The 116,125-nt window shown below is 44.3% G+C and overlaps 1 protein-coding gene across 3 annotated transcripts; it reads right to left on the bottom strand.

Moving 5' to 3' along the window:
* Positions 1–31,164: 31,164 nt before the first annotated feature.
* On the bottom strand, positions 31,165–109,086 carry PKP3 (plakophilin 3). Of its 3 annotated transcripts, XM_073658728.1 has the most exons (14): positions 108,928–109,086; positions 82,070–82,235; positions 43,487–43,578; positions 41,823–42,478; positions 41,181–41,304; positions 40,880–41,084; positions 39,014–39,188; positions 38,615–38,732; positions 37,797–37,958; positions 37,472–37,660; positions 35,595–35,748; positions 35,282–35,474; positions 32,736–32,823; positions 31,165–32,628 (listed from the first exon to the last, which is right to left on the bottom strand). In XM_073658728.1, the coding sequence occupies exons 1-14, from the start codon at positions 108,958–108,960 to the stop codon at positions 32,593–32,595; spliced, it is 2,391 nt and encodes a 796-aa protein (XP_073514829.1). In that variant the 5' UTR covers positions 108,961–109,086; the 3' UTR covers positions 31,165–32,592. The 3 variants fall into 3 exon arrangements, with proteins under 3 accessions (XP_073514829.1, XP_073514830.1, XP_073514828.1); XM_073658729.1 differs by lacking the exon at positions 108,928–109,086 and having other exon boundaries at positions 37,472–37,657; positions 82,070–82,805; XM_073658727.1 differs by lacking the exon at positions 108,928–109,086 and having other exon boundaries at positions 82,070–82,804.
* Between the last annotated feature and the right edge of the window lie 7,039 nt (positions 109,087–116,125).

The raw sequence follows: 116,125 nt of genomic DNA, 5'->3' as shown, positions 1-116,125 counted from the left end.
TATATTCAATTTGCAACCTGATGGAGGTCAGTATAGATGGACTAATAGAGAAAGTCCCACACACAGCTAGAAGCCCAAATATTTTTTCAGAGGTAGATGCAGAAAAAAAATATATTCAGTTTGCAACCTGATGGAGGTCAGTATAGATGGACTAATAGAGAAAGTCCCACACACTGCTAGAAGGCCAAATATTTTTTCAGAGCTAGATGCAGAAAAAAATTATATTCAGTTTGCAACCTGATGGAGGTCAGTATAGATGGCCTAATAGAACAAGTCCCACACACTGCTAGAAGGCCAAATATTTTTTCAGAGCTAGATGCAGAAAAAAATTATATTCAATTTGCAACCTGATGGAGGTCAGTATAGATGGACTAATAGAATGATGCTATGCCCAAAAGATTTTACTTCACTAGATGCAGTAAAAAAATTGGTATTCTATACACAGGTGGTATATCTTGCAACACAGATAGGCTACTCCACTGACTAACACACTCTGCAATAGGCCAAAAAGGATTAGCTTTGCTAGATTCAGCCAAATGCTGTGAAAAAAACTTGCACAGCACTGGCACAGACCTGCCTGGCAAAAACTGATAGGAACTGATGTAACCTAGTCCTGAAAAGGACTGCAATTACAATTAGTCTTTACTCCCACAATCTATCTATTTAAGAGCACAGACCTGCCTGATAAAAGTCGTAGGAAATGCTGTAACCTAGTCCTTAAAAGGACTGCAATCACAACTATTCCCTACTCCCAAGCTATCTGTAGATTTGTGCGAAAATTGGCTTGAAATTAACAAGGTATAGCGCACACAGCAACAGCGGTGCCGTCTAACACGCAGCTGCAGCAGTGAGAAAATGGTGGCGACGGGGAAAATGGCTTGGTCTTATAGGGCAAGGACATGTGACATACACTGCCAATCACACATGCCCTTGCTTGTGTGAAAAAAGCACTTCGCTCCGTGTGTGCTCTGCTGATAGGCTGACAGATTGCACCTCCCCACTGTAAATGCGGGAAAGAGAAAAAAAAATGGAGATCTTCATTATTCCTGCAGAGATCCATCCCCTGCCCCTCCCCCCGCCCCGCTGTACACTCAAACTGCGTATTAACATTAATTTTCATCATTACTGAGAAAAAATCCAGTTTTGATTTTGGTGCACGAACAGTTATCGAACATAACCTCGAACAGCCGAATTTTTCTCAAATCGTTCGTGTTCGCCGAACGGCTCGAACACCGCCCAAAACAGCTCGAATTTGAGATTGGCGAACAGTTCGAGTAGAACAACGCTCATCTCTACCGGTCACTTCTTTTAGCTGCTTCGCGGCTTTCAAAGTTTGAAGCGATTAAAAGAAGTGATAAAAGACGGAACATGTGCACAGCAAGTCGATTTGACGTTACAGTGCACATGTACATTATTTTTGCAATTTTTCAGGTGGGTTTGAGGTGACTGAAAGAGACCTAATGTGCACATACCCTATCAGAATACCAATGGCGTGAGTATTGTCTGTATTGTATGTTCCCCTTCTTTGGGGCAGCACCATGAGTCCCTACCTGTCCTTATCATGGACTCAGGTACTCTGTGAACATCACGCCGGAGTGCATTGCAGCCTCTGTAAACTTGGAGGGAACAAAAGTAAAATATCAGCTTATTGCAGTCTATGGGCACCATATTATGGATGCAGAGTTTGATGAGCAAGCGTGCGCATCAGGGTGCTCGGGTACACATCGAGGATCACGGTTGCTCCCGTGCTGTTAGAGAGCCAAGAAACATGCAGGGATTGCCTGCCATACATGAGCAATCCCCACATGTTTATTGGCTGTCTAATAGCTGCGAAACATACGGGGCATGGCACTCAAGCACCCGCGATTCTCGATGTGTACCCGAGCGCCCTGATGCACAATCGAGTCATGAGCACGCTCGCTGATCACTAATGCAGAGAACACAGATAGGGGAACCTTCCAAATCATGCTCGTTTTTCATATGTTCCCATGGTTTTATTTTTTTCCCTGCTGTTTTTTCTGTAGGTGTCCTTTCTAAAATATGGAATAGCGATCTGTTTTACTTATTGCATTTTTATGCATTTTTTTAATCCAGGTTTGAAGCATTTTTTATGCATTTTTAGAGAAAAATGCCCTTAAAAACACAACTGTGTTTCTTACGTGCATGTTTCCAGCCTTCCCATAAAAGATCTATAAAGAAAAAACGCACCAGCAAAAACAACAACACACAATTGCAAGAAATCACATCCTCTTTGCTTGAACTGTTAAACACAGCATTCATGTTACATGTGAACATGGCCTTAAGGTAACAGGGGACTTTTTATTGTCTCTTTTCCCGGTGGCCCCATTGATGATATTTGTGCCACATTTCTCAAAGGGCGGCAGGATTTTTTTTTTATTAAATTGACGCATCTTAAGAGATTACGTTTCTCCGCTTTTTAAGCCAATATCTTGGAGTGAATTTGCAACTTATTAAATGTCACAATTCATAAATCTGGCTAAAACCTCATTTGCTTTGCTAACCGCGCTTATGTTTTATAAGGAAGTGAAAAGTTTGTGAAATTTCAAAATGTTGCACCCCTTTGTGCACCAAAATGTGACTTTTTGATAGCCGAAAACTGGCACAAAAGCTTGATACATTAGTGGTCGCTGGATAAAATTACCTGTATATAGTCAGTAGGTGGCGCCGTTCATTGCCCGTATAACATTACGTATTACATGTCGCTTGACATTTTCAATTACCAGCACATGCTATTGCCAAAGCTCACAATTATACAGGCTCGTACTACGTAGGTGACATCTGGCTCACATTGCTTTTGCTGAACATTCATTCTCTTGCAAAAAGTACAATGCAGCAATTAACTTGTCGAATTATATACAGTACAAGACCGCTCGACGCTGATTTTACTTATACTTTAGAGGTAAGGAAGCTTTTTTTTTAAAAAAAAAATATATATATTGTTAGACCTTTTGGGAGAGGTCCAGTTTTATAGTTTATTGATCATGCTATGTAATGTCAGCAAACTAACGTCATTATAAAACATTTTAAATTCATTAAAAGACTAGGAGCTGTTCTGCAGCACCCAGCAGAGGCCACTACACATTGAGAGGTGCTGCGCGTTGCAGCTCCAATCAAAGTTTATACATCCGACTATGATCGGAGCGCTATACAAAGCAATACATGTGGGCTGGGTTTTCAAAACTTCATGCACACACATAGGAAAATCCGCAGAATACACTGATTTCGATCTTGCAGCATGCTCGTTCATGGGTTGAATCATTGTGTATTTTCTCCAGCAATCACACTTTTTGTAATGCGTAGAGAAAAATCCATGGCAAATCTGGACCCCAAAAAATGCAACATGTGCACACAATAAGGATAGGGTCACACGGTGCTTATTTTCTCTCATCTCAGAGAACCGGTCCGATTATGCTAATCACACTAATCCAGAGTGTGCTCTGATTTTCTCAGATGTGGAAGAAATCAGTTTCTCCATTCTGGCAGTCCGTTAAATTCAGACGGCACTCAGATGTCATCCAAGTGCGATCCAATTTTTTTTTTTTTGACAGAACTATTGACTTGCATGGCCTAGTGCAATCCTATTTACGGATTCAAATTGGGCATGCTGTGATTTTTTTTTTTTTTTCCCACGGACAGCCTGGGCCCAAAGAAAAAAAATTGGACAGGTGCACGGCCCCATAGAATAACATTAGTCTGAGTGCAATCCGATGTTTTGTCTGATCACACTTGGACCGAATAAACAGTAGTCTGCAAAAGCCCTAATAACTAATTATAGTCTGGAGTAAATGTTTTAATGACTGATCTTAACTTATTTCACAAGCCAAGCATATCTTTCCCAGAGTGAAATGTGCCTTTTACCAATCATCCAGGGTTTTACCCATTAACAGGCTCAGACTGGCCCACCGGAGAACAGGAGAATCCTCTGGTGGGCCCCCCCTCTTATGTGAGCAGTTCTTGGCACTATACACTTGAATCTCTATGTACAGACAAAGGCAGCATCTTATTCATTTAACAATCTACCCAGTTCATTGTTATATAAATTTGTGAATGAGACTAAAAACATTGACATGTAGCTGAAAAGTCAGGCCCTGGAGTTTGATGGGCCCTTGGCACCCCAGTCCGACGCTGCCTATTAGGACCTCTAAACTCACCTCGTTTCTTACCTTGGTTCATGTGCCACATGTGTGATTTCTTTAGACCTCATCATTTCCTATAAATTAGCCTCAATAATGTTACACAATCTTAAAAATATTTGCTTTAATATTCTTTTCTCGAAAATGCTTTTCTTTGGGGGGGGGTCTTGAATTTCATGTTCCAATTACTTTCCCTTATACTTTTTAAAGCCGGGTGCTGTACTTGGCTAACTCTTGGGATCAGTGGTGGTGCCAGCAGTCAGAGCCCCAACAATCACCTAGTTTTCATCTCTCTTATTGACAACTTCTAAACATGGGAATAACCCTTTAACTGTTCTATATCACTCATTAAACCCGCGACTTCATTAGGTTAATTCTTAATATCATTTATGGAAGATGTACGTAAGTTATGTAAAGGGGTAGTAGAAGGTCCTAACTCTGCGAGTCCGTGCCTCTTTCTATACATTACAAAATCCTACTGGCTTTAGAAGCCCCTGACTGACATTGCATGCTGTTATTTAATCTGTGATCTACAAGTATCTACAGAGCCTTCTATACAAGTGACTCTCCTAGTTTTACTCCCTAGAACATATGATGTCTGCATATTTTTAACGCCCAGGCGCATATTTTTCCATTTGACGAGTGGATGCCCAAATACTCAGTTTGTACAGTCAGCAGGATTTTGTAATGTATTAAAAGAGGCATAGAGTCGCAGAGTAACGCCGTTCTACTACCACTTTACAAAGAGTTAGTGCGCCCTCATCTGGAATATGCAGTTTATTTCCGGGCACCAGATCATAGAAAGGATGCCCTGGAAGAAGTACAAAGAAGAGCCACCGAACTGATAAAGGACATGGAGGATGTTGTTTATGAGAAAAGATTAAACAATTATATTTATTTTGTCTTGAGAAGAGACAAAGGTCGACATGATTAACTTATAGAAGTACAGAACTGGGGCATACAAAAAAAAAAAAGGATGGTTCATGTAAAACCTTCTCAAAAGGCAAGAGGGCGCACCCTCCTTATGGATAAAGACAGGTTCAATCTCCAGAGGCTTCTTTATTATAAAAACTATTAATCTGTGGAATAGTCTACTTCAGGATCCGATCACAGCGGAAATCATAGATTGTTTGAAAAAAAAAAAAAAGGTTAGGATATTTTTTTTTTTTTTTTAAGAAAATAATTATGTAAATATGTAAAGTTTTTTTCTCTGAATGTTTGGTCCAGTGGATCGACAATTTGGATTAGTAGGGAAATATTAGCTCTTTTAGGGTGCACGGGATTATGGATCATGGTTGTACGTATACTTTCCCATCCCTCGCTGGAACTTGACAGAGATTTGCCTTGGTTTTTAAACCATATTAACTATGTAACTGTGAGGCTCCCCAGGTGAGGTGGATCATCTAAGCCCCAGGTCCGGGGGAGCACACGGACATTGGAGCAGTAAGCTGGAAGGCACGTGGGCAGCGAGAACTTGGTAGGCACCGAGATCTCAGGAGTGGAAAGATGGATAAAGTGGAATCCAGCAGCGATGGAAGCAAGTAAAGCACAGAAGGAAGGTGGAGCACATCAAACAGAAGTCTAGAAACTTAATCCAAGACACAATGGGTCTTAAATAAGTCTAGAGAGATAATGTTATTGATCCACTCTGGACAACCTTCAAAACCCAATGTGAAGCACAACAGAGGGCAGCGGTCCAGGGGAAAGAAGCGAAGCCTGAGATACCTGGGCCAGGTGTGTTCCAGTAACATGTAATCATTGTATAGTTGCATTAATTTGGCAAGAATACCTGGGCATTGTACAGAAGTATTATTTGGCATTGCCTAGTTACTCATTTTCAGCACATAACGTGTGCAAAAAGAATCATGGCTGTTCCCCAATACCCATATTTTATAATACAAATGTGTTACCAAAATACCTTCTGCTGGCAGCTTATAACTGTTGGTATGGAGGTGGATGCCATCAGCAAGTAGGATAGTGTTTTTCTTATAGGTACATTGTATGGCAATCATTGGCTGATCATCTTCTTTCTAATTCTTGAACAGGCGAGACCTGTATTACCACAACACAAGGAGTAAAGTGTTGGAACAAGACGAACCAGAGTTGGCCATGTATTTCTAGACAACACCCATTATTCATTGCTTTTATGAGGGACCATAATAGCAATTATAGCTCTAAATCCAACTAAAATGGTTTATATTGTTCCTTGCTGCACACTATGCCATAGACCAGGGTTCCCCAACTCCAGTCCTCAAGGCCCACCAACAGGTCATGTTTTCAGGATTTCCTTAGTATTGCCCAGGTGATAATTCCATCATCAGCACAGGCAATAGTTACATCACCTGTGCAATACTAAGGAAATCCTGAAAACATGACCTGTTGGTGGGTCTTGAGGACTGGAGTTGGGGAACCCTGCCATAGACCATAGCCTTTGTTCTTGGACTGTTCCCTGGCGGAACACGAGTTGAATACCCTCCTGTATACTAACTGCTTGCCACTTTCATTTAGGCCAGTTATCCCTATATATAAAGTACATTTGATGTTCCCTGTGAACTGATGTTAACGCCTATATTTACCCCTTAGAACTAAATATAAATATTTTAATTAAAATGTTTCCCTTCTTTTAAATAATACACAGTACATTGATTATACTTGATAGCTTTACCAACCTGAATAAGTGCAATACCACATTTTACCACAAGGTGGTGTTCAGCAGGGAAATATCATACAATTCATTGTCTGTCTGAAAATAGCCTCTTCAGAAAGGAAGAGGACTTGGACTCTAGCGCCACCTATTGGAAGTAGCAATCCTAAAAGTCAATATCAACCCTTTAAAAACCCTTACCAAATGACTTAGGATAAGAAGCCAAACCAGAAACTCCTTTTTCAAATACACATTTCATGGCATTTCCCCCTCCTCAGTGCAAAGCAAGATACCTATGTAAGGAGACTTATAGACTATTACATTATAAGAGAATTTGTACCAATAAGCCTAATGGAGAAATGTCTTATACCCCCACAAATAGCACTTCTATCCTGAAACTAATTTCTGGGTTTGCTTTTGCTCCATATAATGGATGAGATGCAATACTAGACATCACCCATGGACAGAATTTTTGGTTAAAGAATAATAGAATTCCATTAACCCCTTCAGAACTGTCTTTTTTTTTGCGGGATGAGTTTGAGTTTTTGGGGCTCCATTTTGTTTCTTTATTAACTTTTTATGGGAAGGAATAGAAGAAGAAAAAAACAGCAATTCTGACATTGTTTTTTTTTCCACAATTGAAATTTTACACCATTCACCTTAGTGCAAAAATAAGGTGTTATCCTCATTCTCTGTTTCAGTATAATTATGGCGAGATCAAATTTTTATCATTTTATGGGTTTATTATTTGTGTATAATAAATACACTGAAAAAAATAATTGTTTCTGGACTGCCATATTCTGACTCATGTTTAACAATTTTTCCATAGGACTTTGAGTCCTTATTTTTTTTCATGGCAATATGTATTTTTTTCTGGATAATTGGCATGCAATTTTTATTCTGTGGGTCAATACAATTACGATGAAACCAAATTTATTTTTATGTTTTACTACTTTTCCACAGAGAAAACATATATTCCCCAGGGTACCCAGGTCAAACTACTAACACTGACCTACAAAGCTATCCATAACCTTTCTCCTCCGTAAATCTCCAAACCAATCTCCTGATATAACGAGAAGGAAAGCCTGCACCACCTAATGGACAAATAATGACCCACCTGTTTTTTATGGGCTAAATACACGCAATCTATGAACTTGAGGTGCTTGCTTTATATACACGGTGAGTATTTTCCCACGCTAGTGCTGACGTCAATGAGGTGAACGGAGTTCATGTGACATGAACTCCGCTCATCTTGATGCCGTCACAGCGAGTCACTGAGGAGCGCACGCATGTGCTCCTTAGTGGCTCTTCAGGATGGCAGGCTGGATGGTCGAATCCAGCTTCAATCTAGCCTGCCATCTAGATGTAGAGGGGACACATGGATGTTCCTCACGTCGGAAAGGTGAGGATGGGGTTGCTTTATTATTTTACTTTTCTTGCAGGTGACATTGGCTTCAACTGGAATGGGCGTGATGGCAAGTATGGTTTAATTTAGAACATTTACCCCTTAAGGACCGAGCCACTTTGTAGGTTAATGACCCGGCCTCATTTTTTAAATTTGACCACTGTCACTTTATGAGGTAATAACTCTGGAACGCTTCAACGGATCCCACTGTTTCTGAGATTCTTTTTTCGTGACATATTGTACTTCATGACAGTGGTAAAAGTTTTTTCGATAAGACTTGTGTTTATTTGTGAAAAAATTGGAACTTTGGCAAAAATTTACAAAACTTCACAATTTTCAAAATTTTAATGCCCTTAAACCAGAGAGATATGTCACACAAAATAGTTAATAAATAACATTTCCCACATGTCTACTTTACATCAGCACAATTTTTGAAACTTTTTTTTTTTTTTTTTGTAAGGAATTTATAAGGGGTAAAAGTTGCCCAGTAATTTCTCATTTTTCTAACAATTTTCAAAACCATTTTTTTAGGGACTATGGTACATCACATTTGCAGTGACTTTGAGGGGTCTATATGACAGAAAATACCCAAAAGTGACACCATTCTAAAAACTGCACCCCTCAAGGTGCTCAAAACCACATTCAAGAACTTTATTAACCCTTCAAATGCTTCACAGGAACGGAAGCAATGTGGAAGGAAAAAGTGAACATTTAATTTTTTTTCACAAAAATTTTACTCTAGACCCTTTTTTTATTATTTTCACGAGGGTGGCAGGAGATAATGGACCCCCATATTTGTTGTGCAATTTCTCCTGAGTATGCCAATACCCCATATGTGAGGGAAAATCACTGTTTGGACGCAGAGCAGGGCTCGGAAGGGAAGGAGCACTGTTTGACTTTTTGAACGCAAAATTGGCTGGGATCGAGAGCGGTCGCCATGTTGCGTTTGGAGAGCCCCTGATGTGCCTAAACAGTGGAAATCCCCACAAGTGACCCCATTTTGGAAACTAGACACCTCAAGAAACATATTTAGATGTGAGGTGAATACCTTGAACCCCCAGGTGCTTTACAGAAGTTTATAACCTAGAGCTGTGAAAATAAAAAATAATTTTTTTTCCACAAATTCTTTTAGTTCCAAATTTTTTATTTTCACAAGTGTAACAGGAGAAAATGGACCTTGTTGTGCAATTTCTCCTGAGTACGCCAATACACAATGTGTGGTCAAACTACTTTTGAGGCACAGTGTAAAGCTCAGAAGGGAAGAAGTGCCATATTGGAGTTCAAATTTAGCTGGAATAGTTTGAGTGTGCCATGTCACATTGGCAGAGCCCCTGAGGTGCCAAAACAGCAGAATCTCCCATAAGTGACCCCATTTTACAAACTACACCTCCCAATAAATTAATCTAAGGGTGCAGTGATCATATTGACACCACAGATGTGTCACAGAATTTTATACCATTGGGCAGTGAAGAAAAAATAATTAAATTTTTACCACAAATATTTTGTTTTAGCCCCAGATTTTACATTTTCACATGGAGAAATTGGTAAAAAAAAAAAAATGGCAGCAAAATGTGTCACACAATTTCTGCTGAACGTGGCAATACCCCATTTGTGGCAGTACAGTACTGCTTAACCACACGGCAACACTCGGGAGGGACGGAGTGCTATCTGGCTCCTGATTTTCCTAGATTGTATATGGAGTCCGCATGCAAGAAGAGCAGAATCCCCCCTCAAGTGACCCCATTTTGGAAATCCTACCCCTGCCAAACATGTGGGCGCTAAATGTGGTTAGACACACTGTAGGGCTCAAAAGGGAGGGGGCATATGGATTTGGGAGCACAGAATTTGCTTAATTTCTTTTGGGGGGGCGAGGAGCCATTTAGCTTTTCCAGAGTCTTTGTACTACCAGTAAAGTGGAAGCCCCCTATATTTCCATTAACGCATGACAGACCAGAGTGGGAAATTTACATTTATTCGGCGCTCTTCACAGAGCACTTACTTTGGGGTTTCCATCTAAATCTCTGAATGACGTGATTCAGATGAAACCCCAGAGGGATCCATCTATAATATAACGGGAGATGCGTGTCTCTGTCTGAAGCCTTTATAGACTGCGCATGCGCGACACGCAGTCTGGCTCCAGACAGAATCACGCATCCAGCCGTTACAGGTAAGAGGAGTGTATTGCGCCGGAAATCGCGGTATGTATAGACACTGAACGCATGCCGCGATCTACGGCGCCATACTTACCTAACCAGGAGGTGCGTTGCCGCGGCACCTCTCTTCGCCGGAGGCTGGGGCAGGAGTGAGGCGTCGGATCAGTGCATGCGCATAGCGCTATCTGGCGCCATTTTACTGAAGACACATTTACAGTGTGCTTTCACAAAATGGCGCCGGACAGCGCGGTATGGGCACGCGCGTACTCCGGCGCCACACTCCTCCCCCAGCCTCCAGCAGAAAAAGATGCAGCAGCGCTGGAGCACAGGGAAGAAAGGTGAGTATAAGTGTTTATTTTTTTGTATGTGTGTACAGCGTGAAAGGGGGCCACACATACCAGTATTGGGGGGTGAGGGGTGCCACGCATACCGGGATTGGTGGGTGAGGGGACCACACATACCGGGATTGTGGGGTGAGGGGTACCACACATACCGGGATTGGGGGGTGAGGGGTGCCACGCATACCGGGATTGGTGGGTGAGGGGACCATACATACCAGTATTTGGGGGTGAGGAGTGCCATGCATACCGGGATTGGTGGGTGAGGGGACCACACATACCAGTATTTGGGGGTGAGGGGTGCCACGCATACCGGGATTGGGGGGTGAAGGGTACCACACATACCAGTATTTGGGGGTGAGGGGTGCCACGCATACCGGGATTGGGAGGTGAGGGGTGCCACGCATACCGGGATTGGTAGGTGAGGGGACCACACATACCAGTATTTGGGGGTGAGGGGTGCCACGCATACCGGGATTGGGGGGTGAGGGGTGCCATGCATACCGGGATTGGTGGGTGAGGGGACCACACATACCAGTATTTGGGGGTGAGGGGTGCCACGCATACCGGGATTGGGGGGTGAGGGGTGCCATGCATACCGGGATTGGTGGGTGAGGGGACCACACATCAGTATTTGGGGGTGAGGGGTGCCACGCATACCGGGATTGGGGGGGTGAGGGGTGCCACACATACCGGGATTAGGGGGTGAGGGGTGCCACACATACCAGGATTAGGGGGGTGAGGGGTGTCACGCATACCGGGATTAGGGGGGTGAGTGGTGCCACACATACCAGGACTGGGGGTGAGGGGTGCCACGCATCATACCGGGATTGGCCGTGAGGGGTGCCACGCATCATACCGGGATTGGCCGTGAGGGGTGCCACGCATCATACCGGGATTGGCCGTGAGGGGTGCCACGCATCATACCGGGATTGGCCGTGAGGGGTGCCACGCATCATACCGGGATTGGCCGTGAGGGGTGCCACGCATCATACCGGGATTGGCCGTGAGGGGTGCCACGCATCATACCGGGATTGGCCGTGAGCGGTGCCACGCATCATACGGGGATTGGCCGTGAGGGGTGCCACGCATACCGGGATAAGGGATACCATACATACCATTATAGGGATGAAGAGTGCGATGCATACCAGGATGTGGTTGAGGGGTCTACGCATACCAGGATTGGGGATGAGGGGTGCCACGCATACCGGAATTGGGATGAGGGGTGCCACGCATACTGGGATTGGATGTGAGGGGTGCCACACATACCAGGGTTGGACGTGAGGGGTGCCACGCATACCAGGATTGGACGTGAGGGGTGCCACGCATACCAGGATTGGACGTGAGGGGTGCCACGCATACCAGGATTGAACGTGAGGGGTGCCACGCATACCAGGATTGGACGTGAGGGGTACCACGCATACCAGGATAGGGATGAGGAGTACCACGCATACCAGGATAGGGATGAGGAGTACCACGCATACCAGGATTGGGAATGAGGGGTGCCACGCATACCAGGATTGGGGGTGAGAGGTGCCACGCATACCAGGATAGGGATGAGGGGTGCCATGCATACCAGGATGGGGATGAGGGGTGCCAAGCATACCAGGATAGGATGGTGGGGACAGGATGGGGGCAGCACAAATACCAGGAGGTGGGCAGCACATACCAACATGGGAGACCATATAGCTAGTTCACTATAATGAGATGAGGCAGCAGAGATACTCTGGACTCAGTCTGGCCTCTGTTCAGCATTGTCCTTTTCAAAACTGTGGCTGACCGCGCTTTTATCTATGCCTAAAAAGAAGGACACCACTGGATCATAGGTCAGACGGTGTCCACAGTGCCTCCATCTGCCTCATTACAGGAAATCTTCCGTCGGGGTTTCCATCCGAATCACTTATTTCACAGATTTACACAGAAACCCCGGTGTAAGCGCTTAGCGCAGAGCACAGGATGAATGTGAGCCAAGCCATACTGCGATCTTAGGGAGGCAGAATGACCAAATAAACCGCAGGTGAAGAATTGGCTTTATATATTTTTTACGCTGTTCCTCGTGTGGTATAAGTGATGAGATTACTTTATTCTTTGGGTCGCAATTACAGCGATACCAGATTCATATCGGGTTTTTATGATTGAAAGCTGTTACACACAAACACTTTTTTTTTTTTTTTTTGCGAAGACTAGTTTTTTACTTAGTCCCTCTATGGGACTTTCACTTTTCCCCTCTTTCCACAGTTATAATGTATTGCAATGCACTAGCATTGCAGTACATTATACCTATAGTGAAAGCTCCTGAGACCATGCGGTGCATTCGTCTCTGGAGCTTTTCGTAGCTTCGTGACCCGGGGGTCGGCATGATGACCCCAGGTCACCATGGCAACGGTTGGACCCCGCGATGACGTCGCAACGACACCTATCTGAAGGCAGAGGGAGCTCCCGTCCCTTTGCCTGCCTCCTAAACGCTGCAATCACAGCATTCAGGGGGTTAACAGACAGGGGCGGCGCTGACACCACTCCTGGCTGTTTAGTGCCGGAGCTCAGCCACTGATCGGGCAGGAGACGCTGATATTTCAGCATTACTGCTTCATCATGCGGTGATCGGTCAGTCAGATTGACTGATCGATCACAGCGATCTGGGTGCGGGGACCGATTGCATGGGTCCCTGCACCTCTTCCCCTGCCGCTCAGCTGTCCTCACTGAACTGTTACTGCGTGTTTACACTCAGTAACAGTTCAAAGTCATGACTGGGATAACCAGTCATAGTGTGCGAACTAGCCTCCTGCCATGATGGGTTATACCAGTCATTGGGCGTTATGGGGTTAAAGGGTGTGTGTTTATTTCAAATAAAATATTTTGTACACTGTGTGGGTGTCTTTATTTTACATATCACTTCCACTATGGGGTTAGTAATGGGGGCGTCTTATAGATGCCTCTCCATTACTAACCTGGGCTTGATGTCAGCTGGCATCATAAGCTGACATCAACCCCAACCCTATTACCCCACTGCCACCGCTACAGGGCAAAGGGCAGAGCAAGTGCCAGAATTGGCGCATCCTATAGATGCGCCATTTCTGGGGCGGCTAAGGGCTCCTGTTTCTAGTCTCGGAGGGGGAGTCCCGTCTCATGCTGCACATAACACATCTGCATCTCTGGCTGCTATGGGCATAAAAGGGGACAAACTTATGGTGTGGCCCCCATGCTCCCCTGACCTCAACCCCATTGAGAACCTCTGGAGCATCATCAAAAGGAGTGTCTATGATGGCGGGAGGCAGTTCACATCTAAGCAACTGTAATGCAGGTGCCGGAATGCAACGCACAGAGACACAAGGTGAGAACAGTCAGAGATGAATATAAACAGTTTTATACAACAGGTATACTGAAACAAGGGATTAGCAACAAGGGTAATGAACAGTGGTTTGAAATATCAGAAAAATACGAAATTTCTCAAAGTAAGGTGCAGTCTCTTAAAATAAGGTGCAGTCTCTTAAAATAAGGCGCAGTCTCTTAAAGTAAGGTGATGCCCTCAAGCATGAGAGACACCACAAAAGTTCTTTAACCGTGAATTTGGCCCTAGCGGGGGTCACCGGTTATTCCCGCTAGGCCGTGAGTCTCTTTCCGGATAAATTCAATTAAATCACGTTGTGCTACTTTAGCCCCAACCGTTCCCCTCCCAACCTGAGTACTTAAACCCAATTGTCCCCGGTACTGTGGGTGAGCAGTGGAAGTGACGGCCCTGCTCACGTATGCAGCTCCTCTCTGCTTGGCCGTTGGAGGCAGTCTCTCGAGCCTTGGATAGGGGGGTCCAGGCCTCGTCTGTCGGCGGCCGACGTCGGGTTCCGCGAACTCACTCAGCACCGCGATCAGGTTCCTGGTATCCTCAACAGGCACAGCACTCGGGTCACAACTGTGAGGGATCCGGATCTCTTTTACCGGTGCCCGGCTGGAGCACCTCTCAGGCCTCTGGATTTGGCCTGTCACGCGGGGTTTCTCAGGGCGCAGGGAGCACGTCTGCTCCTCTCTGCTGCTTGGCGCCAAAGACCCCTCAGGTTTGGTGCACTGGCCTCTTATCTCTCTGATCTCCTTCCTGGAAGTCACCTGATCGGGTCCAGCGTCTGAATCTGCCCTCCCTGCAACTTCCCTTGTATATTTTGGTTCCGCTTGACTGTCTCTGGCCAGTAGATGGCAGTCTCGCTCTATCCTTGAAACGTCATGTTGAAGTTCTTTTACAAGCTTTCTTGCTCGTTCTACATTCCTCCCTCCTTTTTGCTCGCCAGTCCTCGGGCGAGTGGACTCCTCGCAGAATTGATGTCTCCTTCCAGGCAGTGCAAGCTCAGACAGGAGTTGGGCACACTCCTGCGTTTTCTGTTGGATTCGAGACCAGATAAACTCTTCCTGAGCATACCGGTTAGGAGGAATTCCGGCATTAGCCCGCTCAGTTCTGCGGGGCTCTTCTTGCGGAGGAGACTCCGGGAGATCCGAGGAATCAACCACTGGGGATTGCAAATCATTTCCTGACTCATTCTGACTTCCACTCGGGAGTGGCACCAACGGTTCTGACGGGCCCAACTGCATTGTGGCCCACCCTTCTTCATCCCCCAAGGTTCCTGTATGTGGCACTTCAGCCAACACGTCTGAGGGCCCAGCCCCGTTACAGACTTCTGCTTCAGAGGAGCAAGGTCGCAACATATTACGGTGAAACACCCTGGATGTCACGGCGTCATCCCCTTCGGGCCTAACCTCGTAGACGGGGTTGTCTGGGTGAACCTTCTTCACCACCCGATATGGTATTGCCTCCCAACGATGGTCCAGCTTACTCCCAAATCGTTTAGCCCTCACCAGCACTCGGTCTCCTGGCTGAAGCGATCCACCTGTGGTCGGGGGGGGCCGAACTGCATGCTCTACTTCCTGAAACTTCTGAGCAACCAGTCTTCTCACGGTATGGAGTCGACGCTGGTGTTCTCGAATCCAGGTACTTGAGCTACTGCCCGGACCGGGGTCTTCTGAGTCTAGCTCCAGTTCGGTGATTTCTCGGCCACTTCTTCCAAACAGCAACATGTAGGGGGTGTAGCCGGTGGTTGCATGAACTCGATTATTATACACCCACACCAGCTCGGACACGAATTCGGGCCACTTCATCTTTTTGTCCGCTTCCAGTGTTCGCAACATTTGCAACAGGGTTCGGTTAAAGCGCTCGCATGCACCGTTCCCTTGCGGGTGGTAGGGCGTTGTCCGGGAACGGTCGATCCCATAGATGCGGTATAGCTCATCCATCACTTGTCCTTGGAAGCAGGCCCCCTGGTCAGAATGTATTCATTTCGGGCACCCATAAATCTGGATGAAATCTTGACAGATGGCCTTGGCTGCGGCTTCTGCCGTCTGATCTTTAGTGGGCGTCACTACTGCGAACTTGGTGAAGTGATCAGTCATGACTAAACAGTGTCCATAAGCGTTGTATGAAGTTCCTACCATCAAGTAGTCAATCATCAAGACTTCCAAGGGGGCAGAAGTTCGGATGGTCTGAATGGGAGCTCTTTGCTCCGGGGGCTTGTTCAACTCACACTGGCGACATGTTCGGCAGACCCCCTCGACTTCTTGTCGCAGTTGAGGCCAATACACCAGCCGTTGCAACCACCGGAAGGTCTTTTCTACTCCAAAGTGAGCACCTCTTCTATGAGCTTCTTGGGCTAGCTGTGTTACTAGCGCTCCTGGAACTACCACCTGCCAGGTAACATCAAACTCTCGAGGCAGCTGGATTCTTCGGCATAGCAAGCCATCCTTCAGAAGGAGCCTCTCCCACTGGCCTAGGATTTGTAGGGTAGTTGGAAGTGAAGCGGCTCTGGTTTCCTGGTCGGGTCTCTGATTAAGGGCGACCCATTCTCTCAACTTTGCTAGCTCTGGGTCGGATTGCTGCAGATGTATCCATTCGTCTCTTGAACGGCCCAGAATCTGAGTGGGCCTCGGCTCCTCTCTGGTCTCTTGGGCGTCGACCACAGCAGTGGCGAACTAGCTGAAATCCGGGATCTCGTCGCCTTCAAGCTCCTCATCCCTGTCCTCCTTCGGCCCCGCCTGAGTGACCCGGGACAGGGCATCTGCATGTGTGTTCAGGGCCTTGGACCGATAGGCGATTTTATACTGGAATTTGGACATCCTTGCGACCCACCACTGTTCTAACGCGCCCAGTTTGGCGTTCTCCAAGTGGGCCAAAGGGTTGTTATCTGTCCGCACTTGCGCTTCTGACCCGGACAGGTACTCAGCAAATTTCTCGGTCATGGCCCACACCAGTGCCAGTAGCTCCAGCTTAAACAAACTGTAGTTGTCCGGATTCTTCTCCGTATCTCGGAGTGACCTGCTGGCATACGCGATCACTCGCTCTTTACCTCCTTGTACTTGAGCCAGCACTGCTCCCAGCCCATGCAAGCTTCCATCAGTGTACAACATGAAAGGCTGCGAAAAGTCAGCGTAGGCCAGAATCGGGGCATCTGTTAGCGCCATTTTCAATGCTTTGAATGCCTCTTCTTGTCGTGGGCCCCACTGAATGGGCTGCCGCTTGGCTCCCCCGGCTGTTCCTCTCAGCAATTCATTGAGCGGGATCGCAATCTTAGCGAAGTCTTTAATGAATCTGCGGTAGTATCCAGCAAGCCCCAGGAATGCCCTTAGTTCCCTTAGATTGGCGGGCGTGGGCCACTTCTGCACGGCAGCTACTTTCTCCGCAGTGGGGTGCACTCCTGCACTGGACACAGTGTGCCCCAGATATTCAATTTCTCGTTTGAAGAGACGACACTTACAAGGCTTAATTTTCAGGCCGTGCCTTTGTAGCCATTCTAACACTTGTTCCAATCGGCGGAGATGATCCTCAAACGTTGCGGAATAGATAATTATATCGTCCAGATATATTAAAGTGGCTTCAAAGTTGAGGTCCCCTAAGCATCTCTCCATCAGCCGTTGGAAGGTTCCTGGCACATTTGTTAGTCCGAATGGCATTCGATTGAACTCAAACAGGCCCATAGGGAGAACAAAAGCTGTCTTCGGACGATCCTTCTCAGCTACTGGGACCTGCCAATAGCCACTGGCCAGGTCAAGGGAGGAAAAGAATTTGGCGCTCCCTAGTGCAGATAGAGACTCTTCGATTCGGGGGAGTGGATAGGAGTCCCGTACTGTACAGGCATTCAGCTTTCGATAGTCTACGCAGAATCTCAGGGTACCGTCCTTCTTTCGGACCAGCACGATCGGAGCCGCCCAGGGGCTCTGGCTTTCACGGATCACACCGTTCCGCAACATGTGGGCCAACAGCTCTTTCACCTCCTGGTACATTTGAGGCGGGATCTGCCGATATCTCTCTCGGATGGGAGCAGTATTTCCGGTGGGTATTTCATGCTGAATGTCCCGAGTGCACCCGAAATCATCTTCATGCTGTGCAAACACTCCCTGATATCGCTGTAGAAGTTGTTCGATCTGCCTTACTTGTCCAGCAGAAAACTCAGTCAGGTTAGCTTCCATTTCTTCCAGGAGGTGGCGTCCAGCCAACGGTTCTCTTCCATGTTTCTGGCTATTGAGGGACACCTCTAGGGTCCATGGTTTTCCTTCCACAGGTGCCAGCCCTATAGCGTCAGCTCTAGTAAGGGCCTCCGGCATTACGCACACTCGCGCCACCTCTTGTTGGGGCAACAACTGTAAACTGGTGCCACTTAAATTGATGCAGCGCACGGGTACTCGACCGTGCCGCACGGTGGCCAGAGTTCGAGCAATCAGGAGTCCAGAGGGCGCTTCTTCTCCCTCCATTGGTTCAACTTGAATGTCCACGCCCTCTAAGGACACATGTGCCAGCACCGGCAAAGTGAGTACAGTCTGTCCCACCGGCAGTGTCATTGTGGCTTCGGGCGGTATCGATACCTTACCAAGGTACTGGGAGGTAGTGGGCAACTTTTGAATCTGACTGACCCGCACGAGGTGCTGGAACACTCTTGTTAGCTGGGTCTCGAGTGGCGCGGGTCCAGTTGTTTTTGCTACAGCCCTCAGCCAGGAACTGTCCGACTTCTTTCAGCACATTCATGCCCAGGGTTACAATGGGCCCATCGCCTCCGGGCCCGTTGGTCAGTACGATCCCTTTTCGACCGAGGTCCTTTCCACATGCCCGCACGGACATCCATACTACTCCCGCTACTGGGATAGGTAGTTGATTAGCCGCCACCAGTTTGACAGTGGGTTCCCGGCAGGAACGAGCGACTTCAGGAAAGTGACTTTGGAAGTACGTCTCAGGCATAGTGGTCACTTGAGACCCGGTGTCCATCAAACAGCGGATCCGCTGCCCATTGAATTCAGCCCAGATAATGGGCCTCTCGGAGACCATGTCTTCAGAGCTCCCTCTTCTACTCTCTGAAGCTCGAGACCCCACGGTATGCTCCACAACCGTGGGGCATTTTAGTTTAACGGCTGTCCCCTCCTCCTCCTTTCTCGGTTGGGACAGTCTTTGGAGATATGCCCCCTACCTCCGCAGGTCCAGCACTCTGGTCCTCGTTCTGCCGATAGGTCGGGTACATGTCGTGCTGGGGCCGGATAGGAACGTCTTTCTCGTTCTGGTCTCCGTCCGCGTTGAGCAGTACGGTCTGTCGGCAAGGGGGCAGTAGGAGTCTTCCTAATAGAATTCAGCTCACCCCGAATGTCTCGAATTTCCTGACGTATTTCCCGTACCCAATCAGGCTCTTGGTTGGTGAATCCAGGAGCAATTGCCTCATGACTTCTAACTGTGGCTTTGAGAACAGGAACTTCTCTCTCCAGGACTCTAGCTTCAGCCCCTACCTCCAGGAAGCCCATATCAGGGCTCAATCGCAGCCGCTCCTTCAGAATCTGCCTCAGGGAAAGGTCTTTCAAGCCAGCAATCAGTTGGTCACCTCATCCAATGGTCCCAGTCCTCGGTTCCCATCTCGAGTTTTCTTAGTGATATGGGCCGTCACTTCCTGTAATGCATTAACATACTGATTTACTGTCTCATTTTCCCCTTGGACCCGCTGAAACAACCGTAAGCGCAAGTGTCCCAAATCTGTAGTGTCACCGTGCATGTCCTCTAGAATTTTTATCACTTAATCCACGGTGTCACGGTCCCCAGGTGGGCGGTACATCACAGTCTGTCGGGCCTCTCCATCAAGGGTTAGGAGGGCCAGCTCCGCCTGGGCTAGAGGGTCAAGGGGATACATACGTAGCATACTTCTCAGTCTTTCTGCCCAGTCCCAAAGTGACATGCCATCCCCTGTAAACTTGGGAAGATGGCTGAGCATAGCCCCCAGGGGTATATGCCTCCGGCCGGACCCAGCCTCAGACTGATCCGCCATCTCTGCGTCTGAATGTTGCATCCTGCCGACTACGCCAAATGTAATGCAGGTGCCGGAATGCAACGCACAGAGACAGAAGGTGAGAACAGTCAGATGAATATAAACAGTTTTATACAACAGGTATACTGAAACAAGGGATTAGCAACAAGGGTAATGAACAGTGGTTTGAAATATCAGAAAAATACGAAATTTCTCAAAGTAAGGTGCAGTCTCTTAAACTAAGGCACAGTCTCTTAAAGTAAGGTGATGCCCTCAAGCATGAGAGACACCACACAAGTTCTTTAACCGTGAATTTGGCCCTAGCGAGGGTCACCGGTTATTCCCGCTAGGCCGTGAGTCTCTTTCCGGATAAATTCAATTAAATCACGTTGTGCTACTTTAGCCCCAACCGTTCCCCTCCCAACCTGAGTACTTAAACCCAATTGTCCCCGGTACCGTGGGTGAGCAGTGGAAGTGACGGCCCTGCTCACGTATGCAGCTCCTCTCTGCTTGGCCGTTGGAGGCAGTCTCTCGAGCCTTGGATAGGGGGGGTCCAGGCCTCGTCTGTCGGCGGCCGACGTCGGGTTCCGCGAACTCACTCACCACCGCGATCAGGTTCCTGGTATCCTCAGCAGGCACAGCACTCGGGTCACAACTGTGAGGGATCCGGATCTCTTTTACCGGTGCCCGGCTGGAGCACCTCTCAGGCCTCTGGATTTGGCCTGTCACGCGGGGTTTCTCAGGACGCAGGGAGCACTTCTGCTCCTCTCTGCTGCTTGGCGCCAAAGACCCCTCAGGTTTGGCGCACTGGCCTCTTATCTCTCTGATCTCCTTCCTGGAAGTCACCTGATCGGGTCCAGTGTCTGAATCTGCCCTCCCTGCAACTTCCCTTGTATATTTTGGTTCCGCTTGACTGTCTCTGGCCAGTAGATGGCAGTCTCGCTCCATCCGTGAAACGTCATGTTGAAGTTCTTTTACAAGCTTTCTTGCTCGTTCTACACAACAGCTCTGAGAGGGTATTCTGTCCTCATGCAAAACAATTAAAGCAGAAACCATCCAAAACCTGACAAATTCAATGGACGAGAGAGTTCAGAAGCTCCTTTCGAACAAGGGGTCCTAGATGCAAATGTAACATCACCTAGAATAAAGTTTTGAGTTGAAAACTGTTTGATTTCAGTGTGTAATAACCTGCTAATGCTTATAATTTCAAAAATGACTTTTTTTGTTCTTTATTAAAATGACAAGGTTGAAAACTCTGCTGTGCATAATAATTTGGAACATGCATTTTGAGTGCAGTTTGAATTTTTTTATTTTTTAAAAAATATACTGTTATCATAGGCAGTTTGTACAAAAACCTTTCAATTGTACTCTAATAGTTATTTGACTGGAAAATTACAATGACTGCAATTCATATAGGTAATTTGGGAAAATATGAGAAAACATTATTTGCATAATAATTTGGAACACAGTGTATATATATTATATACACATACACACACATACTGTACATATTGTATATTTAATGTTTTTTTATTGCTTGCAATATTTTCAGACCCATAACTTTTTTTTTTTGTTTCCTTAAGACAGCCGTTTTAGGATTTGTTTTTACTGGTACCTATTTCGTGTACATACAACTTATTTATAACATTTTATTCCATCTTTTTGTTCCAAAGAGGAGTAAAAAAAACAAAAACAAAAAAAAAAAAACAATAAAGTTGGAAGAGTTTTATTTCTATCTTTTAACACCATTCATCAGGCAGTATAATTAACATGTTACTTTTATCTTGCAGTTTGATACGGTTACAGTGATCTCCAATTTCTAAAAAAAAAAAAATTCCGCTTTTGCAGCAAAAATTCTTACAGCAACTTTTTTTGAGGGGTGGAGGAAGTCACCATATTTTTAGAGCTATAACTGTTACAGAGCTTGTTCTGTTGTGTAATGAGCTGTACATTTATTGGTACCATCCTTGGGTGCATGCAATGTTTTGATCAATTTTTATTTTATTTTAGCAATGCAGGATAAACAAGGAAAGCAATTCTGGCATGGTTTCATTTTTAATTTTTTTGCAGTGTCCACCAACAGAAGTAAATAATTAAAAAAAAATGTATTACAGGGCAGTTAGAAATGCAGCGAAACCAAATAGGTTATGTCTTTTTTTTTTTTTTTTTACAGAAATAAACCATTATTAAAACTGGGATCCGAGTGCATATAAATTAATTTTTTGTTAACAATACTTGTCCTGCAAGGTGACGAACATGCAATCCTTTGATAACATTTAATAATTCACTGTACAACAATTGTACAGTGTATTACTAAGCCTGTCAGTGTTTCAGACATTTAGCCTATTGAGTCCCGCTCTCCTCTTCTTCATCAATATTTCCCACCAGCCGCCTGCCCCCTTGTCTCTGACTGACAGGTCACGCATTTCCATGACCCACCTTCCCCAATTGAGATCACTCAGAAGGACCTCTGGTGCCAGGGATATGCACAGTAAGGTCTTTATGAAGCCGCTAGACCCAGCAAGTTGATGTGCGCATGTGCCATGAAGAGCGGCCTGTCAATCAGACTAGGGACAGGCAAGCTGCAAGTGCAATGTCCCACCCCAAATCACTTGCAGCTCATTTATATACAAAGTCAACTCTGGATTTCTCAAACAGATTTCTACAATTAAGGTATGGACTTAATCAGCCTGAAAGCACCAAAGCATACATACCATTAGTTTAAGAAATAAAATCTTCACGGCGACAGGTTCACTTTAAAGGAGCCATCCAGGATGTGAAAGCATGCCTGTTTTCCCCTACAAAGGCGCAGTCAGATGGCCGTATTACTCGTGCGTGGTTCGCATCGCAATCCTCGGACTGGCTGTCTGCTCCCCTGACCTGAGCATGATTTCTATGCAGCTGTCATGCTCAGGTCAGGCAAGCCGACGGCCAGTCCGAGGATTGCAATGCGGTTCTCGATCGAGTAATACGGCCATCTGACAGCATCCTAAACTGCACAATTGAATTGTTCTGGGTATTGATGCATAAGGAGCTAAACTGCAATACCATGTACAACCTCTGGACAGGTGTGGCACTGTTTCTAAGCTTGCAGAAACCCTTTAACCTTAGGCTGCACATCCCATCCTGGACCACAGGTCTAAGGCTCTTTGCAATCATGGCAAAAACGCATCATTCTGCCATGATTTTTTTAAATCTCATCACTATAAATCCCTATAATGGTGCATTTTTGCGCTCCTATTTTGCCTGTATGAATTGGCTATGTTAGCCTATAATATAGCCACATCTTCCTTTACAATTACTTTTATTTAGCGGATGCATTTTTATAAAGAAATTACTATAAATGTGTTAAAACACAAAACATCGCCCACAGGTGCAGATTACACCCAAAAAGCAAGGTCAGAGGTGTGTAGGAGTAAAACAAAAACAGGAGTAAAACAATTTGAGATAAACGCTAACTAGGAAACCACAGCCAGCCAAAAATAATAATCCGTGTTCCACACATTATATAATAGGTAACCTATCAGCACATTCAGCAGCAGCACAGGAGCCACGTAGCAGATCACAGGCGACATTCCGGGGGTGGGAGGGGAGGTTTGAGGCAAAAAAGTTCTAGGAAGGACAGGTTAGGAATAGGATTTATTTACTTCCATGTTAAACAAGACTTAAGACAAGACTTAGAAAGGTTGCGGGGTTTTTTTAAAGTCACTTTTTGGGTTTTTTATTTCTTGTAATTTTTGGCGCCAAATTATTCAATATGGCACACGAGGTTCATGAATGTTGCACAAAATAAAAATGCTCTTAATTTTTTTGCTCCTATTGAGATCAAAAGAGTTGCATGCGCCACCAAAATGTTGTAAAACTTACATAAGCTTCGAGCGTAAATGAAATCACTCCGGGATGGACTGGAGTACATATGCACGAAAATTTCACAACTTTTAAAAACAAAAAAAATGAAATAAAAAAAATAATGGTACAAATGCAATAACTAAATTTGTCTTTAAGTTCACGCTACAATTAAATTTGTAAAATTTGAAACAGGAGAACAAAATGAGTAATTTGGCATAAAGAGTAAAGTTTTATTAGTAGATAAATTCCAAATATTAAAATATACAAAGTCACAAAAAATGGGGGAGTAAAGTGCAAGGTGCCGGAGAATGGGGAATTCCTGGGAGGGCAAGACAATCACAGTTGTTGAATGTATAAATACATGACCAAGGGCAGGTATACATCAATAAATAGAAAGGGAGAATACAAATGGGACAATAAGAAAGCTCAACCCCTCATGAAACAGCAGGAGCCTCATAATAAATATCAAATAGAAAATATGTGCAAATCACAAGTGATGCCTAGTAACAAGAGATAAGATCTCATGTTTTACAAAAATGTAACCACAAAATACATATCAAAGAACAAGGGATGAGTTTCAATAATGTCCCAATGAGTTCCCAAAGTCCTAAACAATTCCACTCACCCAGAATGGTCAGAAAAGAGGAGCCCACGGTTCCCAGAGGACCCCAGGACAGCACAGATGGGAAGGAACGCGCCCCGACGCGCGTTTCGCTGGTCTTTCTCAAGAGGCGCATAGTTAGAGTGCCACCAGGACCTGTAATTATACGACCCGGATCAATCACGTGATCCAAGGGTCGAGGGAGCTGATTGGAGGATGTCGGCGCGTGTGCCCGGAACCACGCCCCCCGTTGCGCGTACCACAGCTGTCAAGTCACAGGCGCGCGAAGAAGCGCCAGGGACATGGACACAGCCGGGCACGAGCGCGGGTGGGCAAGGGACCACCGCACACGCGCACTACTCCCGCATAAATATAAATTGAGTATATCACAAAGGTGACAAAAATATCTCCAGGGGCATGTCTCATCCATGTTGAATGTGAGGTGTCACTCATTAGAATTTGGCCCATAAAGATGGCGCTCACTGCTTGTATAAGGTAGCAATCGCTAAATCTGAAAAGTGGGAAAAAAAAATCAGAAGTTAAAAGCAAAAATTTAAAAACCAGCTAAAATCCATCGGTGCCAACTATAGGATCAAAAGAAGAAAGAAGGCTAAGGGAGAGCATCAAAACACAGGGGAAACCGTCATAAAAAAGCTGAGAAACCCAGATTTTCATTTAGGCCACGCAGGGCCAGGGTATCAAGAGTGGTTATCCATCTGGCCTCTTTCTACGCAAGACAGAGCTTAGAGTTGCCCCCCCCGAGAGCCCAAATGCACTATGTCAATACCACGCACCATAAGGGTGCGTGGATTGCAGTCATGGTTACAGTAACAGATGCATCGGCCATGGTTATGGTAGGGCACGCAGTACCCCCCCCCGCAGTCGTCTTCTATACCCCGCTCGGCGACCCCGTTCCGAGATTCCCGAAAGGACCCGCTTCATTTCCACCTTCAATCACGAGTGGGGGGCTATGAGGCGGGTCCTTTCCTGACACTGGAATATTCTCAACGCTGAGCCCTCCCTGAGGGATGTGGTGGGGAATTACCTACTCATGACAGCAAGGCGCGCTAAGAATTTGGGTGATCTCCTTACCTGTAGCCATTTTATCCCACCGGCAGTCAATCCTTTTGGGTCACGCGGGCCCAGGGTAGGTTCTTTTCCATGTGGCCACTGCGTGGCCTGCGCCAATGTCCTCCGCTGCTCATCATTTACATCATCTGACGGCTCCCGCACTTTTCGAATTTCTAAATACATCTCTTGCAGTACAACCCATGTGGTGTATTACACCACATGTGGTTGTCAAAAGATTTATGTGGTACTCACCACTAGAGAGATGAGGAGCATGTGCGGGACATTGGCGCCGCAAAATCTGTGACGGATCCCCGGGAGCTCAAAACGTTGCGGCGACACTTTAAAGCAGCCCATGACTGCAATCCACGCACCCTTATGGTGCGTGGTATTGACGTAGTGCATTTGGGCTCTCGGGGGGGCAACTCTAAGCTCTGTCTTGCGCAGAAAGCGGCCAGATGGATAACCACTCTTGATACCCTGGCCCCGCGTGGCCTAAATGAAAATCGGGGTTTCTCAGCTTTTTTATGACGGTTTCCCCTGTGTTTTGATGCTCTCCCTTAGCCTTATTTTCCTCTTTTGATCCTATAGTTGGCACCGATGGTTTTTAAATTTTTGTTTTTAACTTCTGATTTTTTTTTCCCACTTTCCAGATTTAGCGATTGCTACCTTGTACAAGCAGTGAGCGCCATCTTTATGGACCAAATTCTAATGAGTGACACCTCACATTCAACATGGATGAGACATGCCCCTGGAGATATTTTTGTCACCTTTGTGATATACTCAATTCATATTTATCTTGTATTATACGTTTTTGTTATGTATTTATACTGTATGTGTCTCTGTACATGGGAAGCTTGTATTAACTTTTGGATGGTGGGGCTGATGGGTAGACAGACTCCTTGGTGGTGTGTCTCTGCTGCCCAACTGGGCCGCAAGGTCATGGACAGACTTTCCACACTTCCTTCCTTCCACCGCTTTCTTAGTGGGGTGTCCTCGTAGCTGTGGGAGTAGTGCGCGTGTGCGGTGGTCTCTTGCCCACCCGCGCTCATGCCCGGCTGTCTCCACGCGCCTGTGACTTGACGGCTGTGGTACGCGCAACGGGGGGCGTGGTTCCGGGCACACGCGCCGACATCCTCCAATCAGCTCCCTCGACCCTTGGATCATGTGATTGATCCGGGTCGTATAATTACAGGTCCTGGTGGCACTCTAACTATGCGCCTCTTGAGAAAGACCGGCGAAACGCGCGTCGGGGCGCGTTCCTTCCCATCTGTGCCGTCCTGGGGTCCTCTGGGAACCGTGGGCTCCTCTTTTCTGACCATTCTGGATGAGTGGAATTGTTTAGGACTTTGGGAACTCATTGGGACATTATTGAAACTCATCCCTTGTTCTTTGATATGTATTTTGTGGTTACATTTTTGTAAAACATGAGATCTCATCTCTTGTTACTAGGCATCACTTGTGATTTGCACATATTTTCTATTTGATATTTATTATGAGGCTCCTGCTGTTTCATGAGGGGTTGAGCTCTCTTATTGTCCCATTTGTATTCTCCCTTTCTATTTATTGATGTATACCTGCCCTTGGTCATGTATTTATATGAGTCGCCCCCTGGGCCGTGGGGTACCCGGAACCGGTCTTCTGTACGATGCTGGGGGTAGTAGTGGCAACCCGATCCCGTGGCTCAGGGTGGTCAGACCAAATTGTGGCAGTCTATTTATCAGTGTTTTGAATGTCCGACTACGCCACCCGTGGATTGCGGTCAGAGATAACCGCCGCTGCAAGGCAGACCACTGAGGCTGGTGTTGGTGTGCAGCACAGGGTTAGGACAACTCCCTACGGGAAGAGTGTAGCCTCAGGGCAGTGTAGGTGAATGCTGGGGGTGATAGTGCAGGCCGCAATAGTAAGAGTTCAGAGTCCGCTTCAAACAGTCCAGGGTCTTTATTGCAGATTTTATTACTGACCCAACAGGAGTACCGGCTAGGAGTGGGCCTGGGTATCTGAGAGCATTTGGGTGAGCCCCACTGGTCAGGGTGAGTGTGTAGGCCTACCGTTCTCTCTCTATGCTCTTGTTGACTATCCCCCTTTTCGTGGTGTAATAGCCCACGTCCCTGAGCTGGCCGTGTACTTTGCCTGTATGGCTTGCGACTCGGGCCTTAGGTACCTTTTGCTTCTCCGTGCTGTATTGGTCCCTCTGTGTGGCGGAGCCTCCAGGCTTCTTAGGCCAAGGGACCTGAAATCCCTCGCAGGTTGGTTTTCTGCTGCTGGGCTTGCAACCCTGACAGCCTCGGACCCCAATGTCCGGTTGTGTACTTCTCTCAGCCAGGACCGGCTCTCGTCGCCTGTCCCTGGCTTGCAGTCTCTCCTCTGCCTCACGGACTCCTCAGCTGCTGCTGACCTGTCCCTTCCTCCGAGAACCCTTCTGGACACTTCAGAAGTGGGTTCTGGTCTCTCTAACCCTGCCCCAGTTCCAGATTTTATAAGGGGCAGCCTGCTCCCCCTACTGGCCTGGGACAGGAGGTGCTGCATGCTAATGGTCCCTGACCAGGGAACCTCCCTCCTGCTCTCAGGCACAGCCTTTAATATTTGTGGCATCCAGGCCTGGGGTGACACATATACATTCAACAACTGTGATTGTCTTGCCCTCCCAGGAATTCCCCATTCTCCGGCACCTTGCACTTTACTCCCCCATTTTTTGTGACTTTGTATATTTTAATATTTGGAATTTATCTACTAATAAAACTTTACTCATTATGCCAAATTACTCATTTTGTTCTCCTGTTTCAAATTTGATGATATGAGTAGGCTTATCCGGACCCGGGACTCGACATGCCTATTCAGGTACCGTGGTCCGTCTAGCGTTTTATGGTTGGCCCTTGTTTGTTCAATTAAATTTGTAAAGTAGATTCATTGCATATATGATGCAAATGGGAGTAGAGGGACCCCATTGACTATTATGGGGTCCATCTGGACTCCATTTTGTTTTAGTTTTTAGAATAGAAGACAAACACAAGCACAAATCGGCCAGTCTTTTTTTGCCGCACTGTCCCAAATAGCAGTAATCCAAACATCGAAATTTCTTAAAGTCAGCTATAACTGTCCTAGGCTTCGAAATGGGGTTTGTAACCATGCACATGCATCAGAAACACCGCCAGTAACATGTACAGTAGTGTACAAAATAATAGTAGTCCAATATGACTAAACAGATTAATCACTGTTTTTGGTATAAATTATATTACCACATGTCAAACAATTTACCAGTTTGTGCAGTAGATTCTAAGAAAACCACCAAACTCATCATTCCTGATCTGCATGTTTTGGAGTCCGTGTATTTAAATAATTAATTGAAAAGGGGGTGTGGAGTTCAATTAGTGAGGTCAATCATTCCGTGAAGAAACAGGTGTGAATCAGGTGGCCCTTTATTTAAGGGTGAAGTCAGCACATGTTGTACATGCATTTCTCCTTGAAAGCCTGAGAAATATGGATCGTTTGAGACATTGTTCAGAAGATCAGCGTACTTTGATTAAAAAGTTGATTGGAGAGGGTAAAACTTATAAAGAAGTGCATACAAATGATAGGCTGTTCAGCTAAAATGATCTCCAATGCTTTAAAATGGAAAGCAAAACCGGAGAGACATGGAAGAAAACGTAAGACTACCATTCAAATGGATCGAAGAATAGCCAGAATGGCAAAGGCTCAGCCAATGATCAGCTCTAGGATGATCAAAGACAGTCTCAAGTTACCTGTGAGTACTGTGACAGTTAGAAGACGCCTGTGTGACTATAATCTCTTCACAAGAAGTCCCCTCAAAGTCCCACAGTTAAAAAACAAAAAAAAACAAACCATGTACTGAAGCAGATACAATTTTCCAAAGAAGACATCAACACGCCTAAAGAGAAATGGACAAATATTTTGTGGACTGATGGACCCAAAAAGAACAATTTTACTTTCAAGGGCCGCAGACAGTTCGTCAGATGACCCCCAAACTCTGCATTCAAGCCACAGGACACTCTGAAGACAGTGAAGCATGATGATATGGGCATGTTTCTCTTACAATGGTGCCAGACCTATTCACCGCATACCAGGGATCATTGACCAGTTTGCATATATTAAAATACTTGAAGAGGATATGCCCTTGAAATGGGTGTTTCAACAAGACAACGACTCTAAACACACCAGTAAATTAGCAAAATCTTGGTTCCAGGTAAGCAAAATTGAGTAAATGGAGTGGTCAGCCCAATCCCCGGACCTTAATCCTATAGAACACTTGTGGGGTGACATCAAAAATGCTGTTTCTGAGGCAAAGCCAACAAATGCCAAGAAATTGTGGGATGTAGTCAAAGCATCCTGGGCTGGAATAACAGTTAACAGGTGCCAGAAGTTGGTTGACTCTATGCAACATAGATGTGAAGCAGTTCTAAAAAACTGTGGGTATACAACCAAATATTAGGTTAGTGATTCACAGGAATGCTAAATCCTCAACAACAAAAAAGTACAAATTGTGAGTTTATAAAGACAAATGCAGACACTGCTATTTTTTAGAACAGCCCAATGTTCATATTTTTTATTTTCGTTAAAGTATTTAAAAATCATCTACATTTCTCTTCATGTGTTGAGTTCGAAAACAGTGTGCAATGATCCCAATGCATGGAAATAAAAACTAGTATAAAGATTTTGTGCTTAACTCATATTTTTGAACACTCTGCTATTATTTTGAACACTACTGTATGGGATTTTAGGTTTAAGAAATGTAATAGGAGCTCTAGAAAATATGGCAAACATAATAAAAAAAAAACAAATACAGGGAGCAGACGTGTTTAATGTGCAGGTAAAGTTACAGTCAACTCCAGGCACACTGTTAGGTCTTGCTCAGGGCCGTTCTCAACAGTAGGATATTCCAAAAGAATGTGTCATGCACTGCCCATAAGGACCGTCCCTAGGCATTACACCGTGAATTCAGTAGTACAGATGTAGCTTTCCTTACTTGTTCTCGTGGCTTAAAATATCCCAAAATTAGTGGTGCAAGATGACATGGGAACTGGGACACTGTTTATTTGTAGGGTGCCAGGGTGTGGAAACACAGCAGCCCCTCGCCCATGACTACCGCACTGTGAACCTTACACATTCTCAGTGGTTCTTCAAAATACTAAATGGAATAAGGAGCCATCAACAGCAACTTGACTGTTTGCAGATGGTAAGATTTTTATTCATGTATAAAAACCATAGGTCTGCATTCAGGAAACAATGGAAATAAGTATACGATGCATAATTTTATGTAAATGAATGAATATATATACCGTATATATTTTTTTAAGATAATGCTTTGAGGGTTTTTTTTACACTATTTTTTGGGTTACGTTTGATAGAGACAAGAGCGCCGGTGAGCAGCCGAATAGCAAGCAGATATGAATCAATAATTTTGTCTTTGGATCGCAGACATTAAATATCTGCAGGGAGCACATATGTGTAATCTAGTCTTCACCTGCAGGGGATCCTGTCTTAAGACAGGCCCAAGCAAGGCAACGGCATCTGTGAAGATTCCACCTCCACCCAGGAATGTGGGGCTGGCTTTTTTTTTTTTTTTTGTGGAGAGTTCCCACACTTAACCCCTGAAGGTCAAATCACAAGCAAACAACGTCAGCAATAGAATTCGAAACGTTTATTGTTTACCGGAACACTGTGCTGTATTTTACAAGGATGAAACAGGAAGGAATAAGACACATTGGAGCAAGTCAAGGACATAAGCACAGAACATGGACATGGCTACCCTGAGATTAAAAATAATAATAAAAAAAAACTACACAGTGTTTTCTCATTTGCAAAAATCCTAGGGAGGAAAGGAAATCTGGCGCTCAATCTACCCACAGCTGCCCAGGCCACATACACATTTACCAACATTCATGCTGGGAATTTACAATATTAACAACCAACACCCACAAGAACGTTTTATAATATTTACTATCAAATATAGACCAAAAGATATTAGGCACATGACTCAGAAATGGCTCCTTATAAACTAGGGCATTAAAAAAAACAAAAACTTTAGCTATTTAGGTCAAGTTCTCAAAAATTACATTTTGGTTTTTTTATATATATATCCACTTCCGGGTTAGCTTGGTGGTGACTAATTTGACCTCCATGGGGGTGGTCAGCCAGCTTTACTAGTCTCCTCAAGTCTGGTGGTCAGATTGGTCATTACCAAGCTTTCTATAGAAAATTATATAACTTAAAAAGTAACAAGGATCTTCGATTTCCTGTATTTTTCTTTACTTCGGCAGAAAAGCTTTTTTTAGAGGGGTTCTCTGATCTCTTCCACATTGATATGCCTAGTTTCAAAAATTAACAGGTTTTAGAACTTTTCTTTTATTCCTCCTTAAAAATGTATGAATAAATTAATTAAAAAAGGTTTATCCTCTACTGGAAACTCCTTAATAGGCCCAGGGAAGTATAAAAAATACAATATAATTCATGCTCATCTCCTGGACTGTGCCCATTGCCAGTCCGCTTGGAGCAACATCTAGCTGGGGACTTCACGTGAACGTTGCAGCCACAATGGAGGAGCGGCGCCAATCTAGTATTACAGTATCATTTTTTTTTCTCCCCTCCCTATTTCAATTAAAAAGAGGTTGTCTAGTAGTGTATACTTATATACCCAACACTGATTGGTCAGTATCAGACTATAGGGACACGCCACATTGACAAGCTGGCCCTTTACAGTTGAGCATTAGCAAGAGAGTATGTGTTACCGCTCAACAGTACATGTTCTCATATATTAAATATATAAACCCAAACTCATCAAAAAGGTCAAGTTTATGTTTTACATAGAAGCCCATACATTCATTTTCATTTATTTCATTTTTTAATTTTTTTTTTTTTTTTACAAAATAAAAGCAGACTAATGCATTTTTTTCTCTATCTAAATACAAACTGCCCCCACAAACACTGCTTTAGTGTAATTAGAGTGCCAAAATGAATGCGTGGTAGGGGGGAGTACTCAGATAATCCATGATCTTTTAGTGATCTTCTGAGCAGAAGAACGAAGTAGGCACTTGGGTAGTTGGCAGAAAACACATCATGGGCTTAGGAAGTCTTCCTTCCGGTATCCCTTCTGTGAAAGAAGAACAAGACATTGAGAGGTGGCATATTTGGCATGTGCCCAATGTGGTGGTTTATGGGACATGACCTGTAGGACAAAAAAATAATGGCATTACTCACCGCTTTAAAGTCACGGTGGAGCTTGCTGTACTGCCACATATTTGTAAGAAGACTGGCAGCAGCCCTGGAAGTCTTGTCACTGTCTGAACTGGAGAGGAGAGAAGTGTTAGTAACCTGACACAATTATATACCGTAGATTTTATGCAAGAAGGCAGGAAAAAAAAAAAAAAAAAAAAAAAAAAAAAACCTATAGACATCGCAGTTCGCATTAGCAAAAAGATTTTTATGCCTCATCGACTTAGTTGTACTAGAGTTATGGACAACCTTTGAGCTGTATGGAATCAGAAATACATTTAAAGGCCCTACTGCGCTTCTGTAGGCCTCTATTTTCATTCTCAGATTTTTTTTCTAGGGTCTTCTCACTAGAGAGTTTGAGAATAAAGGGCCCAAGCACTTGCTAATCCTCACACCAATCCCTTGTGAGCCTCATACGATTTGCCTGCACACTTGGGGAAGATAAACCGGTGTTGCCATCTTGAGCCAATGTCCTCACCGGTCCACTTCAGTTTCCATATTAGTTACATCCTTGATGAAAAACCCATAACGATCTATAAGACTAAAATCCCTTCATCTGAACATTGATGAATGGAGAAAGCCAGATAATTTATTATTGGTGCCATTTAAATTCCCCATTTCTTTATTTCTGTAAGTTAGAGATGAAGGTCTGAGTCTGAAATGCATCAGTTTAATCTAGAACGGAGCAAAAAGATTTGGAGGATTCTGGACCATGGCCACATTGGAAGTCCAGGGCCACCAGACCAGACACCTTATCAGCCTCTTCCCATCGCCAGACTCTCCAGGCTTCTTCTGATTAGGTCACCTGATGCAGTGTCATCATTGCATGCCTATTAGTCAGAAGAGTTGCCAAGGATGTTGGCAGGTAAGAGGAGGTTCACAGGGCTCTAGTCCAACTGCAACGGACTACCAATGTGGCAGACAGACCAGAGTCCTTCCAAACTTTGGTTTGCGTTATAGTTGATGAAGGATTCAGTTCAAGCCCAAATTCATTTTAGGCTTCACCAATAAGGTAAAAAAAGCCTCCTAAAAGTGTTGCGTCTTGTACAACTAATATACTGGAGTGTAATAAAAACAGATGCAAATATCCCTTTTTCGGTGCAATCTTGTATTTAAAAAGACTATTTATGAAGTCGATCTGACGCGCCCCCAAGGCCGTGGGGTACTCGGCAGCCGGGCCTCTGGTTGCCAGGGGATATCACGGTGGCTGGCCCAGTCCGTGACCCAGGGCGGTCAGTGCAAAAGGGGGAATATTTTAGAAAGTTCGTGACGCCACCTGTGGTGTCTGGCGAGGATCACCAGCGCTGCAACAGTCCTCTGAGGCAGATGTTAGGGCAGCTTGTGATGGGACGGCTCCCCACAGGTGGAGCAGGCCTCAGGGCAGTGAAGTAAGAGAGCGTGGGTTGCACTGAGCGTTGTAGTGCAGGGGGAACAATGGCGCTGATGAAAGAATGGACGGAGGCAGTACAGTGCAGTCATCCGCGATTTTACTCACAGTTCGTAAGGCAGTCCACAGGTGCACTGTACAGGTTAAGGCCTCCCGCGTCACGCTGCGTTCACCGGGCAGCGGTTCAATCCTTCCTCAAGCAGCTTGGGAATACCTGGCAGAACCCCACTTTCTCGTGTTCCTATTTTGACCATCTTCACACTGGGTCTTTCTCCATCCTGCCCTGCGCTGCCCACTCTAAATCCTGTTCGGGTACTCTGAAGTCTCTCCTGTCCGTCGGAGTTACACAGACTTGCTTGACCCTCAGGGGACTAGAATGGGGCTATGATCTCTCTGTCTTCTGACAGATTCGGGGCGTACGGGTGCCGTCCTGCACGCGCCGTACCCCCTAGGATCCTTTCTTAGAACGTAGCCTACTCCCTGCTCCCCTCCTGGGCCTCCTGACTTGGCCCTGCTTGTGGAGCAGATCTCCTAATGAGACTCTGCTCCCGGACTGTTCTTCTGAACTGTCCCGAGCTGTTCTTCTAAACTGCTCACCACAACTATCTAACCACCACCCTAAGATGGCTTCCCTATTTTATACTCCTACCAAAGAGCTCCCTCTAACAACTTCCTCCACCCACACCCACTACTGGTTCCCCCTACCTTTGGGTTCCCCCCACTCCAGCCAGGGACAGGGCTCAGCAGTTGCGCTCTGCATGTTGCCCCTCCAGCCGGCCTGGAGCAGTGTAGTGTTGGATGCAGGTGTTGGGGTTCCGGGCAGCACTCCCTCCTTACCTGAGAGAAGGGAGACACCACACCTCTGGGTGAGGTGCAGTACCTCTGTGGCTACTGAACCCTCAGGGGCGCCACAATTCCTCTGAACATTGGTTGTTGTGTTGCCAACTAGGTTCGTTTTTATAATCACTTCACCTCGTGAGATTTTTGGTGCTGGGAAATTCATCTTAATGACTGCAGAAGCTGTTCCCAGTGGATATCCGTATCATCTACTCTAAAGTTACACCATATATGGGACATCATGATAAAACATTTATAAAGAGACATGACCACAAAATAAGGGGTACGTCTATTGTCTCCTACTTACCCATCTCGTTTCCTCTTTATGTACATCAATTTGCTGAGTCCATTGAAGTATACAATATCTCGGGCCGCCAGAGGTCCAGCTACAGTCAAGTTATTGAGAACCGCAATTATGTTCACTATGACCTCAGCAGGAGGACTCTTATCGGTACTTTCACCAGGAAGCTTCTCCAGAAGATGGCTTACAAGCTTGGTGGCTGAGGCATCAATAGAAAGAGAGGAAACGAGAACGTTTTTTATACATCCACCTTTAGGGGAAAGTATTCTAAATAGAAGAGGAGGAAAAGTCACGGGAGCGTCATATATTGAGTACTCACACATCTCATCCTTGTTTTTGGCGTGTCTAGACAGGTTCCGGATAAGACCTGTGAGAGAACGCAGTTGGCTGTGATCTGCAGTCCTCAAGCGATCCAAAACTGGGTTTAGAATACGTTCCTGTTCCAATGCCACCTGGCTGAGAACAGCTGCCCACTGTGAAAATACAAAGGCACATTTAACTATGGAGGGGTTTAAACATGGCTTCTAAGAAGTAGAAGAACAAATGCTACTGGATCCATCTCTTGTACTTGTTCCCCTTAAGCTGGATAAACACTTAAGATCACTATCAACAGACAGTTTCCCTGACTCTACATGCCCCACGCCAGACACAGCCAAGCTTGCATTTTATGCCTAATGCCAGACACAGCCAAGCTTGCATTTTATTTAGGGCTCATTCACTTGACAGAGAGGTTGTATGAGACTCCTTGTATCAGCACACAATGGAGAGTAGGCTTTAATTTCCACAGAGCCATTTTTCCTTAGAAGCAAGGCTTCAGGTGTAAAGAGCCACGTTTTTAGGGCAAATTCTTACAGTATTTGGCCCGGAATACGTCTTTATAAAATTACAGGTACATGGGAGGATTCAGAAAGGGCCATTTCACTGAAATAGATGAATTATGGCCGCAATAATGGCACTTCAATGCGTGTCGCTATCTTTAAAGCTAGAACAGACATAGATTGCCAGATCCAATGAGCCGATAGGCAAAACTGCACAAAAACTAGTATTCGGAAAACCCTTGCTTATACTCTATAATTAGATTTTTAGGCTTTTGCCATCTCAAAAGTGACAAAATTAATTTTGGGAATCTAGTAAAATTACTACTTTAATCTTGGACTGAAAAAAAAAGCCTTTTCTAGAATTAAAAAAAACATTGCTACTTACTTCCAAAAGTGGTGCCCCACGAGTCCACAGCCTGTGTGTGGTATTGCAGCTGTCTCATTCAACTCAACGGACGTGCAAGTTCACACACAACCAATAGATACTGGTATGCATTTATGAAAAAAAAGGCGTCAAATATTTTGCGTCAAATATTTTGTGAACTCATTTCAACTCCGCCTCTCCAAAATTAATCAATGATTGTGCCTTAATGATAAACTTAGAGCCAATTACACCAGGGTGATTTTTTAAAGAGGATCTGTCGCTAGGTAAAAAGTGACTATTTTTTTTTTTTTTAAATCTGTCATACACATTCAGAGATAGATACACTACTTAAAAATGCCCCTAATATGCTAATTTTTATGGTCTTCGCCAAGGGGGCGTTGTTCATAGGAGGATTATGCAGAGCAGCCCAAAGACAAGCCCCCACAGAATCTTGTGAGCAACGTCTCCTTGTAAAGACCATAAAAATTAACATATTCGGCGCACTAAATAAAAAGCCCCTATATCTGAAACAGAATGGACAATTAAAAAAAAAAAAAACAATTTGAATTTAACTCAGGGGAGCAGTGGGAATAAAAAAAAAGTGCAAAAACTGGTCACTTTTGACTTGCTGACATGGAAGTATACCTCCTAATGTTAGAGAAGATCCCCAGACCAATGTCAAATGTCACAAGTCAATGTGAAAATTTTGTTAAAAATGGTTGCAATATAAACGCAACTTTGCATTTCTACATAAAAATAGAAAAAATTATAAATACATTGCAATTCCCCCCAAAAAGTTATCTATACCTCCTTTTCTAATCATTTGTAAGTTAGCAAAAAAAGGGTGTAATAAATGGCATAAAACATTGATAAATCTGACTTAGGCATTAGAACAATGAAAATGTCGCAATGATAAATGCCCTCCACTGTTTTTGAAGCAAGCAGCCATATTTTTTCTAATCCCGAACAAGCTTAGATTTACCCTGAATAAAAGAAACCATATGAGCTACCTACCCTGCGGTCTCCGGCAGTGATGTTCTGCAGAGCCCCCGCGGCAGCCTCGGTGGTGTGCCGGTTCAGTTCACACTGCTGCAGTAGCCGGTTGTACAGGTTGACTATCTGCGGGTGCCAGAGCAGCTCCATTCCCTTTGGATCCCTAGAGATCTCGGCAAAGGTTGCAAGATCTGAACCCTGTTGTTGCTGCTGGTGGACAGAGCAGAAAAAAAAAGCGTAAAGTTTAGGCAATGGAACAGTAATAAAAAAATACAAAAAACAGTGAGGATACTGGTAAACTGGGATTATCACAGCCATACTCTATATACAGGGAAGAGAGAATTACCTCTTTAAGCTTGCGGCTCTGAGGGGTGAAACAGCCCATGGCGTCTCCAGCTAGAGTCTTTCCTCGCTGGGCACCTTCTAGCCTTTGCAGGTAAGATGGTGGCATTTCATCATAAAGTCGGAAAGACAAGTTCCTCAGTACACACACTGCATTTTCCACACTCTGGAAAAACAGATGAACAATTATTGCTTTTGTTTCTACAAACAGAGTCAAAAGTTTCCCGATATGTCCAGTAGAGTTCTATTCTATTAACCCACTCGCCATGCCTCTCCGAAGGCAGAGTTACTATAAGATGCAATCTGAACAGTGTGACAAGCTTTCTTCTGAGGTCCGACTGGCCCCAGTGCCAGGTTGTGAACATACACTTTAAAAGGGAATCTATCACAAGGTTTTTGCTATGGAATCTGAGAGCAGCATAATGTAGGGACAGAGACCCTGATTCCAGCGATGTGTCACTTACTAGGCTGCTTGCTGCAGTTTTGATAAAATCCCCATTTTCTCTTCAGCAGATCTAGCAGTTCTCTGAAAGCTGAGCTCTGTATAACCCCGCCCACAACACTGATTGGCAGCATTCTGTGTACACTGCAGAAAGCAGCCAATAAATGGTAGGGTGGCGTGGTTGGACTTCCTGGCAGCAGATTTACTAGTTCTGCAATGAATCTCCTGCTGGTAAAACACCGATTTCATTGAAACAACAAGCAGTCCAGTAAGTGACATCACTGCAGTCAGGCTTTCAGCTCCTATATTATGCTGCTCTCGGATTAAATTGCAAAAACCTGCTGACAGATTTCCTTTAACCTACACTGACCGCTTCTCACCTTGTCTTCAGATTTTCCAGCTTGTAATGCCTGGTTTGTGTAGCCAACCAAGGACTCCAACAGACCAGAGCTGTCACGCATCTTCTGACGCGTCTCCTCGCTGGCTGAGCTCAGGTTTCTACACGAGAGAAACAGAGAACACTGACAATTTACAACAATTCAAGCTCTCACAGTAACCTTATCCAACCTTGCATCATCCTTAAATCTACAACTAGAGAAAAAAAAATGTGGCTAAGGCTCCGATAACATCCTATAATGGAACCCACGATGTAGTGCCAGATCCACCGTAGGACATATACAAAAGACATGGTTTCTTCATATACAAAAGAATCTGCATTGGTGGCACTGAAGCTGATGTGAACACAGCCTTAGAAGAGTCTACCAGAATTAGCATTTTACCTGAGGAAGCCAGTGGCATTGTAGAATATCTCCGATTCTGATGCATTCTGTTGGATAAGAGCAGATCCTGGGGAACCAGACAGTGGAGTCAGCACACGGTCCGTTAAGGGGCCGAGAGTATCACGTGCCAATCTTGATTTCAAGTTGTCACTGGATGACAAATTCCACAAAATTCCTGCAAGAGGTGAAAAAAAAAAAATGTAAATTTTTGCAAACCTACTAACGTGGCGTTCATCAGGAATAGCCGTCAGCTTAACGAGCGCACCATATACATTCGCCCTAGTTTCGTCCAAACATGCATTTTTTCAAAACAGAAAGAGGGAAATGATCTGCTGCCAGACACCTCTGCTGGTGGCTTATCTCGCTTGACAACGAAGGATCAAACATGTTAAAATTTGATATGCCTGATCCTCTTTTTCCCACTCAACACAGGCCGAACATTTCATGCATATTAGATGGGTTGTCTGGGCTGATTTAACTACACTTTGTTTTTGCATAAATGAATAGTAAAAAGATAACAAGCTTTTTAATATATCTAATTAGTGAAAATGCCTCTCACCCCACTTCTGAATCACTTTTTGTCTCCTGCACTGAACTTTCACTGAACTCAAAAACTGCTCAAGTCTGTCTACGACTCTGTCTGCAGTGCGGAATAAAAATTACACTTGCTGCTGAATAACTCTATGGAGGAGAGATGGGGAAAAGCTGGAGGGACACAAGTAGAAATACACTAAGAGAAAGTGTTGAAGCTGTTGTTGCATGATACAAGTTATTAAGTGGCCATAAATATAGCCATTTCTCCTCTACACACGCATACGACCGCTTATTCTGAAAAGTGACCTGTAAGTGCAGTTACACTTCAAAAGGGATCCGGTCACCAGGTTTCCCCAATATAAACTACGACCACCACCTTAAAGGACTCTTTTTACAGAAATCTAGTAAATTGTATACAAGTTCCCAATTCCCTCTGCAGATTCCAAATAATCCCCCCCATACAGGGAGGTCTAGAAGATTGGCATCGCTGGTCGTGTTTTGGTGCCTCCTGTCTTGTAACAATTGCCTTCGTCCTGTTTGCTTCATGTGGATGACGCATTCTACATCATCCATAGTGGTGTTCCCAATCACACTCCTGCGCAGGCGTAGTTCGCCCTGCCCTGTTGAGGGCAGCGCAAAGTACTGCAATGCACATGCGCCGGCTTTACTTCCGGGTCATCGTCGCTTTTCGGCTTCTCCTGGCACTGTGTGGATAACATAGGATGTGTCATCCATATGAAACAGGGAAGGAGCACAGCGATTACAAGGAGACCGGAAGCGCTGAAGCAAAACTAATGACACCCATCGAACTGGACCGTGCAATAAGGAGGTATAATAAAAGCACTTTTTTGTGTGTGTAATAAAGAGGGGATTGGGGACATACATACAGTTTACTAGAATGCTGTAAAAGTGGCCTTAAAGATGGGGCCATACTTTATATTGGGAAAAGCTGGTGACAGGTTCCCTTTAAGTCTCATATGTATGGTCAACTTTATTTCCCAACATTGTAGGAGAGATTCTGTAAGTATTTTTGGAGAGAATCTAAATTGTTCATTAGACGTTGCCATGTCCAAGCAAGCCATTCATATGTTATCCCATTGGTAGTGTGTAGGCACTTTTGTAAAGCAAGAAACTAAATGGGTATTTCCACCATATACATTTATGGCATGTACACATGGTATGCCATAAATGTATAGTGAAGTGAATCCCATCAATGTGACCCGATGAAGCGGTGCTCACAACAATGCTCGTACAAATTAATGGGAATTCTAACCACTTTTCCATTGAACTTGTATAGCAAACATATGGAAGTAACATGTAGATAGAACATACCTGTTACATTCTTCCGGAGTTCATCATCTTGTTCTTTCAGTGCCCGCAGAAGCTCATTTATACCATTTTCTTCCACGAGTGCAATCTTATTATCCGCACTGTCGTAAATAAGATTACGCATGGCCCCTGTGGCATGACGCTGAACCTCTTGGTTTGGATTGTTAAAGAGCTTCACTAGCTTTGGTATAGCTTGATAGCCACGAGCCTGGAAAAGGGTAAGAATGAAAAGTTTAATGGATTGAGCCAAAAATGGACTGCAGCCAGGGCGCAACACACTCTTATTCACAAAGCAATCACTCACCTGCTTTTTGGCTTCTGCGTCACTGTAGCACCGATGCTGGATGTAAGCTGCTCCTATGACCTGTAGACTTGGGTCATCATCACCAAGATATTTCACAGCAGTTGGCATGTTCATGTCATCAAACCTGAATTGCAGTAGAGTTTGCTTTAATTATATTGGTTATTCCATTTGACATCACAAATAAAACACCAACTTATATTCATTGAAGACAAAAATCAGACTTTTCCAAATGGAAAAAAGTGTGCAACCAAAAACTTAGTAATAATTGTGAGGAGCAATCAAATATTTTGCATAAAGCCTTAACAGTGGTGCTCTAGCAAGCTCAGGGGCGGACATATCTTTGGTGAAACTGGCCCACGAGGTAAGAGGGTCACTACCACCTCCAAAGCAGGAGGAATTGTGCATTATCAGGAGCTATTGGGCTGCAAAAGGCCTATTTATTGTTCTTGCACAGGGTCCTCTTCTGTCTGTGTCTGCCAGTGGCCAAGCTACAATATAAGATGCCGCCTAGAAACAAAAGCAACGATGTTTCAGGAAGAAAGAAAACCAGGCCATCTTTTCTGATCTCCTACAACTACATTTTATCCAAAAAATATATTTAGTTTGCATTTGTGCCGTACATGGATTTTCTCTTTGACTTACCCACTTGCAAAAGAATGTTGGCTCATCAAGCTTTTGTTTCCATCAAAGACATCCATGCCCCTTATTTCTTGCACTTGATGTGAAGACTCTGCCAAGCTTCGCACGGAGGGGGCCCGAGAGGTTTGCTCCATGACATTAGATACATAACTAGAACCTACAAGATTTTGCTGTTGCATTTGCTGTGGGGCGACTGAAGCCAGTGTGCCATAAGAACCAGATGCCACACGAGCACGGTTGGAACTTTGGAAACGTTGTAAGGTGCGCATTGCAGGTGCACGGATAGTGCGAGTCTGTGCCACCTCTGCTCGTTCAACCCACGAGGTTCCACCATCCTGGGCAAGGTTTCCAGAGAGAGACCTTTGAAGTGCTGGTCCCGCACTTGCAGAAGACATTTGGCGTGTATAGTAGCCTGAATGAGAAGATCCCTGGTCATATCTCTCTTCACCATCGCCCATACGCAAAGACCTTAGAGACATGGTATCATATTCCCTTTTGCTTGGGTACACTCGTTCATGGTAGGAGTTTGGACGAGAGTATTGACGTTGTGGTTGCGGAGCTACACTGATTCTTTGTGTTCCCCCAAGATCTACAGCAGAGCGTGAAGAGTAGCTTGTGCGCATACCTCCCGTAGTGCTATACCCAGAGGATCGAGCAGACTGCAAAAAAAAACAATGCAAAAAGTTGTGTGGTATTAAATAAAGGAGCAACATAAACTAATACAATTTTATCATATTTAAAAAAGGAGTGGTCTCATGAAGGTAATCCCCGTCTAGGTCCTCCATTATAGAATATGGACATCATACACCAGGGTTCTCCTCTATGAGTAAGAGCAAAGGGCCACTGTGTATGAATAGCTCTCCTAGCGGTTAAAGGGAATCTGTCAGCAGGTTTTTATCATGTAATCGGACAAGGGCATGATGTAAGGACAAAGACCCTGATTTCAGTGATATGTCACTTAGTTTAGTAGGTGCAGCAGTTATGATACAATCACAGTTTTCTCTGCTGCAGATCTAACAGTTCTCTGAATGCTGAGCCCTGTATAACCCCGCCCACACCACTGACTGGCAGCTTTCTGTGTACACTGTATATTGACAGAAAGCTACCAATCGGTGGGGCGTAGTTGGTTCAGGAGGCACATGACGCCTAATCCTGTAATAATAATCTCCTGCTAATAAAACACTGATTTTATTGAAACAGCAAAACACAGCCTGGTAAGTGACATCACTGGAATCGGGTCATAGCCCCTACATCATGCTGCTTTCAGATTACATATCAAAAACCTGCGGACAGATTCTCTTTAACCATCTGAATGGAGCAATGCAATACTACTTTGTTCTCGGCACCCCTGGAAGTTGTGGCCAGCAGGAAATTAGCCCGGTTGCTGAATTTTGAAAGGAGTCCTTGTCCGAGGAGAAACCCTAATCCAAACTAAAAAAAATCCAGCTAGTATTAAATTCCAAGAACAATATTATATTCTTAAAGAGTATGGCATTACCTGAAAAACTGGAATTTAAGTAAAAAGTGGAACCCAGTTCTGACAACTGGGGAGATTGTAAGGTAGTATTTGCACTAGATTATGAATATATTACAGGATATTTGTGCTGCATTTACGGCATTAAACAAGATCACTCCGCCCCCACTGGATTCTTGTTGCAGGTACTTACCGACATCTTTTGATCACTGCTGAGGATCTGGGAGCGGGAGCTGTAGGTATTTGGCACAGTACCATACTGCTGGGATCGAGAGGAATAGCTCTCTGTGAAAAGAAGGGAACAAAACTTGTCAAAAGATAAATGCCTTCAATTAGAAAAAGAAAACAGCGCCACTGTTGTCCAATGGTTGTGTGGGGTACTGCAGCTCACACGGAATTCTTTAAATGGCTCCGAGTGCCACCACCAGACAACGTACTGTATGAATAAGATGCCAACCCAAATACAGTTGTCCCCAAATGAGTAATATCAAATAATTGTACTATAAAGTCCTTTATCCTGGATGTGTCACCTGCAGTCTGAGAAGTAGTCATATTACTTCTTATCAATCATTTGTCTGGAACTCTGTGCGACTGCATATAACTATATTCTCACAATCTGTGCAGCTGCTAACACTCAGCTTTACGGCATGCACGCAAAGACTGCTGTCTGGTTTACTGTCTCCAAGGACTACAAGGTGCAGTCAGTCAGGTTTCGGTTTGGCTGAAAAATCAGCATTAACTATTTTGCATTCTTGATCTCAGACCTAAACATAAGCAAATCCTGCATGCATGCATGTTAAGACCATTTTTTAAAGGCATGCACAACTGAAATAATCTCTGAATATTTATTTTCTCTTTACAGAAGTGGATAGAGTTGACTATGTGTCCAGGACCAAGAAAATGACAAAGACTGACAGTTTTGTGAGAAAAAAAAAATAATAAAAATAATCAGTATAACCTGAGATTTTATCATTTAAACTTCTGCTTTTTCTGGGGTTTTCAGTCCAGTGGGCGGTCCTATCAGTGATTGTATAAGTGTACATACAGAGATGGCTGTCAGTCACTGATAGGACCGCCCACTGGACTGAAAACCCCAGAAAAAGCAGAATTTTTAATGAAAAAATCTCAGGTTATACTGAATCTTTTCTCCATAAAGCTATATATCAATCTACTCAGCTGCTTCTGCTCTGTAACATGGTGCATACAGACTGGACTGCATTTTCATGGTGACAGGTTTCCTTCAAATATTGGTTTCTTTTTGTTTGTGAATTTTTTGGCATATCAATCTGTACCAAAAAAAAGTTTGGAAATTACACACCTATTGCTGTAGGTGAAACATTGTAATCCTGTCTGATAAGCCGCCTTGCTGACAACATTTTGAAAAGTCGAGGAGTCTAAAAAAATACTCAGTGGCAAGTGTAAAAATTGCAAGATTATTATTTTTCATTTTTTTTTTTACTAAAGATTGTGATAGGGAAAAAAAAAAGAAACATTGCCAACATTTAAGAAAAAAACAAAACGTAATAAACCAGATTTAAACAATAGTTATTTTCAGATGATAATGAAATCGCCGATGAGCTGTTGTCTAGTCTGGACATTAGTGACTTATCTGTCATGCAACATTACTGACTTTTCAACAGCCACCGAAAACCACCCTTCCCCGCATATCCCCCCCCATCACAAAAAACACAACTTTGAGTCTGAATGATTGCATTGATAGAAGTAATGTTCTCATGTACAGTGCAGGAATAAAAGGGACCGAAGATACAGATGTTCAAACTGATCTGACTCCAATCTTGTAAGTGATGAAAATATAAAATGTTCTGGATAGATCCCAAGTATGTAATTTGGAGCAAAGCAACAGAGAACTTAAATCTGGTATAGTTGACTTAAATTTGTTAATGTGGCGCACAAAACATTCTTATGGAAGGAAAAACTTTCCGAAAAAAAAAGTCTCATTCACCTAGTATCACATCCATATGATGTACCCCAATTACATGTTGCACCGAGAAACACCTGGTCAATAGTAACTATAAAACATGGATATCGCATTCTCTGCACCAGATATGTCTTCCGGTTTCTCCAACGCCCATCTATCCTAAAGGCACAAAGTAATTTACTTTACTTCAATAAATGTGTTTTTCTCATAAATGTTCCTGGTAGTTACTGTGGACACAGAAAACCAAACAAACTACAGAAAGCAGAACATCTTCTCAACCTACAAAAGTTGACGCTCTCCTTGATATCCTCTGAACCCTGTTATAGAAAGACATCCATAAATCACATACCATGCAAACCCATCCATGCTGCTTTGGATTTAGGTACTTAAGTCTGCAAACATCAGCATCCTAAGTGCGTCAAACCTCCAAAATAAATGAGCTCCTCACCGAAGGAACGACTGGCTCTATGGAGTGAGGTTTTACTCTTATACGAGAAGAGCCAACAACATCTACTTCCTCCCAGTAAGTGACAACGTGCATGCCATTGAGCAAATTGGTCAGACATGGGTAGTAAGACAGAGACCATGCAGTGTCATCTCAACCTGAAACTGTACACAGTCATGGGACATGTTGCAGAGTGACAAATACGACAAATCTTTAGGTTCAGGTGTAGAAAAACATTAGATTTATTTTTTCATTTATTATACTTTTACAGCGCCATCATATTCCACAGCGCTTTACAGACAATATCATCATTGTCCCCATTGGGGCTAAAATCTAGGTCCCCTATAAGTAGGTCTGAAGTATGTGAGGAAACAAACACGGGGAGAACATACAAACTCCTTGCAGATGTGGTCATTGGTGGGATTTGAGTCCAGAACCGCAGCGCTTTGACGCAACACTGCCAACCACTGAGCCACCATGCGGGACTTGTTGTTATTCGGTGTTTGGAACTATGGTAGTTACATTATGACTTTGCAAGTATTGGTGCAGTAGATGGAGCATAGACATGGACAAAAAGCTTCCTCTACATAGGTGGTCATAAAACTCTGATGTTTTCATTGATTGGTTTTTTTTTCTGTTCAATATATATTGGTTCCATCCAAAAACTTAAGGAATATTACATCTTGCAGGATAAATTCCCATTGGAAAATGCTTCAAAAATATTATTGCATGTATAAGGTTAAAAGATGAAAAATTAATTAAATTAGATTGTTGACTTGATTGGGTGAAATCTGAAGGTCTATACCCACTTACTGTGCTGCTCATGAACGGATAAAGACCAATTTTAATGGTTTGCTAGTCCCCTAAAGGCTTGTTCACACAAGTGTGTCTTCTAAAGAGACCCTCCGAGTAACCAATACATTGCGTTATTCCTAGAGCAAGCTCTAAAGGTTTGGTGCATTATACATGGCTCGTTATGGTAAAAGTGGCTATAGGCACTAAAGAGCAGACCTAAGGCTGTGCCAAGAGTCAACAATTTGAGCAAGAAAAATTACATCCAACAATAGAGATTAGAACTAATCAGACCATTAGTAAGGTAAATGTCCCATAGAACTCAGCATGTTCCAGAACAAGCCCCATATTGAGTTTTCAGAAAAGTGGTGTGATAGATTGATATGTGATGTTAATTTCATACAATATTCATCACATCACTCATAGGAAAAAATACAGTCTGGCCCCCATACACATTGGCAGTTTGGGGTTGGGAAGATATCTTTGAGTTCATGATGAAGTCTTCTTAAGCTATTCATTAAGGGAGTAACTTATAGGGGCTGGAGAGGACGCCATTGTCCCTTAGGCATGGGCGTCGAACACCCAATTTATACATCTGTGAAGCACCAGCAGTTCTTGGATCACAATAACCATCCCGATCGCAATTTTGCAGTCCTCGTACAGACCACGATATCCACTCTGCCGAGAGTTTCATGACCCAAAGTCAACAGCTTCCTAGACACACGAGAGGCTGTTGAGATTGGGTCAGGAGACCCACCGCCAGTCCATACTTGGACAGAGTTTCACAGACATTTAACCCATGCACTAATGAAATTAACAAGCAATTAGTACAATTATCGCCAAAAACACTTCTTAATCACCACATTTGACCAATTCCGTAAAATACCCAGTAATTAGTTTGTAGTAAGTAGTTTGTGCTGCTGGAGGGACATTTTTTCTCCTTTGAAGCTTTTCAGTAGATGAACATCTCTGTATGATAAATGGCTTCATAGAGTTATTAACTCAATAGTCATAAAACGCAGACATATAATAACCTCCGAACCTGTTATCAGTTGTCATGCCACAGAGCAGATGTCAGGGCTTAGCCTTCTCGAAATTATCATACATCATATAGATTTCCATCAAGAAACAAGTTATATTTGGTATGTGGATTAGGTTACAAAAGTGGTGTTGATTTTGCACATCTGTAGTTTCTTATTTTTCTATTGCTTATAGCCAACACCTGACAAACCGTGCAATTATTGTGCCTCTTTAGTTGTTTGTGTATTTTTTTTTTTTTGTTAGTGGTGTTTTTACACCAGGCTCAAACAATTAATTTAATGCATTTTTTTACAAGACTTTTTTGATGGTTCCAACCGTTTCATAGCAATCATCTGTACTCCAAATGTGCCAATATCAATGAAGCTGAAGGCAAGCAAGTAGACTGGGAAAAAGCATGTTTGAAAGGTATTTACATGCAATTTTTCAACAGGAATGAAGACCAAATGCCAAAATAACTTGCTGGAAAAAATTACATATAAAAGGTTAAAAGATTTTGTTAATTATCCGGTAAATAATGAATTTAAGGGAAGAGTCACACGGCAGTATAACTCGGACGAGGATCGCAACGCAATGCTCGGACTGGCCATTGGCTCTCCCGGCAAGCATGACAGCTGTGTAGAAAAACATGCTGGCACACTGGGGTTGGGAGAGCCGATGGCCAGTCCAAGAATTTCGTTGTGACCCTCATCCAAGTTATACGGCCGTCTCACTCTTCCCTTAGACTGGTTTATGCACACGAGTGTCTGGCCAAAAGCCATTTCTCACGACTCCCCATAAACAGACATGTCTGGCTCTGCCTAATGTCAACGTCTATTTCATTGAGACGAGAAGAATAAGCTGGTGCCAGTCACCTCTAACAGCCTGCACGAATAAAGAATTAAGCATGTTGAAATCTGCCAGGAAAAGAAGATTTGGGCATGTCAACTACAGTTAGGGAGTTACCGAGTGCAATATGCACTAGATTGCCACAAATTAGCAGGTTCTGCTGGCTCTGAGCTCATGTATATGGCCAGCTTCAGCTAGCAGATTAGAGGCCTATGATGTGTGTGCAGTTAATTAGTATCTTCTCATGAAAATTAGCTCAACCCCCTGGCATTTTACCATCCTCTAAAGAAAAAAAAAAATAATGGATCAGAAAATTTAAGAGATCCTAGGAGACTTGCCCAAAGAGTCATCAAAGGCCTCTTATTAGGCTTATCCTATCCAGTATATCGAACACAAAAAGGTCTTTAGGACAAGAGCAACACACTAAAATGTAGCTTTCCTACGAAGTTCTACATCAACCGAGAAGGCTTTAGTGCTCATTTGAGGCTCCTTGGTTACCAGCTTGGTCAGTGATTTCTCTGAATACCCTGCAGTGGCTGGATGAGTTATAGGTCGTTTTCTATCTGAATGGGAATAGAGGTTAATTGGCATTTATGGAGCGACTCTTGGTCTTGTGCACATGAATGAGCAAATTCACTGAAACCCCAACTAATCCGGGCAGCAGGGTATTAAACAGTCAGCATTGGCAAAGAATGTGTTTTTTCCAATATGCGAGTGTTGAAATGTAAAATAAAGTTGGGTTGGGGATATTGCATACAATCATCATTATTCAGAAAGGAAATCCAGCATATGTGCATAACACCCTAGGCCACTGATGTCGCTCTATAGCCTAGACGCAAACTAAATTAATATCTAGCATTAAGGGCTCATGCACACACCGTACAAGAAAATCAGAGTGGCATCAGTGTTTTTGATCAGAGATTCATCAGAGTTTGGTCAGGGTTTCATCGGTTTTTCTCTGATGAGAAAAAAAAAAAATGTCACCACCTTCTCCTATCTTCAGCACTCAGATGACTAGACTTATTAGACATAGGGCACGACTCAACAGAGCTTTGACAGAATTCTAGCTCAAAAACTGAGAACATTTTGTCACAGCTGAAAATTGTGCCAAAGTTTTGTAACTCGGCGCTTTCATGCCAGTTTCACAGCTCTGCTAAAATGCAGCGGTGAGGTGGGGGAGGAGGGGTAATGCAACAGCTCCTCTAAATCATGACGAGCAGTGGCGTTCCGTATGCCAGAAATCTCACTTTAGTCCCCAACTGTAGTAAGATTTCTGATGTAGCACGTGGAGGAAGAGAAGCACAATGTTGTAGAGTACCATAAAAGAACAAAATTTTTTTTTTTTTAAAAAAAAAAAGAAGACTCCACCAAAAGACAATCCCCCCCCCCCCCCCAAAAAAAAAAAAACACAACAAGAAGGTGCTTACAGAGTTAGTATATAGAGAAATGGTGGGGATTAGAATGATGTGATATGTATAGGAGACTCTCCTATTTTACTTGTGCTACAGGTTAATAGGAGGCACATCAGGGTAGGAAAGTGCAGGCGATGTCCATAAATCCTAAATGGTCAGTCAACAGGAAGTGAAGAACCAAGTGTGAGTGGCTAGTGGTATTTTCATCAGCAACAAAAAATGTTCATGACAATACAACACTTTTCTGGGCTCTGGGGGGGTCCCTTTTCAACAGAACAGAGACAGCATACACAGATATCACAGAGCCCATATGCACGTTTTATTAAGAGGTTTGGAAATATTCGGACTATAACTAGGCTGTGAGTTTGGGGCGCTTGACACAGCTTTTCTATGGATGTCTCTATGTACCAGTACTCACACAGAGATTTTATCAGAAAGCTTAACTCAACTGCAGGAGGCACGTATGAAGATTCCAGAAGAAGATTTATTTATAAGCTGAATTATTTTAGTTATGCACAAATACAGTAGGTAAAAAGACTATTCTGAAGCAAAAGATGCAAAGACCTGAGCTTAACATGGCTGACATACAAAAAGAGGAAGAAGGGAGGGGTTACTCACATCAGAGCTAGAAAGGCAGACAAGGAGAGAAGGGCGGGGACAAACTTCGAAAAGGCAAACCTTATTGCATAGCAATTCAACAGCAACAATACGATACTGTACGATTCCCAAGTCGTGGGACATGACAGGAAATAAAACTTTATATACTACAATATGCAAGAGGTTTTATCTGGAAGTTTTGCACTAGAACATTGTCCCATATATTTTGTGTTGTTGATGCAACTTTTACTGGCCATGTACACTTATCTATTAAAACGAAGGGTCCTGATGTGATCACACATATTATACATATGTCGGCCAAACCCACCAATTTCAGCAAGACTGGCCAGCTAACTAATAAGGGGTTGGCCCAACTTTCCACCAACAGCAGATGTATTAAGGAAGAATGATCAGGCATATGATAGATATATATATATATATATATATATAGATATAGATATAGATCTAGATATACACATATATATATATATGACGCGCCCCTGGGCCTGCTGTGTCGCGCAGCGTCTCGCGCACGGGGGCTTACCCGGAACCGGATCAGATGAGGGTTGTAGTCTCCGAGTGGCGGGGACCCGGTCCGTGCCCAGGGAGTCAGACTCAGTGTGTGGCAGTCTTGATAGATGTTATTTGAGTGTCGACTACGCCACCCGTTGATTAGCAGCTATGGAGCTGCCGCTGCAGGGCAGACCGCTGAGGCCGGTGTAGAATTGTGCAGCGTGATAGTATAACCCCCAACGGGAGGGGTATGGCCTCAGGGCAGCCGACGTGGAAGATGGGGGTAGCAGTAACCACTCAGAGACGGTGCGGTGTAATTCAGGGTCTTTACTGGTAACAACGATAGACCCTCCCGGAGTACTTGCTAGCGAACGGGGCCTGGTCAGTCCTTGAGCAGATGGGATCTCCCCTGGCCAGGCGGAGTTGTAGGCCTCCCAAACTGACTGTACTCTTCTGGCTACCTTGCTAGAAGCGGATATAAGTAGCCCACGTCCCTGAGTGTACTGTGTGGTGCTCACCCGTATGGCCGGTGACTCGGGGCCTTCTATTGGCTTCCGCTCCACGATGGCGGTGCTGGTCCCACACGTGTGACCGTGCCTTCGGGTTTCTGGGCCTGAGGACCTGAAATCCCCTGCCGGTCGGCTTCTGCTGCTGGGTAGGAGTTAGTCCCCACAGCCTCGGACGCCGGGTCCGGTAAGAAAGCTTCTCAGTCAGGGCGAGCTCTGCAGCTGCCAGCCCCTGACTCATAGTAGTATTGCTCCCACTGAGCTCCAGCTGTTTCTTCCTATGACTGTCTCTTGTCTCTACTCTCCTGGACTCCTAACCCTGCTTCAGCCCCGGGTTTATATAGGGGAAGTTCTTCCCCTCCCAAGACTGGGCAGGAGGTGTGGCATGCATAGGATCCCTGACCAAAGGACCTCCCACCTGCTCTCAGACATAACATCTCTATCACTGTGGCAACCAGACCCCTGGGGTGTCACATATACACATATATATATATATACACACATATATACACACACATATATATACACACACACATATATATACACACACACACATATATATACACACACACATATATATACACACACACATATATATACACACACACACACATATATATACACACACACACATATATATACACACACACACACACTTCTCCATCATTATTCTAATGGAAGATGCATCTTGAGAGAATAATCTAACAGTGGCTTATTCCCGCTGAAAACAGATGAATACGGGGATGCTAGAGAAGTCGTGTGATGGCTATGGGCTGCCGTACTGTAAGTAATGAGACTGGCCCTAGGAGTGATCAAGGACACAGTTGGCCATAGACAAATATGTTGCTCCTGCACTTCCTAAACAAGCAAAGACCAGTCAGGTTGAATTGTCACACCAAAATACCAGAAAAACCATTGACACAATAAGGTTCCGTGGAAGAATCCATTTGGAGAGACTTTAGAACCAACAACTTGCCACAAGCATCATATCAAACATTATAAAATTATTTATAAATTATGTGATCAACTATCACACAGATTGCAATGAATTTGTGAGTGTGCGCAATTTCTGTAGAGATGGAGGGATAGTTTCCCTTTCCTAGACCGACTGGCAGCAGATTTCCTGAATCAAACTCAATAGCCTCATAGGCAAATGTGAGGAGGTAGAGTTTGGGCTGGGAGACCTGTGACCAGTCCATACATGGACCATATTTTACAAACCTCTAAATTTGGCCATACACAAGATAAAAGTAGCATGATGGTTGACCAAGCATTGAACCAATAGTCATCTGGCTCAATTAAGCCATACATATTTTATTCCATATTGGCCCTTGCAGTTATTCAAATTGGTTATACATGTTCAATAGCACCAGGCAAAGGATGATCGATCTTTCTTGGAAAAATCTTTCCTGGAAAATTTTACAACAATCTTCTGTTAAGATGATGACTGAACAGTCAGTGGTCACCTCCTTCACAGACAGCACAAAGCTCCTGTTCTCAAAATGGCCGATGATGGAGGAGCACCTGACCACGAGCCTCCTCCAACTGGAAAACATTACATTTGGTAAAACTTTGTCTATTGACAGAGGCTGATGTACAGGTGCGGTCACATTCTCCCTCCACCAGCAGCCATTTTGTGGACAGGAGAGCTGTTTGTGATGAAGGCTGCACTTAAATCCAGGAGGAGAACCTGTAATCCTTATATATTAGTAAATGGCACAAAATCATGTAAAGTGGAGACGACAATGATCTACAGGTTGTGAAAGGTCATGTATCGGTGTGCTCGGTAACCCAAGATCTTATGTATTTACTGTCGTCATGGAAATCATTGAATACATTGCGCAATGTCCGGAGAATTCCCACAACCCCCTTCGGTTTTTCTCTCATCAACCAGAGCAGATTACTAATCCGTATTATCCTTTAGTGCTGAATCAGCTAGAAATATTCCTGTAAAACATCAAATGGCTACTAATGCACTAGTCACACTGACCAAACCAGTTAAACAACCTTAGCCACAAATCCGAGCGACTACCAGAATGCAGACCAGGGACATTACGTGAATGTTTTTGGGTGCACAAGACATAATAGATCGAGCAGATTTATTTTATGCCATATTGTTAACATTTCTAATAATTTTTAAAAGCAATAAATGTTTATAATCACTTAATAAAAAGGCATAGGGAATTTCCGGGAAAGCTGTAATGGCAGCTAGCCCAAGAAACAACTCCTACACATCTCAATAGAAGTTTGGACTGCCTGCCCAAAAATAACCCAATTCGAGAATATTTACTAGGGATTTTTATTTTGGGCAGACATGCTCTGTAATAAAACATACAATTCTGTATGCTGCAATCCGCCATAGCTTCTGTTGAAGTCACGGAAAACCCTGAACAAGCAGCATTGATAGACGGTAAGAGGTCTGCACACTGTTTTTGCACCGAGCCTCAAAGGGGTCCTCCCAAGAAATGTGCTAAAATAAATACACATTTAAAATATTGAACATTTTTCTAAATACCTTCATTTAGCAAAAAGTTATGCTTCATCTACTGCACTCAGGATTCAAAGATGGCAGCTACCATCAATCACAACCAGTCCTAGGTTTCAGGACGGGCAGCGTGAAGCACGAGACAGAAGTCACGTTAAAGCAGCATCCTGTCCATTATCGTGAACAAGTTATTCCCTATCCACAGGATAACTTGATAATCAGTGGGAATCTGACCGCTGGGTCCTTAAGAACAGGGACTTGAAAGGAACAAAAAGGTGTGCAAGGTCAACCTCTGGTCCATTCAAGGTCAGTGGAACTGCAGAGCACAGTGCTGAGCTTTCTCCAAGAGTTCCATAGACAGTGAATGGAGCGCAGGGTGCGCAAGTGCACCTCCTCTGCATCCATGATGGTGCTGCAGATCGCTGAGGGTCCCAGTGGTTGGATCCACAGCTATCAGCAAGTTAGCCCTTATCCTGTAGCTAGAGAGTATTTTTTTTTTTTTTGGGGGGGGGGGGGGGGGATAACGATTTAAATCACATACTGTTTATAGATCAGTCGTTAGCAATGAGCATCATCACTGATTGGTAATTGTTGGAGATGAGCAAAATGATTCACAGGACTTTAAAATTTCCTACTACTGGCTGACACCCTCTCCCAATTAGTAGGCACACATTACGTCATGACGTCTGTCGCAACTGCAAAGTAATGATGTTGCAGGGGCCTGCTAAACTAAAGAGGCATGCAGGACGCCGGAAAGTAGTAGGAAGTTCACAGTGTTCTAGTCCGGCTGTCATGGAGTACCAGCATGGTCGCTGAACCAGAGTCCTCTGAATCGTTTTGCACAACTCTAGTAATTGTTCAAGTCTATGAGACCTGTCAGAATTTCTTGGTGGTCTGTTGGGCCCCATCTAAAATGAAAGAGCCACGGCACCTCACCTTAATGGGTTTAAGGCAATGGTTTAAACCATTTATGGCCAAGGACCACACACTCATATTAAACCACTCCGCAGGGCCGGAATAAAATGGATATTAATAATCGGATTTGTGCAGATTCTACATTCAGGAGGCGGCCATGCATGTACCAGTCTTCCTCAAAAATATAGGTCTTACAACTTCTATAAACTACAGTAGAGACAGCCACATGTACAGGCTTCCACCTTCTAATTAATAAACCTAATTAAAATACTGCTTTCAAGATAGTCAGCCAGCAGTCAAGAAACCCAATTTTTCTAATATAATAAGGGTTCAGACAGTCCACCATTAGTCCTGCTCCTAGTCTGTGTGTCACTAATCTTGGTGTGTATGTGTGGCTGCTCAAATGTAGTTTCCTTGTCAGGCAAGCATTTCTATATCCATATGATTGGGGGCTGCAGCTGAATGGGGTATCACGGGCTGCAAGTTGTACAGAAAAAAGCCACATGTACAGACCAATCACTGTGCCTTGATAAACCTTTATTAACACTATCTGAAATATGGGTGATCAATGCATGGTTCCTTCTTTTTTACAAGATTTGGATCCAAAATAACAGGACATTTAAGTCGAGCACATTCTTTCAAAATGGGCTAGAGAAACACGGCGTTTCCTAGCACAGTAGCTTCTAGATGGATTTGGAACACTAGGCTAGCACGAACCCACCTCAGAGCCTGATGAAGACCCTGCTGCCAAGTTGAAACGTGTTGCATGTTCTTTATAGCCTTAAACTTTGTGCTTGTTTGCCATTTTTTTGTACTCTCGAGTAACCTTTTAATAAAATCTAATTTAGTCAACATCCTGCTAGTTCCACTTTGTATCCCATCTAGACTTACCCAACCAATAGCGCTCAAGGATCAGTATATTTCTCCAACCAACAGAGCTCAAGGATCAGTATATTTCTCCAGACTTTATGTTCTTTCTACCCACGAACACCCCCAAAATTGCACAGAAATACCCCTTTCAATCAAACTGCAGCAAACCAACCCAATTTGCAGTCTGATCTGAATGAGAGCCCCACATATTGCATGGGCTTTTTGGAAAGTATAGTATTTCTGTAAAAGGTATTGGTTTCACACTATGTTTTTAGAAACGCGTCACTGCAGTTTTGATTAAGGTTTTGAAGCCCAAGCTAGTAAGAGATCTAAAAGATTGGTGAAGTATAAAAAGACTGTTTCCTTCCTGATAGATTCATTTCTGGCTTGGACTTAAAAAATAAATAGAATAAATCGAAAAATTGAAGTGATGTTTTTCCACTGCATGCAAATCCAACCAGTTGTAATAACAATCAAGTTCATGATTAATCTAGAAGAAATTTGAAACTTAGACATGATAATTAAATGGGACAATTGTCACAAGAAGTTGTCTGTAATGTGATCAACCATTCAAAATTTCCAGAATGTCACCATTTCCTATACAATTGCGATGGAGCAACAAGCTACATCCCATGACCGCTTGTAACTTGTAAATGCCAGACTTTAGCATTGTTCTAGAATTCTATTCATGAACTAGCAGGATCAGAATGAACAGGATTATTGTTCTGTCCGATAAGAGTTTGGACTAAATTGTGTGTGTACAGATAACTAGAAGAACATTTTTTTGAAAGGGAAGTATGCGATTACCATGACTAAGTAACTCAACATCTGTGGCCGCAATCTATGGGGTTTCCATGACCTTACAGTAATTTCATGTTATTCCTGGGCGCAGTAATACAACCTTGTTAGAACAGAACAATCATGTTTGTCCCTTTAGCCCACAAGAAAGACATTGAAACATGATCTGTTTCTGTGACGTCTACAGAACACTGCTGGATAATACTTATGAGACTGCGCTATGCAAAAGATTCCAGGGGGAAGGTGGCTTAGGAAGACTCATTTTACATATACAAAACAGCAAAGGGAACTATCCGGAAAGATAAGCTTGTAAATATGATATGGAAATGATGAAAATAAAATGCACAAGTTACAATTTATAGAATATTTACACTCTATTGTTTTTGTTCTCCAGGTCATTGATTTAAAGTGGTATTTCCAGCTCCAAGATTCTGTCCCAATATGTTGTAAGTGTAATAATAATATTAGCAAATATTTCCAATTAGAAGTGCAGTATAGTTCTTCTGATTTGAGATATTTCTTACCCCATGTGCAGGGCATTGCAGTAGCTTAGGTATCCATGGTTACGACCATTCATATAATGACAGTTTGTTAGTTGTTACTGGTCATAGCCATGGACACCTAAGCTACTGCAATGGCCTGCATATTTCTCCGACTGCTTCAAACACATGAACACTCGCCCATGCTGATCACTAATGTGTATTTGTGGTGCCCCTGAGGGTAGATCGGGGGAACCATGTAGTGGGTGAAGGTGGAGGACACACTTTTAGGAAGCACTTAATTTCATATATAATCTACGGCCATCTTGGGTTTAAGGTCTTTTGATTGTGGTTTTCTGTCAGGGTCCAGCAAGAGTCTGCAGCTGGCTGAAGATTCGCGGTCCTCGTTCTCTGGCGTTGAGGAGAGGAGCGGGTTAGAGTTAACCACTGTCTCTACCCGGTCAGGGTCCTGTCCTAAGAAGGCCTTGCAGGGGAGCAGAGGAGATACGGACGGAGCGGATTCGCCACCTGTATTCTTTACTCTGGCTTAGCCAGAGGGATTCCTGCTGCAAAAGAGGTGACCGGCCCCCGATATCTGACTGTGTACTTCACGTCACTGTTGGAAAGGCCCGACGGCTTAGTGGATCCCAGGGAGGAACACAAGCGGGAGAAGGAGAAGGCGAGGAACACACTGACGGGGTTTTGGCAGGTGCTCCTGATCTACCTGGGAATGTAAGGTCATACATATGGGAAGGAAAAATGGAAGTCACCAGTACTCACTGAATGGGAAATCATTGGGGAATTCAGAGATGGAGAAGGACTTGGGCATCTTGATTGATAGCAAACTAAATTGGAGTGCCCAAAGTCAGGCCGCTGCTGTAAGGGCAAACAGGGTAATGGGATGTATCAGAAGAGGTATAGCTGCAAAGGATGAGAACATTGTTCTTCCACTGTACAAAGCACTGGTCAGACCACACTTGGAATACTGTGCTCAGTTATGGGCCCCAATATATAGAAAGGATATAAATGAGCTTGAAAAGGTACAAAGGAGGGCAACAAAATTAATAAGGGGAATGGAGGGACTGCAATACCCAGAGAGGTTGGCAAAACTAGGACTATTCAGCCTGGAAAAGAGAAGGTTGAGGGGGGACATAATAAATGTGTACAAATATGTTAGGGGACAGTATAGAGACCTTGCCCGGGATTTGTTCAAAAGGAGGGATATTACGGTAACAAGAGGGCATTCACTAAGACTGGAAGAGAAAAGGTTTCAGCACCAGCATAGGAAGGGGTTCTTTACGGTAAGAGCAGTGAGAATATGGAATTCACTGAGTGAGGAGACGGTAATGTCGGATTCACTACACCAGTTCAAGCGGGGACTGGATGCTTTTCTAGATACCAGGCAGATTTCTGCATATACTTAACAATAGAATAAAATAGTAGGTTGATACAGGGATTTATTCTGACTGCTGGTTTCAGAGTCGGGAGGGAATTTTTCCTCAGGTGAAGATTGGCCAAATCATTTGGGGTTTTTGCCCTCCTCTGGATCAACTTTAGCAATTACAGAACTAACAGGTCGAACTTGATGGACGCAAGTCTTTATTCGGCTTTACTAACTATGTGACTATGTGACTATATGGGAAGTGCTGAACCCCCTTCCCGGTGGCCGCAGTACGCCGTGTGTAGCAGAGAGAAGCTTTGCGGCTGAAAGTTCATCTGAAAGCGAGTAAAGACTCGGATGACTTCATTCACCACCTCCGCTTGTTTATTCCTGCACAGCACTGCACCCACCATACCCCCTAACAGTTCTTTAACTGCTGCCCTGAGGCCTACTCCGCCTGTGGGGAGTAGCACCAACCGAGCTGCCCAAAACACCGGCCTCAGAGGACTGCTGCAGCGCTGGTGGCCTTCACCAGAAACCACAGGTGGCGTAGTCGAGCAAACCACTCATCCTAAAAGAAGACCATTATTTTCATGTGACAGCCCTGGGCACGGACCGGGTCACGGCCACGACTGCATCCCCGCAACACCTACACTGACCCGGCTCCGAGTACCCCACCGCTCAGGGAGGGCGAGGTGTGACGCCTCTTCTCCGAAGTCCTTTTGTTTACCCTGGGAGATGGGGGACTCGGAGTCGGGTCCTGTGATGGAGAGATGGGGTGCAGCCGTGGCCCGGACCCGACCCGTGCTCAGGGCCGTCACAATTTAAAAAGGATGGTGTGGGCTTATCCGGGTTGAGTGGCTGATTTTACGACTACGCCACCTGTGGCACCTGGTGAAGGCCACCAGCGCCGCTGCAGTCCGCTGAGGCATGGTGTTATGGCGGCCGTCGTTGTTACTACTCGCCACAGGCGGACCAAGGCCTCAGGGCAGAGGGACAGGATGGAGGGGGTAGTAGTAGAGGAGAACAGGCGCCGCGTCGTGCGGTGTAGCGCAGAATAAACAGTCCGGAGGCCATAGGGGTGAACTTCCAAAGCTTTACTCACATAAGAGATGGCAGAAGGAAGGAGACTCCCTGCTCCCCGCGGAGTCCTGCGGTCACCAGGGACGGGGGTCCGACAACCTCCGACCAAGTCCAGCATTCAATCGGGACCCTGCACCAGAGTGTTCCTGAACTACAGACCGAATCCTTTCCTGTCCGTGTGTGAAGATAGGCCGGGTCTCCCTCTGAACTCCTCTCAGAAAAAGGGTACGGGTGGCAGCTCCGCTCCTTCGGATACCCGGTGGGATCCTCAGGGCCTACCGGGCTTTCCCAACCAGGACATGGAGTAGCAAGGTCGGGTGTCGGGGGCCGGTACCCCTCTTGCAGCAGGACTCCCTCTGAATATATCAGGTTGGCGAGGACAGGTGGCGTACACCGCTCCATCTGCATCCTCCGTGGGATCCATTTGCTGTGGAGCTACACTCTTAAGCTCCGGGCCTTCTTGGTCGTGGTCCTTGACCGGGTTGAGACATTCCTTGTCTGCAACCACACCCCTCGTCCCAAGGCCAGGGTACGAGGGCTGTGTCTCCATCCACTGCAGGTCCACACAGGATCCACGCTCAGGGTAGGAGATCACAGTACAAGACAGCCAGTAACTTGACTAACAAGGACCGGCAAAGAACGATCAAAGAACCAAGAACCAAAATGGCTTTTTATTAAATATGAAATTTTAAGTGTCACTAAATTGTGAGTCCTCCACCCTCACCCACTAACTGGTTCCCCTAACTCTTGGTTCCCCAGTCTCCCTGTAACCAGGAGGGCAGCACCTAGTGCATTCTAGCCCCCTCTGGTGGAGAAATGTGGTGTAGAAATGTGGTGTTGGATGTAAAGGTAGGGTCCTGACCATCACGCTGTTCTTACCTCAGAGGAGGAACACCACACTCCATTAGAGAAGTGCAGCATCCCTGTGGCGGTCGAACCCTCAGGGGCGCCACAGAGGCGTCACATATTCAACAGGGGGAGAGGAGAAAATAGCTGTCAGACATCTCTGCAAGCTGCTTACCTCTCCTGAAACAAAAGGGTTGGGTTTTGAAACTCCAAGGGCCCGATCCTCTCCCTCTCTCTCCCAACATTATCTGTCAGGGGACATTCGGGAGATCTCCATATCAGCAGACTCGCCTAATATGTATGGAGGACCCTTAATTTCCTAACCATCCTGAGCCTCACACATTGTGCTTCACATGAACACACCATGAAGACTATCATTCTCCTGCCAGACGGCACAAGTGGTCATGTAGCTTGGACTTAGGGTGTATTGTAACAAGAAGACCAGCATGTATTGCCTCCATACTGTATCCACAGAAATACCGATTATTTCAAGATATCTCAGTAAACTAACACTATAAATTAAACCTCCTGTTAAGATTGCATGCTATCACACAGATCCATGGCGGAGCGCCTCCTCTACCATGTGCAGATATGAACGAGCCACCTACAAGTTGTTTAGATTCAAATAGTTGGACCGGTCTACGAGTCTTTTCCACATTCGGTGCCCTTTGAACCGCACAGTGGCTGACCCTGTATATACAGACTAATATACATGCTTTCACAGTGCATACATTATAAAAGGCAGGGATACAGACTCTGCATGACTTAAACACACACATTCAAAAGACATATCCATAGTGGCTTCCACACACACCCAGACACTCCTCACACAGCTGGGTGCAGACTTTGCCTCGATTCATGGGGGAGTTTCCCAGAGAACAAACTTAGAGCTGATAACTAGTGAATGATTTGTAAAAGGCGGTATGGAGGGAGGGAGGCATGGAGCAAACTGCACTGCTACACAATCTCTCCCCCTCTCTGTGTAGATGGATTAATACAATATTTGCTTCCGAAAGACCTTTTGGCTAACTTTGGATCTCTGATCAGACAGGTTGGATTACACTGCCCTATCACCAATGTCAGACAGTAGGATCGGGCAATAAATATGTAATGTCTATCCACAGCTTAAGATATTCCTGCACATACTCTCTTGTATAAAGGTGCTTTCACATTGCGTTCCAGCACCTGTTCGGTGGCTCCATAGGGGCATACGTCTGGAGCCCAGCAAAAAGGGATTCGGACGTATTCACTGACAGGGCCATAGACCATAATGGTGCCGGCAGAGCGATCGTGCGCTTTACCGTGCATCATTTTCAAGCAGGGGTGTGGGTGTCCGCCTCCAGTAGGCATATACGTCCGAAAATAATGCACAACACAGGGCACGTTCGTCCTGTTGGCACCACGATAGTCTATGCCCCCGTCGGCGCATACATCCAAATTTCATTTTGCGGGAGGAGATTCAGATGCAGGCCCCGACGGGGCCTCCAAGCAGGTGCCGGAACGCAATGTGAAAGCTCCCCATCAGAGTTACTATAGCCCAGTGGCATAACCATGAAGTGTGCAAAGCAAATTGAATAAACTATGGGGCAGTTTCAGTAAGACTAGTGTTGCACACACCAGCCTCAGTGAAGGGCTCGCTGGAGTATGACGTGCCAAACTCATTAAGAGGTTGGACTGGAGTAGTATTTCTGGTGAAAGAAAAAACGCAGGCACTTTTGCTAAATTTGACGAGTATAGCCATGCCCTGCACCCCCCGCAGCTCTGCCCATTTTGGCATAAAACTAACAAAAGTTGCAAAATGTTTGCACAACTCTGCATTGCGCAAAAGTTTGCATACTTTGCAAAGCATTTTCACCAGTATAATGCGATAAAAGCTTTGATGAATCGCTGCATATATGTGCAACCGGTGCCACTGCACATAGATCCATCTTAAAGAGTTCCAATGATACTGTAAACACTAACTAAACTTTCATTAATTTATTTTTTTTATAGTTTACTCCAGCATGGAAAATTATGCAACTTTACAAAAATTTATATTTTTTTATTTTTATTTTTTTTAATTTAATACAAGTGGCTTATAAATCCCTACTTTTCCACAGTCCATTTGCCTGTCTTCAGCCACATGGATATCAGAACATACTCATTTGGAGTACTGATGCTGGCAGTGAATATGTCAACTTTGTCTCACTAACTCTGGGGATAAGCTGGTGCAGGAGATTGTTCTGATAATTACAACACTTAGAGGAGGAGACAGGTGCTTTCACATCACTGCCATCACTTGTACTCCAAATTAGTTAGTTGTAATATCAATGTAGCTAAAGGCTGAATGCGAAACCTGGACAATAAAACAAAAACCGAAGTAGTATCGACGCCTTTGAAATATGGGGCTGGAGAAGGAGTTTATCAATACAAGAAGAACAAACAAGTCAATTTTGGAACCAATTAAGCCAAACATGTCACTGGAAGCAAGGATCACCAAGCTACGACTTGCCTACTTTGGACACATCATAGGAAGAGAGCAATCACTGGAGAAAGACATCATGGTCAGAAGAGTAGAAGGAACAAGGCGAACAGGAAGACCAGCAACCCGATGGCTTGATACCATCAAGATAACGGCGGAGAAGAGCCTGGTGGACCTATCTAAGCTTGCACAAGATCCATCTTTCTACAGAGCATTCATCCATCAAGTCGCCATGGCTCGAGATTGAGATGAAAAAGGCGGGCAAGTTAGACTGGGGAAAGGCAGGGGTTTGGAAGCCACTTGCATGCAGTCATTTTTCATTTTCTTTACAGGAATAAAGACTTAAGTCCCTAATAAAGTGGTATGTGAAGTCCCATTATTTTCCATGCTAGACAAGATTTAAACAATAAAACCAAAATTAAAATTTATTTGCGCATTGGGAGGGAGAGTGTTTGCCAACATGACACGAGCAGCTGTTTGCCAGGTATCGGCAGATTTTTTTCACACCAAGCAGGTATTGTACTGTAAAATAGTGCTGTCTTTTTTTTTTCCCTTCAAAAACAATGGATAAATGGTATAGATAAGCAATTAAATTCAAGCTGCCCAGGTTTGCGGTCCAGTTCTCTGTGGCTAGGCCTTCAGATGGCATCTAGGGCACCTTTGACGCTTATTGGACCCTGCCACGTCACGATGCTAAGTGAGGTCTACTGAGCAACAAAGATGTCAGGCGCAGAGGTGAAGACTTCCTGACACAGAAGACTGGACACCACACAGTGACAGAGTGAATAAATTGCTCTTTTCCATTACATGGACATACTTTTGAGAAATTTTATAAAGTCCTAAATGAAGTGGTCTTTCTCTAATCCACATGAACAGATGGAAGACAAGTGGCCCTTATACTATTGGTACACCGGAACCTTCTGTTGTTGGTGTACGCTCCTGGTGCACAGGTACTGTAGCATTTGCCACGGAAGCCTAAATGCCCCTCTGCCAAATAACAAGGTGCCAGGCACATGGTAGGTGGGGGCCTCATTATATATTTAATTTGAGGCCCAGAAGATTCAAGTTGCAACTCAACTTAAGGCTCTGCATTATTATAAAGGGCCTTCAGCTCGATCTTCAGCCATGGCGACTTGATGGATGAACGCTCTGTTAGAAGATCGATCTTGTGCACTCCTAGTTAAGTCCACCAGGGTCTTCTCCGATGTTATCTTTATAGCATCAAGCCATCGGGTTGCTGGTCTGCCTCTTCGCCTTGTTCCTTCTATCCTTCCATAATGTCCTTCTCCAGTAATAAAGGATTTGCATATAAAACAAAAATAAACAGGAAGCAGATCTGTCCGGTATCTGGTTTCAATGCAATGCTGATGTACTGTACACAAAAACTGCAATACAATAGGCGATCAGTTATACAAAGATACCAGTGAATGAAGGCTGGTTCGGTTTCCTAGCAGCCTCCCATAGGTTTTATTGCCATTGTCTAGGGATGGCAGAGAACAAAGGAGAAACAGTTGTGCGATTAGTGCCAGGGTAAAGGGACAGAGAGCAGAGGAAGTGATAACAGCTCTCCAGCCGCACCCTGCCTGATCAGAGCAGACAGGGAGAGGTAGGGGAGCACAGTGGCCAGAGTGCATGTGAATAGGGCTTTATGGAGACTCATTCACATGCTGAGGAAAGTAATCTGCATTGAGAGCTGATGATTTTTTTTATGCTGATCTGTAGAAAAATTCACTTTGAACATTAGGATTTTGCTACGGAATTCTAGGAAATATTGGCCCCATTAAAAAAAAACTAAACAAAACACACTATACAGCACTTTAAAATTCAGTGGTTTACTAATAATCATTTAGCTAATGATATGAGTCTGGTTATTGGTTCTGGACATAATTTAGTTCTGTTCTTGAAGTGTGTTGGATTAAAAGTAAATGTAATAATGAATTCGCACCAGCTCTTATCCAGTTATTCTTTACAGGTGTAATTAGGATGTTTGCATTAGGGCACAGTCAGGCGGCCATATAAAATGGACGGAGATTGGAACACAATGCTCGGACTGGCCGGTGGTCTCCCGATCTGAGTGTGACAGCTGCATGGAAGTACATGAAGCGGTCACGCTCGGGTGGGGAGAGCCGTCGGCCAGTCTGTGCACTGTGTTCTGATCTCTCGCCAATTTATACGGCCGTCTGTGGAACACTATAGCCATTCATGTGGGGAAACTACCTACAAAAAACGGCAACTGCATTGATGGTACCAGGCTGTAAAATTCAGTCAAGCGCAAGGGCATTGCACCATTGAAAGGCTATGGAGCTGGATAGGAGCCAGGCTGGGGTGACGCCAGCCTGTCAAATTCATCAAAAATGACAGCATTTTTTACACCAAAAATGCAGTCTCTTACTGGAACAACCCTCAGGTGCAAGCAATTCAGAAGAAACACAATTAATTTAGTGGCATGCCCCTCTTAACGAATTTGGCGCCTTCTACTCTGGTCTTGAGGAACTGGCCCCTTGGTTCAAAAAGCCGGCTGCAGTTGAGTGTGCTCTCCCCATGTCCACACATTTTGGGCCTCCCATTTAGATCACATGTTTGAAAGTAAAACCTACCTGGTTGCAATCAAATGATGGGACACATGTATCTGATGCAAGGTTCCCTTGAATGTCCAAATGGATCTGTTGCATTATGAATGCAAACGGAAGCAGAGGGACTTTAGTATTATGGGGTCTATCTAGGTTTCTGTTCTCTGCCCATTTTCAGAATGATGCTCTTTTTCTTCCTTTCCAAGAACTGTTACCCCATAATCAATGGGGTTTTGGGGGTCTCTGTGCTTCCGTCTGTTATGCAACAAATCCGTTTTGGCCATCAATGCCTCAAAATGGAACAAACAGAAGCGTGAACATAGCCCAATTCAGCTCCGGGTTGTGTTCCCAGACCTCCGCTGTGTGTCAACAGAGCCATTTCCTAATAAGGCTATGTGCCCACGATGCAAAAATGAAGCAGAAAATTTCTGCATCTCCCTGGCAGAAAAAACGCATGCAGATTGTGCATGCGTTTTTCCTGCAGAATACATGCGGATTCACATGCAGATTGACAAGCGCTTTCCAGGCGATAGCATCACTTGGAAAGTGCTTGACAACTAGGTCACACTATATAAATCCATGCAAACAGCATGGATTTATATAGTGTGAACCGTAAAAATGAAAACAAATAAAGCGATACTTACCTCCGAGGCCTCTGTGTGTGCAGCAGCGCTCGTTCCTGTCTGGTTCCTGGATGCCGGCATGTCACGAGACAGAGCGGTGAAGGGCCTGCGGTCACATGACTGACGTCACCGCAGGTCCTCAAGCGATGCCGGCATTCAGAGAGAAGCCGCCGGACAGGCGAGTATAAACTTTATTTGTTATTTTATTCTTTTTTTTACAGGTACAATGGTACCCAGGTCTGGATGAGAGTCTCCTCTCCTCCAGAACTGGGTACCATCCGCACATAGAGACGCATAGAAGCCGCTTGTAAAAATGTACAGTCGCGGTTTCTATGCGTCTCAATGCAAGTCAATGGCGGGAGTTCCACTGCACTTCCGCAAAATTAAATGACATGCTGCGGATTTTTGTACGCAGCATAAACGCTGCGGAAAAATCTGCAGCATGTGCATAGAACATGCGGAATCCCCTTGGGGACCATGGGGTGCGGATTACCTAGCGTTTTACAAGCGTTTATGCTGCGGAAATTCCGCAGCATAAACGCTTGAAAAACGCTACGTGGGCACTCAGCCTAAACTGTTTTGACTAAAATTATGACCTGTATGACATGTGTTTCACTGAATTACATCAGTATGCACAGGCTTATGAATTATATTAAATCTGGAGCAAAAAAATAAAATAATTAAGCATCTGCCCAATAAATCTTCCTCTTTGTAGAAGCGCATGTCACTGCACCCTTCTCAGCTTTATAGTGTTCTACTGTGACGTCACTTGGCACAATGCCCACAGGGCTGCCCCAACTTTGCTCCTTGGTCCAGATCGCTCTCATAAAAATCAGCTCCATGTTACAGCTTGGTGAGCTATAGACCTTTTCCCCCAATTATTTAGTCTCTCTCAAAGCTACCTGTAATGGGTCTAAGAACATATACTGTACAGCAACTCGTTTGACTGCATTGTTCGAGATTTGTCATTTTAGCTTAGGAGGAAAAAAAAAAAAAAAAAAATCTCTTAAAACTCACACTGCCTTAGGGCTCACCATTGGTCTCCTGACCATAACTGATAACCACGTATATACCCATAAAACTAGAAGTTCGGGTCAGGAGACCCATGGTCAGTGGAGCATTGTGGTCTATATAAACTGGAAATATGGCCATCTGAGCCGGGACCTACAGCATGCTATAAAGGTTTAAAGGTATTGTCACTTAGGATCAATTATAACAAACTTCTGGTCAAACTTTAAGAAATATGGGTGACAACCAATACAGCTGCCAGAGGCATTAGAAGCCCCTTCCACTAGTGACATATTCACATCAGCCCCGATTCATCACAGTGTTTTTGACAGAAATCTGGCGTAAAACACTAATAAGTGGCAAGATTTTTGGCGTTTTCACAACAGTTTTTTCCAGCACTGCCAAAATGTGACGCCACAGCCTACCTAATTCACAATGAGCTGTGGTGTACCCTTACGCCAGAAATCTTATTCCATAGTCCCTGATTGGAGTAAGATTTGTGGCCGGTTGCACTCCACTCAGACACTCCCGATTCATTAGGCTCTTCATGAGTCAGGCACGTCCGACTCCAGCACACCCCCTCATCAAGACCGGTGAGAACAACACCAGTCTTGATGAATCGGAGCTTTGGTCTTCTGTCCTATGCCTCTGGTATCCTGGTGCCAGAGATCACAACATTTGGAGGACCAGCTCTCCTAACATGTTTATTTTACTCAGTACTTTTAGTTTTCATAAAATAATAATTGAACAGGTGTACAGGCTACAGCAGGGATCTCAAACATGTAGCCGCATGAAGTTTCTTAGTGCCCACAACGACTCCCAGAATTTCTGGTCCCTTCCTTTCTCCTTCCCTCATTCATTTCATATGTGAGACATATAATGACTGACCGTCTTGCTCTACATGTCTCACACTGGTAACGCCTCCTTTAATTTAAATGTGGATTTCTCTGGAATAAGACATCGGATCGCAGATATCAAGGTATCATTTTCTTCAGGCTACCTATGACCTACATGCCTGCATAGACAATTTAGGAGGGTTGATCCTACTGTCAGATTCCCTTTGAATGGCTCTCATTATTGGATACTAAATTTCCCACGCAGCAGCTAGTGGTTGGAGAAGAAGATACTCTAGCAAACCAGGAGTGAGAAATTCAGGATTTGCATTTGTAGTTAAATGTTTGACCATAAACAGTGTCGCTAATTAGGATGGAGCATCCCTTGTAAAGGGCTTCCTACTGTGCTGGATTCATTGATTAATTGTATGCAAACTGCACTCAGGTAAGTAATGTTTTAGATTTTTGCAGAAGATATCACTTACACAAGGAATTAAGAGCCAGCAGTGTTTTAGACCCTCCCCATGGTGTCTGTCAACGGTCTTAAAACCGGGCATCACAGTGCTTTTACACATTTGTATAACTGTTAATAACAACTTAGCCAAAGGCACAGAGATTCCTGATGAAGAATTTCTTCCCTACGGGTTTTATACTGTGTCTTCCATAGCGAACAAACCCCAATATGTGGCAGCATCATATATAGGGATGACATTTGTCAAATTGCTTCATAATTCTAATGTAGCTTGGCTTATAGCATTAAATTGGCCGACAAGACTCAATTAAAAAGGGTTATCAAACTATGATCACTTAATTTCAGATTACAATCAAGAAGGGAACTGCAAAGTTCAGTCTACAGGTCAATCCCACCATTGATCAGTTACTCGTTTTCCAGTTTATACAGGCCATCTGCCAAGGGTGGACAGACAGAAGAGGGCTTCTGTGCAAGAATAGTATATGGGCCTTTTACAGTCGAAGAAGGTGTCCAACAGATGTGGTTTGCTGCTTTAGAGGTGGTAGTGAGCCCCCTTCTCTCTTGCGGCTGTACAGGTTGCACCAATGGTGTGTAAAGTCTCCGCTAACAGTTCTTCAAATGCACATGGAATAATGAATCCATCAGCGCACATAGGCTGCTCGAGTCCTGTTTAGACGGCACAATGTGCTGCCGAGATGGATCTTTATTATATTTTATTATTGTTTTGGTTTTTAAGTCATATACCCGTTACCCATACGGGTATTGGTCACCCAACCCAAGATAAGAAAACCCATCATGTAGCTTGAACAGGAGATGACCATCAATATACTTATCACGGGTGTAACTATGGTGGGTGCAGGGATTACAGGCACCCATGTGTCTTGGAACCTAGGGGGGCCCAAGAGACCACATGAGAATACTAATAAAAGATATTTGGGGGGGCCTATGACCATCAAGCCTTTCCAGTGACTGTCATAGCATTATTTTTTATCTAAGAGAGTTGCTATCAACCAACCATTAAACAGTGTCCCAAATTCAACCTTGGAATATATAAAAGAACTCAGAACCCTTTCGATTTACTTTTTTTTTTTTTTTTTTTAATAATTTAGTCATTAGCCAAGGCTTTAAAACACTAATAGGGCTTGTAAAACATTGCCGTTTATAGGGCAGGTAAATGATCATTAAAGGTCATAAAAAAATACATTAATATATAATAAATACACAATGTATGGGAACCACAGAGGCCAATGTATTCACTAAAGAAATGTTACAGAAAATACTATATCCACAGAAGCATAAAACTACAAAAATATAGTACATTGTACACATAGCTGATACATAAACAAATATATTGCTTTGTACAAAAGAATACGAAGGCCGCAAAAAAAAACTATTTAAAAGGGTGGATATATATTTGTTGAAGTTAGGATGGAGAAAATTCTTCTAGGGGATTACAGAAAAGAAACAAGAGTGCTCAGAACAAGAAGTAGATGGTATACAGCACATGAAAGGGGCAGCGCCAAAAATGTATACTATTGCTACACTATGCAAGAGGAAGAGAAAGGTCTGCGAGAGTAGCTGGGAAAGGTTTCCATATCTAGTTGTAGCATATATACATTGGAGCTATATCAAAAGAAGGAGGAGAAGTCATTGAAATTAATAGAATACCAAATATCCAAAGTAATGTTTCTCCTGCTCTGCACGAGTCCAGCTTTTTTTCATGGAATTTTTTGGTTATCCGTTAATGGCAGTGTTTGGATTCATTTTTCATGGTTGTTATTATTGAAATTTTTCAAGCTCAAGAATCACAGAAGCCAAATTTTGAAGTCTATAGAAAAACTTGATCATAATTACTATTGCTGCCGCACTTTATGTTACACAATTCTGATTAGACAAATTATTGCCTTGCTTCACAAAAGGACAGATGTATGCGCCTCTCTAGAAACTTTTCAAGTCTAGAAAAGGTCTAGAAAAGGGGCAGGTCTAAAAATGCTAGGGATTTATTATTGTGCGTTGGATTTTAGACGATAATTAAATGCTCTTAAATAAGCCAAACAAGACAAAAGGTTTAAAAAAAAAAAAAAAAAAAAAAAAAAGGAAATTAAAAGGGAAATGGTGAATTGGATGCTGGAGAATAGTCTGATTCTGACCCTTAGAAATGATGCTATTTTACAACAGTTTGTAGTAGCCTGCAGCTTAAAGGGACTTGGTCAGCACAGAATGACTGTTCAAACTATGTCCCGCTGCTCGGTGCTTCATGACGTGGCCAATCATTTACATACAGTAACGCCTGCTTGTTTTCCCCTCTATTTCCATCCTCTTGCTTATTTGACAACTCTGGCTTCATAGGGCCAGGGAAGGGTGAAGATAGGGGGAAAACAAGCAGGGAGAAAGTGTATATAATTGACAGGCCCTACCATGAAGCACTGAGCACCTGTACTTGGTTTGAACAATCATTCTGTGCTAACAAAAGTCCCTTTAGTACCAGACTAAAGACTGAAAGTGATAGGGCCTACAGTGACAGTAGCGCTCCTATAGGAAGAAGTAGTAAAAGTAGACAGAAGAAGAATCTACGCCTTCGAAATGTGATGCTTGAGAAGGAGGTTATCAATGTCATGGATGGCAAGAAGAACAAACAAATCAACTTTGGAACAAAATCAAGCCAGACATGTCACTAGAAGCAAGCATCACTAATCTACGACTTTCCTACTTTGCCCTCTTCGTATGAGGTGTCCAATCGCTGGAGAAGGACATTATGGTCAGAAGGATAGAAAGAACATGGTGAAGAGGAAGACAAGCAATCCGATGGCTTGATAATATCAAGATAATGGTGGAGAAGACCCATCTAGGTTGCACAAGATTGATCTTCCTATAGAATGTTCATCCATCAAGTCACTATGGTTCGAGATCAAGCTGAAGGCCGCAATAAAAGAAAAACGTTAGGCTCAGCACTGTGTCCTCTTTGGATAATGAACAATTAGGAGATTTTTTTAGCCCACTGGTACATAAGAAGCAGTCTATAAAGAGACTCTACTCAGCAGACTAAAAATATACCTGTCGTCATAAAGTTACAATGTACTGCTAAATAGCTGGTAAAAGTGTCAGAACACTGCTAAATAGCAAAGTCCTTCAAGAATCTGGTTACTGCGTCTGTAGAAGACCTTATGCCAATAGACACATTTTAGCATCTGCTGAAATTCTCCAAGTTTGGGCTTTTTTGAGATGGAGAAAAGTTTTTTGGATGAAACTATTTTTCAGACGCTTGTCTACAGCCTTCCTAAGTCCATTTTTTATGGGAAAGATCCCTTATAGATATTTCAGCCTTTTAATTTACCGCTGTTCAATGTTGTATGGCACCATGTATTTTATTCTGTTGGATCATAAGGGAAATAAACATGTGGCATAAACCATCAGATCTGGATATATGGAGGTTTTTGTTTTTTTTCCTTTTAAAGCCTAAAGGCATTGCTCTTGAGGGACAATATTATCTGCCAAGCCTATACGGCAGTACACGGATGCATTTTTACTATGCAAAATCTTCCGATATAGAGAATATTGAATATTTTCAGTTCAAGTTAACTAAAATAATGTTTAATATTTATTACAATTTTTGTTTCTTACTGGAGATCCATTTTTCTGTAGGCTATCAAATATTAGAATTAGAAGCTCAGACTGTACTCTAGTTAGGACATGAGTAGACACCTTCCTCTCCTGTCAGTCTTCCTTTCTAGCCTGCAGTAATAATGGGGGATGTTGATGTAGAGACAATACAGTGTGCTGCCATACCAGTCTGGGAAAGGATTGATGAAGTTGCCAAACAAGATTGAAAATGGAGACAGAAAAACACAAACTGGAAAACAAAGAATTCCCTAATTTACTCACCTCACTGGCTGACCAAGTCCCCAGGACTGGATTAGGCTATCAGATTGTATAAATTATCTCTAAATAATTGGAAACAAGGGCTCGTTAGAATGCTCATTTGCTGCTTATTGGATTGTGTACATGATGCACCCAGGGGATGGGGATGACTCGGCGCCCGGGCCTTGTTGTTGTCTGATCTCGGGGGATGTCGCGGTGGTCGGCTCCCGGGCCCGTACCCTGGGGTCACTCTTAAAAGAGGGGGTGGGGGGGGGGGTGGGGGGAAGTTGTATGGGATAGGGAATGTTCGTGATGCCACCTGTGGTGTCTGGTGAAGATCACCAGCGCTGCGACAGTCATCTGAGGCCGGTGTTCAGGCAGCTTAGTTGGTGCGGCTCCCTACAGGTACAGATGCAGGACAGAGGGGACCCAGCCGGGTCAGAGGAAGAATAGAAGAACAGGCACGCACACCAGAGTTCACTTCATTACCTTTACTGGTGGTGTTTCTGGCACGGTCCAGGGTACTTCAGGGTGAAGGGTGCATATCAGGACTCTCCCCAGTGAGCGGGTGTGGGGCCTCCTGTTCCTTGCCTTTCCTCGATAAGTTTCTGACCTGCCTGGAGCTAGGCCTAACTTGGTCTCTGTCTTGCACCGGCTGACCTGGTGGTAGGGCCTTCTGTTGGAAATCACACTCCCTGGTCTCTTGGGCCTCCGTGACTCCTGACCCTGGTACGTAATCAGCTTTTGTTGTTCCTGTGACATATAGTTCGCCAGGGGTTCCGGTTGTTTCTGCTGGATGTAAGGAATCCCTGCAGACGCGGACCCAGTGTCCGGTAAATGGTTTTGGGGTGAGCTGGTTAAGCTCCTCTGCCCCCTATGTTGCTTGCTTACTCCACTCGCCTTCGGCCACGCTCGGGGCCCTCACTAGGCTTCACATGAGCAGTAGGCCTCGCTACTCTTCACCGCTCTTTTGGCGTCGGCACGCCCTAGACTCACTAACTCGAGCTCTCTGAGTCTGGACTGAACTCCACTGCAGGCGCTCCTCTCAACAGACTGACCTTCTCACAGACTGACCTTCTAAGACTCAGAATGTAGACTCTAGATTCCAGACTGAGCTGCCTAGCTCCACCTTCCCTTTTTATATCCCTAACGGGCTCCCTCTGCTGGTCTGAGGTGGAAGGTGGAGGTGTGTGAATGCTATGAGGGCCTCTTGTGGAGAAGTCCGTCCATGCACCCCCCTCTGGGATCTGTGGCACCAATGCACAGCAGGGCACCACATACACATTGGCAATCACCCGAAGAATGAGCATAAGGCATATTCGTTGCCGGCATTAAAATCTCCGTAAACAGGACATGAGCTACTAATAATGAGTATATTCTATGCACACAGAATGATCACATTAACGATTCTGTTCACGTGGACTTGTGGTCATCCTGTCTGACTGTAGACTTGTACCCAACTTTAAGGATTCCGCATTAGAGATAAGTTGGTATTAGAGATGTTGGTATTCAAACCGGGACAATTAGTATCTGGTGCTAAACGCCGAACACAGACTTCTCCTGGAAGTGTCCATTGCAATGTTTGGAATTCTGGCGGAAGTTCGTTATAGAGAGAGATTCAAGTTCGGATATAGTTCTGGTACCTGAACTTTGGAATAAAGTTTGGGTCGGATACTAGAACCCGAACTTCCACTGGTCCATTCATACCTATTCAGCAGGTTCAATTTCAGACTGCAGATCTTTTTGGTCTCCTGAGATAAGCCACTGGCAGCGGAGTCTGGCAGCGGCTCTAATAGAAAATACATGAGAAGTTAGAATCATAGAATCATAGAATGGTAGAGTTGGAAGGGACCTCCTGGGTCATCTGGTCCAACCCCCTGCTCAAAGCAGGATTCACTAGATCATCTCAGACAGATGTCTGTCCAGCCTCTGTTTGAAGACGTCCATTGAAGGGGAACTCACCACCTCTCGTGGCAGCCTGTTCCACTCATTAATCACCCTAACTGTCAAAAAGTTTTTTCTAATATCTAATCTGTGTCTCCTCCCATTTAGTTTCATCCCATTGCTTCTAGTCTTTCCTTGTGCAAATGAGAATAAAGATGATCCTTCTACAATGTGACAGCCCTTGACATATTTGTAGACAGCTATTAAGTCTCCTCTCAGTCTTCTTTTTTGCAAGCTAAACATTCCCAAATCCTGCAACCGTTTCTCATAGGACATGGTTTGCAGACCAGTCACCATTCTGGTCGCTCTTCTCTGAACTTGCTCCAGTTTGTCTATGTCTTTTTTAAAATGTGGTGCCCAAAACTGTACACAGTATTCCAGATGAGGTCTGACCAAAGAGGAGTAAAGACCGATAATGACTTCACGTGATCTAGACTGTATGCTTCTGTTAATACATCCCAGAATTGTATTTGCCTTTTTTGCTGCTGCATCACACTGTTGACTCATGTTCAGTCTATGATCTATTAGTATACCTAAGTCTTTTTCACATGTACTGTTGCTTAGCTCTATTCCTCCCATTCTGTATATGCTTTTTTCATTTTTATTGCTCAGATGTAGTACTTTGCATTTTTCCCTGTTAAAAACCATTCTGTTGGTTGCTGCCCACTGCTCCAGTTTATTTAGGTCTTTTTGAATCCTCTCTCTCTCTTCTCTAGTATTAGCTATCCCTCCTAGCTTTGTGTCATCAGCAAATTTAATCAGTTTACCCTCAATTCCTTCATCTAAATCATTGATAAAGATGTTGAACAATACAGGTCCCAGGACGGAGCCCTGTGGTACCCCACTTGAGACAATCATCCAGCTGGATGTGAAGCCATTTACAACCACCCTTTGAGTCCGATCACTAAGCCAGTTATGAATCCACCTAACAGTTGCCTGGTCCATTGCATACTTGGTCATTTTTTCAATAAGGATGGTGTGAGATACTTTGTCAAATGCTTTGCTGAAGTCAAGATATACTATATCTACAGCATTTCCCTGATCCACCCAGTCAGTGATTCTGTCATAGAAGTTAGTAGAAGAGACAGCCATCTCAGGTGTACATGGGCTTAAAAGAGGAAACAATCCGCAGATTCCTGTTTACTCAAGAATTTGATTTAATATCCTACATTCACTGGTTTATAATGTGATGTATCACTCCACCTAACTGCCAGCTTAGGACATCATCACATGCTGCATATATACACTGCATTATATTAAACTCTCTCTCTACCTTACATTACTGATATAATAGGTTTTTTTTTGCAACTACTGACATGTGACTTAGTGACCTGTTGGGAGAACCGGTTCCCGAGATCAGCCGAGTATCAGACAAAGCTTCATAGAAGAGATGCATGCAAATTAGAATTCTCACAGGATAAAAGAAATAAAAAAAAAAAAAAAGGGATCCATGAAAGGGGATAACATGCTGATCACAGGGGGTCTGACTTCTGGGACTCCCAACAGTCGTGAGATAGGGGCTTTTAAACTGAATCTTCAATGGAGCAGAGGTGCGCTGTGCTTCGCTAGATCCAGCAATCCTATTGCCATTGGAGTGGAGGCTGAGCATGTGCACTTTTGCTCCATTCAGGATGGAGCATCAGAGCCCCAGTTTTGGGATCGCTGGAGGTCCCATCAGTCAGACCCCCAGCAATCAGTAGGTTATCTTTTAGCCTATGGATAGGGCATAACTTGCTTCTTTGAGAATAACCCTTTGGGCTCGTGCACATGACCAATTATCTTGGATTAGTGCTCTCCATGGTTTTCACAGATAGAATATATCATGGGTGCGAGTGCTATGGGACTGTGCATATGTCCGATTTTGATACGAGTGTCGGATCAAAATTGGCAATGCAAGTTTATGGGCCCGTGAAAAACATTGAGTCATTAGAGTCACAATCCGAATTTCATGGACTGACAGAATGGAGAAGGTGGAGAAGTTTTTTTTTTGCTCCACCTCCAAGAAAAATTGATCCCACTCTGAGCTGAATAATCAGACCGGTTTTCTCAGATGGAGAAAAAACAATAGTATGACCTTAGCCTTAAGGCCCCGTCACACTAAGCGATGCAGCAGCGATCCCGACAACGATACGACCTGTCAGGGATCGTTGCTGCATCGCTAATACATCGCTGGTGAGCTGTCAAACAGGCAGGCTCACCAGCGATGAGGGAAGCAGCGACATCGTCCACGATGTCTTGCTCCCGGTTACCAGCCTGCTGCTGAAGCAGGAGCAGGCTGGTAACTATGGTAAACATCGGGTTACTAGGGGCACGCGCGCACTTAGTAACCCGATGTTTATCATGGATACGACTCTGCTAAGGTGAACGGTAACCTCCCGCGCACCGTAGCAGAGTGGTAACCATGGTAAACAGCGGGTTACTAAGCGCGCGTGTGCCCCTAGTAACCCGCTGTTTATCATGGTTACCAGCCTGATCGTTGGTCCCGCTGGTCACACACAGCGATGTGTGCTGGCCAGCGGGAGGCCAACGACCAAAAAATGGTCCAGGACACTTTGCAGCGATCAGCGACCTCACAGCAGGGGCCTGATCGCTGCAAAGTGTCACACATAGCGACATCGCTGGTGAGGTCGCTGTTGCGTCACCAAAACCGTGACACAGCAGCGATCTCGCTATGTGAGACGGGGGCTTTAGAGTCAACATTGGACTATAGATGTGGGAGTTGATTTGCAGAATTCTAGTCCATTGGCCCGGTCAGTACTCCATGATTGCTGGACGAGGGACCTGCATCTCTCCTTATATCAATTTCTAAAGTTTCCATTTTTTACCTTATGTTGTAAGACTCGGTAAAAGGTCAGACATGGACTTATAGGGTGGCTACTTATGAGATACTTTTGTTCGGTCTCCGAACAAGTTAGTGGACTATGTGGGAGATTGTTGCTTATCCATTTTTTATTAGAATAATGACCCTGCACAGGTGGTCTGTTTTTTTGTTTTTTTTTCCCCATAAACTTTTCCACCTTTTTAGTGTTTTTATGTCCTTTTTTTTGCACTTTATATACAATAAAAGATAGAGTTTCACATCATTTGTTTCTTGTAGATGCCTTTTAATAATCAATATTGGGCTCCTTGGTGCCAGATCTACGTCTTTCCTCTTGTTCACATCCGAACGAGTTATTTGGCATAGTTTTCAGGTACAAGTAAATTCTAAAATAAGATTGTCAACTTTTAACTATGCTGTCGAAAGAAGCGCTATTTGGACTGAAGATAAAGTTCAAGGTCTCTACTATGATGATTAGGACTATGCATTTCAAGACTGGTTTTCAGTCCAAAGGGTGAAATGTGGGGAAAATTGGCAACAATTTTACAAAATAAGCCCAATTTGGTGCTGATTTTTCCACTAAGGAAAACCCATGTCTTTAGACTGCATTACTAAACATGGGCCAAAGTTTCCTCTACCATCCCAATATGAATTTTCCTTATGATTATACATTCAAAACACGAGGCCAGGTTTCCATATATCCGGGTCATCTGTGTCAAGTTTTTGTCCCTCAACGAAAGTCAAAACAGCATCAGTTTTTTTTTTAACCAGTTTCTACTGCAAGACTTGATGAGCCGGATGGAAATACGCAACAGGTTTTCTGACCCGGCTCTTTCAACCGAAGCGCCGGATGAATATAAATGATCCCATAGCAAACTATGGGCTCCATCCTCACAGCTTGATCGGATAGGTAGAAAATCCCACAAAAGGTGGAAACGAGACCTACTCAGACAAAAGGGTATTTTAAAAGTAGGTCAGATAATAAATCAAATGTTGATCACCATAAACCTAAAGAAGTTCCACCTCGCTAATCTCACATAGGCGTAGTAGGGTCACACCGCACAGACGTGGCTATATCCGCCTCGTCCTACTCATAATGACTACTACAGGTCTATACACATAGCATCCGAAATTCAACACCAAGGCGAAAAGCATGTACACGCCCTTCTCTCTCCACCCTTACATGCGCCTCCTTATAACACACAAGTGACAACAGAAGAGGGAGGGAGCACACACCCGTCCCTGCCCGACGGCCACAAGTCACTAGCTATAAAACTGCAGGAATGTGTACTACGCTGCCATGTCCATGAGTAATGGGCCCGAGCCTCTCCATACACAGGGGGAAGCGGGACTTAGCTAGCCAAAACGCGTCCTCCACTCCACCCAGTGTCACACAGTATCGGCCCAGTAGTCAGAGACTGGCGGATGATTTATCCAAATATACTCCACTATAAACTCCGTCTCATACTGGATGATGAGGGTTGTAATTCCCCTAAGCGTCATGCACATTTGAATTAAAAAAATAAAAAAAATTAGAAGGAAATGCAAGAATTTGCCATTTATAGCGGAAGTACATACTTTTGTCTAAGGCCACGTGCACACACAGTGTTTGGTGAGGTTTTTACCTCAGAATTTGTAAGCCAAAACCAGGAGTGGGTGATACATACAGAAGTGGTGATGTGTTTCTATTATACTTTTCCTCTGTTCCACTCCTGGTTTTGGCTACAAATACTGAGGTAAAAAACTCAAATACTCAATGTGTGAACATGGCCCAAGGGTGTGTTCACAATGAATCGTTTGGCTGAGTTTTTTGGAGAGTTTCCACGCAAAAAAAAAAAAAAATCAGCAAAAAGACTCAAGTGTAGTCTTGATGTTAGGCTATGGCCATACTATCAGTATTCGGTCAGTATTTTACCTCAGTATTTGTAAACCAAAACCAGGAGTGGGTGATAAATACAGAAGTGGTGACGTGTTTCTATTATACTTTTCATCTGATTGTTCCTCTCCTGATTTTTGCTTACAAATACTGATGTAAAATACTGACCAAATACTGAACGTGTGAATATGGCCTTAAAATGACTCTTTCCTCCCATATATGAAATGGAGTATGAAAGAAAACTGCTCCAAAACCTGCTTAGGTTTGGGAAATTTTAGTTGATACCTTGAAAGTTATTGGCTGCCTGGGACTTGTAGTACCACACGCCACACACCTTCTAGATATACAGACAAATCAGCATATTCTAGGGATATTTTAACCTATAGGGCACGCTCACACGAGTGTATACATCAGACTAGTGCTATCCTATGTTTTATCGGATAGCACCCGAACCAATGTTATTCTGTTGGGCAGTGCTGATTAGCGTTTGTTTTTTTCCTCATACAGATCTGGCATGAGCAAGAAAAAAAAAAAAAAAATGACAGCTCAAATCTAATGCCACTCCCCCACCGAAGTCTATGGGTGCGTGGAAAACATTGTACTGCAATCGGATGACATCTGAGTGCAGTCCGATTTCCACGGACTCACGGAAGGAAGAAACTTTGTTCTCCGTCTCTCATCCGAGAGAATCGGACAACACTAACATGACACACTGGGTGGCAGGGTCCTCTGTTCTGTTGATCGGTGGGTTTCCAGGTGTCATACCATCAGCACTCAGGGGATAAGTAATATATGCTTTTGGGAAGGGGGCAGAACCTTAACAAATATGAAAATAACAGCCCCATGTCTTCAATGACTAGATACAGCTGCACAGGGAACTTGAGACTATGAACTCTGGACTGCACACATTGCATCATACTGAGCGCAGCAGGTTGGCATCTGTGCACGCTCTCTTGCCGGCTAATAAATGTCATCTTCACAGTGTACATCCATTGTGGAATTTACGAATTATTAACATGAAAACAATTTATCAAGATTTTATTAATGGGTTTGTACATGATTAGAAAAAAAAAATTATATATATATATATTTTTTTTTTCTCTAATCATGTACAAACCCAATCTTGATAATTATTAAACATGAAAACCCATTTATTAAATTATATACTCAGTTACACACACACATATGCGCCTTGTTTCCTGCAATGCCTGCAATTTTTTTCTTCCCTTAAAATGCATGCAATTGGGCTAAAAATAATTTTTACTACTGGGTTTCATTACAAATTTTGCACCATTTGGCTTTTCCAGGCTCTTTGTTGCCCTGCACATTCTACATTGATTTGGTCTATGGTCAATCACTGGAGTGGAGCTCAGAAAAAGTCAAATAAAAAGTTTTACATCTCCACATCTTTGGAGAGAGAAAAAAATAAATAAATGCAGATTTATTTATTTTTTCTAATCTTGGACAACTCATTTAATTAGACTTACCAGATGGTCAAATTAGTGACTATGGTATTCCCAACCAGCAGACACATCTAATGGATGCCAAGTACCCAATATGGTAATTTTTTTTTTTTAAATGAATACCAAAACCTATTCAGATGATGCTAGAAGTCTAAGATGAAGACCCCCATGTTAAAGGGGTTGTCCAGAATTAGAAAAACATGGCTAGGGTCTTCTAAAAACAGCGCCGCACTTGTCCATAGGTTGTATCTGGTATTGCAGCTCTAATTTAGTGAATTGAGCGAAGCTGAAATGCTGTAAACAAACTAAACAGCCATGTTTTTCCAATTAAATCTGTATCAGTGTCCCCCACTTACCATGTACTAGTATCTCCTATGTCAGACCAGCTGTGACTTACCTCTGCCCCCTCTACCGCTACTTTTGTTTAGTTTTTATGCCATAAGATGCTCTCCTTAAATACAACTTTAAGACTAGAAGAGAAGGGCCAGCAGTTGGCTTCCACAAAAGAAGAAAAAAAATAATTCAAGACACTGCTGGATAGTCAGTGACAACAGATGAGGGATTAGACGTTCCCTGTCCTGTTCAAGCATCCGATCATCGGTGGAAGTCAGTTTTCTCTTTATGATGTTGCAAGGCCTAGTAAATGCCGGAGGTGGCCAGGACGCCGGGTGCACCGGCAGCTATGGAGGACCAGGCCAGCGCCAATGAAATTGCTCATCTTTACCAGTGACATTCAGATTAGCAGCAATCACTCCATACAGTATAAAATATTTCAATATCCGTTACATTAGTAAATACTCATTAGTAAACCCCATAAGATAAAATTAGTATTGCACCTTAACCAGTTCAAAGCTTTGTGCATTAGGACACTTTATCACCGTGCCAAGTGCCTTTAACAAGGCCAGCGCTGACACAGAAGCTGAGAGATGAATGCCATAAAAACATCAAGCACAAAGGATCAGGGCTGAGTAATGCAACAAATCTTTAAAAAAAAAAAAATAATAAATAAAAAAATCACGTCTTATTTTTATTAGGATCCTCAGGAAGTTGTAGGAGAGGAATCCATAATTAAGGGATGAAGTAATTGATTGATGTGCAATGTGTACAAACACACACTGCCCTGTGAGTAATGGGATGGCATTATACAGAACACCCGAAAATTCCTCCCCGACAGGGGAGCTACTCTCATCATACAAAAGTCAGTTACAGAAGGATAAAAAAAAAAAAAAAAAGATACATCTAAAAGTTGTATTTGTTCTTGTATCCATATCTTTTGTTACGTTGTTAAACATTCTAATCATTTGTTACATTTGTTTATGGAAAAGTTATGTGATGTGTCAATAAGTTACCAAACTTTTTTTCAATTTAAAGTTCAGATTTCCAGCTACTAATCCGTTTCTGGGAAAGCTGGGTGGTCATCATTCTAGATCCTCCAAGGGCTGCAGCCCAACTTTTCCAGGTTAAATGGTAAATTTGGCTATGCATTAATACAATCACAGATTCTATAATGCTGCATGACGGGACAGATTTGCCATTCAGATCCTTATGAAAGTTGGGTGCCAACCGCCTGTAAGAATATTAGGTGTCACTCGGCTTTTCTAGGGACACTGACATTTGAAAAGAATAGGAATATAGAATGATTGCAACTGAGGAATATGGAAAAATAAACTTGCCTTGGGCAACCTATTGACCAGGGGTTGAGGTTTGCTTTTTAGTATATTGACGTGTGGTAACTAACTGGAGGTTGTCATGTGTAGGATAGCCTCAGGCGGTCAGCCTAGCCGTATTCCTGCCAGTAAGAGCTCAACATTCGTTTCCAAATAAGGCGACATAGTACCGGAATCATTAGTTTTTGGTTTTATAACATCTAGAAGTCGCCTTAAAAATATGCAGCATTTCTGCATCGTGGGCACATAGCCTTACCTCCATAACTGGCGTTGCTCCTTGACGAGCTCTGTCCTTTTTGCATCATCCGTGCCCGGACTTGTTCCTGAACTCGAGCATTGCGTAGCTCCAGGCTCTCGTCACGCAGTCTCCGGTCCAGTTGGGAGTCCGTCGGCAGCGCCAATGAGGTGATATCGTTGTTTGGCTGCAGGGCCGACATAAGGAAGTGACCATCCTGCATTTTCAAGCTTTGTAGGTGGAAGGGCAATCTCCCACGCTGCGAACCTGGCTATACTCAGCGTCTGGCTCACCTTGGGTACCCCACCTGTATACTATGTGTGGCACTCTCCTCCACCTATCGAAGCGGACCCCTCCTAGGCTGATTCCTATACTGTCTAAGCTTTACACGGTATATGGCACAAAACGTTCCTGCTTCTCAGTGGCCTCCTCTCCATGCTCTCAGCCTGTCTCTACTTCCATGCCCCACCCTACCATTACCTCAGCACTCCTACCTGTCCCTGCTTCGCTCTACTCCGCCCTGTGAGCTAATACTTGCTGTCACTCTGTCCCTGTTCTCCTACAATATCCTTTTGTCCCTAGATTATTCTCAGCTTCAGTCTCCTTGCAGGCTCCTTCACACCTGTATATGTTCTGCAGATCACTCACACCTGGTCCTGCACCTTGCAAACCCTAAGATGTCTCCAAGAAGCACATACACAAGGCTGTGCACACTGTCCTTGCACTCTGACTGTCTCACACCTCACTCACTGCACTCCATACAGGAATGTAACATCCCCCTCTCAGTGTCCGCAAGGAATCTTCCTCCCTTTCCCAACCCCTTGCTGAAAAACACTATAGCAAGCCCTGGACACCTTATCTTGGCAGAAAAACCAATGAGGCCCTGACCACATCACATGTATGGTCTGTGGTGAAGACTATATTCTTCTCAACTGTATACGTTTTCTTTAAGTACGGCAACGTATATAGTAATGGTTAAATGTACACTTTAAGGGCTCCTCTACAGCTTTGTTTTTTTTTGCAAATATTTTCTGCACAGTATTTGCTTTTTTTTTCAATCTAAAGTATGCTGGGTTTTTTTTTTTCCAAAAAAAGGTCACTGACCCCAAGTATACATAGAAAAAAAGCAAAAACTAAAATATCAGGCCCAATTCAACATTTGCAGTTTTTCTTTTTTTTCAAGTCACTTTTACTCTTTTTTTGTGGTATTCATTGGAGTTTTTTTTTGCGGTAAATTCTTCAAAAATTTTGAGCAAAATAAAAAAAATGCACTTTATTTTGTTTACAAACTTTTCCGCTAAATTGATGCAAAAATTACGCAAAAATGTCAGGCATTCATAACATCACTCCAGAGGGGAACTTTGGAGTGTTTTTGTGCAAAAAAAATTGTGACTTTTGAAACCTCACAATTTAAAAATCAGCCGAAAACATCTGACAAATATATATATATATATATATATATATATATATATATATATATATATATGAACACATAAAATAGGCTGTAAAAAAGGCGCCAATTTAAAGAAGAATAAGGAGAAAATGAAAAGTAAAACACCAAAAAGTAGGCAAAAGCGCAAATGCGATAATGAAACGAGACCTTTATATTTTCCTACGAACTTTAAGGCTACGTTTGCACAACAAACTTTTGGTGGGTTGTTGCTGTTGCAGATTTTCTGCATCTATTATGTAAATTAAGAAATTTGCGTTTTTATTGTGTTTTTGACGCTGCAGTTTTCGTTTCTTGTTACTATGTCATGCATTAAATAAAGCTGCTTTGCTTTTGATACATGCTCGTATTTGGCTTTGGAAAATATCTATTGATAAGGGCTCTTTCACATGTCAGTATCTCTGGTACGTGTGGTGACAGTTTCAACACGTACTGGAGAAACTGACACACACAGACCCATTTAAATCTATGGGTCTGCGCACATGTCAGTGTGTTTCCACGGACCGTGTGTCCGTGTGCTCCACACACTGACATGTCCGTTTTTTACGTGCTGCACGGTCCGCAAAATATCTCAAGCTGAACACACACAGATGACATCCGTGTGTCACGTACCAGTGCCTGGGAATCAGCGGTACAGTTAGCGCTGTTCCCAAGCGCCGGGTGCTGTCCGCTGCCTTCATCATTGTTCCTTTCTCGCTCTGTGATCAGCACGAGCAAGGGACAATGTTGGGAGTAGTAGTGTCTGCTCCCGCAGTGTCCAACTGTAAAAATAAGAATAAAATAATAAAATCCTTATACTCACCTGTCCGGAGATGTCCCCTGCTGTATTCCTCTGACTGAACACTGAGGAGCCGGGGAGAATGAGCCGTTTCAGCAAGCGGGCCCCTGCACTGCATGGAGCTCACTGAGTGACAGGACACGGCTCCTGAACTCAGCACAGCTCCAGGGTTCGCTCTCTGGAGCGGCTCATTCTCCCCAGCTACTCAGCGACAGCGGTCAGAGGATTACAGCGGGGAACATCTCCGGACAGGTGACTATGAGGATTTTATTATTTTATTCTTATTTTTACACAGGGACACTGTGGGAGCAGACACTACTACCCTCAACATTGTCCCTTGCTCGCTCTGATCACAGCACCAGTAGGGGACTATGATGAGGGCAGCAATCAGCACTCGGCGCTTGAGAACAGCGCGAACTGTACACTGATTCCTAGGCGCCGGTACGTGTGATCCTGATGCGGCACACGGTTGCCACACACGGGACACGGATATCTCCAGTATGGGTTTTTCAGGTACTGGAAATATCCAGTGTGAAACCGCCCTAAAGTTGTTTTTTTCCCCGTGGATTTTCTGCATCTAATGCCAGTCTATGTGGAAAATCCGAACATAAAGTTCAACGTATCCGCAATAGAAATTGACATGCTGCGGGTTTAAAACATGCACCGCAGGTCAGTTTATGTCTTTGGCTGTGCGCTCACAATGAGTTTTTGATGCTGCATGAAAAACGCATCGTCTTATAGTTCTGGCAAAGTGGATGGGATTTATAGAGATCTCCTACCCACTGTGCTTTTTTTACTCAGTGTAAACTGACATGCGGTGCGTGTGTCAAATCCGCAGAATGTCAATTTCTCTTGTGGGTACGCTGAGTTTCCTGTGCACATTTTCACCATAGACTTGCATTAGATGCGGAAAATCCTTAGGCAAGAAATGTACAGAAGTTTTTAGTGTAATTCCGCTGTGGAAATGCATAAAAAATGCATGTAATCCGCACACAACTGTATCAATAGCGTTTTGTCAAAGCCAAATGCTAGTAAGTATAAAAAGCAAAGCAGCTTTACTTAAAGCACCACATATCAAAAAGAGACAAAAAAATGAAGCATCAAAAATGTGATAAAAACGCATGGTAAAAAACACAGAAAAAAAGCACAATAAACAACTCAAGTAATCAAAATTAACTAATTGATGCTGAAAAGCTGCAGAAAAGCTGCAACACCATAAATACGCAAAATACTCTCTGTGGGAACTTAGCCTAAACAACTCTGCAGCATTTTTTTTAAGTAAAAATAAAAAAATAAAAAAAAAATCGCAAAAATATACACTAGTCTCGAACAATGTATTAATCTTTTAGACCAGGGATAGGGAACCGTTTTTCTGCTGAGGGCCATTTGGATATTTATACCATCCTTGTGGGGCCGTACAAATCACGCCTTAACACCGCCCATAAAGTACGTCCTGACGCTGGCACTGGTATTGGGACATAATGTTTCACTGCACGCGCCTCAGCGTTCAGAAGTGTACACTGCGCGTGCTCAAAGAGCAAGAAGATATTAAAGGGCTGGCAGCCATCAAAACACAAATGACGGCCCACACACTGCAGTCCCCGGCAATCTGCCCAGGCGCCGGAGAAAAGGTCAATGAGGGCCGTAAACGGCCCGCGGGCCTGAGGTTCCCCACCCATGTTTTAGACTGTCCATACAACAGAAAATTAAATATACTGTTATGAACCAGAGTAGATTTCCGATATAATTTAAGGGGGTAATCTGGCCCTGCTTTCTTCCATATCGGAAGGTGAGTGGGGTGAGAGACGTCACATCACTCAAGCCGACAGATATCTAAAGACGTGACATCAACGGCCCCGTACACTCGGATCAAAATCGGACAGCTAATAAAAACAACAGCAGAAATGATGAGAGGTGACTGGAGATTTGCAGGGCTCTTGTCCAGCAGCCACCAAATATTGGCATGGCCATCAGTATACTGATCGATGAATCGATTTTCCCACCTCTAAGCTCATCTACCTTTCTGCCTGTGCATCTAAATGGGTAAATTATACCTTAAACCACTGACAGCTGAAGTGAAAATCATTGATTTACTAGTGACAGAGGCCTCTATCAACTATGGAATACATATTTTTTTTGCCACAATTGTCCACAGTCGCCAAAAATTTTTTTGTTTTTGCCAAACCACAACAAAAGCTAAATCACATGTGAACAGTCAGTCTTGTGGGGTGTTCCGGGAATCATTGGAGATTGGAGTACACAAGTTAGCCTTCAAACTCACAAAGGAGTGAGATTGGAATAGAGACTCTTGTTGGCTATGATAGAAACGTGTCTGAATACACATCACATCGCAGCTTGCTAAGTATGTGGCTGTGTAGCTGAAGACTAGTCATGGGGCCCATGCTGACCCCCTCTCCACCATCAAAAGAATGGACATATGAGCATCAAAACAGGACCATGGACTATTGGAAGAAGGTGGGCTTTTTTGATTAATCATGTGAATGCCCAGGTGATTGTGTGTCACTTACCTGGATAAGAGATGTCACCAAGGTACACAATGAGAAGAAGGTAAGCCTGCAGAGGCAGTGTGATGCTCTGGGCAACGTTCTACTGAGAAACCCTGGGTGAGGCAATTCATGTGGATGGTACTTTGACACAGATCAATGCCCCATATTACTACTTCCAGGATTTAAAGGATCTACAGTTAACATCTTGGCACCAGGTACCACAGGACAACCTCAGAGATCTTGTGGAGCCTAAGACTCAATGGGTCAGAGTTGTTTTGGAAGCATAAGGTGGACCTGCACAATATTAGGCAGGCAGTTTTAATAGTATAGTATTATAACAATATAGTCTCTCGCTGTATGTTGGAAAATATGGTGCTTGAAACACGTTCCATATTTGTCAACGTATTGGGCGTGCCATACTCCACCGACATAACAGCTTTGCGGGGTTTTTTGTGCCTATCTGAAACTGCCGAAAATGAGGTCAAACAGAGGACAAAGTTCTCAGTCTGTCTGCTTCATTAAAGTCAATGGCCACATTGGTGGATCCACCTGAATCCCGCATTTCAGGGCTCGAGACACAAGCCCTGACAAAGCCACTGAAATGTGGCTAAAACATGATGTGAACTCAGCCTAAGTTATGTGCCATTCAACACAACTGAAGCTACAAGTTGGGTTTTCCTGTGCAATCAGGCTAATAAACCATCGCCGATTGGTTCATACAATCAGCGGTCATTTAAGGCCACAAAATTGTTAAAAGTGAATGCACCCTTACTCTATTTCTTTCTTCCACAGATCAGGCCCTGAAGATGTGAGTATGGCAAACATTAAAGTGAAATTTAGTATATACCCAATTAAATTTAGCAATAAAAATGTTCTAACTTGTCGAAATTTACATTCATTTGAAACAACAAGTTTCGGCTATCCTTCACACACTTTTTTTTAGCCTTAACAAAAACTCATGAAAAAATGCCGACGTTTTATAAGCGCTTTTTTTTTTTTTGTATTTTTCACCATTTTTTTATGTGCAAATTTTTATGTTGTTGCATTTTTAACATTACAAGTCATTCAATTCATAGATCAGGCGATTCCAAGATCTATCTTGCTTTATAATGTCAATAAAGCAACAGCAAAAAAAAATCAAAAAAATTAAAGCCATATTAACACAACTTTTTTAACAGAAAAAAAACTAATAAGGCCTATGGAAGATAAAAAAAATCACACTGCCTAAAAAAAAAAAGTCCTACCTAGAGGGAAAAAAAACGCAACTGGTAATAGTTGCTGCAAAAAAAGACTAAAAAAAATTACTTGTGCCACTAAAAACACCTTAAAGGGATATTTAAGGTGCTTTTAATGAATAGACATTACACAGTACCATCTCTTATAATGGAATTTATTAAATGAAGATTTATCCTGCTGCTGGCCTGGGAAAGCCGGGGAGAGGTTGATCTATGGGGTACATTATAAAAGGCCTGTAGAAAAGTTCAGGGGTCGGAGGTTTCTGTTTTGCGTCTCCTTTGCTTTCCCACAAAAGATGGAATTTTCTCTTCTTCCTTCTCACAGCAGAAGCTGTATACTTTCATCAGCAATTAATCTGACTGACGTCTTTTTGTTCAAGTGTCGCATCCCCATAAAACTGTGAGTAACACTATTTAAAATCTATTATGTCGTGTTAAAAAACAATCTCAGGATTATCCTATATTTTGATATACAAAACTTCCCAAAAGTTGTAGCGAGCTAGATATATTACTAATTCCTATATAACGAAGCTGTCAGTGCACCTGTATGATTCACTGTGGATCTCTGAAACTACCAGTTATGACACCTATATATTAAATGCCTTCATCTCTATGGTACTTACACAGGATAATAATTCAATGACAGATAGAATGTTTAGGGATATCATAAATTCTCTATTAAATGTCTCCATTAGGAAGTGCGCCCATATTCTATCTCTACTCTCTAAAGGTAAAAGATATAAGATAGCTGCCGGCTGACAAAATTATAGTCCAGCAAAAAAATATCTCCATCATAACCAATAAAATGCCCATTTGGATCAGCTAAACTGGACATTTTTTTTTCTTTGGAGGAAGATAAATAGCTTTCCTTCATGGATAGTGCTGATATCAATGGTCACAAAACATAGGTTAAAATGTAACCTGATTGATCCCGGTCAGGCTATCCTCACCTATCCAGGGAGTCCGCTAAGCGTGAGGTATCCAAATAAAATTAGATGCTTATTTACAATTGAGTCCTTGTGACATATCATCAATATATTATTGGGGCCACCACCAGCCAGGAGAACCAAGCGTCCACAGCCTTATTAATGGATAGGTTAGGCCACCTCTCAAAAGTCAACCCATTTAGAGTTGGCTATACACTTTACATAGAAATTGAACAAAGAGCTAAATGCATTGATTTGGTCAATGGAAAAAGGGATTAACGATAGCCAAAATCAGCAACTGTAAAAGCCAAAATATCTAACTTATATTCCCCACACCAGTCATTGGCCTGCCCCCACACACAGCAGATTGTTGGAAGATTCTAATTAAATTGGTGGGGTCGGTATTAATTATCTAATGTGTTTGATCAGATTTCACATTAATGTTCTGTGTGAGTAATCAAAACTCTCAATAATGAGCAAAAGAAAATTAAACTTTTATTCAATTTATCTTTTAGCCGCATCCCATTGATGTGTGCCTGGAATATTATCATTCTGCTTGTCAGAAGTCATTGCCCAGATTGTCCAATTTTAAGAATACCTTTGTTAGAACCCTCCTGTTTGTTTTTTTCATCTTGTGTTTTGCGGTCACGTGACCATCTGCCTTTATATTCCAGCTCCGCCCTTTTGGCTGTGCTGGACTTCAGTGTTTGACTGTTTCTCTAGCCAGGTGCTTCTGTGCCTTTCTCTGTCAGTTCGCTTGGTCCTTCCGGGACCTCTAGTACCTTTTTGTCAGTTTGTCTTTTTGTGTTCTGCAGCAACTTCTCTGTTTAGGTGGTGTCCCATTTTTGTCCCAGTCCTTAGTTCTTTTAGGGACCCCTCCCTTTATGCTATAGGTCTCCGTTCAGACTAGCTGAGGACTAAGGCAGCCCGCTACATCGTAGGGATTCTGCTTAGTCTTACTGTAGGGACAGCTTTCCCCTATCTTTCCTTAGTACATGTTGCAGATCACAACAACCTTTTTATTAGATAAGTCTCCGAAATTAAGTCATTCAGACTGTTTCAATGCTCGGACCATCAAAATTAGTTGTAATGTGTTGAGGAACCTGGTAAATAAGTAGAGAGATAGGGGCGCAATAGCGCTGTTATCTAACAACAATCAAGTAGATAAAAAGAAAATGTGCTATGTACCTGAGGAAGTGGACGGGACGTCCACGAAACGTGTAGTAATCGTAGCTTTTAGCAATAAGCTACAAGATTGTTTAATTATACAATCTCTCGTCAAATTTCTTCACCACGGAGGAGCGCGGATTTTTTCCCGGCACCAACTTCATCCTACTACAGACAATCTTGAGGAACCTGGTAGCAGTTCACATTTTAGTGCAGTAGAAGACCACTGCCCAACACAATAAATGGGAATTAAAGGTAATTTGCCTCCACGGCAGGCCTCCTTTTGGTTTAGGGCATTAGTATGACACCCTATCAAACATGAAATAGTGGATGCTATCGTACTTGATACATTGTCCTAAAACGTGGGGCCTTTTCTTTACCTCTATAAAAAAAAGTAGATCATATTGCTTTTTTTTGGTTCTCCTGAATGGTGAAGAAGGTTCATCGGAGGAAGGACATATTTAACCAGCCAACTTTCAGCCCTTGGACAGGCATATAAGGAATCTGGTCCGTGAGCGAAAATGTTCTCTCTATTTCAGCATTAGTAGTACGTTTGGAAGAGGCTATAAATGTAAATTGTTTTACTGGGTATTTACTCCAAGAGTCATTATTACTAATTAGTCAGTCATACTGAAAGTTATGAACACACACTGACATTTATAATAAATTATAAACCCAGAATCTTTGACCACACCTGGCTCCAGAATAATATTTGCCTACTTGTCGTCTCATGGACAGTTTATGATAATAAGATCATAAGTGCCTCTATAATCCATGCTTAATTGTGGCTCTCAGCAGTCAACCAACCAAAAGCCAACTATGGGTAAGTGTCCCATCTCCTTACTCCTCTTACAGAACCTTTCCGCACAGTACTATTTCCCTTCCTCTCTATTTGCCCCCACTATATTTCATGTTCCTTAACCTCTTGGCAACTACATCTCAAGGTCTCCAGAGGCCTGAATTAAAGGGGTTGTCCACTACTCGGACAACCCCTTCTGAATCCTTTTTCCCCCAGTAAAATAATAACACTTATAATCACCTCCGGTGCCAGCGCTGTTCCAGCATTGTCGGCACTGGCTTTGCCAGGGCTCACGTTACATTGTTATGTCACACGATCCCTGCAGCCAATTAACGTTGGCTTCACTCTCTCTGCCTTCAGACAAATCACGACATCTGAACACAGTGAGAGCTGCTGCTGCTTTCTCACTTCCGCTCAATGTCAATTACATCTGTTGGAGAGGAGAGTGAAGCCACCAATGGATCGTATGACATAACAATGTCATGTGAGCCCCGGGAGAGACAGTGTCAACACCGCTGGAACTGCACAGGCACCGGAGGTGAGTATATATGTTATTATTTTCCTGAGGGAAAAAATATAGGGACTCAGAAGGGGTTGTCCAAGTAGTGGACAACCCCTTTCATCCACAGATCTCACTTTGACTATGCCACTTTTTGACTACTAGTAGATTTCACACTTTGGCTTAGTAATACCTTATTTTATATCATACTGTTTTTAAAGCGACGTTGCCTTACTTTCCCCGACTGTATAGTCATTGAGAAAAAATTTGATCGATAGTGTTATGCTTACTTTAGAGTTTTGTCTTAAGTAATTCCCATAATCAGTAGTAACGTGAAGCTCATGGGCCCAAATGCAAAATCTCCAACAGGGCTTCTAACTGTCATGGGTCTGTAATAATATTGGTCTTTAATATTGGCCAAAGGGACCATTTTGACCCCTTAGGCTCCAGTGCATGGGAGTGTCTGCAACCCCTGTACCTATTTTATTACACCATTGACCATAATATTATTGGGATGAGTATTTAATAGTGAACCTGATTGATAGTAGCCACATTATAGGGACCACTGGGGAAAATAAACTTATTGTTTACAAGGTGGGCAAACATCAAGTAAGTTTTTTAACTATTCGTGTATAAGTCTTCCATGTCCCTGGTGGTCAAGTGGTTCACTGTGTTCTCCTTGAACCTGTTGCTCATAGGAGTTATCCAAACCTGAATAGGAGATAAACTGCAGTACTTGTTGTTAGACTAGTTTTTAGTTGATCGAAGGGGGTGCTGGATGTCGAACCCTCACCAATCTCATCTGTAGTAAGAATAGTACCTCCTTGAACAATCCCTTTAACGTAGCCCAAGGTGATCTAATAGATAACAAGCCCGCAATTCTGCTTTACAAAATGCCCTAATTCTGAGGTCATGGCCTTACACTGACAAAACATTCCAGCTTGACTTGTAGGAATACCGTGCAATCGGGTGTTGAATTCATGGTGTCTTCACATTGTTTTGCATGACTACAGTAATAAGTGTTGGTGCACCAGTAGTATTTTCATTTAGTACAGTAGTGAATTGTACCCAAAAAGCAAGATAGTAGAGCGCCAAGGTACAAAACGAGAGATGGGATTTAAGGGCTATTCCCATTTTAGGCATATATGGCATACCCACAGCATAGTCATATAGCAATATGGATAAGCAGACCATAAACATATTAGTAGGCCACATTTACGTAATAGATGCCAAAATAGTGTCTATACAAAGACTGGAAATGCTTCTATGTCTCCAACAATATGATGTATGCAGAACCTTATTTTACTTTTTGATGTAACTTTAATTAATTTGAATGGTCATAGTGACGCGCCCCTGGGCCTGTGTCGCGCTGTGTTGCGCACGCGGGAGCTTACCCGGAGCCGGATCTGTTGAGGGTTGTAGTCTCGTGGCGGTGACCCGGTCCGTGCCCAGGGAGTCAAACTGAGCGGCGATGTATCAGCGGTAGATGTTGGACGACTACGCCACCCGTTGAGTACAGCTAAGGAGCTGCTGCTGCAGGGCAGACCGCTGAGGCCGGTGGTAGGATTGTGCAGCGTGATAGTATAACCCCCAACGGGAGGGGTATGGCCTCAGGGCAGCCGACGTGGATGATGGGGGTAGCAGGAACCACTCGGAGACGGTACGGTGTAGTTCAGGGTCTTTACTGGTGACAAAGATAGACCCTCCCGGAGTACTGGCTAGCGATTGGGGCCTGGTCAGTCCTTGAGCAGATGGGATCTCCCCTGGCCAGGCGGAGTTGTAGGCCTCCCAAACTAACTGTACTCTTCTGGCTACCTTGTTAGAGGCGGGTATAAGTAGCCCACGTCCCTGAGTGTACCGTGTGGTGCTCACCCGTATGGCCGGTGACTCGGGGCCTTCTAGTAGCTTCCGCTCCACGACGGCGGTGCTGGTCCCATGCGTGTGACCGTGCCTTCGGGTTTTTTGGCCAGAGGACCTGGAATCCCCTGCCTGACGGATTCTGCTGCTGGGTAGGAGTTAGTCCCCACAGCCTCGGACTCCGGGTCCGGTAAGAAATCTTCTCAGTCAGGGCGAGCTCTGCAGCTGCCAGCCCCTGACTCCTTGTAACACTGCTCCCACAGAGCTCCTGATGTTCTGTTCCTATATTTGCTTCTTTTCTCTGTCTCTACTTCTTCTCTACTCACTAACCCTGCCTCAGCCCTAGGTTTATATAGGGGAAGTTCTTCCCCTCCCAGGACTGGGCAGGAGGTGTGGCATGCATAGGATTCCTGACCAAGAGACCTCCCACCTGCTCTCAGACATAACACTGCTGTTACTGTGGAAACCAGATCCCTGGGGTGCCACATTCCCCCCTAGTGAAATTTAGTACTCTGGGACTAAACATATTTTAGAAAAACATAACAAGATATAACAATAACAATACAATAAAGAAACACATAAAGGTGGTCACGGCATGTCCGTAACCGGGTGCAGTCTTTGAAGAAAGCAAGGTGTCCATTTCACCAAAACAGGGAGACGTAACCAGGTAGGGGTCTGTCCTGCCCCGAGTCCTTAACAGTCTTTAGTCCGTCCTGGGTTACGCTCCAACTATGTACACAGGATTCCCGGTAAATCCACCAAAGACTCCTATAAACAACTAGAAACACATAATTATACACAAGCAACAAGAAAAACAGGTGACCACAAATAAAACAATTTATACACTTCAAATCCTCCAACGTGCGGGTAACTGGCCTCTAGTGGCCCTAGTGGACCTACGGAGCTGACTGTCTGGCCCTGAACTACAGGGTGTAGGAGCTGTTAAGGGTAAACTGGGCAGCGGTCTACGGGCCCTTTGGCTCACTAGGGATATGGCAGGCTCACTGCAAGCAGAGGGTTGATCCTCCTGGTCTGCTGGTGTGGGGTCTTCTGCCTCCTGGACCGGCTGTTCTTCCAGCTCTACCTGTTGCTCCGTAGGTGCTTGGGATGCTGGTTGGAGGAAGGTGAGTACGGGTACCACAACTGCACCATTGACTTGAGTCCAAGACCGAGGGAAGTCTCCGAGCACAGTACTAACCATATCTTCCCTTTCCTCTACGGGTCGATGGTCTTCTTGTTCCTCTTCAGGGTTCCGTAGCTGTTCAGGACACTTCTTCAGGTGATCCCGGGATACAATGGCTGTGGTCTCCCCTCCGTCTTTACTGATGGTACAGACCTTCGGGTTCTCGTGGCTTGAGGGCAGTACGGTGTACGGGTCCTTCTCCCACTGGTCATCCAACTTGTGGAGCCGTCTTTTCCTCTTCAAGACCTGCTCTCCGGGCACCAGGGGAACAGCGGGAGCATACTGGTTGTAAGTTTTCTCTTGTCTCTCCCTAGCCTGACAGAGACTTCGCTCCACGCTCTCCTGTACTTTCCGGTACTGCTGCTGCCTCTCTGTGTCCCAGTCTGTTTCTGGTGAAGTGTCCTCGGGTGTCAGGACCCCCATTTCCAGGTCAACAGGTAACTTACCAGGTCTCGCCCTCATTAGGTAAGCCGGGGTACAGTTGGTGGAACCTACCGGGATGTGGTTGTATAGGTCCACCAGATCGGGCAGCTTCTCAGGCCACAGACTGCGTTCTTCCAGGGGCAACGTTTTCAGAAGATCCATTACCACCTGGTTCATTTTCTCACAAAGTCCATTAGTTTGCGGATGATAGGGTGTCGTCCTTATCTTCCGGCAGCCATACAGATTGCAGAATTCCTGGAAGACCTCCGCTTCAAAGGCAGGTCCCTGGTCCGTCAGCACTTGGTCCGGGTACCCGTGTGGACGGCAGAAGTGCTGCTGGAAGGCTCTAGCTGCTGTTTGAGCCGTTAAGTCCTTGACGGGGACGACAACCAAGAACCGGGAGTAATGATCCACGATGGTTAACGCGTAGACGTAGCCACTTCTGCTTGGGGTCAGTTTTACATGATCCAAGGCTACCAGTTCCAACGGCTGCCGGGTGACGATGGACTGCAGGGGAGTCTTCTGGCTGGCACGGTCCTTCCTCCTCAGGTTGCACGGGCCACAGTCTCTGCACCACCTCTCAATGGTTCCCCTCATGCCTACCCAATGGAACCGCCCACGCAGCAGGAACTCCAGCTTCTTCCATCCGAAATGCCCAGCTCCATCGTGGTATGCCTCCATCACCATGGCTGCGTCTCGTCGTGGCACCACTACTTGCCAGATTAGTTCATGTGTCCGGGAGTTAACCATCCTGCGGCACAACTTCCCCTTGTAAAGGAACAGTCTACTCTTTTCTGCCCACAGTTGCTTGGCTTCCTCCGGAGCGTCTGGGTCAAGGCGAGTCTCTGGCTGAGTCAGCATCTCCTTCACCAGCCGGACAGCAGGGTCACTGTCTTGCGTTTCCGCCCAGTTGTAGTGAGGTAAGGGGTTAAGCGTAGCGCCTTGCTTACTCCTTACCCGATGGGAATACTGGATAGTCCCATGACGGTGAAACGCGGGGAGTTCGACTTCTTCCAGTCCCTCTGGATCTTCTCCTACGTCCGGTAGGTTTGGCATCCTGGACAGGGCGTCCGCGTTGGTATTGGAGCGTCCTGCCCGGTATTTGATGGTGAACTCGTAGTTGGACAGGCGGGCCATCCATCTCTGCTCTAGGGCACCGAGTCTTGCCGTGTCCAGGTGTGTCAACGGGTTGTTATCCGTGTACACGACGAACCGGGAAGAAGCGAGGTAGTGCTTAAAGCGTTCGGTGACTGCCCACACCACTGCCAGGAACTCTAGCTTAAATGAGCTGTAATTCTCAGGGTTTCTTTCGGTGGGTCGCAGTTTTCGGCTGGCATAAGCGATTACTCGCTCTTTCCCCTGCTGGATCTGGGACAGCACGGCTCCTAGCCCGATGTTACTTGCGTCGGTGTAGAGGATAAAGGGCTGGCTGTAATCCGGGTACGCCAGGATTTCATCCCCCGTGAGGGCCATCTTCAGCTGGCGGAAGGACTCTTCTTCCAACTTCTCCCATCTGAAGGGCGGCTTCTGGTTCTTGGCCTTCCGGGACTGGCCTATCAGGAGGTCCTGCATAGGAGCTGCCTTTTTGGTGAAACCGGGGATGAACCTGCGGTAGTAGCCTACCAACCCGAGGAACTGCCGCACTTCCTTTACACTGGAGGGACTTGGCCATTCCTTAATTGCGGTGATCTTATCAGGGTCGGGAGCCACTCCGTCAGCGCTCACCACGTGTCCCAGGTACTGCACCTTTGGTTTCAGGAGGTGACACTTGGAGGGTTTCACCTTTAGGCCGTAGCTTGCCAGAGCTTCGAACACTTCCGCCAGGTGTTTCAGGTGGTCCTCATAAGTCTTAGAATATACGATGACATCGTCCAGGTACAACAGGACCGTCTCGAAGTTTCTGTGGCCCAGACAGCACTCCATTAATCGTTGGAAGGTTCCTGGTGCGTTGCAGAGTCCGAACGGCATGCAGGTAAACTCGCTAAGTCCCATCGGGGTGGTGAATGCGGTCTTCTCCCGGTCCGCCTCTGCTACAGGAACCTGCCAGTACCCACTAGTGAGATCCAAGGTAGAGAAGAAGTTAGCAGATCTTAAAGCAGCCAAAGACTCCTCTATCCTTGGTAAGGGGTACGCATCCTTGTGTGTGATACGGTTGATTTTCCGGTAATCTACACACATCCTCATGGTGTTGTCTTTCTTTTTGACTAAGACTAGTGGAGCTGCCCAGGGGCTACAGCTATCCCTGATCACCCCAGCCTCCTTCATGTCTCTAAGCATCCCCTTGGCGTGTTGGTAGTGTGCAGGGGGTACGGGTCGATACCTCTCTTTTATGGGAGGATGGTCTCCCGTGGGGATGTGGTGTTCTACCCCCTTGACTCGCCCGAAGTCTAACGGGTATTTACTAAACACTCTCTCGTACTCTTGAACCACCCGATAGACTCCCTGTTTCTGGTGTGAGGGAGTGGAGTCAGTACCCAAATGTAGTTGCTGACACCAGTCCTCCATTGTTTTCTTAGAGCCGTTACCTTCCTCCGGGTGAGATGGAGGCAAGGGTTCCACAGATTGTATAGCATTTTGGTTAATGGTATATAATTTGGCTAGCGTGGCATACCGGGGCAGGTACACTTCCCTCTTCCCGATATTGATTATGCGAACGGGCACCCTCCCATGGCGTACATTAACCACCCCCCGTGCTGTCAAGATGGTGGGCCTACTGTCTGAGTAAACTGGTTCTACCATTGCCTGGTAATCTCTACCTCTCAGACCAATAGCTGCCCGGCACCAAATCATCATTTCACTTTTTGGGGGCATGGCAATAGGGAAAGGGTCACACATTCTCACGCTACCAATCTCACCGCCGGAGAGTTCCACCTGTTGCCGTCGCATCAGTGCCCGGATCTCTTTTTGGAGCACTCGCTGCTCGCCGGAGCTGGCGTTCTTGGCAACCTGCTGTAAAAGGAAAATCACCTCTGCAAGACAATTTTCAATTACATTAGTTCCTAGAGTTATCTTTGGGTGACTCTCGTGTTTGTCAATGTCTACAATGATCAGTCCCTGTGCTGCCAGTTCAACTCTACCAATTTTAATGGTCACCTCTTTAAATCCGATCTGTGGCACGGGCTGACCATTGCTGGCGATGATACTCAAGTCGTCGTCAGGGTAGCGGGTAATATCCGAGTCATTCCAGTACTGCTTGAAGAGCACGTACGGGATGGTGGTGACCTGTGACCCGGTGTCCAGTAGGGCACTCATAGGAATGCCATCCAGTACCACAGGCAAGACTGGACGTCCTCCCACATATTTGTCGCGCCAGTTCGATGGGCCTGATGATCTTTTTCCTAGGGGTTGGCCCTCTACCCTAGGTTGTGCCAGTTTAAAGGACAGTACCTTGCCATATGTCCGGGTTGATTACAGCGGCGGCAGATGGGTCGTCCGTCCTCGTTGTATCGGTCGCTGGGTCTTCCTCTGGCCGGTGGGGTCCTCCTTGGTCGACGCCACGGGATGTCCTCCGGTCCGGATGCCAGCTGGATCTTCCCTGGAGTAGAAACCTGTAAAGACTGCACAGTTCGGGTTAGCGCAGCAACGCTTTTAGCTAGCTCTTGGACCTGATGGTGCAGGTCTGGAGCCGGGTCATTGCTCAAAGCCTGCGCATCAGCTCCCACAGGCCCTGCCGACAAGGGCGCCGCCTCCTGGTGGTAAGTAGTAGTGGGGCGTCTGTGGGTCACAACGCCACCTGGTGCCGGTTCTCGGAGCACCCGGATGGCTCTGTCCTTGAACTGTGCAAATCCCAGATGAGGGTCCTGTAAGGCCATTGCCCGCAACTGGGTTCGGTGGGCATTGCAATATAAACCCTCTATAAATTGTTCAGTCAACAGCCTGTCCTCGTCTCCCACGCCGTCAGGGTCGGTCTGCTTAATGGCTCTCAGGGCCTCTTGTAGGTTCAGGGCATAGTCCCTTATACACTCATGTGCCCGCTGTTTGCACCCGTAGAATCTAAGCTTGATCTCGGCTGAGGTGCGGGTATCAAAGGTGTCCCTCAGCCGGGTTAGTATCCCTGCGACAGTCCTCCCCCCAGGTGGCCAGGACTTTACCTCCCTTCGGGCTGCCCCAGTTAATTGGGCCACCAGGATGCTCACTTTTTGCTCTTCTGTGAGGGGGTACACCTGGAAGAGGCTATCCAGCTTTTCTCTAAAGTCATGCAGGGTATGTGACTCCCCTGAGTACTGGGGTAGCCAGGCCGCTCCCGGGATATAGGGCATGGTGAAAGGCATGACTGCAGCAGCGATGGCGCTGGCGGGGGTTGAGGCAGTGAAGCTCTCCTCCGTATCCGACATCCTCCTCCCCCCTAGTGGACCGTGGCCTACCTTGCGATGATCCTCTTCCGTAGGCCGTGGCTCCGCAGTAGATCGTCAGGGTTGAGGACATTCCGTCGCGCTCCTGTGACGTCGGCGTCTGCTGGGCTCCTTCCAGGACCTTACGCGACGTCCGGACGTGAGGCGGGGCTTCAGTTCTCGCGCGCTTTCGGAGTCCACGCCCCTCTTCTTCCCGCGCGACGTCTTCAAGATGGCGTCCAACGGCGGGAAAACTCCACGGAAGGCGGGAAGAAGGCTGAAAATGGCGCCGGATGGCGGGAATCTTCACCGATGGCGGGAAGAAGGCTGAAGATGGCGCCGGATGGCGGAATCCTCACCACAGGTAAGTTTGAACAGTCTCTTTCAGGCACGCAGTACCCGGTGGTTGCGGGCACAAAATCCTGCCGACTACGCCAAAAGTTGACGCGCCCCTGGGCCTGTGTCGCGCTGCGTTGCGCACGCGGGAGCTTACCCGGAGCCGGATCTGTTGAGGGTTGTAGTCTCGTGGCGGTGACCCGGTCCGTGCCCAGGGAGTCAAACTGAGCGGCGATGTGTCAGCGGTAGATGTTGGACGACTACGCCACCCGTTGAGTACAGCTAAGGAGCTGCTGCTGCAGGGCAGACCGCTGAGGCCGGTGGTAGGATTGTGCAGCGTGATAGTATAACCCCCAACGGGAGGGGTATGGCCTCAGGGCAGCCGACGTGGATGATGGGGGTAGCAGGAACCACTCGGAGACGGTACGGTGTAGTTCAGGGTCTTTACTGGTGACAAAGATAGACCCTCCCGGAGTACTGGCTAGCGATTGGGGCCTGGTCAGTCCTTGAGCAGATGGGATCTCCCCTGGCCAGGCGGAGTTGTAGGCCTCCCAAACTAACTGTACTCTTCTGGCTACCTTGCTAGAGGCGGGTATAAGTAGCCCACGTCCCTGAGTGTACCGTGTGGTGCTCACCCGTATGGCCGGTGACTCGGGGCCTTCTAGTAGCTTCCGCTCCACGACGGCGGTGCTGGTCCCATGCGTGTGACCGTGCCTTCGGGTTTTTTGGCCAGAGGACCTGGAATCCCCTGCCTGACGGATTCTGCTGCTGGGTAGGAGTTAGTCCCCACAGCCTCGGACTCCGGGTCCGGTAAGAAATCTTCTCAGTCAGGGCGAGCTCTGCAGCTGCCAGCCCCTGACTCCTTGTAACACTGCTCCCACAGAGCTCCTGATGTTCTGTTCCTATATTTGCTTCTTTTCTCTGTCTCTACTTCTTCTCTACTCACTAACCCTGCCTCAGCCCTAGGTTTATATAGGGGAAGTTCTTCCCCTCCCAGGACTGGGCAGGAGGTGTGGCATGCATAGGATTCCTGACCAAGAGACCTCCCACCTGCTCTCAGACATAACACTGCTGTTACTGTGGAAACCAGATCCCTGGGGTGCCACAATAGCATGTCCTCCGAAGGGGTTATCCCACCATTAGATATCATATTCACTGTCTACATCATTTTAAAGTAGAGTTACTGCAATGTGCACATACATAAAATGAGCATCTTGGTGGAAACTCATGCTCATTCACGCTCCCCGCAGAATGGTCCCTGCATAATGATCCTCTATTCACTAAAGAGCAGCCAATAGAAATGGCTTTCTGTCCTACTTGTCAAGAAAGGAGGAGACCCTCTGTGGTAACTGGGCTGCATTGTAATAAGAAGGGTCTATATTGTCAGCTGCCAGATGGAGATGGAGACTGATTCTGCCAGAGACAGCCACCAAAAGAGCAAATTATGAGCAGCACCAATTTAAAAACAAGAGCAAAAAGTACTGAATGCTAGAGAAAAAGAAAAATAAATCCGTAAAGTGTCACTTGATCAAACCAATGCAGCCACAAGTAAATCCTGATAAAAATTATGGTTTATGAAAAAAGTTAAATAATATTACTGGAGTCATTGGAATTTCATAGTACAAGCCTAACAGTCATGAAAATAGCAAGTAAAATTGGGTTGTATATCACAATACAGTACATACAGTACAGACCAAAAGTTTGGACACACCTTCTCATTTAAAGATTTTTCTGTATTTTCATGACTATGAAAATTGTACATTCACACTGAAGGCATCAAAACTATAAATTAACACATGTGGAATTATATACTTAACAAAAAAAAGAGGGAAACAACTGAAAATATGTCTTATATTCTAGGTTCTTCAAAGTAGCCACCTTTTGCTTTGATGACTGCTTTGCACACTTTGGCATTCTCTTGATGAGCTTCAAGAGGTAGTCACTTCACAGGTGTGCCCTATCAGGTTTAATAAGTGGGATATCTTGCCTTATAAATGGGGTTGGGACCATCAGTTGTGTTGTGCAGAAGTCTGGTGGATACACAGCTGATAATCCTACTGAATAGACTGTTAGAATTTGTATTATGGAAAAAAAAAGCAGCTAAGTAAAGAAAAACGAGTGGCCATCATAACTTTAAGAAATGAAGGTCAGTCAGTCCGAAAAATTGGGCAAACTTTGAAAGTGTCCCCAAGTGCAGTTGCAAAAAACATCAAGCGCTACAAAGAAACTGGCTCACATGAGGACCGCCCCAGGAAAGGAAGACCAAGAGTCACCTCTGCATCTGAGGATAAGTTTATCCGAGTCACCAGCCTCAGAAATCGCAGGTTAACAGCAGCTCAGATTAGAGACCAGGTCAATGCCACACAGAGTTCTAGCAGCAGACACATCTCTACAACAACTGTTAAGAGGAGACTTTGTGCAGCAGGCCTTCATGGTAAAATAGCTGCTAGGAAACCACTGCTTAGGACAGGCAACAAGCAGAAGAGACTTGTTTGGGCTAAAGAACACAAGGAATGGACATTAGACCAGTGGAAATCTGTGCTTTGGTCTGATGAGTCCAAATTTGAGATCTTTGGTTCCAACCACCGTGTCTTTGTGCGACGCAGAAAAGGTGAACGGATGGACTCTACATGCCTGGTTCCCACCGTGAAGCAAGGAGGAAGAGGTGTGATGGTGTGGGGGTGCTTTGCTGGTGACACTGTTAGGGATTTATTCAAAATTGAAGGCATACTGAACCAGCATGGCTACCACAGCATCTTGCAGCGGCATGCTATTCCATCCGGTTTGCGTTTAGTTGGACCATCATTTATTTTTCAACAGGACAATGACCCCAAACACACCTCCAGGCTGTGTAAGGGCTATCTGACCAAGAAGGAGAGTGATGGGGTGCTACGCCAGATAACCTGCCCTCCACAGTCACCAGACCTGAACCCAATCGAGATGGTTTGGGGTGAGCTGGACCGCAGAGTGAAGGCAAAAGGGCCAACAAGTGCTAAGCATCTCTGGGAACTCCTTCAAGATTGTTGGAAGACCATTTCCGGTGACTACCTCTTGAAGCTCATCAAGAGAATGCCAAGAGTGTGCAAAGCAGTCATCAAAGCAAAAGGTGGCTACTTTGAAGAACCTAGAATATAACACATATTTTCAGTTGTTTCACACTTTTTTGTTAAGTATATAATTCCACATGTGTTAATTCATAATTTTGATGCCTTCAGTGTGAATATACAATTTTCATAGTCATGAAAATACAGAAAAATCTTTAAATGAGAAGGTGTGTCCAAACCTTTGGTCTGTACTGTATGTGTAATATATTGTATATTTACATCTATTGTAGGGTCATTTACAGTAAAGTCACCCAACCATGAGATCCATCTGAGTGTGCACTTTCATGATCTTTTCCTCTAAGTTGATGGCAGTAATTTAAGTGGTTGCGATGACCAACACCCAGCCGGCCGCTGTCCTTATCTGAACTGTTTTTCTTTCATAGTTGACTTCTATATTGTTAAAGGAGCCTTTTATCTGTCTACATCATACAAGAGAACTATAACAATGTATGTACAGTTCCATACAAATGTATGAGGAAGGATCAGTCCCAAAGACAGTTGTCTCATAAATGATTTAGGTACAACAATGTGGACAGCTTTCTCAGGCTAATACCAGTAACAATACTGATACAATAGATCCTTTCAAGTTCCAAATTGAATTTCAAAATCAATAGCAATAGCAGGTAAATCCCTACTATAGTACCTAATACATGTTCCTAACAGGGGGCAGAAGAAGTGCCCTCAGTCTTTTTTACTTCTAAGTGGAAGGAAGTCATATTACTCTTCTTGGTTCAGCTGAGTGGCAAATAACTCAGATGTAGTAGACTACGTAGGTGTACACTCCCGAAAATGATGCACAGCAGCGCGCACATTCACTGTGTTGACACCTTTATAGTCCATGGCCCCGTCGACGCATACGTCCGAATCCCATTTTGCGGGGGGTTTGGACATAAACCCGGACAGGGCCACTGAACAGGTGCATAAACGCAATGTGAAAGCGGCTCATGGGGAAGAGAGAGAGTAGCCATCATCAGCTCTTACACTGGCACATAAGGAATCTGCTTCATGAGCAATGAAGCAATTGTCCTCCCAGTTTCATCATTAGAACATCTGTAAGATGCTATAAATGTAAATTGGGATGTTACAGGGTATTTACTCTAATTGTGATTATTACTGACCTGAACAGTCAAAGCCATACTGAAAATTATGAAAAAAATACTGGATTCATAAGAAATTATAAACCCAGAATTCTAGACCACAATTGGCTCCAGAATAGAATTTGCCAAATTGTCTTCTCATGGACAGTCCATGACAATACAGTAATGAGTGTCTGTATAATCTATGCTTAATTATGCCTCTTAATCATCTGTTGAAATAACGTAAAAATCCATCAAGTGACCACCAACTATGGATTAGTGTCCCATCTTCTTACACCTTCTGCAGAACCTTTCCATACCTTGATATCTCCCCATCTCTCAACTACTTCCTCTATGGTCTGTAGAGGACTGGTTAACTCACAGATTTCACTTTTGACTATTCCTCTTTGTGGCAACTAGTAGATTTCATCTTGATAATACTTGCTTTTATGTCATACTGCTGCCTTACTTTGCCTTGCTTTATTACAATTTTATTATGACATTTTCAGAAAATCATTAACAACAACTAGTTCAAAGAGGTCCTTGATGCCGTTTTTAATAACTAAGATGTTGCAGGTTGTGTTTACTATATTCTGTGATAGAAACTAGTCTGATTGCCTCATATAGCGTGGGGAAAGATTTTTTTCCCCTAATTTGGCGCAGTTAGCATCTGCCTCCTAGGAATTTTTCTTTCCTCTGGATCAAAATGTTAGGATTATAAGTTGAACTAATTGTATTTATCTATTCTTTCAACCATAAAGCTATGAAAGTATGAAATAATATAACCATCACTTTTACCTTCTTAAATATGAACCTACTGCATACAATACCAATCAAAAGTTTGGACACACTGGTTCATGCAGTAGTTTTTATTGTTCCTATTGGAATGTGCACATTTTAGATTCAGACTGAAAGCAGCAAAGCCACAAAGAAACACATATGGAAATAAGACGCAAAGAAACACGTGTGAAACATATATATATGTGTTAAACCTTAGATTCCTCAAAGTAGCCCCATTTTACTCTGAGAACATTCTTTCAAACAGCTTCATCCGGTAGTCACCTGGAAAGGTTTTCCAACAGTCTTGAATGAGTCCCCAGAGGTGCAAAGCATTTGTTGGCTGCTTTGGCTTTGCTCTGCTTCTAACTCATCCAAAACCATCTCAATTAGATTGAGTGATTGTGGAGGTCATGTTATCAAATGTACTCCAGTACTCTCCTTCTTGGTCATATTGCCATTACATAGCCTGGAGGTGTGTTTTAGGTAATTGTCCTATTGGAACACAAATGATGGTCCCACTAACCACAAACTAGATGGGATGGCATGTTGTTGCAGAATGCTAGGTGTGCCTTGAATTTGGAATAAATCACCAACAATGTCACCAGAAAGTACCCCCACACCATAACACCTCCCCCTCTGTGTTTCTCAGTGGGCATCACACATGTTTAAACAATTAGCTCACCTTACCACATCTTCATAAAGGCATGGCGATTTGTACCAAAAATCTCAAATTTTGACTTATTAGGCCACAGTACAGATTTCCACTGACCATGTCTAATGTTCCTTGGGTCAAACAAGTCTCCTTTTCTTGTTTATGGTCTTCAGTAGTGGCTTCTTTGCAGCAATTCAACTATAAAAGTTTGCTTCTCGTTGTCTCCTCTGGAAGGTTGATGTTGAGATGTATCTGCTACTTGATGTCTGTGCATCATTAAGAGGGCTAATATATTACGTGCTATCAATTTGTGGTGCTGGTAACTCTGATGAATTTATCCTCCGAAGCAGTGATAATTCTTGGTCATCCTTTATTGGTGGGTCCACACATGAGAGCCATTTTGATCATAAGGAAAGATGGCTTTCATGACTACACTTGGGGATCCCTTAAAGTTTTTAGTAAATTTCCAGATTGACTGACCTTTATGTCTTAAAGTAATAATGTACTGTCGTTTCTCTTTACTTAGTTGAGATGTTCCTGCCCCATTCAGACTTAGAACAGTTGTGGAATAGGACTCAGCACTGTATGGATGTGTACCAACACTGCCTCTGTAAAACACACCTGTTGCTCGCCACACTTTCTGAAGGCCGATGACTCCCACAAATAAACTCTTCATGAGGCATTGGAAGCCATTCCAGCTGACTATCTGCTGAAACTGATTGAGAGAATGCCAAGGGGGTGTAAAGTGGGGTACTTTGAGGAACTCATATTGTGGTTTGTTTCACATGTGTTTCTTTTCTCATTGTTTCCGTGTGTTAAATGATGGTTTTGCTGCCTTCAATCTGAATCTACAATGTGCACATTCCAATAAAAACATTGAAAACATGTATGCGGATGTAGATAACATATTATTAAGTCCATGAACTACCTATTGCTGAAGGCCATTTAGCACATTACCTACTCTGGGACTTGTCCTTCTAACCCTTATGGTTACGCGGTCATAATTTAAATGACAATGGCAAACTCATTAATTATGGTTTCTTCCAATGAAACCTAATCCGTCTAGTAAAAAGTGCAAGCAGGTATGAACAGCCAACCCTTTATGAATGGAAAGGCACCAGCTTTACATATCAACTTTTAACCATTAAGGACCCTTGACATGGGCTGAAAATGGCCCAAACGAATATTTGTGTTTTTTGCCCTGTGAACTTGCCAAATAATAAAATTATAAAACCCTTCTATGTCATTGATTGTTATCTTTTGGCATACAATTTAGAGTTGGTAAGCAACACACGCCCTTGTTTAAATGGGGGATGTGCTAGCAACAAAAATAAACGTGATGGGGAACTATTGTTTTTTCTGCACCCCCTTATGATCACTGTTTCTTAATTGTGACAGTAAACAAGGGGTGAACATACATGCATGGCCAAAGACATTATGCATGCTAATGTGGGACTCCGAGAAGATGGCTGTTGGCCAATTTAGAGAATTTCACAATACAAATAAATATGGCGTTCTTCTTCCAAAAGCAGTGCCACACCTGTCAACAGGAAGTATGTGGTATTACAGTTGAACTCCATTTAACTCAGTTGAGCCAAAATCCTAGACATAACTCATGTACATACTGTACGTAGTGCGGTTTGCCGAATAAAGCAGCCATGAGTTTACAACCTTGGACGATACCTTTGATACTATTGTGGCCTAAAGGTTATGCATAATGATGAGTAAGTCTCCTCTAGTACCTCTACAGGGATTCTCCCACATCTTTAATTTTGGCCAAAAAAGAGAAAATACCCTTTTCACTAAGCTTATGAGGAAAAACCAAGTCTTAGCCAAGACGTTGATTGAAATTTTGGAAATCTGTATATGAGCATGCTATTATATTTCTTTAAAATCCACTGGAGCTGTATTTAATTGGAGCAGAGGCTATGTACAGTATGTGTAGTCATCTGTCCACCATAATTATTGCCAAGACATCAGTATAAGACTAGGTGCACACCATCGTCTTTTCTCTCATCCAAGAGTATCGGGCCCATTATGCTAATCACACTTTGATCAAGCTCTAATCAGAGTGTGATCATAGTGTGATCCGATTTTCTTTGATTAGGAGAAGATGGGAAAATGAAAAATTCTCCATTCAGCTGTCTGCCGAGTGCAGTCGGATGTTTTACACAAGTCTTTTGACTTGCATGACTGAGTGCGATCCAATAACTGGATCCAACTTAGACATGCTGAGGTTTTTTCATTGAAGCAGCTCGGTCCGAGGAAAAAATTGGATACATGCATGGCCTCAAAGAATAATGTTGTTCCGAGTGCGATCCAATGATTTTGTTGGATCGCACTCAGACTGAAAATACAGCCATGTGCACAAGCCCTAAATGTCATACAGTGGACAGAGTAATATGCTCTAAAAGAATGGTGGCTCTTCTTGTTAATGGAAAAATATTGTCCGATTGTCCGTTTAGCTCTTTAACTACTCTAGAAGCCTTAAGGGCACAGTAAAGAGAATTCTGCTGCGTGGGTTGAGCAATCCGTCCAGCTTTGTGGTAACACATATAGTACATTCCATGCAATAGAATTTATTTAGAAAAAAAGTAAACTACGTGGACCCAACTTGATGGAATTGTTAGCTAAAGAGCGGTTCTCACAATGATATCTGTATCAAGAAAAAGTTCAAAATATTTAATCTTCTGAAGATCTGTAATGTAGACCCTTCACTAAATGACATGTCTCTTTTCCCCGCCAAGACCCAGATCTGGGAGCTAAAAGCCAACAACCACACCACAGAAGCTGAAAGCCCTATAGGCAATTATACTTCTTCCCACTTGTAAAATCTATGACAAAGCAGATCTCCTAGTTTGCAAGAAGTCCCACCTAGGCTGGGAGCTGTCTTATTTTGGAACATACCCAAAATGAGGGAACTCCCCAAAAAATAAACTTTCATCTTGTTAACTGGCTGACTTTACCGAAAGATCTTATCTGAAATGCTACTATGAGTACTCACTTCTTATTTTGCGCAGGTGTTAAAATGATTGACCCCGCTCTCCCATTAATGTTTGATTCTAGCAGTGGTCTCCAATTTGGGTTCCTACACCTGTTGATAAACGACATCTCCCAGCTTGTCTAGAACCGCCAATTGTAAATCCATTGGTCTATGAAGATCTGACCTTGATATACTGTATAGTGATGTAAAGTAACATCAGGGTGTTGACCCCATAAACATTTCTAGATAGTGAGCCAGACGGAGGTGCCACCGGTGTCCTCTTTCCTGTTTTAGATCATTGCCATGAGTTCCTCAGTAAATTGCTAGATTTACAGAATTTAATGCACATTGCACAACATATGCCGAATGTAATACTTCGATGCCTTGCGTTGGTAGGACATGCATTGATCTGCAGAACATAACACAAGTAATGCACACCTGTCACACTATTGTCCCTCCAGATCTCCCATAGTAGAAACTTTGATGTCGCTTCTAAATTACAAATTTGTTTTGCTAATTTCTTCCTTAAAACTGCAAAAACTAAATTACTAGATTTGCAAATCAGATGCCTCCTGCCTACCTGCTTTTCTTGTCCATGCCCCAATAACTGCCATACACTGCCCTAATTATGCCAAGGAGTCCACCAGTGGACATACAGTCCTACAATAACCTTCTACTCGCTAAGCTCAAATTTGCCTTATCAATCCTCCCCCTTCTAAACACTTAACCCCACTTTTGCCGCATATCTGTAGAAATGAACTAGCTGCTATAGAATCTATACAACCATCCATACCTGAGACAGCAAAATAGGGCCCCGGCTCATCATGGTGCTCAGAAATGCTTCTGCAGTGTGACTGGGGCGTGAGAAGATTTAAAGGTAACAACCCAAATTGTGTCAAAGGAAGAGAATGGAAACTGTATCATGCAATGTCGTCACCGGGACCTGTTAATGCACCTCCGCCCTGAAGAATGTTAACCCTTTAACTGTCCAAATTGACAAAAAAAAGAATGGTGAAATGTTGTTGCCAATATTATTGTTATTCTAATATTACAAGATGTAAGAGAGAGGACACAGCTAAAAAGACTTAACGAGAGGGAAAAAGAAAAGATTGTGCAGGTCTGAAATGGAAAACTGCAGGTCTATAGTAATTAGAACTTTCCCAAATGTGTCATAGGTAAACTCCTACAGTCCAGACCACTACTTCGTGTAAACATTTCTTATGACCTGGAGGAGTCACCTTGAAGCACGGTGCATGCTGGGATTTGTAGTTTTACAACTGCTGAAGATCTGCAGGTTGCAGATTACTGGTTTAGGGCTGCTTTGGTTTGCGTGGTTTCATTTAAAGGGATGGGCAGTTAATGACTTAAAGAAAAACTTTAAAAGTCCATTTATTCCTTAAAAGCATTGTCATGTATTAAAGAGGTATTCCCATCTCCAAGATCGTATCTCAATACGTAGTAGGTGTAATAATAATAATATTAGCAAATACCTCCAATTAGAAATGTAGTATAGTTCTTCAGATTAGCTATGTCGCTTACCCCATGTGCAGATATTGCAGTAGCTTTAGGCATTCATGGTTCTAATCAATTATATAGTTTATGAGGAAATAGGGGAGACACGAAAGGTGGATGGTAACAATTGCTTGTAATGTATGGTCCAGCCATCAATATAATAAATGGGGTGTTCACGTAATGCTGCATGAACCAGTCACGAACCAGTATGTGTATGAACACAGAGGGCTATTAAAGGGAATCTGTCACCACTTTGGAGTTATCAGACCGGTACTATGGCCATACATGGTATAGAAAAGTAAATCTATACATACCTGTGTGGCCCATGGTAGAGGTTTGATTGCAGAGAAAAGCTCTTTAATCAATTCTATTTTGTACAGGCTTGGCGTCCGAGGGGACGCCAAGCAATCCTCGCCTATGTGCTTATTATTCCCCCAATTCCCCGCCTATATGCTTAATTATCATAACCCGGGAAGTCAGGGAGCACAGTGCATGTCACAGGGCCCTGTGACGTGCCAGGGAGGGGGGGAACATGATAATTTAGCATACAGGCAGGGATTTGGGGGAATAATAAGCACATAGGCAGGGATTGCTTGGCGTCCCCCGGACACTAAGCCTGTACAAAACAGAATTGATTAAAGCACTTTTCTCTGCGATCAAACCTCTACTATGAGCCATACAGGTATGTATAGATTTACTTTTCTATAACCTGTATGGCCATAGTAGAGGTCTGATAACTCCAAAGTGGTGACAGATTCCCTTTAAGTGCATGTAGGGCGTGTGAATCGATGATATGAAGGTCTTGGTTTTGAAGAAAATTTTGTATGGGCAAAACAGGCTTAGTTAGATAAGTATTTTGAGGCGATAGGCCAGTCTAAAGAAATGCCTTTTTAGGGCATGCTTAAAACTGTGAGTATTGGGGATTAATCTAAGTGTCCTGAGTAGTGCATTCCAAAGAATTGGCGCAGCTCAAGAGAAGTCTTGGAGACGGAAATGGGAGGTTTCGGATTATGGAGGATGTTAATCTTAGATGAACGGAGGGCACTGGTAGGGTGGTAGACATAGACAAGGGAGGAGATATAGGGTGGTGCTGAAGCATGGAGGACTTTGTGGGTGAGAGTGATGAGTTTATATTGAACTCTATATCGGATGGGCAACCAGTGCAATGACTGGCACAGAGTAGAGGCATCAGTGTAGCAGTTTGCGAGGAATATGATCCTGACTGCTGCATTCAGGACGGATTAGAGAGGGGAAAGTTTAGTAAGAGGGAGACCGAATAGTAGAGAGTTGCAATGGTCCAGACGAGAATGAATAAGAGCAACAGTAAGAGTTTTTGCAGAGTCAAAGGTAAGAAAAGGTCGAATTCTAGAAATGTTTTTGAAGTGAAGAGGACATTGTGTGACGCCTCATAAGCCCTACCCTGGGAGATGGGGGACTCAGAGCCGGGTCCCGATGTTGTAGATGGGGTGCAGCCATGGCCCGGACCCGCTCCGGGCCCAGGGCCATCACACTAAAAAAAGGGATGGTACGGGCTTATCCGGGTTGAGTGGCTGATCTTGACTACGCCACCTATGGCACCTGGTGAAGGCCACCAGCGCTGCTGCAGTCCGCTGAGGCAGGATGTTGTTGCAGCCGTAGTTGTTACTACTCCCCACAGGCGGAGAAGGGCCTCAGGGCAGAGGGCCAGGATGGAGGGGGTTGTAGTCTAGAAGAACTGGTGCTGCGTAGTGCGGTGTAATGCAGAATAAAGAGTCCGGAGGCCATAGGGGTTAACTTCCAGGGTTTTTACTCACGGTGGAGATTGCAGTTGAAAGTATTCTCCCTGCTCCTCGCGGAGTTCTGCGGTTACCAGAGACGGGGGGGTCCGACAACCTCCGAGTAAGTCCAGCGTTCGATCAGGACCCTGCACCAAAGTGTTCCTAGACTTCAGACCGGGTCCTTTCCTGTCTGTGTGTGTGTAGTTAGGCCGGGTCTCCCTCTGAACTTCACTCAGAAAAAGGGTACGGGTGGCAGCGCCATTCCTTCCGTTACCCGGTGGGATCCTCAGGGCCTACCGGGCTTCCCTGACCACGACGTAGAGTAGCAAGGTCAGGTGTCGGGGGCCGGTACCCCTCTTGCAGCCGGAATCCCTCTGAATAGATCAGGTTGGCGAGGACAGGTGGCGTATACCGCTCCGTCTGCATCCTCCCGGGATCCATTTGCGGTGGAGCTACACTCCTAAGCTCCGGGCCTTCTTGGTCATGGACCTTGACCGGGCTGAGACATTCATTATCTGCAACCTGCCCCTCGTCCCAAGGCCAGGGTACGAGAGCCGTGTCTCCATCCTCTGCAGGTCCACACAGGATCCACTCTCAGGGAGGGAGATCACGATAAAATAACGATCAAAGACCAAGAACCAAGATGGCTGTGTGTTAAATATGAAATTTAAAGTGTCACTAAAATGTGAATCCTCCACCCTCACCCACTAACTGGTTCCCCTATCTTTTGGTTCCCCAGTCTCCCAACTTCCAGTAGGGGCAGCACTTGGTGCCTACTAGCCCCCTCTGGTGGGAGAAGTGTGGTGTTGGATGTGGAGGGAGGGTCCTGACCATCGCACTGTTCCTACCTCAGAGGAGGAACACTGCACTCCATTAGAGAAGTGCAGTATCCCTGTGGCGGTCGAACCCTCAGGGGCGCCACAACATGAGTGAGCGAGAGATCAGATGTGAGGAGAGAAGGAAAGATCTGAATCAAGTATGACCCCAAGACAGCGGGCATGTTGCTAGGGAGTAATGGTAGACCACACACGGAAATGGCAATACTGGGCATAGGTAGGTTAGTGGAAGGAGGAAACACAAGGAGTTCAGTTTTTGACAGGTTCAGATTCAGATAGAGGGAAGACATGATATTAGAGACAGCGGAAAGACAATCACTGGTGTTTTGTAATAATGCAGGCGTGATGTTAGGATAAGAGGTGCATAATTTTGTAGATTGTAAGCTTGCAAGCAGGGACCTCACTCCTAATGTAACTGTTTAAACTGTCTTAACTTGTATTGAATTTATTGTATGTACATGTCTCCGCTTAATTGTAAAGTGCTGCGGAATATGTTGGCGCTATATAAATAAAAAGTATTATTATTATAATTGGGTATCATTGGCATAGAGGTGGTACTGAAAACCAAATCTACTGATTATTTGTCCAATAGGGGCAGTATACAAGGAGAAGAGGAGGGGGCCTGGCACTGATCCTTGAAGAACCCTGATAGTAAGGGGAAGAGGAGCCAGCAAAAGATACAGTGAAGGAGTGGTTAGAGAGATAGGAGGAGAACCAGGAGGCTGATAGAGCGTAGCATAGTGAGGAGGAGCTGGTGATCCAAAGTATCGAATGCTGCAGAGAGATCCAGGAGAATCAGCAGGGAGTAGTGACCGTAAGATTTAGTCTTTAGTAGATCATGAGAGACTTTAGTGAGGGCAGTTTCAGTAGACTGTAAAGAGCAGAAACCGGATTGTAGAGAGTCAAGAATAGAGTTATCTGAGAGATAGCGGGTCAGATGGGATTGGACCAAGCGTTCCAGGAGTTTAGAGATGAAGGGAAGATTAGAGACAGGTCCATAGGTAGCAGTACAGTTTTGGTCGAGGGATGGATTTTTAAGTAATGGATGTATGCTGGCATGTTTAAATGAGGAGGGAAAAATACCAGATGAGAGAGAGAGGTTGAATATTTTAGTTAGGTGAGTGGTGACAGTTGGGGAAATGGACTGAAGGAGATATGAGGAAATAGGGTCACTGGTGCCAGTAGTAGGGCGAGAAGATGCAAGGAGCCTGATCACTTCTTCCGTGACGGGTTCAAAGACAGAGAGTGAGCTAGATGCAGCGGGGGAGGGAGGACAGTGCAAAGTATTAAGGGATTGGGAGAAAATTTCCTGTCAGATATTGTCAATTTTTTCTTTGAAATAATTGGCCAGATTGTCAGCGCTGAGGTCGGTGGTTGGGGCCTGTTCTATTGGGTTGAGGAGGAATCAGAACATGAGAGGGAGGAGATTGGGGCCAATGATGATTGCAAATTCTAGATAAGTTTCTTCGTGTTAATAGCGCGTATATTTCTATAAGTGTGGTAAGTGGGGGTGTCATGAGCGGGGTGACAGTTACTGACATAGAATAAGAGAAGGTTGTGGTAAGAGAGCAGGAGAGGGGAATTAGTAAAATCATGCACGGAGCAGAGTCGGGAGAAGATCAGATCCAGCATATTTCCGTCTTCAAGTGTAGGAGAGTCAGTAAGCTGTGAAATGCCGAAGGCAGAGGTTAGAGATGAAAGGTGAGTGGCAGATGGGGAGAGGGGATCACAGAAGGGGATGTTAAAGACCCCCATGATGAAGGTGGGGATGTCACAGGATAGAAAATGTGAAAGCCAGGTGGCAAAGTGATCCAAGAACTGACAGGAGGGGCCTGGAGGGCAATACACATCCGCCACTCTCAGGGAGAAGGGCTGCTAGTCTGACAGTGTGGACCTCAAAAGAAGTGGAGATAAATGAGGGTACTGGGGGGATAACCTGAAAAATACATTTGGTTGATAGGAGCCGACCAACACCTCCACCTTCTCTGCTCTCAGGTCTGGGGGTATGTGAAAAATGTAGGCCACCATACGAAAGAGCAGCAGAGACAGTGGTGTCTGACTGCTGGATCCAGGTTTCAGTAAGAGCCAGAAGGTTAAGGGAATTTGAAAGTAAAAAGTCATGAATGTAGGAGAGTTTATTACACGCTGAGCGTGAATTCCACAGAGCACAGTTAAAAGAGACAGAAGGCATGCAGGAAATATTAATGAGATTGGCTGGGTTTCTGAGTGTAGTAGGGAGAGGTTTGACTTTTATTAAAACAAGAAGGGCTGGGTTGGGTTGGATGGCTCCTGCAACAAGGAGAAGGAGAATCGAAAGAGTGAGCAGATAGTTAAGTGATTTGTGAGAGCATCTCTTGTGTTGTACGGTGGGATTGAATGGATCTGTGTAATTTAGGATTGTGAAAAGAGAGTGAGTGCTGTACGTAAGAGAGGAGAAGAGAAGAGAGAGGGGCTGATATGGATGTAGTGCAAATAGTTTGTGCAAGAACAGTGGATGTGAGTGAATGCAGCAGCCAGAATATAAATAATACAAATAGATATGGTAAATAATTGTTGCAATCCTAATATTCTGGAAGTAGGTTTCTTTGACTGTCTTACCAGTCTCCTGCCCTGTCCACTGTCATGTTTAACTGCCAGGTACTTTGAAAAAATGCACTTGGAATAAAATTGCATAAATGCCCCCTGCATAAATGCTTCCCCAAAGCTCTGTCTGAATATATAGGAGGTTTGTTCTTAGGTCTATCGCAACAACTGCAATCAAGCATTTGCAATAATTGGCAATGAGTCTTTTACAATGCTTTGGAGTAATTTTAGCCCACTCATCTTTGCAATGTAATTCAGCCACAATGGAGTGGCTGAATTACATTGGTTTGGGGTGAGCTGGACCACAGAGTGAAGGCAAAAGGGCCAACAAGTGCTAAGCATCTCTGGGAACTCCTTCAAGATTGTTGGAAGATCATTTCCGGTGACTACCTCTTGAAGCTCATCAAGAGAATGCCAAGAGTGTGCAAAGCAGTTATCAAAGCAAAAGGTGGCTACTTTGAAGAACCTAGAATATAAGACATATTTTCAGTTGTTTCACACTTTTTTGTTAAGTATATAATTCCACATGTGTTAATTCATAGTTTTGATGCCTTCAGTGTGAATGTACAATTTCCATAGTCATGAAAATACAGAAAAATCTTTAAATGAGAAGGTGTGTCCAAACTTTTGGTCTGTACTATATATAGTAGAATGCCAAAGATTTCACTTCTTACATTACATGAGCGATATCTACTGTAAATTCCACAATAGCTCAGAAACCGGTGAATTGCTCCATACAGTATACTGTCCCCATATAACGCTCCATACAGAATACTGGCCCCCATATAATGCTCCATGCAGGCTGTGCCCCCACATAATGCTCCATGCAGGCTGTCACTCCCCCCCTTATAATGCTCCATGCAGGATGTCACCCCTCCTTACAATGCCCAATGCAGCATGTCAACCCCCTTATAATGTCCCATGCAGGATGTCACACCCCCTCCTCTTATAATGCCCCCATATATTAAAAAAAAAATAAAAAAATACTCACCTCACTTCTCACCTGCTGCCGCTGCTCCAGACTCCAGTGTCGCCGGCGTCTTCCCGCTCTGCGCTGTGACGGCTCAGGAGCGAGCGCAGTAGAAAGAAGTCTCTGCGCCCTCTGAACTGATATGTCACAGTCAGAGGATGCGGAAGACACCGAAGCTGCTGCGGAGGCACGAGGAGAGGAAAGTATTGTGCTGGCTACCGGGGCCCTGAGCAAGCTGGGGGGAGCGGGCGCTGACACCACTCTCCTCCGCTCATGGGTCCCATAGCGCGGCGGGGAGCCCGACGGCGAGTGGGGCTCCCTGCCTGCTCAGGG

The sequence above is a fragment of the Phyllobates terribilis genome, unplaced genomic scaffold, assembly GCF_046119375.1.
Source record: "Phyllobates terribilis strain yellow unplaced genomic scaffold, ASM4611937v1 Scaffold_13__5_contigs__length_258822181, whole genome shotgun sequence".
NCBI lineage: Eukaryota > Metazoa > Chordata > Amphibia > Anura > Dendrobatidae > Phyllobates > Phyllobates terribilis.
The sequence above is the reverse complement of the archived record's forward strand: the minus strand, read 5'-3'. Positions and strand labels throughout refer to the sequence as shown.

Coding starts and splice junctions, on each gene's coding strand:
- PKP3 (XM_073658727.1), bottom strand. CDS start 82,271: ATGCAGGATGGTCACTTCCTTATGTCGGCCCTGCAGCCAAACAACGAT. Junction 35,749..37,471: donor TCACTGCCGGAGACCGCAGG/GTAGGTAGCTCA, acceptor GTATTTTCACAG/TGGGCAGCTGTTCTCAGCCA. Junction 32,629..32,735: donor TCCACCGTGACTTTAAAGCG/GTGAGTAATGCC, acceptor CTTCTTTCACAG/AAGGGATACCGGAAGGAAGA.